Source organism: Phacochoerus africanus, chromosome 5, assembly GCF_016906955.1.
Source record: "Phacochoerus africanus isolate WHEZ1 chromosome 5, ROS_Pafr_v1, whole genome shotgun sequence".
In the NCBI taxonomy this organism is placed as follows: domain Eukaryota; kingdom Metazoa; phylum Chordata; class Mammalia; order Artiodactyla; family Suidae; genus Phacochoerus; species Phacochoerus africanus.
In genome coordinates this window covers 12,448,834-12,565,545 of record NC_062548.1, presented here as the reverse complement: position 1 = coordinate 12,565,545, position 116,712 = coordinate 12,448,834, and the positions used below count along the sequence as shown (strand labels likewise).

The 116,712-nt window shown below is 54.7% G+C and overlaps 1 protein-coding gene and 1 long non-coding RNA gene across 5 annotated transcripts; both read right to left on the bottom strand.

The window, feature by feature from the left end:
* Window positions 1-5,940: 5,940 nt before the first annotated feature.
* On the bottom strand, window positions 5,941-91,254 carry CLIP2 (CAP-Gly domain containing linker protein 2). Of its 4 annotated transcripts, XM_047779891.1 has the most exons (17): window positions 90,955-91,248; window positions 70,006-70,199; window positions 52,864-53,414; window positions 40,989-41,113; window positions 39,021-39,234; window positions 38,157-38,354; window positions 36,932-37,035; window positions 34,792-34,852; window positions 28,312-28,416; window positions 25,817-26,752; window positions 22,887-22,944; window positions 18,003-18,086; window positions 16,923-17,079; window positions 13,451-13,610; window positions 11,586-11,777; window positions 11,236-11,298; window positions 5,941-7,826 (listed from the first exon to the last, which is right to left on the bottom strand). In XM_047779891.1, exons 2-17 carry the CDS (start codon window positions 70,130-70,132, stop codon window positions 7,815-7,817), a joined length of 3,147 nt encoding a protein of 1,048 aa, XP_047635847.1. In that variant the 5' UTR covers window positions 70,133-70,199; window positions 90,955-91,248; the 3' UTR covers window positions 5,941-7,814. The 4 variants fall into 4 exon arrangements, 3 of the variants coding, with proteins under 3 accessions (XP_047635847.1, XP_047635848.1, XP_047635849.1); XM_047779892.1 differs by lacking the exon at window positions 28,312-28,416 and having other exon boundaries at window positions 90,955-91,247; XR_007134890.1 differs by lacking the exons at window positions 5,941-7,826; window positions 11,236-11,298 and adding an exon at window positions 13,150-13,249 and having other exon boundaries at window positions 11,693-11,777; window positions 90,955-91,252.
* Window positions 91,255-96,053: 4,799 nt separating this feature from the next.
* On the bottom strand, window positions 96,054-102,517 carry LOC125126723 (uncharacterized). The gene is made up of 2 exons (XR_007134767.1): window positions 102,084-102,517; window positions 96,054-96,516 (listed from the first exon to the last, which is right to left on the bottom strand). It is a non-coding gene; the product is annotated as an uncharacterized LOC125126723 (long non-coding RNA).
* Between the last annotated feature and the right edge of the window lie 14,195 nt (window positions 102,518-116,712).

Below are 116,712 nucleotides of genomic sequence, written 5' to 3'. Positions count from 1 at the left end.
GGGACCAGAAAAAGTACCAGAGTTGGGGTGGTGAGGGGGACGTAATGAAAAAGTTTAGGACAGAGATTCCAGGTCTAGGAGGCAGCTCCGTGGAGGGCGGGTAGTGACTGGAGCCAGGCGGGGAGCATCAGGACCCCCCGGTTCCTGCAGGGTGGGGAGGCCACGGTGACGTCAGGGTCAGGAACTGGTCTGCGGGATCCTGGAGAAGGAATGAATATCCATCCCAAGCTGACCTGGATCCCAGCGAGATTCTCACACAGAGGTCAGAACCAAGACTGGGAGGCCACAGGGGCAGAGAGCTCTAGGGCCACGCGCTGGCACATCTGGGTCCCCATCTGGTTCTGGCCACGCCCCTTCTGCGTTCCGGCCTCAGTCTCCCTCCCCTCCCTCCACAGTGGCCTGATGTGCAGTGGTGAGCGGGCTTAGGGTGACACCTGGTGGTGAATTGTAAGCATTGCAGGCTTGGCTTGCCTGACGGTTCCCTACGGAGTCTGGGGTGGGTTTCACCCACTTACCAGCATCACCCCCAGATCCCTCAGGAGGAGACAGCCAAGGCCTTCCCATCAGCCCAGATGGTCCTACTGATGTCTCCCGGGAAGGCAGAGCAAAGAGGGAAAGTGGGACCAGAGAAAGCCCAGTTCCTAAGACCAGCACCCCTCAGGAGACAGAACCTATGTTGAGGGGAGAGGATGTCACCCTGGATCCCCACCCCGTGTGGAGCTGGAAAAACAGGGGTTCGGGAGGTTTAGGTTCTGGCGAAGGTCATAAATCTGGTAAGGGCTGAGCTGGAATTCAAACTCAGACCACCTCGATCTTCAGCCTGCTCAGGTTCTTTGCACAGCCCGGGAGCCAAGGGCCAGTGCTCTGAGCACTGGGGTGGAGGTGTCACCAGGACAGTCGTCAGTGTCTCGGTCCCACACCCCAGACACCGCTGCTCCAAGTCCCACTTAATCTTCCCAGAGATGAAGTTCCCCCCGAAGGATGCTTTCCCCATGCCCCGCCCGGCTCACAATTCCCATTTCCCTTTGTCACCCTGACACGTGGGGACCGCGCTCCCCCCTTTACAGTGAGGAAACGGAAGCCTTGCCCAGGGCCGCAGGCAGGTCAGAGAGTCCGAAGTAGAACCTGGATCTGGGTCACTGCATGGTGCTGCCTCTTGAGGACAAACGGGGAGTCCTGTGAGCTCTAAGGCACTCTTAGGGGCTTCACCCCCATCAGCTCCGGTTGGGGCTGATGAGGAAAAATCAGGTAGGAACTGCTTTAGCACAGCCTGTCTCAGCCTCGGCGCTACTGATGTTTCCCAGCCAGGTAACTGTTCTTCTGGGGGGCCTGTTCTGTGCGCTGCAGGCTGTTTAACGGCATCTCTGGCCTCCACCCACTAGATGGCAGTCTCCCCAATCGTGACCACCCAGGAAACATCTTGAGGCTGTGCCACGTGGCCAGTGCTGGGAAGCCCCAGTTGGGCTGAGAACCAGTGGCTGGGAGGGAGTGGTGTGGGGAGTCCCGCTTTCCCGGAGAGGGAGGGGTTGCTACAGCCGAACTCAAGCCTCATAAGAGGGGCTTTAAGAAGACCCCTTGAAGAGCTTGTTACTGGAAAGTTGGGGGACACAGTAGGCAGGTGCCCAACATCCCGAATTGAGACTATGTTTGCAATCAAAGTGACCTTCGTGGTCTCTTACCTTTGAGCACCTGGTGAGGTAAGGGACATCCAGGGACAGGGGCCAGAGCCCCCCACCCCCACTTGGACAGGTTTTATGGCAAACTGGGAGATATTTAATTGCTATTGTGACAGTATCCTGTGAGTCCTGCTTGGATCTTTGGCATTCTGCAATTTTTTTTTTGGGGGGGGGGGTCTTTTTGGTTGCCGCACCCACGGCATACGGAGGTTCCCAGGCTATTGGTCCAATTGGAGCGGTAGCTGCTGGCCTACGCCACAGGACAGCAACGCCAGATCGGAACCGCATCTGTGACCTACCCCACAGCTCACAGCAGCGCTGGATCCTTAGCCCACTGAGCAAGGCCAGAGATGGAACCCGCAGTCTCATGGTTCCTAGTCGGATTCGTTAACTACCGCGCCACCACGGGAACTCCTCCATGCCTAATTTTAAATTGAGGTATTTGTCTTAGAGGTGAACGAGTTCATTATATATTCTAGACACTAGACCCTTAGCAGGTACATGCTTTGCAGACATTCTTCTCACCTTTGGTGGGTATCCTTTGAAGCAAAAAAATCTAAATTTTGATGAACTCCAATTGGATCTATTTTTCCCCCTTTGGTTGCTTGTGCTTTAGGTTCTTATCTCAGTGGCTGGATTCCAGGGATACAGCAGGAAAAATAAGAATCTGGAGCATAGGGAGAAAGTAAGATAAGCCAAAAAACAGAAGGACGGGGACAGGGGAGCCAGCTGAAGGCACTCCCGATGGCCAGCGCTAGGATACCTTGAACAATAAAGTAAAATAATGGCCATGTTGGGTAATAACCCAAAGTATAGGAAAAATATCTATGAGTCCATAGTGAAATAAGTAAATGGAGAAGAGAAACCTTTCCCTACAGAAGAATTTCAGTTAATAAATGGAGACGGAAGAGTTCCCACTGTGGCTCAGTGGTTAATGAACCCAACTAGCATCCATGAGGACATGGGTTTAATATCTGGCCTTGCTCAATGGGTTAAGATCCAGTGTTGTCGTGACCCGTGGCTTAGGTGGCAGATGTAGCTCATATGCTGCGTGGCTGTGGCTGCGGCTGTGGCTGTGGTCAGCAGCTAAGGCTCTGATTCGCCCCCTAGCCTGGGAACCTCCATATGCCTCGAGCGCAGCCCTAAAAAGCAAAAAAAAAAAAAAAAAAAGTCACAGTAATAATGACAGCAGGTAAGGTCCAAGGACAGATGCAAAAATCAATGGTGAAAGTTTAAGGAGATGCCGGACCTTTGCATAATCTCAAAGCGTCTTCTTGAAAACAGTTCTGAATTATAAAGGGAAGGAGGGTAATGGATGGCAACGGATGGCGGAGAATCCGGGCGCACATCACTTTAAGCAAATACCAAGGTGACGCATCATCCATAGTAAGACAGGCGACATCAGGTTCCCCGAGACACCGCGCTGAGAGGGCACATCACCTCTGGGCTCCACTCATCATGAGAAAACACCAGACACACCAAACTGGGAGACAGTGGACAAGATAACTGTTCAGTGCTCTTCCACGATATTGAGGTTATGAAAGACCATGGAAATCTGAGAAACTCCAGATCGGAGGGAAAGCGGGAGATGGGGCGAACCCACGCCCTGCGGGATCCTGGATGGGATACAGGAACGGCAATGACGTGAAAGGGAAAAATAGTGAAACCCAAATCTGCACCGTTCCACGCTCGGGGTCCGATCTGGATCACTAGCCTGTGGTCGGACAGGAGGCTAAGGTGAGGGGAGCTGGTGGAGGGTGCGGGGGAACTCTCTCTGCGATTCTTCTGTGCGTCTGACGTCCTCTCAACATTTAGAAGTTAGCAAAGTCAACCCAGGGGCGTGGGGACACCCCCTGTCCAGAGTGGCAGGCTCCCAGCCCCTCCTACTGTACCCCAGACCCAGCCTCGGGGCAGGGGGAATATGCTTGCTTCTTCCTCTTTTTGCTTTTTAGGGCCGCACCTGTGGCATATGGAAGTTCCCAGGCTAGGGGTCAAATTGGAGCTGCAGCTACCAGCCTACACCACAGCCACGGCAATGCAGGATCCAAGTTATGTCTTTGACCTACACTACAGTTCACGGCAACTCAGGATCTTTAACCCACTGAGCGAGGCCAGGGATCGAACCTGCGTCCTCATAAACACTAGTCAGATTCATTTCCACTGAGTCATGATGGGAACTCCGATGCTTGCTGCTTCTAACCTGAACCATCAAGGGGCCTGCCGGGGTGGGGGCTCCCAGGGGCCTGCGGGTTGAGGAGGGGCAACCTCCCTGCTAGGCTGGCAGAGGGAAGGAAACCCCCAGGTGTAGGCTTTCATCTCAAGGCTTCTTCTGTGGCTCATTTGGTCCCCAAGATGCATGAGAGGGGTTTTCTTTTCTACATTGCACAGGTGCAGAAACGGAGGCTCAGAGAAGCCGAGCAGCAGGCCTGGTCTGCAGAGCCAGAGGGTGGCAGGCTGGGCTGGAGCCCAAGGACGTCCAGGGCCTGAGCTGTTCCTGGGCTGCTGCTGTCAGACACTCCCTACCCCTGCCCCGGGCGGACAGCTCTGAAGGGCTCAAGGCTGCCCTCGAGGCCTCTGACTTTGGACGCACTCCCTCACCGCGCCCCCCCTGCCCCCCCGCGCTGCATCCCTCGGGCTTCCTGCCCCCCAGGGCTATGAACCCCTGTGAGCAGGGCCCTGCGTAGTAGGCTGTCATCGCCACCTGGCCCCTGCAGAGGCCTCCTCATCCTGTACCTCCTGGATGCCCGGCCCTGGGTGGACAAGGACTCAGGAAGCTCCTTCTGTGAGATGCCAGCCCTTCTCCCTCTGGACCCCAGGCTCCACGTACCGTTGGTGACAGGAGGGGCCAGAGACCCCAGGCTCCTCGCCCTCCCTGTGACAGGCCCTGCCTGCCTCCACTTCCTCCCCCCGCCACCTCCCCAGCAACTAACATGAGCCCTAACAGAGTTCCCACCAAAGGTTAAATGGGTCTGGAAAGCGCTTAAGCCTGGGGGGGGAGGCGAACCGGGTTAGCACCGCTGCCTGACGGGAACTCCCGTAGACACCATTCATATTTGGGGGGCAGAAGCCGGAGTCGGATGCGGTTTACACCCACCCCAGGTCGGTCTTCAACAGACACTGTGTCGACTGCGCTCCTAGTCCCCACCCCAGACCCACTCTGCACCCCGCGGAGCACCCTGGGTTCCAGAGGCTGACCCCTACAGCCTCCAAGAGGCTCTCCTGTCTTGGCCTCCGCTTGGGTTCAGCCCACGGGAGTGGAGAAGTCGGGGTGTCTACCCCTCCAGCTCCTTCCACGCCGCCCGCTGGGGTCCTCCCCACAGCCGAGTCCGGCGTGGGCTTCCTGAGCCCTGTCCACAGCTGTGCCCACAGCCCCCCCTTCCAGTCTCCGCCACCGTGGACGGTCCCGCCGCTTCTCCAGGACTCTGCTGACACGGGGCCTGACAGAGCGCGCCAGCTCCCGGACACATCAACCTCGCGAGTCCCGCTCAGTCTCCACGGGGCGGCGGGGAGGACGGGGGCGCCCACAGCACAGCCTGCAAATGGCCATCACGCTTGCAAAACGCTGACCATTTGATCTACAGACATCTCCCTGCAGGAGACAGAATTAGCTCACGAAGCCCTAAGTGTTCTCATCAAACTTGGATTAGCTGATCCATCACAACTTTTGTACATCGGGGAGAACTTTATTATTTTTTCTTGGGCGCCCACTTATACCTCCCAGCAGATTCAAATCCACCCCCTTCCCATGCTTCTCTGGCAGCCTTCCCAGCCTCCACCGCGCCCCTCCCTCCCTGCCTCTGGTTCTCTCTCTCTGTTCTTTTTTGGTAGGGCCACACCCACGGTGGCGTATGGAGGTTCCCAGGCTAGGGGTCGAATCAGAGCTACAGCTGCCAGCCTACACCACAGCCACGGCAACACCAGAACTGAGCTGCATCCGTGACCTACACCACAGCTCATGGCAACACCGGATGGCTGACCCACTGAGCGAGGCCGGGGATCGAACCCGCATCCTCATGGATCTTAGTCGGGTTCGTTTCCACTGCACCACAATGGGAACTCCCTCTCCTCCAACAAGGCAGCTCAGTCCCACACTTCTTCCATACCAGACTTTGTGAGGCCTCATCAGCCATTCACACTTGAGTAAGAATTAGTTGGCAGTGCATCGGGAACAGGGTTGAGAACAACCCCTGGCACCAGGGTGCCTGTGAGCTGGGAGAGGTTGAGGGAGCCAAGGTGCGCACAGAGAAAAACAGAAACTGCAGGGTCCTGACCTCAGTCACAAGCTTTATTGTCTCGAGCACAGACTCGCCACACTTTTCAACAATTCCACTTTGGGGAAGGGAAGGGTGCGGAAGGACTTGGGGGGGCATGGCTGAGCGCACACTGGGCAGGCGTAGAGGCTCACAGGGAAAGCACTGGCCCCCTGCCAGCCCGCCCGGGGGCTCAGCCCCAACTCCTGTGGGCTTTTGGCTGTTAGTAGACTAATCAGTCTCCAGTGGGCAGGGCAGCTGCCTGATTTTGCTGGCAAGAGTAGTATTTGCCTCTGAATTAAGCCACTACAGCGTTGCTTCTAGACTGTTGTTAATAAAACCGCATGCAAGAGCTACCGAAAGCCAACAGGGAGAGGGGAGGGGGCCCTAACTGGCCGCCCCCAAGGTGGGCTGCTCTGGGGCAAGGACAGGAGCACTCAGAGGCTACCTGGGCTGCTCCCGGGGCACCAACTGCTTATCTGTCCTGGTGGGAACTCCTGGACCCTTGGCCCCACCTCCAGCCCCCAGTGGGAGAGGCCCCTGCGGATACCCCGAGCTGGGGGAGGCTGGAAGCCCTAGAGGTGGGGGGTGTGGGCCGCTGCTGACTTTCCCACCACGCATGTGGCAGGACCGGCAGGGGGGTGGAAACCGGGGAGGCGGGTGGGTTTTTCCTGCTGCATCATCCTTGGATTCATTTCTCGGCTACAGGAGACAGGGCTTTAAAAAGCCCCAGACAGGGGCCTTCTAAGACGGAAAGCGGGCTGTTGGGATGTGTGGTCTCACGAGTGCGCGTGGCCCATGCCTCCCTGAAGGCTCACCCACGTGTAGTGGGCTGTGTGTGTGCACGGCGAGGTTGCAGGAGCGTTTGCCGTGTGTGCGGTCACAGCCCTACCCAGCCTGGACCGGGGCTTGGTCCCGGAACCTGAGGGTGAGCATCCGCGTGGCCTGAGCATCCCGCCCACACAGCACGTGTGCACGCGTGACCCCTCTGAGTGTGTGCGCGCCAAGGGTCCTTGGCTGCGTGGGTCGGGGTCTGCGTGGGCCCCTTGGCAGGTGGGAGGCCCGGCTTTGGAACGTCAGGTCAACCCAGGGGACACCGTGTTACTGAGCAGCCAAAACACACCCAGAGCCCTGGTTCTGGGGCCCCCTGTGGCCGCCCCGCCCCAACTCCAAGCCAGGTCCGCAGTGAGGGCGGAGGGGAGGGGCTTCCAAACTCTCCCAACACTGTGGCTCTGGCCGTGGTGATCACCCTCCGGCCAGCAGCTCGGAGCTGTGTGCGCTGGGGTGGCGGACGAAGGGCCTTGCCCCCCAGCACTTTGAACGTGGGGCCTCACTGGGCAGATGGGCCACAGGGACTTTGTACCACTCTTTGAAAGAGGCTCAGTATGTGGGGACAAGAAGCCCTGGGGATGGCCTTGGCCTGGAAGCGGCTGCAGCTCCTGAGGGCTGGGCCGCCCTCCTTGGTGCCTGCAGGAAGCTGGGGCCCTCCGCCAACGCCTGGCCCAGACAATGGCTCTTGGGGTCTGGGAGGGATCCAGGAGAAGCGGGGAACAAAGGGGGGGGGCGGCCAGGATGGTCCTCGGGCAGCTCCCAGGGAGAGGGGCCTGGCCGGATCACTTGGCCTCCCCAAACCAACTCCAGAAGCTGCCGGATGTCCAGTCGGAAGGTCCCGGGGCCTGGCCGGGGCTGTACCGCTCTCTGTGGAAGGTCGGGCTTGAGGAAGCCTCCTGGTCCGGCAGGGGGTCGGGTGGGGGATTGTCCGCGGGTATCGTTACAAACACTGCTCTCGGCAAAGCGACAGTTCTGGCCCCTGCCTGGAGGGGGCACCACCAGGGCAGGCCAGAGGGGCTCTGATGTGGACTGGGCCGCTCCACGGTGTCCCTCAGGGTCAGTGCTTGTCCTGGAGAGAGTAAGGGCTTGATCAGCAAGTGGCACAGGAAGCTTAGGGACAAGTGGGAGAGGTGACTCAGGTAGGAAAGGGAGCAGGGCGGGCTGGGGGAACAGAACCCACCTGTGCCAGGTAGAAGGAACAGCATGTGCAAAGGCCCTGAGGCTGAAGCAGTCTCTCTGTCTCTCTCTCTCTCTGTCTCTCTCTCTCTCGCTTGCTCTTTTTTTGGGGGGGGGGGGCTGTGCTCACAATGTGCAGAAGTTCCAGGGCGAGGGAAGAAACCCTCGCCACAGCTGCAAGCAGGGCCACAGCAGTGACACGGCCGGGTCCTTAACTCGCTGTGCCACCACAGAACTCGAGGAGCAGCCTCTCTGCTGAGCATTTGGGGCTCGGAGAGACAGGAGGCGGTGGGGAGCAGTTTATGGGAAGTCGAGGGGAAGAGGTGAGAGCAGGTAGGTTGCACAAAGCGCTCAGAAGGCCCGTGTGGAGGCTGGATCCGAGGAGAGGAACACGGGAGCTGAGACTCTGAGCCTTGGTTTTCTCGGCTATAAACCAGCATAAGCCCCATGTGCCGCACAGCAAAGCCTCACGAGGAAAGGGCATCAACTCCCAGGGCACCCAGCACAGGCAGCTTCTCTGCAGACAGAACCCCGCCAGCCCCACGCCCCCACTTGCTCTCAGGCCCGAGGCGGGGTCCCCTCCTCTGCTCGCCCAGCTTTCTGTTCCTCACCCACAGGGCCAGGCCCTTGGCAGACTCCGCGGCCAGGGCTCTCCCATCTCTAGGGGAGCACCTGTGGCCGCAGCTCCTTCCTCTGCCCCAGCCTCGCTGGTCCAAGGTCACACACTGAGCCAAGGACAGGGCCTAATGTGGCTGGCACCTGGGACCCTGGGGAGGGCTCGAGCACTGTGCAGGGGTGCCAGGGGTCACCTGTGGGGTGGAGGCCACCAGGCAACCCCCTAAAACATAACCGTGGGGCAAAGGCCTTCCCAGGAAGGGAGTCAGGCCCAGGAAGTTCCAGAAAATCAATTTTCCACCCACAATCTTATGAAATGTAGAATTTACAGAGACTGCTTAAGGAGGAGAGAAAATGCTTATGTTGAAAAGATTTCATAAAAAAAAAAAGAAAACCAACAACAAAGGTGACGCTGTAAAGCACGCGACCCGCTCTATTAAAATGATTTATCGGCTACTTTGCAACCATCACCGTCAGGACCGGCTGGGGCAAGAGGCAGGAATGGAGGTCGAGCCCCGGCGGCGCCTGGTCAGGGGGAGACGGGTCACGCCGCCTTCGAGAGTCTCCACTTAACGCTCCTTAGGAAGCGACCCTGAGCTGACTCGGACAACACCTTGACAGGTGACCAGAACGCACAGCAGGAAAGAAGGGCAGACGGATGTCCCGCTCCCCAGGCGTGAGGCCCAGGGGAGAACGTGACATTGACCAAGTGTTCCAGCCTGAACGGTAGAACCCGGCTCCCACCGCCGGGAACCAGCACACCAGCCGCACGGGAGGAATCTTCTATACAAAAAAGGAGGGATGACTGTATTTTACAAATGTCAACGTCATAAAAATCAACGCCCAGGTGAGGAAAGGGTCCAGATTCAAGGAAGAGACATGACAAGCAAATGCGACGGGCTGGTTTAAACCCAGACTGGCTCCTGAACCGAGGGGGCAGGAGCCGGGAAGAAGCTCCTGGGTCAGCTGAAGAAAACGGGGACGGAGCGTGAGGAGCCACACATCTCGGATCAGCGTCACGTGGGCTAAGGTGGGTAACCGTACTCTGTTTATGTAAAATCACATCCTTTCTCTCCGGAACCATGGACTGAAGTATGAAGGGCCATGACACAGGCAGTGACATTCAAATCGTTCAGAAAAATAATGACACGCATTATCACACACATCTACGCATGGAGAACCAAAAATAAAGCAAATGTGGCAGAATATTAACAATATATTACGGGGGGGGGAGCAGAGCTGAGGCCCCAGGTGCTGTTTTTATTCTTGCAACTTTTTTTGTCGGTTTGAAATGATTGCCAAATAAAACGTTTACGTATGTACATCAATGATACTTCAATAAAAAATGTCTTTGGAGGAGTTCCCGTTGTGGCTCAGTGGTGAGAGAATCTGACTAGGAACCATGAGATTTTGGGTTCGATCCCTGGCCTCGAACCTGGTTAAGGATCCGGTGTTGCTGTGGCTGTGGTGTAGGCCGGCGGCTACAGCTCCAATTCGACCCCTAGCCTGGGAACCTCCATACGCTATGGGTGTGACCCTAAAAAAAGCAAAAAAAAAAAAGGCTTTAAGTTAATATATACACACACCTACAGACATATACATATACACATGACAATTCTCACTATTTGCAGGAGTTCCAGTCTGTAAAGTCACACCACCGCAAAACCAGCAAATACTGAACCATCGCTGCTGGTGGGAAGACAAGGTTCCTGCAAACCTCCCACCTCCACACGCAACCATGTTTCACGAGTGCTTCTGTTCAAAGACCCCTCACTGGATACACACTGTTGACTCAATAACACTAAACTCAAGGCCAGCAGCACTATAACTCATGCCTATAGGAGGCTTCTCTCAAGTACTTTCTAGAAGGCACAGCCCAGCCTTCGTGCACGTAGGAACACCAGACTTAACTCTTCAGCACGGCGCTTGGGGGCCACTGTGAACAGCGGAAATCACCAAGACAAAAAGCTTGAACATGTGAAAAATGTGTTACTAAATAGACTGTGAAAAGGACACGTGTTTGCAGAATGAGCTCGATGAGAAGGCAGCAGAGGGCCTTGTTCCAGTTGCAGCCTGAGCGGGAACAGTGAGCTATTAAATTTTTCTCTGCTCTGCACGTGTCCACGAATGACCAAAAAAGTGTCCTAATGATTTTGGGGTTAAAAATAAATGATATCAAAATAAATAAATAAATGTTATTGAGTAGGTAAGCTTGCAAGTATGGAATCCGTGAATAATGAGGACTGTCTATGTGTACACACACACACACGCGCGCAGACACACTTAGCAAACCGCAGGAAGGTGGTCACTTAAAAACATTAGCCTTGCTCGTGTCTGGGTAGAAGGGCTACTGGTGAGTATTTTCTTCTTTATATATATATTTTTCGTATATATATATATATAAAACTACCCCTGCAAGTTTCCCAATAGGCATGTGTTACTTCATAATACGATTTTTTTTGAAAGGTCAAAAGGGCGGGATGGCAATTGAATCATGTTTGACTACGCTTGATTCAATGGTAATGAATCAAGGGCCCACTCCATGAGCGACCCTAGTGCCAAGCCTCCTACAAAAGGCATCTTTGTATGTTTGGTGGTTTTTCAAAGTTTCCTTCCCAGAGGAGTGCGCCTGCAGGCGAGGGTCATGGGAGGGTAGAGCATCTCCCCGGGCCCAGCGTGCCCCTTACCTCTTGCTTGTGGGCCTTGTCTTGCTGGTGGATGCCGTTTGCAGAACCGGAATTGCCTATGGCCTGTAAGAGTCATGGGCAAGACGCTGCGTGAGGTTCACCGGGCAGCATTTCCTGGTTCGCCCACTAGATGGCGGGGTCTTCCCGACGGGACCATCTCTGGCTCCAAACCGAGCAGAGCGCTTCAGAATGGGGGTCCTCAGACCCCAGAAAACCTAGGCTCTCTGGGCGAAGCCGCATCTCTGCCCTTGGTCTGAGCTCCTCAGGCTAAAGCCATGCACCCCTTTGGCTGAGACTCCTGGGGGCAGGGCTGGGTCTCTCCCCGTGGACCTGGGTGAGACGCAGCTCACCTGGGGCTTGTCGGGGCAGCTCCTCATGGCCTCCACGAGCCTCTCCACCTGCTGAGCCTGGTCCAGCGCGTTGCGCAGCGCATCCTCCGTGCTCATGAGCTGGTGCTGCAGCCGCAGGACCTCGGGCGCCGAGGATGAGGACGGGTCAATAAGGGAGTAGCGCCTCTGATCCGACAGGGATTTCTCTTTGTCCTGGACGCGGCAGGGGAGAGGAAGAGCGTGCACGTGCACATGTACGCGTGTACTTGTGCGCGTGCGCGCACATGTTCGCGTTGCCAGAGCGCAGACTCTCCTGTAGGCAGGGAACTCCTCTGCCCCATCTCATCTCTGGCCAGGCCTGAGCATCACCAGGGCCCGCGGGCCTCCCTCCCTCACCTGAGGGTCCTGGATGAAGCATCCTCCTTGCCCCCCTGCCCTGAATTCCCAGCTCCCATCAGATGCTTCATATTCTCCGTGTCCTGAAACCCCTCTTTCCTTCTTGCATTCCCTCCCTGCCCCCCACTCCCTCCACGCTGTCTCATGGGAGTCCCTCCTCTTCCCCGCTAGACCCAGAGCCTAATTCCCTGAACCCTTCCTCCACCCACAGGACACCTGTTACCTTCCCTTCCAAGGGCGCCACAGCTGACCCCGCCACCATGGTACCCAGAGATGCACTGCCTCCTGGCTCACCAGCCTCCTCGCTCTGGCACAAACCCTCCCTGAACTGCCTCCCTTAGGCTGATGCTTCCAGGTCCTTCTGCTCTGCTCTGACCCTCTACCCAACCCTTCCTCACTTCAGGAGGTTTCTAACCACCAAGCCCATCCCTGGTTCTCCGTGGTGCTGGGGACAGTTCACCAGGGACATGGGACAGGCCTCCCTGGGGGAAGGGGCAGCCAGTCACATGTAAACTCGACCGGCTTGTGGCCCAAGGAGACAGATAGCCAGGGCAGCTCTGGCCCTTCCACATGGTTCTGGGGAAGCCTCGGAATCAGGACTCCCAAATCCCCACAGACCCAGGCTTCTGAGTTACACCCAGATTCACAGCACCATGAGGCCCACAGAGGGTTCTGTATTCTCCCCCGCCCCCTGGTGGCCAGATCTGGAAGGTCACAGTGCATCCGGACCCGTGGTCCCCACAACCCATGATCTGGGAGCAGCAGAGTGACGCCCCTTCTCCCTTAACCTTGCCAGTGCAAGGCTGCTCCCATGGCTGCAGGCAGGTCTTGTGTCCCCTCCTGCCCGGGAGGCCTCTCTTCTCCTTCCATCTCCTCCTGTGTGGCTGGACCCACGTTGCTGGGCGGGAGGGCAGTGAGCTTCGGATCAGCTTCTCCTGACAGCAGGCCTGTCCTCCTGGACCCTATCCTGTCCACACCCTGGAGTTGACCAGGCCCAGGAACTGGCCACAGGCTTATCCTGAACACTGACCACGGGGCTGGTTTCATCCTGTGCGACCAGTACCACTCACCTACCCCGGCCCTACCTCTGAGAACTCCACTCAGTCAGGACCCTGTTCCCCTATCCTTCCCGAGACTGATGCATGAATCATCATTACTGGTTGATTACTTCCCTGGACGGCAAGCTTACCATCTGGCGGAAGCTGGTGCTGCCTCTGGACTGGCCAGATTCTTAGGAAGTCTTCCTTTGCATTGCATCACCCAGACGGCCCCACAGCCAGCCATGATGTCTGTAAAAGGGCCACCACGGCCCCCCCAATAGCCACGTCATTGACTCTGCCTGCAGTTCTAGAGGACTATGAACCCTCACTGTGACTTGGCTGTCCCTGGGGTGGCTCCAGGAGGTCACCAGTCTCCATGGCCTGACAGCAGGTAGCCCTGGCCCCGTTCCGGCGTTCCATCATTCTCAGGCCGCCCCCTTCTCCACGTACCAGCCCGGTCAGCTTTTCCCGCAGGCCCCGGATGTCATCCTTGAGTTTCTGCTCCTTGATCCGCCACTCGGCCTTGTGGACCTCGCGGCTCAGATCCCTCTCAGGCCCCGGGGAGTGGCGATTGGCTTCCAGCAGCAACACCCGCAATTCATTCAGGCTCCTGGAGGAGGGTGGAGGTACACAGAACAGCTGCAGTCAGCCCGGGCCCCTCTGTTCCCATGCCCCACAAGGTGCCAAGTGCCCACAGACTAGCCACCCCAAGGGGGACACGCGCTTCTCAGCATCTGTGCCAAGAGGGGCCAGAGAGGAAACGTGAGGCCTGGAACCATCTGATCACAGGGGGCAGGGTTCAGGGACGGGACAGTCAAGAGAACTTAGCCTTTCTCAGAATGGTTTTGAAGTTTTTTTGGTTTTGGTCACATGAGCAGCATGGGGAAGTCCCCTGGCCAGGGATCAAACCTGTGCCACAAAAGTAACCAGAGCCACAGCAGGGACAATGTCAGATCCTTAAGCTGCTGAGCCACCAGGGAACTCCTGAGTTTTTTTTTTTAAAGAGAATATATTTGTTTAATTAAAAATTAAATAATACAGGAGTTCCTGCTGTGGCACAGTGGGTTAAGGATCTGGCACTGTTCCTGCAGTGTCTCAGTCTGCTGCTGAGGCACAGGTTCAATCCTTGCTTGGTGCAGGGGGTTAAGGATCTGGCATTGCCACAGCTGTTGGGTAGGTCAGCAGCTAGGGGCCTGGATTCGATCTCTGGCCTGGAAACTTCCATATGTCTCAGGTGCAGCCAAAAAATATATATATGTATATATGTACTTATATATATATATATATATATCAAATAATATAGAGGTAGAAATACAATGTTGTACATGTGACATTGGTTAATGATGTTATAAACCAATGTTATCTCCATAAAATAAATTTTTAAAATACTAATTAAATGAAATCAAGAATAGAACATTTAGGAGTTCCTGTCATGGTGCAGTGGTTAACGAATCCGACTAGGAACCATGCGGTTGCGGGTCCAATCCCTGGCCTTGCTCAGTTGGTTAAGGATCCGGCGTTGCCGTGAGCTGTGGTGTAGGCTGCAGACGCGGCTCGGATCCCGCGTTGCTGTGGCTGTGGTGTAGGTTGGCAGCTACAGCTCCGATTCGACCCCTAGCCTGGGAACCTCCATATGCTGCAAGTGTGACTCTAAAAAGCAGAAAAAAAAAAAAAGAAAGAAAAAGAAACCTGTATCCAAGACAGCTCATGTGGCAAGACATTTTAAATGCCTGGTGTCAAACAAGTTCTACTTCTCACGTCAACTCTTAATCAAGTGGCAGTACCTGCCTGGATTCGGAGGCCACATCTGGGCTTTGCAGAAAAAGAGTGCGCTGATCAATCGGCAATGTCTTCCATGGGCACAGGATGAGAGAAAAGGACACTTTCCTTCTAAGCTCTTTCCCTTGCCTGCATCTACCAGAGAGGACAGGAAAACTCCCTCTCTAGCTGGCCATCAACAGTTAAGAACAAAGTGAAAGTCGGCTGGCACTGACCCTTTCCTTTTCCTCCTTCTTCCTGCTATGAATGTGATGGCTGGAGCTTCAGCAGCCACCTTGCAACCATGAGGGAGAGTCTAAGAGGAGAGAGGTGTTGGCACTGATAACTTGAGCCACTGAGCCAAGTGCCAGCTGTAGCTACCTCCAGATTTCTTACATAAGAAAAAGAAATCTCTATTGTTTAAATCTGTCAACACATTCCTAGCTGACTTCTCACTCCTATCCCAAGCATCACAGAAGCACGGAGGAGCTCATAGTGGCCTACATTAATCAAGGAGGGTTTTAAGGAAGAGGTGGGCTGTGAGCTGAGCCTTGAAGAATGGACCAGATCCAGTGAAATGATCAAAAAGAAGAAGGTATTCCAGAAGGGAGGAATTGCATGAATGATGAGAGATGGAAAGGAATGAGCGTGTGGATGGCAGCAAGACAGACTCCTCAGAGGAGGGGAGAGTGGGCTGAGTGCCGGAAATGAAATATCTGATTTGGACAGGGGAGGAGAGAGGGAGCAAGAAGCAGTGGAACCCTGACGGGGTGGGGCCCCCGGTGATGACATTCGTTCCTGCCAGGAAGGGAATGTTCCCAAGTTAGCTTGCTGCATCTTTTTAACCCCCATCCCACCCCCTGCCCGGGGCAGGATCACGTTTTCTAGAGAGTTTCATAAAAATTCCCAATTTGTACATCAGGTGTATAGGAAGGGAGATGAGAAGACAGCATTTTCTTCATGAAAATATGCTTGTACTTCAACAAGATTCCTTTAACTCAGGGGCTGACAGGGGCTGATGAATCATGTCCATGAACTGGGCATAAAAAAAAAAAAAACCAAGGGGGAGTTCCCATCATGGCTCAGCAGTAACAAACCTGACTAGTATCCATGAGGACACGGGTTTGATCCCTGGCTTTGCTCAGTGGGTTAAGGATCTGGTGTTGCTGTGAGCTGTGGTGTAGGTCGCAAACACAGCATGGATTCAGCATTGCTGTGGCTGTGGTGCAGGCCTGGCAGCTGCAGCTCCGATTTGACCCCCTAGCCTGGGAACTTCCATATGCAGTGGGTGTGGCTCTAAAAAGCAAAATAATAACAATCATTATTATTTGAAAAGGATATTAAAATACTCCCCTCTTTTCTAACTACATCTCCACGTGAGGCCAGATTTTCCTAATATATTTCAACCAAAACAACAAATTGCAAAGACTAAATGCAGAAGAAGATAAAAGAATCTTCAGCCGTCTTCCTTTAAAGGAACATTCAAGAAATCTGCAAAACTGTGAAAGAGTGCCACTCTTCTGACTAAATACTTTTTGTTTGGAAAACAGTTAATCTTTATCAAAAGAATGTAATCCACGTTACATGCAATCGGTATGCTATTATTTTTCAATGGATTAATATTTTAAATTTCTGCGTTAATTCATAACATAGTAAATAAAGAATAAATACACAAAAGCTCCTTGGGAACCCTCAATAGTATTTAAGAGTTTATAGGGGTACCCAAGACCACCATGTTTGGGAACCACTCATCTTTTTCGTTTGTTTGTTTTTAGGGCCCCACCTGCGCCCTATGGAAGTTCCCAGGCTATAGCAACAATGCCAGCTCCAAGCCACAGCTGGCAGCTCCACTAGATCCTTAACCCACTGAGCAAAGCCAAGGATTGAACCTGCAACCTCAGACACTCTGTCAGGTTCTTAACCTGCTGAGCCACAACGGGAACTCCAGGAACCACTCCTTATAAGCTCTACTGGGAGAACTGTGTGAAGAAGGATTCTGCCGCTTCATTGGGGCTTAGGAGTGGACGGCAGGGTAAACACTGGTGATGCCAGCCATCTGTCCACTGGGTCTAGCGCTGCCCCCTCTGGAGAGGACTGGCTAATCTCAGGGGGAGGGCGGGGCAGGGCCGGGCAGGTCCGACCACTCGGCCCTCGGCTGACTCACCGCTCCTTCCTGAGCAGCTCCTGGCTGATGAGGACCAGCTGGCCCGAGGCGTCGTGGGTCTTGCGGGACACGGCCTCCAGCTCGGCCTCCAAGCGCCGCTTCTCCTTCTGGAGGGCGTCCACCTTCTTCTCCCCGGACCTGCACTTGCCCTCCAGTGCTGAGGGCACCAGGCAGGGCGGGTGGGGCAGAGGGTTGGGATGGCCATGGGAACCTGTCCCATGGCCATAGTCCCAGGCAGGGAGCAGGTATCCCCGGGGGGTCCCAGGGACACTCCACTGAGTGGGCCTCTCTGGTCCCGGGGGGGCCAGGCAGCAAGGGGACAAGAGGGGCCACTATGAGAAGCAGTCCCCCCAAAGCAACGGGGCCTCTGGTGCCAGGAAAGCAGACCACCCTTCCCGAGACAGGGCCTGGGCGTTGACACTGTTGCCGGACACGGAGAAGCTGAATCTTCGCCTTGTCCCCGGAGGAATCTGAGGTCAACTGACCTTTGAGGGACCGACTACGCCACGTGAACGTGATGAGAAGCGGACAGGAGCGGGGGTGGGAACCATTTCTCAGGATGTGGACCGTCTCACGGACACCACCACTGGCGTCCTGGTGGACCCGAAGCAGGGCCAGCTTGTCACCAAGTCATAGATTCCAGACGCCCTGCCTCTTCCCCAGGCTCCGTTCTGGCCTCGTTCGGCGTGCCTGGCCCTTGGCTGCAGCCAGGGTCCCTCCCCCCAATTCTGAAAGCCAGGCGTTTCTTTAGGGGCTGGTGCCCAAACCCGGAACCGCAGGGACGGGAGGCTGAACCCTAAGGTCTTCAAGCCCAGAGGGGACTTGTGAACGGATTTCAGAACACAGACCCACTGCTGGGGAGAGAGGCTGGCGAGGGCCCCTGGTTATAACGGACCAAGCGTGGGCCATGCTTCCCCCCAGCCCCACCTCTGCCCAAGCAGACGCCCAGCGCTCACGATCGGGGCCAGGCCACCTTCTCCTCCAGGCAGAGTCAGGGAGGGCATCCTGATCTGGTGCCACCCGCTCAGCGCTGGCCGGGCAGCGAAAGCCCTGCATCTGCCCTGCGGTGGGGAGACTTACCACTTACTTGGGCCCTGAGCATCTCGGTCTGGGATGTTAAGGCTGTCACCTCTTTGTCCCTCTTGTTCAGCTTGTCCTGCAGGCCTGGGGGAAGAGGGAGAGATGAGCGGCCATCAACTGTCCAGGGCCAGCCCTGCGGTCCAGGGGGCGAGCGGGTGGCCCTCCCATAAAAACCCAAAAAGGGGGTCACACGTGGCCTTGAGAGTCCAAATTCTTCCTCACGCCAGCTGCCCCTCTGGGTAACCTGCCCTGAAGGAGAGGTGCCAGGATGGTGAGATTTGGGACAACTTAACTCTGAGGGTCTCAGTTCCCTCAAGTGAAAAATGGGGATTAAAACAGCCCTGCCCATGCCACTTGGCCAAGTGCATTCAATAGCGGAGAGTCTCCCAACAGTCATGAGAGAGACGCACGGAGCCGTTCCTGGGCGGCTCAGTGGGTTAGGGATCCAGCATTGTCACTGCTGCGGCTCGGGTTGCTGCTGTGGTGACGGAACTTCCACACGCTGTGGGTGTGGCCAAAAAAAAAAAAAAAAAAAAGACGCACGGGCAGTGCTAGAACGACACTGACTTTCCACCAGTTAATTTATCAATTCAACATAATGCCAATAAAAATGCCAACCAGATTTTTATTGTTATGGAACTAGATAAGCTGATTCTAAAATCACTTGGAGGAGTTCCCGTCGTGGCTCAGAGGAAATGAATCCGACTAGCATCCATGAGGAAGCAGGTTCGATCCCTGGCCTCGCTCAGTGGGTCAAGGATCTGGCATTGCCATGAGTTGTAGCGCAGGTTGCAGACGCAGCTTGGAGCTGGCATTGCTGTGGCTGTGGTGTAGGCCAGTGGCTACATCTCCAATTCGCCTCCTAGCCTGGGATCCTCCATGTGCCGCGGGTGCAGCCCTAAAAAAAATAAAGAAATAAAATAAAATCACTTGGAAAAATAAGCAAGAGAGTTTAGCAGAAAACTTCAAAGAGTTAAGCGTGGGGGTTCCTGCCATGGCACAGTGCATTAAGAATCCAACTGCAGTAGCTTGGGTTGCTGCAGAGGCATGGGTTCAATCCCTGGTCCAGCACAGAGGGTTAAAGGATCCAGCACTGTCGTGGTTGCGGCATAGGTCACGGCTATGGCTTGGATTCAACCCCTGGCCTGGGAATTTCCATGTGCCAGAGGTGCAGCCATAAGATGAAATTTAAAAAAGAGTTAAACATGGAATTATTATATGACTCAACAATTCTGTTCCTAGGTGTGTATCCCAAAGAGCTGAAACCAGGTCTCCATCAAGTACCTGAACATGCATTTTTTTGTCTTTTTAGGCCCGCACCCCACCCTATATGGAGGTTCCCAGGCTAAGGGTCGAATTGGAGCTGCAGCTGCCGGCCTATGCCCCAGCTCAGGGCAACGCCAGATCCTTAACCCACTGAGCGAGGCCAGGGATCAAACCAGCGTCCTCATGGACGCTAGTTGGGTTCGTTAACCACTGAGCCACGACGGGAACTCCTGAACATGCATGTTTATAGCAGCACTATTCTCAACAGCCAAAAGGTGGAAACAACCCCAACGTCCACTGAAGGCTCAGATAAATGGAAAGAGGTGTGCGCGTACGATGGTGTATTACTCAGCCACAAGCAGGAAGGAAGCGCTGACACGTGGTACAACACGGATGAACCTTGAACACGTCATGCTAAGTGAAATAAGCCAGAGATGAAAAAGGCCACATACTGTATGATTCTATTTACATGAAATGTCCAGAATGGGCAAATCCACGGAGACAGAAAGCAGACGAGCAGTTGTCAGCAACTGCAGTGAGGGGAAAATGGAGAGTGACTGGTAAGGCATACGGGGCTCCCTCTGGGAGTGATGAGAAGGTTTTGGAATTAGATGGAGGTGGCGGTTGCGCAGCCGTGTGAATGTACTAATGCTACTGAGTTATTTACTTTAAAATGATTAATTTTATTTTATATTAATATTGGCTTGATTAAAAAAAAAAAAAGAGTGGCCAAAAGAATTTTGAAAAAGCAGAGCAGGAAAGACTGGCCCTGCCAAAAATTAAAATAGAAACAAAGCTTCAAAACATTATAGAATTGGCACACGAACAGATAGATAGGTCACTGGGAAGGAACTGGAAGTCTAGAAATAGAGTCAATCTCCTGATGGAATTTAAAGATGGCGAGTCTGGTTAATGTACATCAGTGGAGACAAGGAGATGAGTTTTTTCAAAAATAGTGTTGGGAGAAGTGGGTATTCTTGGGCAAAGAATAAAAATGCATCTTTGCCTCACACCTTGTTTTTTTGTTTGTTTGTTTGTTTCGCTTTTTAGGGCCACACCAGCAGCATGTGGAAGTTCCCAGGCTAGAGGTCAAATCAGAGCTGCAGCTGCCAGCCACAGCCACAGCCACAGCCACTCCAGATCTGAGCCATGTCTGCAACCTACACTACAGTTCACGGCAACGCCAGGTCCTTAACCCCGTGAGCAAGGCCAGGGATTGAACCCCCATCCTCATGGATACTAGTTGGGTTCATTTCCGCTGTGCCACAATGGGAACTCCCACCTTACACAATTTTTAAAAAACTTCTTTATTTTTGGCTGCAGTGTGCAGCAGCTTGATGTGGGATCTCAGTTCCCAATAAGGGACTGAACCCAGGCTGCGGTGGTGAAAGCACTGAAACCTAACCACTAGACCACCTCACACCTCAGAGAAGGGAGTATTCTAAAAGGACCAGAGATTTTTTTTTTTGTCTTTTGTTGTTGTTGTTGTTGCTATTTCTTGGGCTGTTCCCGCGGCATATGGAGGTTCCCAGGCTAGGGGTTGAATCGGAGCTGTAGCCACCGGCCTACACCAGAGCCACAGCAACGCGGGATCCGAGCCGCGTCTGCCACCTACACCACAGCTCACGGCCACGCCGGATCGTTAACCCACTGAGCAAGGGCAGGGACTGAACCCGCAACCTCATGGTTCCTAGTCGGATTCGTTAACCACTGCACCACAACGGGAACTCCTGGACCAGAGATTTAAACACAGAAAATGGAACTTAAAAGTTACTAGAAGAAACTACGGGATACATTTTAAGAACAGTAAACCCCAAAAGAAAGGATCGATTTTTAAAGATCTGCATGGCAAATACCACCCGGAGAGGAGTCAAGAAACAAACCATAAACGGGGGGGGGGGGGGAATGTTTGCAGTGTCAGGTATAAATTTTTTCTAAAAATCCACAAACAGATCAATAAACCAACAGGGAAAAAATGGGCAAAGGACGCAAGGAGAAATGGAAACGGCGCTTCATCTGTATCAAGAGAAGGGAAGGCTGAAGTTACATCAGGTAACATCTTTTACCGTTCAGACTGGCAAAGATCACAAGGTGTGAGGAAATATTTCGTGGGCGAGGCTTGTGGGGAACCATACTTTCAACCATCGCAGGCGGGAGTTAAAGCTGGTTGAGCCCAATGACGGGCAAGGTGTTACCCTCCGGCAGTGTTTGCAATAGATGAAAACCCGCATCAACCTATGATGTGGCAGCTACACACAGGATGGCAGCGCCACACGCCCGGATGCTCTGCACATGTTAAAGAAGGCAGGGACCGGGAGCCGTCTTCAAGACACGGTGTTAAATGGAAAACTAAACAAGGGGCTCAAACCGTGTGGGAGGCGAGGCGGCACCTGTGTCACCTCTGTGTGTGTGCGTGCACGTGCGTGCACAAGCCATCTCTGGAAAGGAGACAGGAGGTGGTCGACACTGTGCCTGTGGGGAGGTAACTAGGGAACAGAGGATGCTTCACTAAATGACCTTTGAACCATCTGAAGGGTTTTTTGTTTTTTGGGGTTTTTTTTTTGTCTTTTTTAGGGCTGCACCTGAGCCATATGGAGGTTCCCAGGTTAGGGATCAAATTGGAGCTGAAGCCGCTGGCCTACATCACAGCTCACAGCAACGCCGGATCCTTAACCCACTGAGCGAGGCCAGGGATCACATCTCATGGTTCCTCGTCAGATTCATCCCCACTGAGCCACAGTGGGAACTCCTGAACCATCTGCAGTTTGTCTCCATTTTTAAAATAACAAAACCAGGAGTTCCCGTCGTGGTGAAGCGGAAATGAATCCAGCTAGGAACCATGAGGTTTTGGGTTTGATCCCTGGCCTCACTCAGTGGGTTAAGGATCTGGCGTTGCCATGAGCTGTGGGGTAGGTTGCAGATGCGCCTCGGATCCTGCATTGCTGTGGCTGTGGTATAAGCCGGCAGCTGTAGCTCTGATTACACCCCTAGCCTGGGAACCTCCACATGCCGCGGGTGCGGCTCTAAAAAGCAAAAAAAAAAACCCAAACAAACCAAAAACCCAGGAGTTCCCCAGTGGTGCAGAGCATTGGGGATCCAGCATTGTCACTGCTGTGGCACAGGTTCGATCCCTGGCCTGGGAACTTCTGTATGCCATGGACATGGCCAAAAAATAAAATTTAAAAAAAAAAAATCAGGGAGTTCCCATCATGGCACAGTGGTTAACGAATCTGACTAGGAACCATGAGGTTACAGGTCGATCCCTGGCCTTGCTCAACGGGTTAAGGATCCAGCGTTGCTGTGGCTGTGGTGTAGGCCGGCAGCTACAGCTTTGATTAAACCCCTAGCCTGGGAACCTCCATGTGGCTCGGAGCGTCCCTAGAAAAAGGCAAAAAGACAAACAAACAAACAAACAAACAAACACAAAATCAGCGAACTCCAAAAACTGAGGCTCCGCCCTCCTCACCCGGGTAGGGGGTGAGTGGCTGGTGCACACAGTAGGCCGCTCTCACCAAACAGCAAGCAATGCAAATTGCTTGAGCGGGAGCCAGCTCAGAGGCAGAGCCAACCAGCCTTTCCCCAAAGCCCCACATCCGGCCCGGCTGGGCGGCCACTCACCCTCCACAGCCTCCTTCATCCTTATCTTCTCTCCTGAAATGTCGTTGGACTCGATCATCTGAAAGGAGAGCCGTGTAAGGGGACCCTCGCCTTCCCGGCTGGGCCCCAGCCAGCCCACCTCTCCCCGATTCCAGGAGACTTTCGGGGCCGCAATGCGGCAGGGAGCACGGATGTCCTTGGTGTGGCTTTCCTGACAAGAGGATTCCCCCCCCGCCCCCCATTCCTGGTGGCCCCCACCTGCCCCAGGCTGCTTACGAACCTTCCCCGCAACCACCTCCCACCCTTGCCTTTTTGCAAATGTCTATTGTATCAAACAGCCATCTCCTTTCCCGGGACACCTACAGAGACGGGTCCCAGGAATCTGTTGCCATCATCACCCAGAGGCCAGACGCTCAGCCTCGGTCTCCCGTCCATAAAACAAGCACCGCCTGTCACGGGTACCGTGTGCAGCGCACGCCCAGGGCCGGCTCTGAGGGACCGGGAGAAATGCTATTTCCTTCTTAATGCTTCTTTGTAAAAAATCAATCCAGGGAGTCCCTGTTGTGGCTCAACTGTAACAAACTCGACTAGTATCCATGAGGATGAGGGTTTGATCCCTGCCCTCACTCAGTGAGTTAAACAATCCAGTGTTGCCGGGAGCTGTGGTAAAGGTCAAAGACACGGCTCAGATCTGTGGTGTAGACTGGCAGCTACAGCTCCGATGTGACCCCAAGCCTGGAAACATCCACATGCCTCGGGTGCGGCCCTAAAAAGACTGAATAAGTAAATAAATAAACAAATAAATCCAGGGAATTTCCTGGTGGCCTAGTGGTTAAGGACTCAATGTTGTCACTACTGTGGCTCTGGAACTTCCACATGGCTCGGGCACAGCCAAAAAAAAAAAAAAAAAAGCCAAAGAACAGATCAACTAAGAAAAAAAAAAAATCTGCATGGCAAACACCAACAGGCTCCTCGCTGCTTCCTGGCAGACATTTCCAGCCTCCTGCCCAAGCTGGTTGTGCTCTGAGCCTGCAGTTTGCCAGAGGAATAATAACAAATAAAAACAGGAATTCACATCTTGGCTCAGTGGTAACAAACCCGACTAGGATCCATGAGGACATGGGTTCGATCCCTGGCCTTGCTCAGTGGGTTAAGGATCCAGTGTTGCCGCGAGCTGTGGTGTAGGTTGCAGACATGGCTCAGATCCCGCATTGCTGTGGCTGAGGTGTAGGCCGGAGGCTACAGCTCCAAATGGACCCCTCGCCTGGGAACCTCCATATGCAGCTCCATGGGTATGGCTGTAAAAGACCAAAACAAAACAAAACAAAACAAAAAACCCAAAAAATAAAAACAAAATAAAATAAATAAATAAATAAAAAAACAAAAATTCCCATACTTACTACTTGAAACCAAAAACTGAGTTGTCCCTGGACTTAAACTTTTGAATCTGAGAGGCAGTGGGTCCAGACCAAGGCCCCGTGCGTGTGGAAGTCAAGAGACGGACCTTCCTGAGGTCACCATCCACTCTTTGGCCTGAGGGCTGTGACCAAGGGACAGCGGGCCACCAGGTGGAACCACAACAGCCCAAGACCTCCCCTGCGAAGGGAGTCCAGGTCCTGGGGTCCTAAGGGACCCTCCTGCCCTGAGCAGCCAATCAGGCCACGTGCACACAGCTAACCTGGGCTCCTCCCTTCCCCTCTGCCCGGGATTCTGGAGAGCACCTGCAAGCAGCGGTCCCCCCCAGGAGACAGACGGGGGTGGAAGAAGCCTGCACAGCAGGACGTGTCTGGGGTGAATCGGGGACTCCAAGACTGGGAAGAAGGCTGTTCTCTGTGCCTAGAACACATCTAGGAGCACTGGGGGCTCAGAAAAGGCACGCCCTGGGCGTGGAACTCCTCAACACTTACTGCTCAAATGTTACACTCTGGTACAAAGGGAATCAGAAGCTCAAGAACTCCCAGGGCTGATACATAGGCAATGATCTTGCGGCAAACTGTCCCCTCCTATGTGGTTTGACCTTGTCCTCCTGGGCGCCCCCTGTCAGCCCTTTGGCGGTGGGGTTGGGCATGAGCCCTGCCACGGGTGGGCAAGAAGCCGTGGGAAAGGTGCCCTGCCTTGGAGTCTGGGTTTGCTCATCAATGAAATGAGCCAACATGGACCTTGAGGGTGTCGAGGTGAGGCTGCCGAGGTGAGGAGGAGCATTGTAGGACCTGCACCGGGTGTGGGGCCCAGAGCCACTCATGAGGCCCTGCCTGGGCCCTGCTAGAGACACGCCCACACTACCTGGGGTCTCGGCCTCTAGATTTGGAGCAAAACCAACCCTGGTGGCAGTGGCAGCCGCTCCAGGGTCACGCCCCTCCAGTCTTCCAGAGCCCGCTCTGGGGACCCCCCACCCCCGGGAAAGTGGCTGCCAAACCATTGCTCAGTCTCCTCAGGACTGGCCGATGGGGGCTGCGCTCAGGTCCCCTCGGTGGGCGCGCGTGTTGGGGATGGGCGGTGTTTCCCTCCACGTGTTTGTGAGCCACACAGACTAGCGCCGGGATGCCTGGCACAGGTGCCTTGGGGAGGCCCAGGAGCCTGCATCGCGGGACGTGTCTGGGTGGATCAGGGACTCACGGACCAGAAAGAAGGCTGTTCTTTGTGCCTGGCACACATCTCTCCAGGCCTGGTCTGGGTGACCCAACCAGGTCAGCTCAGACCACCTTGGAGTCCCCGGTCACCACTGCCCTTCTGACAGAGTTTTTGAAACCAAAAACTGAGTTGTCCCTGGACTTGAACTCCTCTGAGTCAGGTGCCCTCCGCCCTCACTAGGCCGTGCTCCTGCGAGGGGCGCTCCCTGTGCTGGGGATAGAAGGTCAGTGGACACCGAGACCCTCCCCAGCTGGGCCCTGGCGCCTGGGCCGCTGCCGCCCGTGGGCCCCTTGGAGCTGGGCAGGAGGGGCGGCGCCTACGTTGGTGTGCTGCGACGAACACAGGGACTCGACGGCCTGGAGTCTGTTTTCAGCGACCAGAAGCTTCTCCCGCAGCCTCTCGGCCTCCTGCTTGCTCTGGGCCTCCGAGCGCTGCAGCAGCTCATAGTCCAGCATCTTCTTCTCGGCCAGGGCGATCTGCTCCTTGAGGAACTCGATGGCCTGCGCCTGGCCCCGGTACTCCACGTCCAGCTTCTCCAGCTCGTGCACCCGCAGCTCGGCGTCGCGGCACTGGTCCTGGGCCTCCTGCAGCTCCAGCCGGTGCTGGCTGGCCTGCACCTCCAGCTGGGCCCGCCAGTGCTGCTGCAAGCCAGCCAGCTCCTCCTGGGCCTCCTGCAGCTTCTGCCGCAGGCCCTCCTTCTCCTTCACGTGCATAGCGGTCTCGATGTCGTGCTTGGCCCGCAGGTTGCCCAGCTCCAGCTGGTGCTCCATCTTGATGCCCTCCATCACGGCCTTCAGCTCCCCGATCTCCTTCTGCTGGGCGCCCGGGCCCGAGTTCAGGGTGGCCTTGAGGTCCTCCAGGGACTTCTGGTGGTCCGAGGCCAGCGAGTCCAGCTTGGACTTCCAGTTGTCCATGAGCCCCATGTTCTCGCTGGTGGCCTGCTGGACCTTGGCCTTGAGGTCCACCACCTCCTGCGCGTACTTCTCGTTGGCCGCCCGGAGCTTCTCCACCTCTGCCTGGTAGGCCCTCAGAGCCTTCTCATACTTGTCCCGCAGCAGGCCGCTCTCCCGCTGGTGCTCCTTGCTGGCCGACAGCAGCCGCTCCCGCAGCCGCAGGGTCTCAGCGGCCTCGGGGTGGTCGGCGGGCGGCGGGCCGGAGTGTAGCAGGCACTGCTGCAGCTCCTTGATCTCCCCGCGCCGCAGGCTCAGCTCCTCCTCCAGCTGCAGCACCCGCGACTTCTCGGCCACCGTGGTCAGCTACCGGGAGAGAGGGACACGGGGGTCAGCAGCCTGGCCGGAGGGCGAGGGGACACGGCGGGGAGGGGGTCTCGCCCCTCACCGGTCCAGCCCCGATGGGGGCAGGTCATGGGACGTCATGGGACGGGAAGGGCACCCCTTCCACAGCTCCCAGGGGGACTCCTGACTTGCGTTAAAAGAAACCACCTATTTGAGGTTCTGGCTTCCTCAGTTTCATGCTGTTTTTAAGGGGCAGACACGACAGAGGGGAATTTTGCATTATCTTGCTCTAGAAAAGCCCCAGCTGGAATGGGTTGACCCACAAAAAGGCTGTCTGGAGGGGGGTGGCCAAAGAAAGGCCTGTTTTAATGCCTAATGCTGGGAAAAAAAAAAAGTAGGCTCCCAGATCTGCCTCCTGGTGGGAAACTCTGAGAGGAGAGGGTCCCTCCGCTAAAAACCACCTTGATCCTGTCAATGGTCATAGACATGGAAGCAGTATATTTTGATGTTTTAAATCTTTGACAAGCTTAAGAAATCTGTGGACCTTTAGTTCAATAAACATGTTTTTGTTGATTTAATCCGGTTGACCCCTAGAGGAAGATGCCTCGGTTGAGGGCTCCAGCCTGTCAATTGTGACTGGGTTGGTTTCTGCAAGCGAGCTCCATGCACGCACACGTTTACTGCACAAGCCACACATGGCCACTGGGCAATGGCCCAGTGTGTGGACAGGGACCCGTGTGTGTCTCCAGACGCCCACACGCACGCATGCACCAGCTTGTGTGCTGAGGCCCACCTGCAGAAACTGATGCCCCCCGCGCCCCCCAACACTGTGTGCAGTGATTTTCCCAGTCATTGCTCACTGGCTCTTTAACTCCTTGGCCAGAGGAACTGCGGCTGGGCTGGCCGCTGGGCTGGGCTGGCCGGCTATGCGGATGTGTGCCTGCACAGGGGGCCGGCCCTGGGGCCCACATGGTGGGTGTGAAGGGCCCAGCAGGGTCTGGAGCCTGGATTCAGAACCCCCAAGCAGAGCTTTCCTTGGCCTAGGGAACCACTCCCTGGGGCCGACACAGAGCTGTATGCCCTGGGCACATCCGCCCACTCCCCCAGCCCCAGGTCCTTCAGGCTGGCCCCTCGTGCCATCCTACTTAAGACCCCCCCACAGTCCCCTGGCCTCCCACCTTCTCAGCCTGGGGAGATTGGAGGTGTGGATGGGTTGCACAAGGGCCAGAACGTTCCCAAGTGGGCTGCCCCCCCCATTTCTGAAGACAGCAAAGTATTGTCATGACAATGCAAGGTGTGGGGGAGGGGAGGCTCTCACAGGACCTTCCCAGCCAATGGGACCACGAGCTGGGGAGCAAAGTCCCGGAGAGCCAGGACCCCCCACCACCACCACCAACAAGCCTCATGGATGGAGCATCACGACCCTAAACTTTACTTCCCTCCTAGAAGGGGCACAAAAGGAGAAAAAAAACAAAACAGTGAGGAGAGCAGCCAGAGACAGAGAAAATAATAAACCAGAGAAGCTGCAGGGGGCGTGGGCAGGCGAGGCGCCGGCGGGCGGCCGGAGGCGGCGGGATTACCCTGTTGTCGGCCAATTCTCGGAGCAGCCGCTCGGCCTGCGCCTTCTCCAGTAGCAGGTTTTGCTCCAGCTCCCCAATGCGCGCGTGCTCCAGCTGCGTCTGGGTCTGGTCCACCCGGGGCGGGTGGCGAGGGGGCGACAGGAGAGAGGGGCACAGGGGAGAGGAAGCCGGAGAAAGAGAGAGAAAGAGAGAAAGAGGCAGCGTCATCTTCTGTGCACCAGACAGGAGAGCAGGTGGAAGGAAGCCAGGAGGCCTGGGGAGGTGGGTTGGGACCACTGTGTCCTGGCTGGGTGGGTGCGAGGGCAGAGGACGGATTGCAGCAACCCTGCCCAAGCTGGCCCCTGGTGAGGGCAGCAATGGGTCCCTCCTGTCACCCCAGGGGCCCCTTCCCCTCGAAGCTCCTGGGGAGGAGTAGCCCCAGCCGACTCCCTCCTCCTCAGCAGGGAGCCCGGAGGCTGGGCCTCATTTTAGATGCAGAATCCTGCACACAGGAAACCTCCCCCCCCTCCCCTCGACGGGCAGATGAGTAAACGACCCCAGGATCCCCGGGCCCCAGGCCTGTCTTGAAGGTCGAAGAACCAACTGAATGGAAGGTTTTCAAAAAAATATACCCACACCATCGTGATTCTCCTGCCGGGCCTCCCACCACCCTACCCTGAGCCCAGCCCCAACCGGGCCCACTCCCCGGGCCCCACGGAGGGCGCCTGGTCTCCTGAAAGCACAAGCGCACTGTTGTCCCAGCTCCTATAACACCCACTTCACACGCTAACAAAGCCCGACATTCTCAGGGCATCCAGCCTGGCATTTGGCTCCCAACAGATCTGCGAGGGCGGCAGGAGGCCGAGGCCCGGGGCCACCGGGGTGGGGGTGGGGGGATCTGCACACCAAGGTCACAACAGGGAGAAGCCAGAGGGTCCTCCGCCTCCTCCTGCTCAGTCCGGCGGCGGCGTCACAGAGGAGGGACAAGGTGAAAGCAGATCCACGTGGCGGTTCTGAAGCGGCAGGGCTTAGCACCAGAGCACGTCCCGTAAAAACCCTGCTACACACCCGACGCGAGCAAGGGCGACAGCGACAGTGCAAACTGATGGTACTGTCCCAGAAATACTCATGTACTGCATGAGCTAGAGACACGATTCTGTCCTTTGGCCCAAAATCTTATTCCCGCAATCTTCCTAAAGGAACAAAAGCTTCTCCCTCTCTCCCAGGAGAGGTGCGTGCCGCAGGGCCGCAGAAAGGGCCGTGCGCCGTCTCTGCCGGAAAATGGTGCCCTGACTCCAGCCTCGCAGAGGCCATGTTCCCCGCCTTCTCCCCCGACGGTGGGCACAGCAACTCTGCCCCCGACCCCCGCTAGACAGAGCCTGAACACAAACACCATGGTCTAAAACAGCGACAGCAACAGGACACAGGCCATACCGGTGGCCCCAAAGGCAAGAGGACGCCTCCAGCTTCACAACTTCAAGGGCCACTTTGCACGGTAGCCCCCGCAAAAGGACGCGTCCCCATCACACTCAGAGCTCCCGGCCTCCTGGGCCATGGGCCAGGGTCTCTGTGGGGGCACAGGGGCCCCCAGGGGAGTTGCTTCAGGTAAATTCACCCAGAGGAGCTTGGGGACGGGGAGCCTCTGGAGGCTGAATTTTAGGGGAGGGGAACGATCTGGCCTTCGTTCTGCTCCAGGGAGGGAGCCTGGGGCGTGAGCAGGGGCGGACCCGCACTTACATGCCTACACTGGGGGCAGTGCAGGTAATTTCTGGCTCAGGGGCCAACTTTAGAACCCATCCCTCTAACCACACCCACACAGTGTCTCATAGGAGACAAGGACCCCTCCAGGGAGACAAAGCCTCAGGCTCACAATCTCCCAGCAACCTGGGACAGCACAAAGCCACGGAGGCCTGGATTTCAGAACGGCAGCCTTTCCCACCAAACCAGCCTGAGTCCACAGAGGGAAGGCACAGATTTCCAGCAGCAACAGGGAGCAGGGACAGAAGCTCCTAAAGTGGGGGACCCCCTGTATCCCCGCCCCAGTCCTAGTCCTAGAGGCTTGATGAAGCCTGGCCTGAGCCCTGGACCTACAGCTTCTCTCCTTCTTGTGTGCACCGTGTCTACACCACTCCAAGGTCACTGCCGCAGGTTCCACAGGGCTGGGATTATTAACTAACTCGGGAGGAGTTCCCCCAACTGCACCAGGGGCTCCCGAAGGTCAGAGGCACATCGCCCCTCTTAATCTCCCTCCAGGCGTCACCCTGCACAGCCAGTTTTTAACAAACAGCTTATTCTGGGTTCTGGCTCTTCCGGTTACAATGGGTGTATCCCTGCCACGGAAAAATAACACCGAGGTGCTACTTAATTAACAAAATATTAACACAAAACCCACGAGTGACTAAATAACAATAAACCACCAATATCCTCAAGTCTCAGGTGACTTCCCGACGTCCCCACCAGAGTGGCAGCAGGGAGTGGCACAGGTTTTCATGATGCATCATGGCCACGCCCACTCAAGAACCACAAAACATGTCCCCAGCCTGGGACCCAGAAGCATGTCACCATGCTGTGCCTGCTCTGGCACTGGGGACAGGAAGGTCAGATAGGGCCCCGGCCCCAAGGGGCTCATTTCCTGGGGAGGGTTGCAAGCATGACCAGCAAGGGGCATTGCAGACCGTGATTCAGGAACAGAGAACCACATGGGGGGGGGCGAGGAGGGTGGAGGTGAAATCGAGGGGGGCAGCAAAGGCCCCTCTGAGAAATAGTTTAAGGGGAGACCGGGCAGAGAAGCAGGAACCAGCTGACCAGGGCAGGGGTGGAGGAGTGAGTGTTTCAGGCAGAGGAACCAGCAGAAGCTCAGAGGCACACAGCCCGGGGTGTTCCTAGAGCAGAGTGGGGTCCCCAGGGTCCTCCCTGGGCTACAGAGCCCGGGTTTCATCTGGGGTAGTGTCATGAGATGTGTGGGCCAGGAAGGGGCAGGATCTGATTGATGTCAAGAGTTGTGGTCATGTGATGCCTGCAGTTTGCGGCAAGATAACCCGAGGTGGGGGCGGGAGCTGTGAGTGGGGGTGGAGCTGAAATAGGAGCAGCCAAGAGTGGATCATCGTTGTCAACATTTTTTGCCATGTTAACAATTTTAGGGAGTTCCCTGGTGGCCTAGTGGGTGACGATTCGGCATTGTTACTGCTGTGGCTCAGGTTCGAGCCCTGGCCCAGGAACTTTTGCACGCTGTGGGTGCAGCCAAACAAAAGAAAAAGAAAAAAAAAAACTTTAAAGATTTTTTTTTAAAGCCGATCTGGCTTCAGTGTGCAACAAGAAAGGGAGCAGCAGAGGCTGTGTAAGTTGTCCAAAGCAAGGCACTGGGACGGGCCCAAGAGGGAGGTGGGAAGAAGGCAATTTCAGAGGCAAGATCAGGAGGCTTTCTGATGGAGGGATGAGGGGAAGAGAAGATTCCAGAGGGTTTTTAGCTGTGGGGTCTCAGCAACTGTGTGGACTGGGGGGCAATGACGGAGATGGGGAGGATGAGGGGGAGGGGCGAAGGGGGGCAGGAACAAAGGGAGGGAGAGAGAGATCTGTTTGGACGTGTGACCCGTGGGGTGCTGTCCTGCACTGAAGACCATCTCCCTAAATTTCAAGTCTACCTGGAACCTCAGAATGTGACCTTGGGTTTTTTGAGGGTTTTTTTTGCCACACCTGCAGCATGTCGAAGGACGCCAGGGATCAAACCTATACCACTACAGTGACCCAAGCCGCTGCAGTGACAATGCTGGATCTTTCCCCTGCACCACCAGGGAACTCTGTGACCTTGTTTTAAATGGGGTCCTTTGCATTTGCAAATAGCTGTGATGAGGTCATACTGGATTAAAGTGGGTCTGATGACCAGTGTCCCTCTAAGGAGGCCACGGGAAGAGGCACAGCGACACACAGGGAGGAAGATAATGTGATGACTGAGGCAATGATGCAGCCCAAGCCCAGGAACACCTATGGTCAGAGCTGGGAGAGGACCAGCGCACGGACCGCGTGCACACCTTGGGTTCAGACTTCTGGCCTCCAGCACTGCAAAAGCATAATTGTATGTTGTTTGAAGCCACCAAATGGTGGCAGTTTTTTCCTCTGCAGCTCCAGGAGCTGCTCCAGGTGTCTGCTTTCTCCTTCTGAGGGAGACACCCTCAGTGGGTGTGCTTGTGAGGGGCTCAGGGGAGGACCGAGAGCATCCTGGGCATAGAAAGGGCATTCTGTGCCACAGACTGGATGCTCTGAGGGAGGGTGCAGACCCAGACTGAGCCCTTGGACAGGAGGCCAACATTCAAGGTCAGGGAGGAGGTAAGAGGTTGGAATGGGGGACCTCTAGTGGCTGGGGGGTGAGGGGAGAAGAAGGACAAGCAAAGAGATGGGGTGACAGAGCTTGAGGGGGGCCAGGAGCTCAAGGTGGTTTCCTGGGTTTTATTTTTTAAGATGGGAGGGGATGAGACGGGCTCTGGGTCCATCTGCCTTCTGGGTGCCGTGAACATGCCACCATAAAAACAGCAGCAAGGGATTCTGCTGCCCTTGGACTGAAATAACTGTCCCTGTCTCTCCTGGTCAAAGCTGATTGGACCAGGGGGTAGAACCTGAACCAAAGCCAGCCAGCCCACTGGCTAGCCTGGGACCAGTTGGGTTCTCCTCGAGGGGACAGATGGGACAGCTGGGAGACAGTGGGTGCTGGAGCCTGGGAGGGGCCAGTAGGGTGGGTGTCTGGGAGACAGGATGTGCCAAGAGACCTGTGGACACAGTGAGAGACAGACAGACTGACCACAAGTCATGAGAAGAGGGAGGCTTGGTTTCTGATACTGTTTATTGCTGGTTCCCTGAACTGCCTGCTGTTGGGGTCATTGAGGCTATAAGATTTCTTTGCAGCTTTTTAATAACCCTCCGGATGGCAGAGTTAGTACAAGGGGTCTCTGTTCTTTGCAACCACGGGTGTGTTTCCCAGAAGCACACCACAACCCATGCAGCAGAGCAGTCAGGGGAACCTGTCAAAACACAACCACGTGACCTGCACACCTCCCCCCCCCGCCCTGCCCCCAAGAGGGAAACTTACACCGGAACACCCGGATGCCGGCTGGGTTTCCTACACCAGGTGGTACCCCGATATCCATCCTTCAACCACAGGCAGTGAGGCATTTGGCCGTGACCCTGGATCACACACACATCCCTCCCCCAGCCACAGTCACTGAGGGACAGGACGGCCATAACGCACAATTTTTCTGGACATTGGTAGTTACAGGGGTCTTAATGCAGCTCTTTCATAAAATCAGAAACCGTACTTTCCCGCTGGAGCTCAGAAATGATCTGCGGTAGTGGTTCCCAAAGTCTGGTCCTCAGACCAGTATCACAGGCAACTGGGTAGAAGCGCAAATTCTCCGGTTCCCAGACCTACTGAATGGCCACTCAGGCGGGGACCCAGCGTCCTGTGTCTGAACACACCTCTAGGGGATGAAGTCTCAAGTTTGAGATTCTCTGACCCGGTTCAGCCCCCTCATTTTACAGAGGAGCAGGCCGAGGTCCGGGAAAAGGAAGAGGCTGCCCGACGCCAGGTAGGGCCAGGACCAGAGCGTGGAAAGGACCCGAAGTGACTGCTTCCGCCCCATCTGATGGCTCCAGACGTCCTTGTTCCCTGTCACCTCCTAGGGAGCAGGGAAGGTACCAGGGGAATTTGCCTCCCTGTGTACCCAGCTGTGAGCAGGCCTAGAGAATGATTTGGTGGATGGGCTGGGGGGCAGGGGTGCTCCTTAGCTGCTTCGTGAATTGATGGGAACATCCTCCATCCTTTGGCTCAGAAAGGGTGGGGCAGGTTGGAGAGTGAGCGTGGGAGGTCCACCCGTGCCCGGGCCGCTCGTGCAGGTGTTATAACTGAGGAGGTGCTGGCACCAGCCATCCTTCCGGGCGGAGCTCAGGAGTCAGGGGTCCCTGTTCCTGGTCCCAGGGACTGCTGACTTGCTCCATGACCAGGTGAGCCCCTTAACCCTTCTGAGCCTGTTTTCCCATCTATCCTTTCTGGGACTCAACCACAAGCTATTTCCAGCCAAGATTTTACCGGGAATTCAAGATGAACAAAGGATCCAGGGAAAATCTTTAGGGCTCCTGCCAAAGAAAGAAGGGACAGGGGAGCCCCGCCACCATGTCCTCAGGCCCAGCCCTGTGATGCCTGGTCCATCCCACCCAGCTGCTGACACACCCTGGGGCTGCCTTGCACCCTGGGGCTCCTGAAGCTGAGCCAGTCCTGCTTCTGACACCCAAGGCTCTCAGCATTGGCCCCCTCTCCCCTCCCCTAGGGTGTGACCTTTGACCCCTCCCCATTTCTCCATCATAATGTCCCTGACCCTGGGGGCGGGGGGGGAGGGGGGGGCAGAGTTGCTGCCTGGACCTCCTGGCTATTTGCCCTGTGAAGGCTGGGCCTGGAGCACTGAGTGAGCCCAGGGGGTCAGGATGGGAGTGGGGATGGGGGGCTTTGGCTGTTACCTCCAGGTCTCCCTTGGTGATGGACTCCTCCTCCACTCGGAACTGCAGGTCCTCCACCTTCCTGCAGGGGGAGAAGGGGCTGAGCAAGCTTCACCCAGACGGGTGGGCCTCGCCAAGTTGGCGACAGTGCAAGGAGCCAAGGCCACCGGTGGCTCCAAATCCATGCTCAGACCACGCAGAAAGCACAGTCCCAGAGCCCCACGGCTGATGAGGGCCAAGCCTCCCAGAAACACCCAGCCTTCCCACCTTCCTGACCCATGCTCGATACAGCACACTGCCCTCTCCAGAAGAGCAGTGTACAGGAGACACTGCTTTCGGAAAGATTCCCCAGGGTTCTCCTTACTTGCTCCAAGTAACAAATCCTTCCTTCTCTCACAAAAATAAATGCATACTTAATAAAAACAAAATATGAGTATTTGGAAGTTTCCAATGTGGCACAGTGGGTTAAGGATCCAGCACTGCCACAGCTATGGCATAAGTGGCAGCTGCAGCTTGGATTCAATCCCAGGCCAGGGAACTTGCATATGCAGGTGTTCCCGCCGTCCCCTCAAAAAAGGAGCGTTCAATGTGGCATCTGTCCCCACTAGGGAGGTTGCTGGAGTAAATGATAGAACAGATAGTAAAGGGGGGGCCCTAACAGCTCTGTTTTCATCACAACAGGGAACAGACATGCCACACGGACCAGTTTGTGCGGAGGGAAGGAAAATGGGTTTTTCCCGTGCTGACCCCATTCTCATCCTCTCCCCTTGAAATCAGGGGCCAAGGTCCCAGCCCCCACTGCTTGGACTGCTCCCTGGTGTGGAGCGCCCCCAACGCCCCGATGCGGGTGTGGGGCTCACCCTCAGGGAGACTCCCCCGCCCCCACCTCTGAGAAGCACAGGAGAGAGACACGGGCACAGTACAGCCCACAAAGCTGCTCCTCCAGGGGCCTCCCGACAGCTCCCAGCACACACGGAAGAGGAAACTGCAGCCCAGAAAGGGCCAGTGATGGCTCAAGGTCACACAGCAAGTGCAGGTCAATGCTAGGACTGGCATCCAGGCCTTCCTGAACACAAGTCCCAAGATATCTGCTTTTGTTTGTCGGCATCAGGCACGTCACCATGGCAACCAGATGTGTGGGCCACACCAACCGTCTCAGGCAAGATATAAATAAGCCCTCCTCTCCCCGAGTTAGACAGTAACAACAGACTGTGGAGCACATGCCTCGGCTGAAAGCCCAAAACCAGACCCAGGCTGGGCGAGGAGGGGGGCTGGGGCTGGGGGCTGCCTGCCACGTGGAGAGTGAGCTGCAAAAATCTGTGTATCAGCAGCAAAGAGACAATGAGAGGCCCCTGGGCCAAGGGAAACCCCAACCCTCGTCACTGTGAGTTCTACCAGGTGACCTAGGACCATGTCAGGCCAGAATCCCCACACAGAGGGACCCACAACCCCTACTGGCTACTGGGGCAGGGCGGAAAGAGCCCAGCAGCGCCACTAACAGGCTGGTGACCTCAGGCAAGTCCCTCCCCTGTGTCTGTGACTTGGGGGCAATGCCTGCCTTCTGGGCTATTTCTAACACAGAGACAGGGCAGGTAAAGCACTTGGCACCGGGCGGACCCCCGGGGGCAAGGGTTTTCCAGTGGCCTTTGCTGCTGCTTCTCTGAGCCTTGGTTTCCCGACAGGTGAGATGGGAAGGGAGCTCCGGGACCCGGGCTGGGAGCTCTGCGCGTGGGACCTGGCACAGAGGGTGCTCCGTGCATGCAAAGGGGGTCCCAAGGTGGGGACATCAGGTGCACATCTCCCGAGTGAGCACCCCCCAACCCCTGCGTTCTCATGATACTTCACGAGCCAGGCAGGGCAGGAACGTGACCCCCACATCAGGAAGGAAAGCGGTGACGCGCACGGAGTCTCCTGTGCGTTCCGGCCGCGCTGGCATTACCGTCTGTGTCCTCCCAATGGCCTGCACAGGCAGGGTCATCGCCCCCCTCTGGAGACGAGAGGACTGCAGCCGGCAGAGCTCGCGGCACTGGCCCAGGCGACACAGCCAGGCGGGGGGGGGGCGGAGGCAGGGTTTGGACCCGCCGGTCCTGAGCCTGTGCTCTCCCTGGTCATCCCTATCGGGGGTCAGGGGAAGTGACCCCGGGGCCGGAGCGGCACCCACCTCCTCTCCTCCTCCAGCTGGTTGGACAGGTCCACCTTCTCTTTCCGCACGCTCTCCACCAGCAGCCGGGCCCGCTGCAGCTTCTCCTCGGCTTCTGCAACATACTGGGCCCCGAACGCGGGCCAGGACAGGGTCAGCTTCTTCCCAGGGGCTGGGGGCCGGGGCGGGCGGCAGGGAGGGGCAGGCCGGGAGCCCCAGCCACCCCGACTTGGGCGGGGACCACGGGCCCAGATGCTGAGTGCCAGGAACGGCAAGACTGGCCTCACCCAGTGGGAGCCCAGGTCCCCTGCCCCCAAGACCCGCCCCCTCCCTCAACCCTTGGGGGCCTAAGACCTACTGTCTTATGAAGGCCCCTGTCACAGCACACACGTGAGCTTGGCCTTAATAATTCCAGAGCCCGAGGGAGGAGTGAGCCAGGCTCCAAATGGGGACAGAGGCCCAGGAGGGAGCTCGTGTGTGGGGGATGGGCATCGGGGAAGCGCAGACATGTGACAGCAGCAGACTCAAGGCTACAGACAAGGGCTTCCTTGCCTGAAACCCAACCTGGGAATTTGCTCAAAAGCATGATCTGCAATGTGGACAGTTGTACTCCAAAATGTTTACATGTTATTTAAATAAAAATGAGGCGCTGGAAACAACCTAAACACCAGCTGGGGACAGGCCACCTCAGTAAGGACACTGCCTGTGACAGACAGCAACACAGCCCTGCAAATGGGAAGACTCTTCCATGACCTAGAAAATGCCTCAACTATAGAAAGTAGGAAGAAGCAGGTACTCGGAGCTCTTGTCGTGGCTCAGTGGTAACGGACCCGACTAGGATCCATGAGGTTGCAGGTTTAGATCCCTGGCCTCGCTCAGTGGGTTGAGGATCCGGCGTTACCATGAGCTGTGGTATAGGTTGCAGACACAGCTGGGATCCCGCGTTGCTGCGGCTGTGGCATAGGCCAGCAGCGGCTGCTCTGATTTGACCCCTAGCCTGGGAACTTCCATATGTCATGGGTTCAGCCCTAAAAAAGAAAAAAAAAAAAAAAAAAAAACCAGGCACACAAGTTTGTGTCCAGGTCCTGGATGAATGCGTACCTAGCACTGGAAGGAAATCCGCCAGGAGGATGAGGGGTGTTGGTCACGTGCATCTTAGTATTCTCTGCACACCCCAAGCTCTCCTCCCTGAGCGTGAGGGATGGACAAGACGGAGCAGGTGGCAGGTGCCCGCTGGTTCACCTACCTGCTCGTGCTGCGCCTTGAGCAGGGCAATTTCCTTCTCCACCTCACAGATGTGGCTCGTGGCCTTGGCCACCTCAGCCCGCTCCAGGTCCCGTTCAGCCAGCAACTGCTCGATGTGCTGCTGCTTCTCCTTCAGGGCCTCTTGCAAGGCGGTCGTGCCTGAGATCTTGCGGGCGTAGCGCGAAGACGTCTCCGTGAGCTGCGGGAAGGCGTGGGTGCAGGCAGGACTCAGGGACGTGGAGCGCTGTCCACACGGGGCACAGCAACCCAGCAGGTGAAAGAGAGCCTACCTGCCTCGGCGTCTGGGGTCCTGCTCCTCCCCCGCTCAGGGCCCTACACACTCTGCTTGCTCACACAGAGGATCGTGATGTCTGAGATACAGGGAACGCCCCGCCTCAAGGACAGTCACAGCCCTGGGGCTCCCCTCAAGGGGGGCTCCCCCACCTGGGCCACCTTCTCCTGGACTAGGAGGACCATCTCAGCTAGCTCTGCTGGAAGGGTAACCTCGCCTTCTCCCCTCACCAAAGGCGGCTGTACCAGGCTTTGGGAACGGCCTCTCCGGTATCTCTATGACCTGCGTGCACCTGTACCATCTGCCCTGCATCTGCAGGTCCCTCTTTAACTCCCAGGAGAGGGCCCAGGCTACCGTCATAGAAAAATATATACAAAAATAACAATAAAGGTAAATGGATCAATTTTCCTATTAAAATAAATAAATAAATAAATAAATAAAGACTTTCCTCTTTGTTCAGAAACTCCAAACTGATGGATGCCTAGAATCAGAGCAAGTCAGGGGACATCTGGATCCTCCTGTCCCCATGCTCCATAAACACACCAGGGTACCCCTCCCTAGCACCCCCCTCACCAGGCCACTGCGGCTGGGCCGGCCCCCCACGGAGGAGGCCACAGAGCTGACAGAGCTGATGGAGGAGCTGCTGGGACTGTGGGTCAGCGCCGAGACGCCCATGGCCATGCGCTTGGTCTTCTTGGCCTTGGCTGGGCTGGTGGACGGGAAGCCGATGCGGATGACCTTGTGGATGGGCGCAAAGAGACCGAACTTGGGTGGGCACTGGAAGTACCTGGGGAGGCAGGAGAGGGACCCAAGCTGCTGTCACGCCCGCAATGGGCTGGAGCCTCAACTGCCTCCTCCGTCTCTTCGGAGCCCAGCACAGAGAGAGGCTCCTCCTTGGGGACCCATCACCTACACCCTAAGACCAGCAGACAGGACTCCCAGAAAGGGAACAGAAGTGAACAGGGCCTGACGTTCTTCGTGGCCGTGAATAACCGCTGAGCATATTTGGGGAGGGTGGGGGTGGGGGAGGGACAATTACCGAGCGGCTGCTCGGGGCCAGTCCCTTTACGTACATGCTCATTTCAATCCCCGACCATGTGACGGTCACCTACATTTCATAGATGAGGCGATTTAGGCTCAGAGAGGTTAAGTAACCTGCCTACAGTCACACAGCTTATTGGGAAGCTGACTGGACCCAGTGGACTCCAAAGCCCATTCAGCTTGGCTCCCACACACCAGTCAGGGCCCCAGCCGTATCTGCAGCCCCATTCTCATGGCTACCTCTTGACCATCCCCAGGCCCCAGGCTCTCTGCCCAGGGAGCTCCCTGCACAGAAAAACAAAAGCCTAAAAGAGACGCCTTGGCGGTGAGGAGGAGATGCTGCCTAACCTGCCTCTGCATTCACAGAGCAAGAGTAAGTTAAGAGAAACACCTATCTTGAAAACAGGAAGGTAGGAGTTCCCGTCGTAGGTCAGTGCTTAACGAATCCAACTAGGAACCATGAGGTGGCGGGTTCGATCCCTGGCCTTGCTCCGTGGGTTAAGGATCCGGCATTGCTATGAGCTGTGGTGTAGGTCGCAGAGGCGGCTCAGATCTCGCGTTGCTGTGGCTGTGGTGTAGGCTGGTGGCTACAGCTCTGATTCCACCCCTAGCCTGGGAACCTCCATACGCCACGGAAGCGGCCCTAAAAATGGCAAAAGAGACAAAAAAAAAAAAAAAAGAAGAAAACAGGAGGGTAAGTGTTATCATGGAAACTCTGGATCATCTTCTCTTCAAAACTTCTCTGGCCGTGGGGTCCACACGGGACCAGGGGACCTAGTCCTATCCAGTTTCGAACTCACCTTGAAACTGCCACCCGACCCTGCCTCTTGCCACGTTCGGGTCTTTGTTCAGGCTGACCGCAGCCTAGAAGACCTTCCTCCTCAGAGCTGTCACAGACTCACCTGGACCACAGAATCTAGCCCAGGGACTGTCAACACAAGCTCACAGGCCACCTCACCTTAGCCCCACCCCCTGACACGGCTCACCCATCCCATCTCCACACTCCCTACTCACAACGAGTCCAGGTAAAGCCTTAGACCCTCTCAACCCAGCCTTCCCAGCAGTCAATTCCTTTTAATCCGAGACCCGGGGCACAGCTGTGACCCTGACTGTGGCTGAAGGGCACCAGGCACTGTCTGGTTATTCCTGAGTCAGGGGGAACCCCCAGAAGGCAGGGACCACTGCCTCTCCTTTTTTGGTGCTCCCACCTCACTTAGCCAGGGTGGCAGGGAAAGGACACACAGGGATAGATGCCTCTCCTAGCGCTTGCCCATGACTCCCTGTGTGACCTTGAGCCCTGACCTCTCTGGCCTCAGTTCTCTCATCTGTAAAATGGGGGTGATATTTCCACCACTTGTGTCCATGAGCTGCTGACAGAAGGGAGTGAGCAGCAACTATATCATGGTGTCTGGTACGGCCACCCAGATGCCCCAACCCTGCCCCCTGTCACTATTCCAGGAGGACCCCCCTTCCTCCCTCCCCAGAGGAAGCCCACCGTACCTGGTGCCCGCCACTGCCCCGTCGTTCTTCCCAAGGGGCTCATCCAGCTCCACGCCACACCACTCGCCCTTGGCAAAGTCTGTCTCCCCCACATACCGCACCACGCCAGTCTTCGTCCCACCAACCTGTTGGCACAGAGACAGACTCGGGTCCAGAGAGTGCAGTGGGAATGTCAGGGATGGCACAGGCACGCAGGCGCCCAGGCTCGTCCCTCCCCTCCCCTCCCGCGTGCAGAGGCCAGGGGAGATGGCAGGGGAAGCCCGAGGACAGCTGGGAGGGGGAGGGATGACCAGTGCCTCCCAGGGCTGTTCCATGCAAGGGCTCTGGAGTACGAAACACAGGACCTGCATTCAAACCCTGCCACTTACAAGCTGTGTGACCCTGGGCAAGTTACTTAACCTCTCTGAGCTTCAGCATCTTCATCTGTCCAAAGGGCTTTTTTGAGAATTAAGTATTGTATGTGCAATGTCTTAATAAACGCTACCCTTAAAAATGGTTTGAATGGAGGTTTCCCGGAGCTGGGCAGGAGGAGAAAACAGGCGTTGTTGTTTAAGGGGGATAGAGCTTCCGTTTTACAAGATGAAAAAGGTCTGTTGCACAGCGATGTGAATACACTTAATACTAGCGAACGGCCCACTCAAAAATGGATAAGGAGGGAAGTGTTATGTGTATTTTACCACAACTAAAAAAAACCCTCACAGGCCAATAATCAGGAATATTATTGTAAAAATGGTTTAAAAAACTTTTAATTAAAGATATATAGGGAGTTCCCCTGGTGGCACAGTGGGTTAAGGATACAGTGTTGTCACTGCTGTGGATCGGGTCACGGTTATGGCACAGGTTCGCTCCCTCATCTGGGAATTTCCACATGCCACGGGCATGGCCTATATATATAGTTGGACATGTATGGACAGAGTCAATACTTTCGAAATCTTGAAAAGCTCTGGAAGTTTCTCCACCTCTCCCCAGAAGCACTTTTAGGATGAAGTTTGTGGTTTGCTTTTAGTTTTTGTCTTTTTAGGGCCGGCACTGGGGCATACAGAAGTTTCCAGGTCAGGGGTCCAATCAGAGTTGCAGCTGCCAACCTACACCGCAGCCACAGCAACGCAGGATCCAAGCCTTGTCTGCGACCTATACCACAGCTCATGGCAACAGCAAATTCTTAACCCACCGAGCGAGGCCAGGGATCGAACCCGCCACCTCATGGTTCCTAGTCGGATTCGTTAACCACTGAGCCACGATAGGAACTCCCTGATCCCATATTTCTAAATGTCATGTTTATATTGCTTCTTGTGGATATTCCCATTTGGGGGGACACCGAGACTTCTCAAGGAAGGGGAGGCGTTAGCAGCACATCGCCAGGCTCCAAGCATTGGCGCTGTGTCTCCCTCCACCTTCCCACGCAGCCACACCAAGTGTCCAGAGCCAGGACTAAGTAAACAGTACTCACGGACACAGATGGGCAGGTGCAGCTACGTTTCCTTCCCAGCCCCAATTTTTCCCCATAGAAAACTGTCTTTTATGATGGTTTTCCCAGTTTTTATGGCTTTCACACTAATTTAACCCCAAGCTCTTTCAACCGTCTAGATCTCTTGCCAAGATGTTCAAAGCCATTGCAAACTCCATCCAATTTTTTCTGGAGGAGGCTCTCTGGGCCCACGTGTCCCTCTGCTGCATGGCCACCACCCCGGGGTCTCCTGTCACCACCATCCTGAAGGCTCCCTTGGTCTCTCTCTTGGGCTTGATCTCCCACGGCTCAGATGCAATGTCTCCCTTTTTTCCTGGTTTCTGCACTTATTTTGGTAGAGCACATCCTTCCATTGCTTTTATTTTTTTTTCTTTTTGCCATTTCTTGGGCCACTCTAACGGCATATGGAGGTTCCCAGGCTAAGGGTCTAATCAGAGCTACAGCTGCCGGCCTACACCAGAGCCACAGCAACACGGGATTTGAGCCACGTCTTCGACCTACACCACAGGTCACGGCAACGCCAGATCCTTAACCCGCTGAGCAAGTCCAGGAATTGAACCCGCAACCTAATGGTTCTTAGTCGGATTTGTTAACCACCGCGCCACGATGGGAACTCCCCTCCATTGCTTTCTAAGAAGAGTTACAAGAGGAAACAAAATACCGGAGCCTTTGCCTAGCTGAAAATATTTATTCTGTCCTGTTCTTCTTTTTTTTTTTTTTTGGCCACGCCCACAGCATGTGGAAGTTCCCAGGCCAGGGATAGAACCCATGCCACAGCAGGGACCCAAGCCACAGCAGTGACAACACCAGATCTTAACCCACTAGACCACCAGGGAACTTCACTCTTTCTTTTTTTTTTTTTTTTCTTGTCTTTTTGCCTTTTCTAGGGCTGCTCCCGTGGCATATGGAGGTTCCCAGGCTAGGGGTCTAATCAGAGCTGTAGCCACCGGCCTACGTCAGAGCCAGATCCGAGCTGCGTCTGCAACCTACGCCACAGCTCACGGCAACGCTGGATCCTTAACTCACTGAGCAAGGCCAGGGATTGAACCCGCAACCTCATGGTTCCTAGTCGGATTCTTTAACCACTGAGCCACGATGGGAACTCCTACTCTTTCTTTTTTAATTGAGGTAAAATGCACATGATGCAAAATTTGCCCTTTTACCTTTTTTTTTTTTTCCTGGTCTTTTTAGGACCACACCCACAGCATATAGAAGTTCCCAGGCCAGGAGTTTATTTGGAGCTACAGCCGCCGGCCTACACCACAGACACAGCAATGCAGGATTCGAGCCAAGTCTGCAACCTACACCAGAGCTCACGGCAATGCTGGATCCTTAACCCACTGAGCGAGGCCAGGGATTGAACCTGTGTCCTCATGGATACTAGTCAGGTTCATTATCACTGAGCCACAATGGGAACTTCTTTAACCATTTTAAAGTATATAATTCAGTGGCTCTTTGTACACTTACAACCATCACTGCTATCTCACTGCAGAACATATCCATCATCCCCCCAAAAAGACCCTGAACCCAAGGGCAGCCACTGCCCATTCCCCTCTCCCCAGCTCCTGGCATCACTGATCTGCTTTCTGTCTCTATAGCTTTGTTATTCTGGGCATTTCCTACAAATGGAATCCTACACTATGTGGCCTTCTGAGTCTGGCTTTTCATGTAGCAGTGTTTTCAAGGTTCATACCTGTTGGAAGTTCCCTTGTGGACCAGGGGGATCTGGCATTGTCACTGCAGTGGTTCAGGTTGCTGCTGTGGCACAGGTTCAATCCCTGGCCAGGAACTTCTGTATGCCACGGGCACAGCCAACAACAACCAAAAACAAAAAGAGTTCCCACTGCGGCTCAGTGGGCTAAGAACTCAGTTCCCTGTGACCCTCACTCTTGACCGAGAGTCTGGTGGGGTCTCTTCCTTCCAAAAACTGGCTCTGCGTGTTCTAGTGTCCAGTGTCACTGTTGAGAAGGTCAAAGCCATTCTGAGTCCCAGTCCTTTCTGGGGGCCCGTCTTCTCACTCCGGAAACCTGCAGGACTGCCTTTCTGTCCTTTGCACAGTTCCACAAAGAAGAGTGCTGGGAGCAGGCGCCTCTTCCCATCCCTTTTCTGGGGCTCCCACGGGCCCTTCCAACCAAGAAGCCCCGTCAGTCCGGGGATCTCCTTGGACTGCTTATTTGACTTCCGCCCTCCTTTCCCTCTGATCGTTATTTCTCCCTCTGGTTTTCCATCTGTCTTCTGGCTCCACTTTCTGGGAGATTTCCTTAAATTTATCTAAAACTTCTGTGGAGTTCCTTAAATCTGTTATCGTATTTTTCCTTTTCCAAAAAGAGTGTTTTTATTCACTGAATACCCATATCATAGTCCATGGCATTCTGTTCAGATTCAATGCTTGTATTACCTTCTCTTATTTCTCAGAGGAGTGGCTGCCTTCCCCAGAGAAGCTTTTGTGCCCTGGAGAGGGCAGGCTTGGCAGCCAGGGATCTAGGAGCTGATTAAAGGAGAAGCCAGTGGGGAAAGGAGCTCAGTTTTGCTGGTGGTGGTGGTTGTTTGGCTGCCCCGTGGCCTACGGAGCTCCCAGGCCAGGGATCAGATCCAAGCTGCAGCTGTAACCTATGCTGTAGCTGCAGGAATGCTGGGTCCTTAACCCACGGTGCTGGGCCGGGAATCGAACCTGCGTCCTGTTGCTTCAGAGACGCCACCCTTCTCACTGCGCCACAGTGAGAACTCCAAGAGGGCTCCATTTTTAGGACAGAAATATTCATTTAATCATCCTTTTTCAGTCCCGTTTTTTTTCAGGGGTTTCCCCATCCAAAGACTCTCCAAACCTCTCAAGCATTCCTCCCAGGCGCCTGCTGGAGGAACAGTCGCCAGGCAGAGGGGACCACAGGTGGTGGGGGGAGGGGAAGCCTGAAGATTTTTTTAAGCAACGTCAGTCCCCCATTTCCAGAGGCCACCACACACAGATGGCTGATTTCTGAGCCTCTTGGGCTTCTGAGGGGAAACACCGACTCCTTCTCTGCTTTTCCCTCTGCTGCCTGAGGCCTAGGCTGCACGGGATTTCCGGTATCATTGCTGCCTTCCCTTCTATTCACCCGGTCCTTGAGGATTTACACCTTAAAAAAAAAAAAAAAAAATCCCAGAGGTTCCCATCATGGCTCGGCAGAAATGAATCTGACTAGCATCCACGAGGACGCAGGTTCGATCCCTGGCCTCACTCAATGGGTTAAGGATCTGGCATTGCCGTGAGCTGTGGTGTAGGTCACAGACACAGCTCGGATATCCCGAGTGGCTGTGGCTGTGGTGTAGGCCGGCAGCTGTAGCTCTGATTCGACCCCTAGCCTGAAAACCTCCATATGGCGCAGGTGCGGCCCTAAAAAGACAAATATCTGAATAAGTAAATAAATAAATAAGCAGTCCCTTCACTGTCATTCTAGTGCAAATCCAGGAAGGGGTGAAGGGAAAGGCCTGGGTTTCTCTCGTCGTGGAGAAGCCAGAGCAGGGCGCAGACAGCCAAGGAGTGAGTGAGCAAATGCTGATATTCCAGGAGGACGACGGGGGCTACTCGGAACAGCATCGGGGGGTCCCCTCTCTGAGGAGTGACAGCAGCACAGAGGCCTAACGGAAGTGGGACAGCAAGTGGGAGGAAGTCCTGGGGGACAGAGTCCTGGAGAGGAATCAGCCGGGCACAGCAGAGGCACCAGACCGGTACGGAGGCACAAGCAAGGAGGGCGGGGGCACAGCCAGGATGGAGCAGCGAGGTCAGGTCACAGCAGGGTGGATGGGCAGATCCCAGGGCCCTGAGGGCTATGGAAAGGTGGGTGCGTTTATGACACTGAGATGGGAGCTTCTGGAGAGTTGGCCCTGAGTGGGGGCAGTGAGAACCACGGAGGAAGCAGCTGCATTTTTGGAGAGAGGAGCTACCAGAGGAGGTAGTGGGTCGGGAATGGGATGGGGGGTTCTGGAGGCAGCACCAGAGGCCTTTTTTTTTTTGTCTTTTTAGGCTGCACTTGCAGCATATGGAAGTTCCCAGGCTAGGGGTCTAATTGGAGCTGCAGCTGCTGGCCTATGCCACAGCCACAGCAATGCCAGATCTGAGCCACGTCTGCAATTTACACCACATTTCACAGCAACATGGGAACCTTGAGCCACTGAGCAAGGCCAGGGATCAAACCCACAACCTCATGGCTCCTAGTCAGATTCGTTTCCACTGAGCCATGACAGAAACTCCAGAGACCTGATTATTGATCACGTGGTAGGGAGGAGAGCAAAACAGGACTCAGGGCCAACTCCCAAGTTCCTGGACTAGTCTGGTGCCAGAGACAGAGGCGTGCCGTTCACCGAGATGGGGAGGAGGGGGAGGAGCCGGCGGGCGATGGGGGCGGGTGGATAAACAACTGAGCTCCGTTTTGTTCGCGTGGTGGGGGTGGAACTATTCTCCAAAGAAGATATATTCAAGTCCAGATTCCCAGTACCTATGAATGTAACCTTATTTAAAAAATAGGAGTTCCCATCGTGGCTCAGCAGAAATGAATCTGACTAGCATCCATGAGGATGCAGGTTCAATCCCTGGCCTCGCTCAGTGGGTTAAGGATCCGGCGTTGCTGTGAGCTGTGGTGTAGGTGGCAGATGCGGCTCAGATTCTGTGTGGCTGTGGCTGTGGTGTAGGCCAGTGGCTACAGCTCCGATTCCCTAGCCTGGGAGCCTCCAAATGCCATGGGTGTGACCCTAAAAAGACAAAACAAAAAAAGAGCCTTGGAGTTCCTTGGTGGCCACTGAGGTGTTGTCACTGCTGTGGCACAAGTTTGATCCCTGGTCCAGGAACTTCCGCATGTCCTGGGCAGAGCCAAATGAATGAATTAATTAATTACAAAATAAAAAGAGTCTTAGCGACATGATCAAGTTAGGTAGGTCCTGACCCAGTATGACTGGTGTCCTGTAAGAGAAGAGACGCAGAGGGAAGAAGGAAGGCCATGGAAAGGGGGAGGCAGAGATTCGAGCAACGCTCCCACAGCCAAGGAAAGCCAAGGAGCATGAGCAACCCCGGGACCTAAGAGAAAAGCTCAGCCCAGACTCTGCCCTGATGCTCCAGAGAGAGCATGACCCTGCGGCACCTTGGATTTCAGATTTGCACCCTCCAGACCTTTAAGAGAATGCATTTCTAGCGTTCGTTTTCTTTCTTTCTTTCTTTTTTCGGTCTTTTTAGGGCCGCACCTGTGGCAAATGGAAGTTCCCAGACCAGGGGCTGAACTGGAGCTGCCGCTGCCAGCCTACACCACAGCCATGGAAACACCAGATCCGAACCACGTCTGTGACCTACACCACAGCTCACAGCACACCGGATCCTTAACCCACGAAGAAAGGCCAGGGATCAAACCTGCATCCTCATGGAAGCCAATCGGGTTCGTAACTGCTGAGCCACAGCGGGAACTCCACATTTCTGTTTTAAGCCACCCAGTTTGTGGGACTTGCTACAGCAGCCACAGGAAACGCATGCAGGTTAAGCGGAGATGCTGACGGGAAGCCTGCCTTGTGAGACAGGAGATGGGAGTCGCGTGACGCCCATGTATCCTTGGACTGTCGTAAGTCAACGGGCCTGGACCCTCCGACAGGGAGACAAGAAGAGGCCGGAGTGCTGACCTGACGCTGGGAAGAGGAGTAGCAGGGAGGTGGGAGGACCCAGGGGAGTGTGTGGAATCCTCAAAGTTAAGAGAACGTGCTTCTACAAGGACACAGGGAGAGACTGACGGTGGCCGATCCTGCTAAGGGTGAAATAACACTAGGACTGGAAAGTGGCAACTGTACTCGGAATGAAGGGTCCGGTGATGGGAGAAGGGGGAGAGGAGACCACGGCCACAGGTGGGCCTTTCAATGGGTTTAGCCGAAGGGAAGTGGAGAGCTGTGCAAATAGCTGGAGGAAGACTTGGGTTCGGGGGAGAGTTTTGTGGTTTTGTTTTTTGGGGGGCCACACCTGAGGCCTATGAAAATTTCCGGGCTAGGGGTCGAAGTGGAGCTGCAGCTGTTGGCCTAAACCACGGGCACAGCAATGCCAGAACTGAGCCACGTCTGTGACCTACGCTGCAGCCCACAGCAACGCCGGATCCTTGGCCCACTGGGCGAGGCCAGGGATCGAACCCACAACCTCATCAGATTTTTAACCCACTGAGCCACAACAGGAATTCCTGAGAGTTTTGTTTTTAAGGTGGGAGAAGCTGGAGTGAGTGGATGAGAAGAAGGGGGAAATGGGCAGGGGGGGAGGGAGGCTGACTGCAGGGGCGGGTAGGGCTGCTGGCTGGAGGGAAGGCCGCGTGCGCAGGCGCGGGGCGGGCTTGGCGGAGGACAAGGGCTCTGTTCTTCCCGGGGAAGCACAGAACCGTCGTCGGCTGAGACGCGGGGGAGGCGCGGGCGTTGGCAATTTGGGGAAAGAAGATGGGGTGAATATTACAGAAGAGGAAACTGGGGGTCAGAGAGGCTTAGCAGCAGGTAAAGCAACGGCCCGGCTGATGCTCCAGTGGGTCTGCAGGCCTCGGGTGGGTCCTCTGCCCAGCCCAGCACACGGGGGGGGGGGGGGGGGGACCGGTCATTCGTCCTCCCAGGCACTTCCACACTTGAATTTCTTGTTTGGCTTTGATTTTTCAGGGTCGCACCTGCGGCATACGGAGCGAGGCCAGGGAGCACATCTGCGTCCTCATGGTTCCTAGTCAGATTCATTTCCGCTGAGCCATGATGGGAACCCCCCCACCTGGATACTTTAAAGAAAAGGTGGGAAGGGCCAGACAGAGGCTACTGCACAAACACAGGCCCCCCATTGTGGCCCTGATGAAAGGGAACCGCTCTGGAGCCTTCCTAGCCTGGGGCTGGTCTGACCCCACAGGCCTTGCCCCTGTCCCTCTCGGAAGGCAGGAAATGAGAGCAGGACTAAAGGCCACACTCTTGCCTGGTGCCCTGGGCCCCCTGTGACAGAGAGAGGAAGCCAGAGGCAGATCTAGTGCCTCCTGGGCCTGGCCTTCTGGCTCTGCCCCCATCAGCAGAGCCTAAAGACAGAGGCCCAGCTGCCCCGTGCTGGGTGGGCTGGGTCCCCTCCTGGTCACCCCTCCCCATTCCCAACAGATGCCTGCCCTGAGCCCCAGCACCACAGCCCCCAGGGCAGCCCCCAGGTTGGTCCCCACAAACCTCTGACCTCACTAGAACAGGCCTCGTACCAAGAAGCATCATAGCACTTGGCCCTCAGCTGCGAAGACACTGGGGTGAAGAAATGAGGCCAGAGCAAGGGAGAAAACCAGCCTTTCCCAAGGGCCCACCATGCCTGCCCGGAGTCGTCCTTATCCATGTTTATAAATCCTCCCAAGAGGAGTTCCCACAGATACAATGTGAGGGGGGGCATCTCTGGACCTAGGGCTCGCTCCCCAGCCCAGCACAATGGGTTAAGGATCCGGTGTTGCTGCAGGTGCAGCTTAGGGGGCAACTACAGCTCAGATCTGATCCCTGGCCTGGAAACTCCATATGCCGCCCCCCAGGCAGCAAAAAGAGGAGGAAAAAAGAAAAGAAAGAAAGAAAGAAATGAATCCTCCAGAATGGGAGTATCAACCCCCTGCTCCAGGACACCGCTTGAGGGGAGGGCTGAACTCATGCCCAGGCTGCACAACCCTAGAGCCCACCTTGCAGCCCCTACACCTAGGATGGCCCTGCTGGGTGTCTGTTCTCAGCAGAGGGAGGGGAAGTGGACGGGGGCCTGGGGTGGGGGGGACTGTCAGAGCAAACCTCCCTCCTTACCTCTCAGAACCCACTCTCTCAGGAGGCTGGTCCCACACTTCCCAGGTCACCTGTCAAGGACAAAGCCCTGCGGAGAATCTACCTTCCCACTGGGGAGGGGCCGGACTGCTCAGGCTGCCTCTCGGGCTGCTATGCTCAGGGTTATGGGCAAGGCCGGGCTGGCACCGTAGCTTTGAGATGCGCTGGGAGAGGTGCCAGTCCCTGGAAAGGGTCTCTTGGTCCACTCTCTGTGGGATGCTTCTGTGGCCAGTACAGGAAGGGACATAAAGGGGCAGTGACTTCACTTACTCAGAGATGTTCCAGGAGTTCCCATTGTGGCTCAGCAGTAATGAACCGGTAGCATCCACGAGGATGCAGGTTCGATCCCTGGCCTTGCTCAGTGGGCTAAGGATCCAGTGTTGTCGTGAGCTGTGGTGTAGGTTGCAAATGCAGCTCAGACTCCATGTTGCTGTAGCTGTGGTGTAGGCCGGCAGCTATGGCTCCCATTCGATCCTCAGTCTGGGAACCTCCATGTGCCGCGGGTGTGGTCCTAAAAAGAAAAAAAAAAAGGAGATGCTCCACTCAGATGCTGCTTCAAGGGGGACAAGGGGGTCTGTCCATGGTGGGGAGCCTCACACCTGAGATGGGGCTGCCACAATCAGTGACTGAGTGAGGCTGGGGCAGAAAAGCCCTGACACTTGGCTCAGCACAGGACACTGTGATGGGCAATCTCACTCCAGAGCTGCCCCACAGTGGCTGAGGCTCTGCCCGGCCCGCATAGCCATCTACCTTCTGTCTCTGCCAACCCTTTGCAGATGGTAAAAGGCCTAAGAAACACCTGTACCCCAAACCCCACCTTGGCGACTACTTCCAAAGAACCCGAGCTTGCATGGCAACTTACTGGCCATCTGATGTCTGTGGGGGTCAGAGCTCTCCCACCACCCCATGCTGAGATCTGCTCCTGGGGACGTCAACCCTGGGGCACTCCTTGGAGCCACAAGCAACCAGCCAGGCCGCGTCCTTCCTGAGATAGCCTCCTCTGTCCCATGCTGCCAACTGTAGCTGACCAAGACCCACTCAGACTGCTGGGCCCGCTCCAGGTGAGGGATACAGGGGTCATTCTGGGGCCGGCAGGTAGGAGCCCAGAGCCCCAGTCTCGGTCTTGCCCATGACATGCTGTGTGGTCCTGGAGAAGTGCTCACCCTCTCTGACTCTCACGATTCTCATCTTCACAATGAGTGATTAGGGCCCGTGGTCTCCGCCCCAGCAGGCCTGTCTGTGAGTCTGGATCGGCTCTCACTGGTCGACGGCCCTCAGGTGGGGCTGCCTTCCCACCCCTCTTCTCTGTCACCGGTTCTCAACCTGCCTCTCTACACATTCAGTCTCGGTTCCTGCTGCTCCATTAATTCCCCTGCAATGTCTCTTCTCTTCCATGACCTAAATCCCAAAATGCTGGCTGGCTCCGGAGTCTGCTGCACCAGCCGCACTGCCTCTGGAGAAACGACCCTAAAACCCATGCACAGACCCACCTCCTGGAATGGACCTTCAGAACCACACCTTGGGGACACACACAGCAGCTATGTCTCAGGCCAGCTAGGCAGCCAAGTGCCCCCACCAGCTCCGAGGGCCTAGAAGGTGCCCAGGACCAAAGAGGGTGATGGGTGTCTCCAGACAGAGGACATGGAGCCCTGATAAGAGACTGGGGTCTGATGGAAACTTCTAGAGCTGTGTCTGCCTCATGCCAGTCTGAGTGTCCCCTCCCCAGTACATTATTCCGTTCCCACTCCCTGAGGGGGGAGCAGGTACAAGGGGAATTCTAGGCAGAGTCACACTGGGGTTAAAACCCCCTCCTCCCCCAACCTGAGGACCAATAAGGGCTGGTCAGTAACCCCCAGGGCTTCCACTTCCCACCCTGAAGGGATCACAGACCTCCTCCCAGGGCACCCATGTGACACGACACAGTCAGAGCCCTGGGCGACGACGAAGCACCCCCGCATCCACAGCTTCTCAATCCTCCCAACAAAATCCTCATGCGGGAACTACCTATGACTGTTTTGCTGAATGGACAGATGAATGAAGGGGGATACGGCCCAGTTACATGACTCACCCAGCATCGCGCAGCTGCGAAGTAGCAGGAAGGGCACCAACCTGGGCCTGATTTCCCTGCAGTGGCCACGGCCAGCAGGTGCCCTCAGATCCCAGGCATCCCCAAAGATGTCTGGGCAAGACTGCAAGCCAGCTTGCCTGGCCACTCTGGGTTACAGCAACTAGATGTCTGAACTAGCCGACCTGGGACCAGAGGTCTTGAGTGCCTGGGTCCCCAGCCTTTTCCAGTACAGGCCTGGCACATTCACATTGGTGGGCTGGATCAATGGGTATCAATGACAGCTAACATTTACAGGGCACTTACTATCAGGCATCATCTAAAAGCATTACATGTATTCACAGGCTTCAACCGACAACCGAGGCACTATTAAAGTTCCTATTTAATAGATGGGAAGAATGAGGACCAGAAAAGTGAAGACACTTGCCAGGGTCACACAGCCACAGACTTCAGGGCCCACTTTACCTGTCTCCCTGGTCATTCTGCGGTAATGACCTCCCCGAACCCGCGGATCCCCCTTCCCGCCCGACCCCCCCCCCCCCCGGGGCACTCACCAGCACGCGGTCTCCCAGGCGCAGGTCCTTGTCGCCCCGCTTCACGGAGCCACTGTCCGAGAGGTTGGAGCCCGACTCGTTGCCGGTCTTGACCGAGCTGTTGAGGACACTCTCCCGCAGCGGGATGACGCGGCTGGTCAGCGGCGGCGTGGCCGTGCCCGAATGCAGCGACAGGTTCTGCGCGGTCAGCGACTCGACCGAGTGGGCGTCGCTGCCCGAGCCCTCAGCGGCCGGCTGCCGGGTCAGCTTGGAGGGCCGCGTGAAGATGCCCTGCAGCGCCGGGCACTCGAAGTAGCGCACGCCGCCCACGGCGCCGTCGTTCTTGCCCACCGGCTCGTCCAGCACCACGCCCGCCCACTGGCCTGGCGCGAACTGCGTCTCGCCCAGGTACTGCACCACGCCCGGCTTCACGCCGTTCACCCACACGCGCTCGCCCACCACGAAGTCCCCCAGGAACTCGTCGCCCACCTCGGCCGCCTTGGCGCCGGGTTTCTCGGGGGTGGGGGCGGCGGCGGCCGGGGGCCCCGGGGCCTGCTTGTGCAGCGGGGAGCCTGTGGAGGAGGAGAGGGCGGCGGTCAGGGCGCGGCGGCGGCGCAGGACCCTCGGGGGCCCCAGGAGCGCAGTCCAGCGGGAAGGTGCCGGCAGGCGGACGGATGCGGAAACGGGCAGGCGTGGCTGGGCGCCGGGCTGCGGGAGGGGGGCCTCATTCCGCTTGGGCGGGCCCTGAGCATCCTTGGGTCTCTCCCTATTCTGCCAACCCCTCGGGAAAGTTCTAGGGATGAAAAGCTCAGGACAGGGCCTCCTCAGATGCAAGGCTCAGGGTCACTCAAAATCGAGGGCAGAACGAACCCGTGACTGAGGGTTACAAGCTGCTACTCCCCCGCCCCGGGTGGGCTCAGGCCCTCAGCTGTTAATCTGAGGCCGCCCACGGCCCCTGTGGGACGCAGATCTGGTGAGGAGCCTCTGTGTCCCCTACCCTCTTCCCTAGACAGCTCTGGACCCCACGAAAGCCTCCTATTCCTTGACAGCTGGACACAGACATCCTGGGATAAGGAAGGAGCCGGAACACCCTCGTACCCTCTCCTCCCTGCTCCCCAGGCTGCACAGGCCAGGAAAAGTGAGGGTGAGGAGGGCGGGGGCAGAAGTGAGCACGGAACTTCATTCCTGGAACCGAACTCCAGGCTCTCTGGCCTGAACTGGGTCCCCTAGTCCAGCCCCTCCTTGTAGAAAGAATGACCCTGAGGCTCAGAGAGGCAAGGGCCTTGCCCAAGGCCACACAGCAGAAATGGGGACTCGAACCCTCGGCGGGAGCCTGCCTCTCAGCCCAAGGCTCTGATGTGCTCTAGACTCAGAAAAGGAAGGGAAGAGGTCAGTCTGCTCGTGGTCACTCACGAAAGGGCAAAGCAGAGCTCGAGCATGATGTGTTTTGTGTGTGTCTGGTTCCTGGGCCCCCCACAGGGCCTCCCGTGCAAATGGTGCTCAGAAAGCCTGCGGACTTGTACCTCAAGGTCTGGAGGCTGCCCACACCCCACACTTCCGGCCAGACCAGGAATTACACAGGTAAGGAGTCATCCTTTTCCTCCTCTGCTCCAGAGGCTGATGGGCTCGCCAAGCACAGGTCGGGACAGCAGGCAAGCAGACACAGCCATGACCTATCAGAGCTCCCTGTGTTTCTGGGCCTTTCCATTCGCAGCCAGTAGAGGGGCCACAGGGGCAACGGCTCCCACCAGCATCCTCCTTTCACCCATGGCCAAGGAGCCCAGGGTGCCAGGCTTGGCTGGATGCTGTCTCAGGGCTGGAAGGACAGAGCTTCTGGGGGATGGGGAAGCCACAGGACTCCAAGGCCAGGCTCCCATGCAAAGCCAAGGAGGTGGGTTCTCCCTCTGGGGCACTGGCCACCCAGGGCCTGGGCAGCCAGGAGGCAGTTCTAAGTGAGGGGCAGGGGGCTCCCTCTCTGCTGTGACCTGGGCTCTTGGGAGCTTTGCTGGATTAATGACCACAGTGATCACGCCCATTAATTAATGCTCTGAGCTAAGAGAGGGCCACATTGTAGCAGTTAATCCTGTGGAGTGATTCTGTTATCCGTTCTCAGATGAGGAAACTGAGCCTTCTATCAGGTGCTTGACCTAGGCCCCCAGGAAGGAGGCAGCCGAGCCAAGCTCCAGCCAAAGACCTATGGCTCTTGGTGCAACACGCTTTCATTCATCCAACCAACCTGCTATGCCAAGCCCCGAACTAACCACAACCACCCCAATCTTTTTTGTTTTTTAATATATATTTTCTTCTTTTATGGCCAGCCCATGGTATATGGAGCTCCCAGCCAGAGTTCAGATCTAAGCCACCGTTTCAACCTAAGCCACAGCTGCGGCATTGCCAGATCCTTAACCCACTGTGCCAGGCCAGGGATCAAACCCATGTCCCAGGGCTCCCAAGAGGCTGCCAATCCTGTTGCAGCACAGTGGGGTACTCCCAACCACCCCAATCTTGGACTCCCCCGCCTGGACCGGTTTCCCAGACCCTGGCCAAACCCCGCAGGTCCCTACAAGCCGGGAACAATCTGGTCTTGTCCTCCTTGCAGACGGACGTCCCCTTCCATTTCTTGCTTAGAGAAGAAGCCCACACAGGACCCTAAAGATCCCACAGTGGCTGGGGGGCAGGCCCTGGAGCCCCACCTGCCCCCTGTCATGGGGCCACCATGCAATGACAGACACACAGCGCCAGGGACAGCGCTTGAGTCATACAAGCAAACAACCAGTGCTGATTGTTCTCACTGTGATGAGAATGACTGATACTCGAACTAAGGGAGTAGACAAAGTTTTAAACCACAAAAGGCTCGGGGGGTAGAAGGCCTTCCAGGCAGGTTCTGGTGATCTTGGGAAGTAACTGCCCCCCTAGTAAAATGAAGGAGAGGCTGAGTCCCATGCGGTTGGCATAAAACACCTCGTGTGATGTTGGCTCCCGCAGACCTTGTCCTGCTGCTCCCTGCGCCTAAGCCAAGCTCCGAGTTCCCAGTTCTCAACGAGGAGAATCTTGTTACGAGAAGCTTCTGCTGGAGTCACTCTAGTAGGGGCTTAGGAACCCCAGAAGATCAGGCAGACCCCTTCCTTTAAAAAAGAAACTGCTTGGGAGCTCACTGTCGGTAACAAACCAGACGAGTATCCATGAGGATGTGGGTTCAATACCTGGCTCCACTCAGTGGAGGTGTTGTCGTGAGCTGTGGTGTAGGTCACAGACTCAGCCTGGATCCTACATTGCTGTGGCTGTGGCATAGATCAGCAGCTGTAGCTCCAATTCAACCCCTAGCCTGGGAACTTCCACATGCTGTGGGTATGGTCCTAAAAAGAAAAAAAAAAAAAAAGCTGCTCCAAAAAGCAGCCACAGCAAGAGGAAGCCACCACTTAGATGGCGCTCCAGCCATCAGTCCCTCATAACGCTGCCAAGTAGCCCTGGGTCCTGCTAACAAGGGATCAAGGTTATTATCGTTAAAACAGCAGCTGCCCTTCCTCAAGTGCTGACTGCGTGCCCTCCATGGGCTGGAACTCTTGCTACATGATCACCTTATCCTGCAGATTAGAAAACGTGAACAAAGTTACCCAGGCAGGAGTCGGGCCCTGCTGGTCTGGCCTCAAGCCTCCCTCCTGACGGCTCCGCTGTAGGGCAGGCCCGGCAGGTGCCCAGCGGGCATCAGGGCCCGTCCCATCTCTGTTTCCAGAACACTTCCCTGGGCCAAGGGGCTCTGCGACGGCTGCTTGCCGAGCGGCCGTGGCGCAGGGAAGAGCTTGTCCCTACGTGTCCTCTTTGCTTAGATCCCAGATAAGGGTCCCAGGTCGAAGGGGACCCAGCATGGCTATTCCTGGCAAGAAGCCGCCACCCAGCTGTCCTTCCAGCTGTCCCGGCCCAGGCAGACCCTCAGGTAATCTCCTTTCTCCCCACCCCGCCCCTTCCAGGGGTCACAGGCCCAGGGACCAGTTGTTTCAACAGCTGCTAAAATCCAGGTCACGAGCCTGGCAGCCACGCTGGGGTGTTCCACTTCATTTTTCCTCTTTGGTGCCCCAGCCTCACAGGCACAAACTGTCATCAGATTCACCAACTCACCCTGGGAAGCTTTCAGCACCTAAGCTTGGGAAGGGGCGGCAACCGCAACAGAGCCCCCTACCCTCCATTAGTAACGCACTGGCTGCGCCTGGCCAGGCCCCTCCCCATACCTGGGCCTCGGTTTCCCCACAGGACCACAAAGGGCTGGGTCAGAAACTGCTAGGGTCCTGGCGCCGACAGAGGAGCTGACGTGTCCTCAGAGCTAGGAGATCTGGCTGACGGCTGAACCTCCAGGGCAGGCTCTGAAAGCTACCTACCCCCCCCCCCCCACCTCGTTCTCACAGGCCAGTGGTGGCCCCAAGAAACCAAAGGGCAGCGACAGGGTTAAGCCTCAGGCCAGCAGCTGATCCTTCCGCAGACACCAGGCACAAGGGAACTGACTGCTGGTTTCCACTTCAAAGTAGAACTTTGATGTAAGAGCTAAAGGATGTGGTGTGGAGAGGGAGCAGCTGGTGGCCTGGCCCAAGGGGGTGCGGGGCTGCTGGGGGTGGGGTATCCAGACTAGAACACATCCTCTCCTGCTTCCGCAAGGACCTGGGTCCCGCCCTGCCCAGGGAATCCAGGACAGGGATATGTCATACCTGCCGAGTCTCAGCCACCAGGGCCCACAATCACTGAGCACCCATGTGAAATGCAGGCCCAGCAAGGGGCCAGGGGAACAACAGGACCAAAGCGACAAGGGCCTGGTCTCCTGCCTGGCAGGAAGGACCAAGGAATATGGGGATCCAGGGCTGGGGAGGGGGCTCATTGTGAATGGAGGTGGAAGCACCTCCCAGAACCTCTGCCCCAAGAGTCACATAGCTCGATCCATTGCCTCCTCAGAAAAGCTTTCCCTGATTGCTTCCTCTAAAAATCCACCCTTAGGAGTTCCCGTTGTGGCTCAGTGGGTTAAGAACCTGACTAGTATCCATGAGGATGCGGGTTCGATCCCTGGTCTCACACAGAGGGTTAAGGATCCAGCGTTTGTCACAAGCTGCTGAGTAGGTTGCAGATGTGGCTTGCATCAGGCGTCGGCAGCGGCTGTGGCGTAGGTAGGCACCTGCAGCTCTGACTCAACCCCTAACCTGGGAATTTCCATATGCCACAGGTGCGGTCGTAAAAAGAAAAAAAAAATTTTTTTTTTTTTTTACTTTTTGCCTTTTCTTTAGCTGCTCCCGCAGCACACGGAGTTTCCCAGGCTAGGGGTCTAATGAGAGCTGTAGCCGATGGCCTATGCCAGAGCCACAGCAATGCCAGATCCGAGCCTCATCTGCGACCTACACCACAGCTCACTGCAATGCCAGATCCTTAACCCACTAAGCGAGGCCAGGGATCGAACCCGCAACCTCATGGTTCTTAGTCAGATTCATTAACCACTGAGCCACGACGGGAACTCCTATACAGACTCTTTTTTTCACATGATCCTCCATCATGCTCCGTCGCAAGTGACTGGATACAGTTCCTTGTGCTATACAGCAGGATCTCATTGCTTATCCACTCCAAATGCAACAGTTTGCATCTATTAGCCCCAAATTCCCAGTCCATCCCACTCCCTCCCCCTACCCCTCGGCAAGCATAAGTCTGTTCTCAAAGTCCATGAGTTTCTTTTCGAAAGGTTCATTTGTGCCGTATATTAGATTCCAGACATAAGTGATAGCATATGGCATTTGTCTTTCTCTTTGACTTACTTCACTTAGTTTGAGAGTCTCTAGTTCCATCCATTTCTCTCTATATTTAAATGTTTATTACACACATCACTCTTATCCACTGCAGAAAAAAAAAATGTAAAAGGTAGTAACTGATTTCTCAAAAAAAAAAAAAATTAAGCGCCTATAACTGCATCATATAAACCTCATCACAGATAACATCTCAGCGTGTGTTTTCCAGGCTTTATGCCACATACATATGTGTGTGTGTGTGTGTGTGTGTTACTTACAAGTCAAAAACACAAGCCAGGCCGTATTTAGATATTACTCGGTCCACTGCTCTTCTTGCAGTGGGTATTTTTCCATCCAGCAGCGTCTTGGAAGTGGTTCTGTATCTTTTCCTTTTTTCTTCTTCTTTTTTTTTTTTTTTGTCTTTTTAGGGTCACACCCATGGCATATGGAGGGTCGCAGGCTAGGGGTCTAATCAGAGCTGTAGCTGCCAGCCTATGCCACAGCCATAGCCACACCAGATTCAATCCGAGCCGCTTCTGCAACCTACACCACAGCTCACGGCAACGCTGGATCCTTAACCCACTGAGCGAGGCCAGGGATCGAACCTGCAACCTCATGGTTCCTAGTCGGATTCGTTTACCACTGAGCTACGACGGGAACTCCATGGTTCTGTATCTTGACTAGAGTACTCTGCTTCCCAGGCCTCTCTGACCCTCAGCTCCCCACCCCTCCCTGATGTGGAAACTGCTCCTGCAAGGATGCCAGGGCCTCCTCGCTGCCCTGCAGTGGGGCCCTTCCTGGCCTTGCAGTGCCCAGCCCTGCTGTCCACCCTTCTCTCAAAGCTCCCCACTTCCATGACGGGACCGGGGCCTCTCTGTCTCCTTCACCCTGGCCCGCCTTGGTGGTCCTCTGAAGTGGCCACTCCTCTCCAGAGTGGTCTCCGGCCACTCCTCTCTCTGCCTATAGTCCAGCCATGGTGCTCTGGGAAAGACTCAACAACTAGCTCTCCCAGAGAAAATAATATCAGTAATAATGATCTTGATTTCATAGCCTTTGCCAATTTCCATAGTGTAAATTCTCCCACCACGGTCCATCTCAGGCTAGCAGCATGACGTCCCTGAACAAAGAGTCGGGAAGAGATTATACGTAGTAGTTCCGCCACAGAGTAAATCACCTCAAAGACACAGATGCTATAAAAGCTTACTGGTAGCAAATGGCAGTATTTTACCAGTAGTAAAAGAGCAGAAGTATTAGTGGTATTAACACCACTAGGAGGGCTACTAGAAGTCATGAGTTTTGAATATTTATTACCTATGTTTTTAATAGACTGTCCTTAATTGTAAGTGGACACAGTCTGATTGTTTAAGTAATGGCTGTGTTTAATATCTGGCCTGCAAAATTCCTGACAATTTCGCAACAGGTCTTGGGAACCAGCGCCCACACACCCCCGGCCCTATCCCAGCCCACACGGGGACAGTGGCCTACCTGAGGTCCTTATGCATTTTCTACAGTCCCCGTGAGTGAGAGACAGGAGGAGAAGACAGGATGTGACCAAGCCCCTGACCGTCTCCGACCGCTGGGAGCAGGCAGGGAGGGGGGCCTGGCAAGGCAGGAAAAATGTCCCTCTTCTCTGGTCACTACCTGGGAACCCTGATCTACTCTGCACCCCCCTGCAATCATAAAGCCCTGTCCAGAACACTGCTTATAGGCTGCTGTAGCTCTGCTTTTTAAAAAGCTGTTCATTAAGTCTCCTTGTAAAAGATCCAAACAACACAGGAAGATGTAGGATGAGTTTGGGCCCCGATTATTCTCCCCAGTCCAGATGTCTTCCTTGGCCACCGGGCCTGCTCTTCCAGCAGCTGCCTCCCCCTGGGTGTCCCCCAGGATTTCACACAAACTTTCTGAATCCAAGCGAGCCCACCTTGGGAGTTCCCGCTGAGGCACAGAGGGTTAAGAATCCCACCGTAGCGGCTCAGGTTGCTGCAAAGGCACAGGTTCAATCCCCAGCCCGGAACAGTGGGTTAAAGGATCAGCGTTGCTGCAGCTGCAGCTCAGATTCAATCCCTGGCCAGGGAACTGCCACATGCCATGCGTGCAGCCATTAAAAAAAAAAAAAAAAAAAAAGTGACCGCACCTCTAAGAGCTCCTCCTCCACCCTTCCCATCTCCAGAGTGCCGCCCCCTCACCCAGTAACTCGGGCCTGGGTCCCTCATTGCCCACCCCCCACCCCCGAATCCAGTGATTCATCGAGCTCTAGCAATTTCACAGAAGAAATAACCTAACTCCACACCTCCCTCCAGGGGCTCGGAGACCCCCCCGGAGATCAGGCCCTTGAGATTCCACATACTGCCCAACAAAGGGGCTTCCAGAAGGGTCTCCCAGGCTCCGTGTCCAGGGCCCTGCTGCAGGCCCTCCTCCAGAGCCCTCAGACTGAGCCCCCGAAGGCAGACCCAACCACGTCACCACACTCCCCGAGTCATTTTAACTCTCTAGATGGGGATCCCTTTTTAGGCTAATCCTTGGCTTGTACGAGGAGCCCGTGTTACCTGTATAACAAAATGAATAACACGTTATAAAAACAGACTACAATATTTCTAAAAGAAAACTGAAAAAATAGGGATCACCATCTTTGGCCCGTTTCCCAAGGAAATGATTGTGAAAGAAAAAAACTGACCCACTGTCCCGTCGTTCACGAAACAAACAAAACGTGGGTCTAAGTGCCCCCCAAATAGGGGGCAGTTATATAAATTACAGTCAAATCTTTCAGATTATTAAGTAATCTTTAAAAATAATCCTTGTAGATAAAATGGGAACGCGTTTATCATGTGATGCTTGGTGAGAAAGGGTTCAAGGGTATCTCCAACGCATGGGGGCGGGGGGGGCGGGCAGAATGGGAATAGGGAACAGGATAAAAAGGAATCAATTAAAAAAACAAAGGTGGTGGCGCAATGGAAACAAATCCAACTAGTAACCATGAGGATACAGGTTCAATCCCTGGCCTCCGTCCGTGGGTTAAGGATCTGGCGTTGCCATGAGCTGTAGGGTAGGTTGCAGATGCAGTTCGGATCCCACATTGCTATGGCTGTGGTGTAGTTCTGATTAGACCCCTAGCCTGGGACCCTCCCTATGCCCTGGGTGTGGCCCTAAAAAGCAAAAAATAAAAAATATAAAACAAATAAATTAAAATAAAAAAGATTAAAAAACACAAGAAGAGCCTTGCAGGGACCCACAGTGATAAAGGATGTGAAACCAGGAGCAGGATGAAGTCGGCCCTTGGTTCCTTGAAGAGGCAGGCAGTTCCTTAAATGTTCTAAAGACATGGTTCCGCAGGGTGTTAATAGGTATCATGAACACAAAATCTTCACCTCCAAATTCAAACAAAAGTCAGAAACAGACGCTTAAGCAAAGTTAAGGTTACGTTGCCACAGGACGTGTCAGAACCTTTAATGTGCAAATGAGCAGTAGGACGACTTAGGAAGGGCTATAAATAAGATGACTACATGATTCACTACCCAAAACCAAACACTGTGGAGAAAAAGGAGGTGCTACTAATATAGGATCATGCCAAGACCACAGGCAAAAACTAGGGGTGTTGCAGGCAGTACAGAGTCATCCTGACCTAAAGTACAGCATTTTCCCCTGTCACCTAAGGAGACCCTGCCTGCCCATCAGACCGGCTCCATCACCCTTCCCTGGCACTGCCCCTCCATGGAGTTCCACTCTTCCTCTTTTTGCACAGGCTACCTCCCAGGCTGCCAGGGTACCCAGAACACAAGCCCTGGGAGGCGGGGTCCACAGGGATCCCCTTTTCACCCTCAGAACCCTGGAACAGGACTGAAATGCAGCCTGGCCACAACCCCGACCTCCCCTCCTGGTGGCCCCAAAACAACATACACAAGTGCCCCACAAGCTCCAGAGCAGCTTTCTGCTCTAAGACCCCTGCTGTCCCAGCAGGTGCTCAATGCAGAGGTCATTAAAGGAAGGGACAGGGTCTCTAGAGCATTCCTCTAGGAATCTAGCTTTCCGCCACGAGCCCCTAGCCCCATCCACCCTGCAGTCAGTCCCTGAACTGCACCCTGCCCATAGGGTCTCTGGGGAGACCCTTCCCAGCCCATCCTGCCTAAGGCAGCCCCACCGCCCCCGGTGGCCACCATAGCCCCAGCATCCCCCCTGCTATGCTGTCTCCAGCTATCCACCACCACCAGCCCCGCCCCCCCCAGGGAAGGACCCTGTACCAGCCTGCTGGGGGTGGGCCCCAGCCCCAAGGCCTGCTAGGCATCCTTCCTGAGCCAAAGAGAACTCAGAAGCCCCCTTCTCTCCCCTCTACTCCTGAAAAGGGGACAGAGCCCCCACCCAGCAAACTCAGCTGGGGCCCCGGGGAGAAAAAGACACGGGAGGCTTACCCTGGAAAGAACAGAGCCAGCTCCCCATGGAGAAGCCCTGCTTCGGCCATGCCGGCCACGCCAGCCACGGCAGGCAGGCGTTGGCAGGCGGGCCCCGGCTCCCCCCAATCCTCAATCAATGCTAGGTGACGTCAGGAGCATTAGGAGGCTGCCCTGCCCCCCGCCCATCCGCACAGCCCAACCTCAGAAAAGCTCAGCTCGGCTTCCCCATCCTGATGCCATTAAAAAGTTTAGGATGTGGTTAGGGGAGGAGAGCCGGAGAGCTGACCTTGAAGAGAGAGAGGGCTGCCTGGGGCCAGGGCTGGCGCTGCAGGCTCAAGGGCTGGCGCTGGTCCTGGCTCTGTCCAGGTTTGCACAACATCTGGGACAAGTGACTTAAAATGGGGATCGTGCCACCTGCCCTGTCAGGGAGCATGGGGACCAAAGTGAAAGATGCGAACGTCAGGGGGTGGAATGGAGAGGAGTCAGTGTTCAGAACCAGAGGCCAGCTGAAAAGCTCTGTGGGCCCCATCCCAGGCACGTCAGGCTGGCTCTTATGTACAGAGTACCCACGGGTTGTGGGGGCATCTGGGCCCAGCTCAATAAGCCAGGCTGAAAGGATCTGGGACCTCGTGTGGGCCCTTTACAGGAGGTAGAACCTGTCCCAAGTGGCCCGCTCCTTGTCTGAAAGGGACTCCCGCGCACCCTTATCCTTGATCTCCTGTGTCTTAGGTACCCGGCCCATGGAAAAGCCCAGGCACATTAGGGGATAGTTGTGACTTTCCTCATGAGAGCAGACCGCTCCTCCCACCCTGCTCTCCTGTCCAGGGTCTAAAGAGAGTGTGGGACTAGACTTGGGACCCAAGCCACCTCACCCAGGCTGCTGGAGGCCAGGAGGTACCAGCAGCCTAAGCCAGCTGTAGACTGAGCCAGCATGAGTCTCAACTCCAGCCCTGCCACACTCTGGCCCTATAACTCTGGGCAACTCAGCTGAGAGCCCAAGCCTCAATTTTGTCATCTTTAAAATGGATAGGAATTCCCTGGTGACTCAGTGGGTTAAGAATACAAGGTTGTCGCTGCTATGGTGTGGGTTCCATCCCTGGCCTGGGAACTTTTGCATGCTGCTGGCACAGCCATGAAATTTTTTGTGTGTGTTTTTGCCCTTTCTTTCGGCGGGGGTGGGGGGTGTACCTGCAGCATATGGAAGTTCCCAGGCTAGGGGCTGAATTGGAGCTGCAGCTGCCAGCCTCACCACAGGTACAGCAACACCAGATCTGAGCTGCATCTGCATCCTACAGCACAGCCTGCAGAAACACTAGATCCCTAACCCACTGAGTGAGGCCAGGGATCGAACCTGCATCCTCATGCATACTAGATAGGTTCTTAACCTGCTGAGCTACAATGGGAACTCCTAATACTTTTTAAATTAAAAATAAATTGGAGTTCCCATTGTGGCACAGTGGTTAATGAATCCGACTAAGAACCATGAGGTTGTGGGTTCGATCCCTGGCCTTGCTCAGTGGGTTAACAATCTGGCATTGCCGTGAGCTGTGGTGTAGGTTGCAAATGCGGCTTAGATCCCGCATTGCTGTGGCTCTGGCGTAGGCCGGTGCCTGCAGCTCTGATTGGATCCCTAGCCTGGGAACCTCCATATGCCACAGAAGCGGCCCCAGAAAAGGCAAAAAGACAAAAAATTTTAAAAAAATTAAAAATAAATAAATAAATAAAATGGATAGAAAAGTAGTTATCTCACCAGGTTTTCTGGTTTGTTTTTTGTTTTTTGGCTGCCCCCACGGCATACGGAGCTCCCAGGCCAGGGATCAGATCCAAGCCGCAGCCGTGCATGAACTCAGCTGCAGCTATGGCAATGCTGGATTCTTAAACCACTATGCCGGGCCAGGAATCAAACCTGCGTCTCAGCGCTCCCAAGATGCTGCCCATCCCGCTGCACCACAGCGGGAGCTCCTCTCCCTGGGTTGGTTATTAGTGAGAAAGAAATGCAGTAAGACACCTGTAGAAGAGCTGGCTTGTGACACAGCAAGTGTCAAGCATCGTCCCCCCTAGATGGGACGTCTCAGACTGGACCACAGTGTGAGGGACAGCAGAGGGGAGAGGCCCTCTAAGGACACACCTGTCCCAGTGGGGGGCAAGGACGAAGAGACCTCGACAATGGCATGTGGTCTGTCCCTTCTCTCAGTAGCCCCTGAGCCCTCCTCAGGCCACTGTGGCCAGCTCTTCTTGTCCCAAGAAGGACAGCCACAGCCTGGCCTGGCCTGTCCCGACCCAAGGCTCAGAAGCACACCCCAGGAGAGGGCTAAGGGCTCCTGTGCCCAGCCTGTGGGCCCCTCTCTGCCACAACTGCCCAGCAGCACTGGACCTGCCCAACCCTGCAGGCTGCTCCTGACCCAGAGGGCGGCCCGCACCCCAGCAGCAGTCCTGGACAGCCCGTCTGGGGGCCTGAATTCCCCCTCTTCTTCCTCAGGCCCAGAAAGAGATTCCCAACCCCCAGGCGCCCCGGGGCAAAGACCTCCAACCCCCTTCCAGCCCCCAGCCCGTGCCCCCCCAGCCCAGCCACAGCACTCCCCGGCCCTAGAGGGGTGCTCTAGCCACAGAGGTTTCAAACTTTGGACCTTTGCAGGCACCACTGCCTCTGCCCGATGCCCTCCCCCTGACCTCAGCTGGGTGGGCCCCTACTTGTCACTCAGATCTTCACACCAGTGTCACCAGCTGAGCGAGACCCTCCCTGACCACCTGAGCCTGATCTAAAGCAGCCCCCCGGGGGGTGGGGGGCTCCAGCCCATCTGGCTGGGCTGCCCTTGACCCTGTGGCCCCGCTCAGGCCCTTGCCCACTGGTGGATCCCAGACAGCTTTCCTGCGCACCTGCACTGGCCACCTCGGGGCCACCTCCTGGTATGAGATACCTCACGGCCCCCAGCTGTGCTGCTCCCTGTGTGTCACTGTTCTGGGCACTAACACAGGCCCAGTGGGGGTGGGGAGGGGGTGGGTGGGCATCAGTCCAGGCCTGGCCCTTGGCAGACCCTCTACCCGGAGACTGAGCTCATGCTTTGGGAGGCAGCCACTGTCCCGATTCCCAGAGCAGACTCAAGCTTATTACTGCCCCCTCCAACCACTGCCAGGCTCCAGCCCCTGCCAGACCCTCTCTTGGCGCCCAGTCCCCACCCGCCTCCCATGGGGGTGGGCTCCTCTGGCCCCTCAGGGAGCAGACGGCCAGTTCCATGGTGGGTGTCGGCCAAAAGGAGGGAGAAGAGGCCACCCTCCCCCCTGCTGCTTCCACACATCCTTCCTCTGCTGAGACTCTTGTTACAGGCCTGGAGCAGAGGGACAAACACAGCTCTGGGCGGCAGCAATCTCCCTCCCTGTCTCACAGGGGTCTGCAGCCGGGTCAGCTGCTCCCGGCTCTCTGTTCCCTCCCAGAGCCCGGAGGTCTGTCTCCCTCTGACCTGTGAAGGCAGCAGGTGCCAGAGCAGGAAGGAGGGCGGCGCCAAGCACAGCTGCAGCCTTGTGTGGCCAAAGGGCCGTGGGCATGGCTCTGGGATCTGTCGGGCATCCGTGCAGTGGCACCACCTCCCTCTGGAGCAAGCCCTGCACGGCTGGCGGCCCGGGCAGTCAGACCACCCAGCCCCCACCCTCCGCAGCTCCCAGACCACCATGCAGGGTGACCAGGAGGCAACCAGCAGGCCCCGCAGTGTGGCCCACCCCCTTCCTGGGAGGGACCATGATGTAGCCGTTCAAAATGATGGCCAAACGACACTGCCCTAGCACAGGGGCACTCCCCAGAGGACGCAACACAATGTGAAGTGGTACGACCCCAATCTAGATACAACCCATAATTCAGCTGCTTGGAACAACACAAGCGAAAGGGAAAAAAACAGGAGGAAATACATCACAGTGGTGGCGGTGATTAGGCTAAAGGGAGGGTAATGGGAGTTCTTCTTCTCTCTCTCTCTCTTTTTTTTTTTTTTTTGCTGCAACAGCAATATGTGGAAGTTCTCAGGTCAGCGGATCAAACCCACATCATAGCAGTGACCTGAGCCACAGCCAATGCCAGGTCCTTAACCCACGGAGCCACCAGGGAACTCTGGGAGTTTCTTCTTTTATCACACTATTTTTCTGCAATAAGACTATGGACAGATGACAGGAAAAGAAATTACTCTCTAATGAGCCTTGTACCTGCAGGCACTTAACATTTATTAACTCGCTTGATTCCATCAGAGAAGTGTTATTATCCCATGTGTGGCTCAGAGAGGGTGAGTGACGGTCACACAGCAGGGGCAGGGTTAGGAGGAGCGTTAGAGCTGGATCCAGCCAGAGCTCAGGCCCCTCTTGATCAGAGGAAAGAATCCAGATGGTGCTATGGGGCTCTCTCCAGCAGAGAGGAGCGTCAGAGCCAGGGTTGGGCCAGGCTGCAGCCCTGCACCAGCCAATAGGCTACACAGCTCCTGCCAGCACCAGACCAGGCTCAGCCCACTGTGGCACCTTTGCCCAGGCTCGTCCTCCAGGTCCCACAGGGCCTCCTCGTCTCCACATTTATCTTCCTGTCACCCTCAAGGCTGCGCTCACCCACACTGCCTCCAGGAAGCCTTCCTTGCAGCCCACTCGTGGTGGGAAGCCCCTGCCCTTCCACAGCCCTGGCAGGGAGGGCACACATCCTTGCCTGGGCGACCACAGGCCTCCTTGCCGGCCTCCTCAGCCCTGCTCTGAACCCTACAACCCAGTCTCCACCCGGTGGTTTGAGGGATGCCAGCAACACCCAGACATTCTCTGCCAACATCCTCCATCCGATTCTTTCTTTCCTTTCTTTTTTTTTTTTTTTTTTTAATTTTTAGGGCCACACCCATGGCATGTGAAAGTTCCCAGGCTAGGTGTCCAATTGGAGCTACAGCTGCCAGCCTATGCCATAGCAAAGGCAACGCCAGATCCAAGCTTCATCTGTGATGTACACCACAGCTCATGGCAATGCCGGATCCTTAACCCACTGAGGGAGGCCAGAGATCGAACCCACGTCCTCATGGATACTGACTGGGTTCATTACTGCTGAGCCACGATGGGAACTCCGTCTCTGGCCTGGGTTCTGATCAGGCTCAGCAATGCCTCCCATGAGGAAAGGCGAACCTGCCACCCTAGAAGGCGAGTCTGGGCCTGCACTGGGCAGGGCTGTCCTGGGGCCACATGACTCATCTCCCCCACCTCTTCATGCCAGTTGTCTGGCTTTGCCAGGGACCTGGTTCTGCCAACAGCTCGAGCCTTTGGCCAAAACTTCCCTTGGCCCCACCCACGGCCCGGACTGCTGCCCAGAGTGGCCTGTGGCTACTTTTGTCTCTCCAAACTTCTGTGCCAATCAGATGAGATGGACCCTGCCTCACCCTGCTGGCAGAAGGGTCATCAAAGCAGAGATTTGCACCAAAGAGGTTCATCACAGCACTATTTACCCAAGTGAAAAATAAGAAACAGTCGCGATGTTCAACTGCAGAGAAGGAGGAAGAAAAATTTTCCAGTTCCTTCGATCATATTCCTTTTCACTGAGATCTTTCCAGTCACATGCCAGTGTTACTGGGACAGAAGTGAAACGACCTGTACAACCCCACACTGTCCCTACCCCGCTCACCCCATCTCACCAGCACATTTCTCACTGGCCATGTTCCAGCGGCACACATGTCCCCCACTTCCTTCTGCTCACCAATCTCCCTCTGCCACTGAGCCTTTGCACATGCGGTTCCCTCTGCCTGGAATACCCTTCCCTCCTCCTCTAGTAAACTGTCACCCTCGGACCTCAGTTCACACGTCCCCTCCTCAGGGAAGGTTTTGCTGACCTCCCAGATTGGGAGAGGCCCCAGTCAAAGGATCTCACAACACTCAGCAGCCCCCACCAGACTGGTAGTCCCCCGAGGGCCAAGACCACAATCCAACTCTGCTCAGAATGAGAGCTCCGGCAGTGAGGACCGTGTCAACAGTGCAGGCCCTTAATTTCTATTTGTTGAATGAACAGAATATTTTATAGTCATTAAAAATAAAGGACATGTGAGGTTTTTAATGACATGAAAAGGAGTTCCCACAGTGGTGCAGTGGGTTAAGAACCCAACTACAGCAGCTCAGGTTACTGCAGAGGTACGGGTTCGAGCCCCGGGCCCAGTGCAGCGGCTTCAAGGATCCAGCGTGGCCGCACCTGCGCTTGCAGTGTAGGTTGCAGCTGTGGCTCAGACTCAGTCCCTGGCCTGGGAATTTTCATACGCCGCGAGCGCAGCCATAAAAGACAAATGACATGAAAAAATCCGCTTGATCATATTAAAAGGAAAAAAGGAGATTTTCAATCTGTATATGCAGCACGACTACAAATAGATAAGAAATACAGTGAAAGGATATAAACCGAAATAGTAATAGTTACCTCTAGGGAAGAGTATCAGCAATGTTACTCCTGCATCAAACCTCCCAAATATTACACCAGAAAAAGCCAATCCCCAACAGCTGTTCTCAACACATCCGCTTTCAGGGCTGGAGCCTCCAGCCAGAGCGCCTGGTCTCATTCCTGCCCCGCAGGCACCCTCCACCCACCAGCAGGTGGACCAGAGGTGACACATGTGAGGTCAAAGACGTGGGCCTGGGTGGCAGACAAGAAAGCTGACAGGAAGGTGGGGACAACCTCGGGCTCTGAAAGGGGAATGAGTGGGGGCAGGGAGGCTGGCAGAGGCTGGAGTTTGAATCAGGCTGTGTTTTCCCGGCGGAGTGACACGGGCAAGGTGCCATGCCTTCCCGGGCCTCCATTTCCTCATCCCTAAGCAGAGCCAACAGTGGTACCCGCCTCCCGGAGCTGGAGGAGCGTGAAAAGGAACCACGCACATCGAGCTCGCACCAGTGCCTGGCGCGCGTTAACTTCCAAAGGGATGTGGTCAGACATCGAGAAGAACTTCTGGGAAACGCTGGCCTCCAGGCTGGTCACAGAGCAGCCCAAGTGCCCTCAGTTCTTCCAGAAGAAGCATGACCCCCACCCCTTCACCCCTCGCCCTGCGCACCTTCCTTGGAGCCGGTGGCCGTGGTGGCGGTGGCAGAGGCCGAGGTGGAGCCAGTGGACGTCCGGCCCATGGGGCTTGAGTGCTTCCCCCCACGGCCGGGGGGCTTCAGGCCGCTGGGCTTCTGCATGGTGGGGCCACTCGGTGGGCAGAGAAGGGTCCGTGCAGGTCACGTGCTTTCTGCCATTGTCACTCACCTGTGGGCACAGAACAGGAGTGGTCGCACAGGAGGAGAGCACCCCAGACCCTGTGAGGCCAAGACCATCTTCTAGGTGGGGAAACCGAGGTACAGAGCAGTGGCCACCGGTGTGGGCTCAGCGTGGTGGTGGCACTGCCAGGACCCGTGTCCCGGAAAGCTGGACTCTGGGTAGGGCACACTCTTCCTCCCACATCCTGGGCCCAGGAGGTAAGAATCAGCAGCAAACCCAGTAGGGCTTCTGCGGCACTGCCTGTGCTAACCCCGCAACCCCGCAGCCCCACAGCGGGCACACGCAGCTCTCATCAACAGAGCACAGGTGGCAGATTCTGACACAGACTAGTGAGCCGCTGGGTCACTTTCCAGTGGCCCCCAGACCCTCCAGGACCAGCTGACAGCTCACGCCCTCTTGATGCGGGCTGGACAGAGCAGCGCCTAATTTAATCAGCAGCTCACTCTTCTACCTCACGTCCCAGGCCACACTCCAGCCCTTGGACTCACCTTCCGGCCCCCACCACCTCCTCCCAGGTGTGGCAAGCTTACATCTGCCTCGATCCCCACCAGGGTGGACTTGCCATGCCCTCTGTCTGCTCTTCCACCATCACAGCTCCCTGTTTTCATGACTAAGCAGAGAAGGGTACGATGCATGTGGCATCTGGGACACTGGCGTGTGACAAAGGGGACTCCTGAAAAGGGAAGCCCCCTGGTCTCCATGGTGATCAGTTCAGAACCCCAGGTGACAGTAAGATGGGACTGGCTGCAGGACAGGGAGAGGCAGGCAGGACAGGCCCACCTCGCCCTGCCCCTCCCCATAGTCCTATGTGCACACCCTCTCTGGCACTAGATGCCCAGGGAGGGCTCACCGGAGGCCAGGCTGTGTCCTGCCCGAGAGCCCAGGCACGATGCTTCCTCTGCCTTGGGAAGCCCACTGTCCAGTGGGGAGCAGGGAGGCAGAGCACCACGGACGGATGGAAGGCTCTGGGAGAAAGTGCCACCCCCTTGGGACCTTGGAGAAATCAATGCCTGCTGGGCATTCAAATCTGATGCAGTAGGAGATGCCACACTCTGCCTGTCCAGCCATATCCTTATTCTACCCTTGGCCACAGAATGTTAGTCCTTTTTAAAGAACACTCCTCTCGACTCTTGAGCCAAATGATTTACGTGAGCTGACCCATAACCCCCACACCTGGAGTGGACACGTGACCCAGGCCTGGCCAGAGCCCTGTGGGTAGCTGAAGGAGGATGGTGTGACCCAGGGAGCACCGGGGCCTAGACTCTGGCTGAAACCTTCAGGAAGAAGTGCTCCTCTTGCTCTGGGGCTGCCTGGGTGTGGGCGGGAAGCCAGGAGCTGCAGGCCCATCCCAGTTACCACATGGGCGAGCCTGCCAGGGAACGACGCCAACCAGAGAAAGCAGAGCTGAGTCCCTGGATTTGGAGGGCCTGGATCCAGCTGAACCTGAAGCTGGTCACTTGAGCCCTTCGTTTACATTAGCCAATAAATCCTTACACACATACACACACACACGGGCACTGTTCTTTTTGTCTAAATCTCTTTAAGGGACACTGTTACTTGCAACCAATGAAGCTCTGAGTCATACAGAAGCCAACCCACAATGTTCACAGCAGGAATATGCGAAGTGTCCCCCACCTGGCTGTCAGGTCGGCAAGATGAGACAGCAACACTAATGTCCATCCTGGCACAGCCACGGAAAGGATCAGCTCCTCACACAGGGCAGCTAAGCACAAGAGCCAAGGAAAACGAGCTCCTGCATGGCACAGAGTAGTGGCACCTACACGCCCAGGTGAGCTGATGGGGGTATGAGACATGCCTGCCAGCCTTGACCTGGCAATCTAGCATTCTAATCTAGCATTCTAATCCCCTGATCAACTCCCTGACACCCTAGGAACCCTAGGGTGTCAGGGAGTCACTTGCTATCGGGCTTGGGTCAAGTTGCAAATCATACATCTAATAAAAGTCATATACTCGCCAACACATAAAGGACTCTTACAACTTACTAATAAGACCTAATTTTAAAAAATGAACAAAAGATCTGGATACCCACTTCACCAATGAAGACATGCAAATAGCAATAAGCACATGACGAGAGGACCAGTGTCACCTGGCAGGAGGGCACTGGGGATGAAAACCACAATGTGATACCACTTCCCATCAACGGGAGTGGCTAAAATCAGAAAAAGTGACAAAACCAAGTGCTGACGAGGATGTGGAGAGACCGGAACACACAGATTGCTGGTGGAAATGAACAACGGGGCAACCACTTGGGAAAAGAGTTTGATGGTTTCTTAAAAAGCTAAGTATATACCTACCATACGACCCAACCACCCAAGAGAAATAAAGATATATACCCATACAAACACTACTGAAAAAAAAAAAAAACAAAAACAAATGCTCATAGTACCTTTATTCGCAATAGTCAAAACGTGGAAACAACCCAAATGTCCATCAACTGGCAAATACACAAACCCAAAGTTTATCTATACCATAGGACACGGTCATCTCTTGGTATCTTTGGGGGACTGGTTCCAGGATGAGCTGAGGATGCTCAAGCCCCTCATAAAATGATACACTACAGTCAGTCCTCCGGATCTGCAGATGTACAAGCTGCAGATATGGAGGGTTAACTAGCCTCCTTAGCAGCCATAAAGAACCATTGATATAGGAGTTCCCATCATGGCTCAGTTGTTAACAAATCCGACTAGGAACCATGAGGTGGCAGGTTCCACCCCTGGCCTTGCTCAGTGGGTTAAGGATTCGGCATTGCCGTGAGCTGTGGTGTAGGTTCCAGATGCAGCTCAAATCCTGTGTTGCTGTGGCTCTGGCATAGGCGGGCAGCTACAGCTCCAATTCAACCCCTAGCCTGGGAACCTCCATATGCCGCAGGAACAGCCCTAGAAATAGCAAAGAGACCAAAAAAAAAAAACAAAAAAAAAATCCCAAAAAACAAAAAACACTGATATAGGCAACAATATGCATGAACCTCAAAAAAACACTATGCTAAGTGAAAGAAACCAAACATAAAAGACTGTATACTGTTTGATTCCATTTATAAGAAATTTCAAAACTATAGGCACAGAAAGCAGATCAGCAGTTGCCAAGAGTTGAGAGCAGGAACTGACTTCAAACAGGCATGAGAGAACTTTCTGGATGGTAGAAATATTCTAAACCTGGATCGTGGTGATGGTTGCACAGGTATATGCTGAAATTAAAAGTCATCGAGGAGTTTCTATTGTGGCTCAGTGGTAACGAACCCAACTAGTATCCATGAGAACTCAGGTTTGATCCCTGGCCTCTCTCAGTAGGTTAAGGAACTGGCGTTGCTGTGGCTGTGGCGTAGGTCGGCAGCTGTCGCTCCGATTCAACCCCCAGGCTGGGAACTTCCATATGCCATGGGTGTGGTCCTAAAAAGACAATAAAAATAAAAAGTCATGAAACTGTACACTTAAGGTGGGCAAATTTAATGGTATGATATCGAAATTAAAACTCAGCTTTAAAAAAATCTTTAAAAAATAAACTTCCTGGAGTCCTTGCTGTGGCTCAGTGGTTAACAAACCCAATGAATAACCATGAGGTTGCGGGTTCAATCCCCGGCCTTGCTCAAGCGTTGCCGTGAGCTGTGGTGTAGGTCGCAGATGCAGTTGGATCCCGAGTGGCTGTGGCTGTGGCTGTGGCTGGCGGCTACAGCTCTGACTGGACCCCTAGCCTGGGAACCTCCACATGCCGTGGGTGCGGCCCTAAAAAGACAAAAGACCAAAAAAATAAACTTCCTGAAGGCTCCTCATGTAAGTTAGTGCTATGGCCTTCGGGACCCCCTGACCAGGGCCCTCCCTCACCCACTCCACACTAGACATACTTGCTCACACTAAGCACACTCTAGCCTCAGGGCCCTTGCACATGCTGTTCCCTCTGCCTAGAATGCTTTTCCCTCAAATATCCAGTGTGCTGCTCATCTCCTCCAAGTAACTACTCCCCTACCCCCTCCTAGGATCGCAGCCCCTCCCCTACCGTCCCCGCTTTGCTTTTCTCTACTGCATGAAGACAGGACCTGGGTCCGTTTTGTTTACTGTGGTCTCCTGAGTCCTGATGGGGCACCTGGTCCCTCCAGTGCTCAATAAATCTCTTGAATGGGGATGGGAGGCCCAGGAGGCTCCCCTCACCTCACCTCCTCAGGGCCCAGCCCTCAGGGCTGAGTGGCTTAGAGCCATCAGCCCAGCGGGTCCTCTGACCCTTGTCATACAGCCAGTCTGGACTCCTCTGAGACAGGGACCAGGTGTCCCATGCCGCGGATGACCCCCGTCTCCTCACCCCTGGCCTGATGCTCTCCCACCTCCCAGACTCTGCCCGTGCCTGTCCTCCCATCGGCTTCACCTCACCTATTCCAACCACCTATGGAACACTGAGCCCGAGGCCTCCTCCTCCAGGGAGTCTCCCAGGACCTCTGACCCACAGAGACCTCAGGATCACACATGGAGCCAAGGGCTACTGTCCTCATTTACCTTCGTCTGGCCTCCCGGGAGCGCACGGGCAACCCCGAGGGGGCCAGACTCTCCTCTCCGAGAACCTCGCCCCAGAACAGCACCGGGCACAGAGCCCAAGATCCAGACACCCTAGGAGAGCACATCTGCTGTGGCCCAGAGGACCAGGGCCTTCAAGGCCACACATCCTCAGGGACACTCCCCAGGAGCGGCTTCTGGAGGCTCCCACAATGGCCCTCCTGCCCCCCCAGACCCTGACGAGCCCAGTGTGAAGGAGCTACGTTGTGCCAGGCAATGAGCCCAGGGCAGGCAGGGGTCGGCTTACAGGCAGCACATCGGATGCTCAGGAAAGTCTGGGGACGCGCCCGAAGTCACACGCGGCTCAAGGTGGGCGGGAACCAGAGCCGGGACTGGCCCTCTGCCTCCCGGTAACTGCCCAGCCCAGGCCTGGAATAACATTTGTGAGACCCCTGGCCCCTGGGGGGAGCACCCACGCGCCTCACGGACAAAGGAGACCAGAGGGGCTGGCGGGAGAGAAAGCCCGCGGCGCCACCCGGGTCCCGGAAGTGGGGGCGGGGCGGGAGAAGCAGGCAGCCCCCTACTCGCCCCCCCCCGCCCCGGAGCTGGGGGAGCCCGGGAAGGGGAGAAGGGAGAGGAACAGTGAGCAGGAAGAGGGGGAGGAGGCCCCTTTATGACTCAGTCCAGCTCGTGGGACAGAGGAAGTGAGGGGTTTCTTGGAAGACGCCGGGACACGGGGATAAATTGGCCTCTGGCCACACTCAGCTGATGGGGGAGGCCAGGGAGGAAGCAGATTTGAATCCGATGGGAAGTCCAAGCCCCAGACCCCCCACGAGTGGCTGTGGGACCCTGGCCTGGTGTTAGCCTCCGTGTCATCATCTGTCACACGCGAGGAAAGCACGGCTGCCATCGGGGGAGCGTGGAGGGGCGAGTCTGAGGAGGCCGCCCTGCTGTGCCTGCGCTACGATCTGGTCTCTATTATGTTCTCCGAAGGCCTGGGGTGCACACGCTGCCTCCCCTGGGGCCGGGGGGGCAGACCAGGCGGGTGTGGAAGAGGCGCGCGCAGGCCGGTGGCATTCGGACCAAAAGGCCCCCTTTGTGCCGCCCTCAGTTGCCATTTACTGAAGACAAACCCAGCTGCATTTCAGGGTTTCCATTTCAGCTGCTCTGGGGGTGGCGGGCGGCAGCTCTGGGGGGCGGGGGGGACGAGGCCCAAGAACTTTCCGCCAATCGGCTGCCCAGGGTGCGGCCCCGACGGAAGGGGGAAAGGTGCCAAATAGGACAGTGGAAAGCCCGTGTCCTGGTGCCAGCATCACCCAGGAGGCGCCGCAAGCGGGCTCCCAGGACCAGACCTCAGCTCAGAGTCCTCGACCACCAGTCACACCCTGGGCTCTCCCACTGGGGTCCTCCCCTACCCAGGGGTCCTGCGTTCCCCCTCCTCCTCCCCGAGCCTGTGACCCAAATGCTAGGCCACGTGGCAGCTGGAGATGGACTAAGTACTGTCCCTGCCCATTCAATGCAAGCCGCAGGCAGGAGACCCCAACAGTACCATTGGGGGAGCACGGGGCAGGGGCTCGGGGCCAGGATGGGGAAGCTGCAGGGCACAGGTCACACTGTGCTGGGTCAACCAAACAGCCGAGGGTTTAAAGGACTTAAGACTGAGCAGGGCGGGGGTTCACCCAGTGATCTAGAGGAACCCGGTGGGGGGATGTCTCCGAGTCACCCAGCCTGATGGCTGGGACGACATCAAGCCAAGGATCTGACAGATCAGATGAGCGTCTCAGCCAACGCGCTCTGGGAGCTGATGGGGACAATGTGGTGGGCAGGGTGGGGGCTGCTGCGACACGAGAGGGACTCTATGAGGCCTGAGCTGCAACAGAGGCAGGGCTGGAGGGGACAGAGAGGGGACAGACACTGAGCAGGGAGCAAATAGTGACAGGGCTGGGAGGAGGAGGGGAGGGCCAAGGACGGCAGCAGGCAGGAAACTCTCAACCCCAGGAGGGACCTGAGAGGACAAAGGGGCCAGAGCCCAGAGCTCATCTGGGGACACGCTAGGCGTGAAGTGACTGAGGCCTGGGGCACCCGCCCGGCCTGCAGCCTGCAGTGTAAGGGGTGGGAGGGGAAGGAAGAAACGGGCACCGGCCTGAGGGCACCTCAACGACGGAGAGCATGAAAGGGCCAGCTTTCGAAGAGAGGATGCTGGCTGGAGAGCCGCTGGGCCTGCCCAGCCATCAGGGAAATGCAAATCCAAGCCACAAGGAGATCCCATTTCCCACCCCATCAGATGGGCACCAAGTCAAAAAGCCAGGTGATACCAAGCGCTGGACAAGGGCTGGTGGGCGCAGGGCAGGCACAGCAGGTGCCTGGAGACCTGGCAGGGGGGGCAGGGGCGGGTGTGGCTGGGCCCACCCAGTCCTCCGTGCAACAGCTGGCAAGTGGGGTTTGGGGGATGGGAACAGGGCTGGGGCGGGACAACTGGGGTCCTCATTTCTATTTGTCAGATTTCTTTCTTCAAGTCCTGTGGGCTGTACCTGGGAGTTCACTGTGTCCTGTCTACTCCTCTTTTTTGAGTGCCTAAAATATTTCATAATCATTTCTTTCAATTTACTTTTTGGGTCACGCCCATGGCATGTGGAAATTCCCTAGCCGGGGATCGAACCTGAGCCACAGCAGTGACAATGCCAGATACTCAACCACAAGACCACCGGGGAACTCCAAATTATTTTTTAAATTAAAAAAAGTAAAGATAGACACTGGGGAGGAGGAGAGGAAATAGCTCTTCCCCTCCCCATGCACACCCGCCAAGAAGAAGGGGGGGCAGGCCCCAAACAGAGTGAAGTCCGCAGGTGCTGACCGCAAGGCCTAGGCTCCTGAAGGCGGGTCCTTGTGTGGGCATGGTGGGAGCTCCCCCAGCCCTGTCCCACCAAGCACCCCAACACTCACACCTGCACTAGAAACCCAGTGCCACCCTAACCGCTAAAACCAGCCGGGGCCCCAACAGCAGGTGTGCCCACTGTCCGCATGAGCCTACTCCCAGCAGGCACCCACTGCCTGTCCCGTCCTGCATGGAAAGGAGGCTCATTTTGCCCACTCGTGACCGAGGCTCAGGAAGCTTCACTCAGGGGTAAAGTTGGAACCTCCACGAGCGAGCAGAGCAAGGAGCAGGGCTGGGACAGCCCCTCCCTGTGAGTCTGGCCAGCTCACACCAGCTACCCCTAGGGCCTGGGAGCTGGGGAGATGGCTTCTGACTGCCTGTGTCCCCAGCCCCACACTCTGCTCCCACCTGGGCAGTGAGGCCCATGGGGCAGGCAGTGTAAGCCCAACATTCGTGTAGCTGCTGGCCAGTGGCGGGAGATGGGGCAGGGGACCCCAAGAAGAACAGGGTGGTGGTGGGCCCTACCTGGGGTCCTGAAATGCCCTGGAAGTACCCATCCAGAACCAGAGTGGGGAAGGGACCCGGCCAAGCCTCACAGCAGAGCTCGGGCTGGAACCAAGGTTCCACCAGCTGATGTGGCTTCAAGGAGGAGGAGGGAGGATGAAGCTGGGAAGACAGCAGGGCACGCATGCCAGCGGCGTGGACAGAGCACAGGAGCACGCATGGGGCTGAGCAGGGAAGGACAGAGCCACCTAAGAGCCCCAGACGACTCCCGCCTTCCCTGGCACCTGCTAGGAGACAAGCAGGGCTGAGGCCAGAAGGCTGGGACCCTGGCCCACATGCTCCCCAGCCTCCAAGCTCAGGGATGCACTTCCCAGTCTGAGATGTCAGTGTCTTCCCTGCGCCGCTGCCCACAGCCCAGGTGACTGCAGAGCCCTGGGAATGGCCAGCCTGTCCTCCCTGAGCGGGACGCACAAGCTCGGCCACCTTCCCCTCAGGCTTGGAGGGTCAGATTCCCCTCCAGCAAAGGGCCAAGGGGACCAGGGCTGTGTCAGGTCCAGGGAGGGGAAGGAACGTCAGTATACGTCCCTGACTTACACATGTGCACACACACACACACACACACACACTCCATGTACTTCCCTGACTTACACACGCATGCACACACACACTCAATGTACTTCCCTGACTTAAACATGCACGCACACACTCAATGTACTTCCCTGACTTACACACGTGCACACTCAATGTACTTCCCTGACTTACACACGCACACAAACTCCATGCACTTCCCTGACTTATACACGTGCACACACTCAATGTACTTCCCTGACTTACACACGCGCACACACACACACTCCATGTACTTCCCTGACTTACACACGTGCACACACTCAATGTACTTCCCTGACTTACACAGGCACACACACACACTCAATGTACTTCCCTGACTTACACACGTGCACACACAATGTATTTCCCTGACTTACACACGCGTGCACACACACACTCAATGTACTTCCCTGACTTAAACATGCACGCACACACTCAATGTACTTCCCTGACTTACACACGTGCACCCTCAATGTACTTCCCTGACTTACACATGCACACACACTCCATGTACTTCCCTGACTTACACGCACACACACTCCATGTACTTCCCTGACTTACACGCGCGCGCACACACACACACTCCATGTACTTCCCTGACTTACACACGTGCACACACTCAATGTACTTCCCTGACTTACACATGCGCACTCAATGTACTTCCCTGACTTACACGCGCACACACACACTCCATGTACTTCCCTGACTTACACGCGCGCACACACACACTCCATGTACTTCCCTGACTTACACACGTGCACACACTCAATGTACTTCCCTGACTTACACACGCGCACACACTCAATGTACTTCCCTGACTTACGCGCGCGCACACACACACTCCATGTACTACCCTGACTTACACACGTGCGTGCACGCACGCACACACACGCACGAGTGTGCACATGCACGCAGTTGGCCTGCTCAGAGCCAGGGCACAGCCATGGCTCCAGATCCCGATCCTAGCTATGTGGCTGGCCCCAGCCTCAGTGACTGGACAGCTGGGGGCCCCCCTGTCGCTAGCTGAGGACACTGGGCAGACTTCAGCCTAGCTCTGCTAGATGGGGTCCCCTCTAGGCCCAAGGAGAAGGGCTGGGAAACCACATGGCTCAAGCTGCCCCCGGACCTGGCTTTATTCCCACTTCACAGAATGGAAAAACGGAGGCCCCGCACAGAGCAATGAAGCAAACGGGACCTTGAGAGTCAACGGCACAAATACAGAAAACCTGGGCTGGGCAGGAAAGTCCCTGAGATCAGACAGAGTTGGAGGCCAGGCAGGGGAGGGACCTGCTGAGGTCAGCCGGCCATCGGGGCCACGGGAAGGACAGGCTCTGGCATCCTGCCTCCCAGGCCAGGACACTGACCCAATCATCTTGCACTGCTGCCTCCTTCACTTCTGATTTCCGGAGCAGCCCCAACCAACAGAGCCAGGCCGGGGCGGCTGCAGGAGAGCCGCCCCCTCTCCTGGGTTCCCCTCCCCACAGCCTGGTGGGCCTCCTCCCTGAGTTGGAATTTGCACAGGCAAGTAAAAATTACCCCTGAGCAAAAGCACGTCTTTTTACTAAGTGGTGCTGGGCCAAATGGACAGCTGTGTGGGGAAAAAAAAAAAAAATCATGATCCCTTCTGGGGCTGGCAGAATAATGGCCCCATCCCTGTGCTTGTGACGATGTCAGCTTGTGCAGCAAAGGGAACGAAGGTTGCAGACAGAACTAAACTGTTAATCCGCTGACCTGAGATGGGAAGATTATTCTGAATTACCCAGACAGACTCAATGCAATCACAAGAGTCCTTATAAGTGCAAGGGGAGGCAGGGGAGAAAGAAGCAGACAGACAGCTGTGTGCAGAGGACCCAGCCCGACATTGTCGGCTTTGAGGATGGAGGCGGGGCCCACAGCCAACGAATGCGGGCGGCCCCTAGAAGCCGCAAAAGACTTCTAGAAACCAATTTTTCCCTTAGAGCCTCTGGAAGGAATGCAGCCCGGCTGACACACTGATTTGAGCCTGCTGAGATCCGTTTCAGACTTCTGACCTCCAGAAGTGTAAGCTAATACATTTGTGTTGTTTTAAACCACTATGCTTGTGGTCATTTGTTAGCGGAGCCACAGGAAACTAATACGCTTCCTTCACATCATACAGGACAATCAGCTCCAGATGGGCAGATCTAAATACGAATGGTAAGGCCGTACAGATTTTAGAGGAAGACACAAAAGAAGATCCGCCTAACAGGGGAGCCGGGAAAGATTTCGACACAGGACATGCTGAAAATAACAGAAAAGATGCATAAATTGGACTATGTATTTTTTCCTTTTTTGCTTTTTAGGGCCACACCTGTGGCATATGGAAGTTCTCAGGCTAGGGGTCCAACCGGAGCTGCAGCTGCCAGCCTACGCCACAGCCACAGCCACACTGGATCCGAGCCACGTCTGCGACCTACACCACAGCTCATGGCAATGCCGGATCCTTAACCCACTGAGCAAGGCCAGGGATGGAATCCACAACCTCCTGGTTCCTAGTCAGATTCATTTCTGCTGTGCCAGGACAGGGAACTCCAAACTGAACAACATTAAGAACTTCTGTGTGTCAAATGATCCCCCTGTCGGGGATGGAGGGAGGAGAAAAGAGAGAGAAGATGGATTGATATTCCTGTGTGCCACACAGGGTTCCTATTCAGAATACAGAAAGAATTCCACAAATCCAGTTAGGAAAAAATCAACGAAAGACTTGCACAAGCATTTCACAAAAAAAAAAAAAAAAAAAAAGAGGGTATTCAAACGACCAGTATGTATACGGGAAGATGCTCACTTTCATGCGTCAACAAGGACGCTACATGCACTAGAGTGTGTAAAACGCACCAGTGACCACCTCAAGCGCTGGTGAGGCTGTGGGATATCCAGAACACTCGTGCACAGCTAGAAGGGGTGGAAGCTGGTGTAGACAATGTGGAAACCAGTCCGCCGTGATGCACTACGGCTGAGCATGACCCAGCACCCCCACGCCTGGCTACGTCGCCACAGAAAAATGCATATACAAGCACCAAAAGACATGGACCATTCCTAATACTCCAGAACTGAAAAGGACCCAGATAGCCATCACCACTAGGATAAGTAACTAAGTTATGGTTTACTTACACAACGGAACAAAGCACAGCAACGAGAACCACGACCACAGGCCACAGTATGTATGAACCTTGTGAACTAGCGTGGAAGAAGGCAGATGTACAAGTGTTTATAGAGTGTGATTGTGTGTTTCCATTTCCCCCCCTTGCTTTTCAGGGCCGCACCTGCAGTATATGGACGTTCCCAGGCTAGAGGTCAAATCGGAGCTGCAGCTGCCGGGCTATCCCATAGCCAGGCCCACACAGCAACACCAGACCCAAGCCACGTCTTCGATCTACACTGTATCTCCCGGCAATGCTGGATCCTTAACACGCTGAGCGAGGCCAGGGATCAAACCCACATCCTCGTGGATACTAGTCAGATTCGTATCCCACTGAGCCACAACGGGAACTCCCTGTGTGCTTCCATTTAAAAAGAAGTTCAAAGGCAGACAAAATATATTGATGGTGCTACAATCAGGGGAGGGGTCACCCTTGGATCAAGGGTACTCGCTAGAAGGAAAAATAAGAGCGGCTTTGAGGAGCCAGCAGGTTTGGATTCTGGACTTGGGTACCACACGGGTGTTTCAGTTTGAGAAAATCCGACAAGCCACATGCTTTTCTGTATGGATGCTGTACTTCAACAAAAGGTTTTTTGTTTTTTTTTTTAATTACCTGGGCTAGGGATGGGGGGCAGCGGGAATAAAGGAAGCAGGGAAAGCCCAGATCACTGAACCACCTTCCCCCCAAATCAGACAGCCCCAGCCGGCACCTACCTGAGTGTACCCAAGGAGCATCTGTCTCCCAAGGTTCTGTGGGCTCCCCAGGGGCTGGCCCAAGGCCCACGGAGCTCAAGCACCCAGGACCTGGCACACAACAGTGCCGTGCTCACCAAACCATCCAACATGCCAGCCTCTTCCCTAAAGAAGGCATGTGAGTCAGTGCCCCGGCATCCTCTCACTCCCAAACCCTCCCCTGCAGGCAGAGGGTGCGGAGGAGGCTGAGCCCCCTGAGACCCAAACCCACCCACGAGAGGAAGGGACACAAATCAGGGCCCATGAGGAAGGGCCAGGGTGTAGGCAGCCTGGAGGAAGGGATGAACCAGACAGGGAGCTACAGGCATCACCCACATCTCTGAAGGGCCACCAGGGCTGCCAGGGGTAGCAAGGGGGCAGGAAGGAAGGGGCAGAACGTGGTGGCCCTAGGGGTGGGGTCAGTCATCAACAAGCCCTCAAAGTCGGTGGGTTCTTCTATTGCTTCCAGAAAGGCAGCACCCCTCCCCTCACCGGGCTCCCAGCCACCAAATTCTGGCAGAATGCCAGCAACATCCAGCCTCACCCATGCACACACTGTCACATCTCCAGACCTTTGCACATGCTGTTCCTTCTACTAGAATATCCTTCCTTTTATTCACTGGCAGAATCCCTCGCCTCTCTCTGAGAGCAGCTTGAAAGGGCAGGTTCTTTGCGTATCTTGTTGACTGCAGAACTCTCGGTACCTAGGACAGCGCCCAGCACGCAGAGGAGCTCAAAATACCAAGGAGTACGTGAATGAATTAAATGTCCTTCTCTGCCTCCGCCAGCCTCCTCACGATGACTTGGAGGCCTGCAGCAGCGTGTCACACCCCCCATGACCACACTCATTGGCTGGTCGGGAGCGACCTCTGGAAAGGACAGAAAGGAGTAACTCAACATTCCAACAAACTCGAATCCTTTTGGAATCCTGGCATCCAGCACACACATGGCACAGAGCCAGGGCTCACCAGGTAGGGGTCAAACAATCACAGGAACAGGTAGTGAGCCCCCCGTCACTGGAGGGAATCAAGTACAGACTGAGGCCTGCTCTCAGAGCAGGTTCCTGCTGCCCTGAGAGGCCCTCATGAACATGCACAGTTACAATTACTGTCAATAACAACATGAACCAGAACCTGCCAAGCACCTGCCATCCCTGGGCTGGCCCACCACTGCGGGAAGGGACTCCCATGCCCACACTCTCTCCATCACAGGAGCTCTTGCTGTGCTGACTCTGAACCTGCGTGGGTGTACTGGGGGCGGGAGTTCAGGTAGGATGAGGCTTTATGCCCAGCCAGGTTGTTCCAGCTTAAGAAGCCACAGACCCATGACATCTTGTTCTGCTGCAGGCACGTCTAAGCCCTTTGCAGGTATTAACCTGTTCAGGCTCCACCACGGCCCTGCGAAGAAGACAGATACTAATGGGGAAACTGAGGCCCAGAGCCGGGGCAGGGCCTTTGCCCAGGATGACACAACTGAGCAAAGGCAGACGTGGGATTCGAACTCAGGCCCTCCGGGCCGCAGAGTTCACACTCTTAACCACTTCGCCTTACTTCCCCAGAACTAAGCCCAACTCTCCTCCAGGCACCAGGTTGGGGGAACAGGGGCACAGATTTAAGCCGGAAGTCAGGAGGGCGCCCCATGGCCCTGGGTGCTGAGGCCACCGTCTGCAACACTTCTGACAGCAGGCCGGGCGCCACCCGTCTCCTGGGCCCCCTCCCACCCAGCAGCCTGAGGTCCAGCTCCGCTGAACTTCTCATTGCTCTTGAAGACACCCAGCCTGTGGCTTGCTCTGCAGGAGCGCCTTCGCCCTCTTCTACCCCTTGGGCGGCTCCTGGGGCAGAGTGGGTATGCCCTGTATCACAGCCCCCAGGCCTCCTCGCAGGACGGGCATTCTTCCAGGTCACAGGGTCCCACCCAGCCCTGGAGTCGTTCCACCCTGGTGAAGGAGGCTGGCTGGGAGCACCAGCCCCAGCTCTCAGCACCCCACCAGCTGCTGGTCAGGACCCTCCGGGAGGAGGATTACAAAGACCAGAAGGCGGCTGCCATCCTCCCCCAACCCCCGCATTCTTTTCTTTTCTGTTTTTTCTTTTTTGGCCATCCTGCAGCTTATGGAGTTCCTGGGCCAGAGATCAGATGTGAGTCACAATGGTGACCCATGCCACAGCCGTGGCAGCACTGGATCCCTAACCCACTGTGCCAGGACAGGGATCATCGAACTTGCGTCCCAGTGCTCCAGAGATGCCACCGAGCCCATTGTGCCACAGCGGGAGCTCCATCCCTCTGCATTCTAGACTTGGTTCGTGGGGACCCTACCCCAAGACCACCCTGACCGGCCCCACCCTGGAGTTGGGGCCCTCACTTAGGCTTTCCTGTTACACAGAGCATGGCACGGGCTTACGCCAGACAATGTGAGGCCGCTCCAAACGCCTTATCCACCTGGATCTGGCTGCTAGAAAGCTGGCAGTCAAATTACCGCCCTTAGAAGGTACAGCAGCCCCTCCAGCTTCGTCTGATATTTGCTACCCTGGCTTTCTTCTTGCCCTGATTTTTCTCATGTCTTTTTCATCTCTTTATACTGCTTTTTTTTTTTTTTTTGGTCTTTTTAGCTATTTCTTCGGCCGCTCCCGCGGCATATGGAGGTTCCCAGGCTAGGGGTCGAATTGGAGCTGTAGCCACCGGCCTACACCAGAGCCACAGCAACGCGGGATCCGAGCTGCGTCTGCAACCTACACCACAGCTCACGGCAACACCGGATCGTTAACCCACTGAGCAAGGCCAGGGACAGAACCCGCAACCTCATGGTTCCTAGTCGGATTCGTTAACCACTGCGCCACGACGGGAACTCCTATACTGCATTTTATCTTCATAAATATCCTCAAGTCCTTTCTGGAATCAGACAAAGAACACACAAGACCCTTTCAGATGTCTCCCCTCCTCCGTGCCATGTTCCCGGCACAGCCCTTGATCCGGGTGGGAAAGAAGCTGAATATGGGCTGAGTGAGCAAATCCACAAGCAGATGAGTTCATGCAGGGAACAGACTACAGCAGAAAAAGGAACAGCCTGAGCGGGAGCAGGTTACAAGGTAGCAAAAAATAAATAAATAAATAAAAATAAGAAAACACCAAATGTTGTTCCCTCTTCATCCCAGGGTCCGAGAACCAGATGCTCAACTTCACAGTGGACTTGGGAGAATGGTGGGCTCCACACTGAGCCCCCAGCCAGGTCCTCCACACCCAGCTACCCAAACCTCTCCTTTACTTTCCTCCCGGTGCCCATCAGGAAGTCGCCCCTTACGGACCCCAAGTCTGTCCATCCTTCAAGATACAGCCCTGTCCTACCCCACCAGAGAGTCCTGCCACCGGCCACCCCACCCACCCCGTGCCCTGCCTCTCTGAGTAACCCTTGCAGTGACTTGAACTATGGCCACAGCAGTGACTGCACCCCCCCACCACCACCACCAGGCCTGGAAGCTCTTCTGCTCTGGCCTTAAAATTTTCCTCAAGGTACAGATGTTTCCACCTTCAGGAAGGGGGATGATGTCTTCCTAATTCAGTGAAAGCTTTCTTTTTTTTTTAAGCAGTTTTCACATCTTTTTTTTCTTTTTAAGGCCACACCTGCGGCATATGGAAGTTCCCGGGCTAGGGGTTGAATCGGAGCTACAGCTGCTGGCCTACACCACAGTCACAGGAACATGGGATCTGACCTACACCACAGCTCACGGCAACGCTGGCACCATAACCCACTGATTGAGGCCAGGGATCGAACCCACAACCTCATGGATACCAGTCGGGTTCTTAACCCACTGAGCCACAGTGGGAATTCCCAGTACAAGCTTCTTGAAGGCAGGGTCCAAAACTAAGGTGTACTGTGCCCCCCACACACCGAGGGGCCGACTTCTGCCCTGCCATCACCCACGCCCGCCCTCAGTGCTGTATGTGCGAGGGCAGGGCAGGGGCGCCCCAAGGAGGGGCTGGGGCCAGGCTGGGTGCACTGAGAAGATGGGCCCTGGGCACAACAGGCTCAGCTCCTTAGGGAGGAGAGATTAGAAAACCAGGCACTCGCTGTGAGCCTCGATCTCCCCGCCTCGCGGAGAAGAGGGCAGATGGACAGAGAGGCCGTGAGCGAGGCGTGGTGGAGCTCCCAGGCTGCAGCTGGAGTCAGAGGCAGGTTCCAGGGAAGCAGCCAGAACAGCTCCAGGAAGACGGAAGCCATAAGTGGACAAGCCCCCTAATTTATGCCCTGTTAATAAAAGCCACCTGCTATGCTCTCCTTTCTATTCAGAGAGGAAACGCTGCATTACCGCTTGAAGCATTTCCTCCAAAAACCCGAGTTCTGTATTTATTCCTGCTTCTGTGAGCCTGGCAGCGCAGCCCAGAGAGAGGAGTGGCGGGACCCCCAGCAGGCAACGGCCCCCCCAGTGCCCAGGGGCTGAAAGGAGTGTGTGTGTCCTCTGCCCCCAGCCAAGGGACAGTGAAGCCCCCGCTTCACCTGTCCTCCCCACCACAGACCCGCTGTACCAGCTGTGCCCAGCACTGTCTCCCACCCCAGCAATCACGTGGCCTGCCCCTCCACCAGTCAAGTGTGGGGGGGTGGGCACCCTCACCCATCCATCTCTCTGGCACCCAGAGGCCGAGGGGAGCGCCCCTAAGTGGTCCAGGGGCCTCAAGCTGAAGCCACCATTCAGGGCGGCCACACCAGCAACCCAGAGAGCGCTGAGGGACAGTCGCGCAGGGAGAGGACGAGTCCAGAGAGAGGGAAGCGGAAGGAGAGGCTGCCTGCCAGCTTCCCGGGTCCTGGGGGAGCCAGGCCGCCTGCAATTGTTTGCTACAAAGTTCCTTTCCTTTTAACTCCCCTTTCACTTCACCTAATTGGAGGCAGTTCCTGTTCCACGCAACAAAATAATCCACAGACATGCGTCAGGGCCCTCCCCGCTCCCCTGCCTGCACAGGACCAGGCCTGCCCATCAAGCCAGGTTCACGAGTCAGTTTGTAAAAGCTGAGGCCTGTCTGGGTAGAGCGTGCAGAGCCCTGCAGAGAAGGCAGGGCTCAGGCAGCTGGGGGTGAGCCCCGAGAGCCGGACAGTGTCTGGACTTTGCCCTTGAGCCAGTGGCACGGAGGTGTCTGAGGAAGGCGGGGCCAACCTCACGCTTGGGGGAAATGAACCGGGTCAGTGGGCGGGGTGGAGGAAGGAAGGAAGGGGGTCCCCAGGTACACAGCAGGTGCCTGCCGAGTGCGGGGAGGGCAAAAAAGGGAGACCTCTCTGTGTCTTGGTTTCCTCATCTGTGAAATGTAGGCAAGATTACCAAGAAATCCATAAACCAATACATGCATTTAAAGAGCTTAAAACAGTCCCTGGCAGAGTAAGCACTCAAGATCCGTTGGTTTTTTGGTTTTTTTTTTTTTTTTTTTTAATTGCCTTGAAGGCTGACATTCTCCCCAGGGCCCACTGGGCAGATGCTGTGGTCTGACTATGTCCCTCTCAAACTCATAGGTTGAAACTTCACCCCCTAGCTTGACAGTATTAAGAGGTGCGGCCTTTAAGTGGGGGTGATTAGGTCATGAGGGTGCAGCCCTCATGAATGGGATTAGTGCCCATATAAAAGAGACCCCAGGAGTTCCCGTCATGGCGCAGTGGTTAACGAATCCGACTCGGAACCATGGGGTTGCAGGTTCGATCCCTGGCCTTGCTCAGTGGGTTAAGGAACCGGCATTGCCGTGAGCTGTGGTGTAGGTCGCAGACACGGCTCAGATCCCACGTTGCTGTGGCTCTGGCATGGGCCGGTGGCTACAGCTCCAATTAGACCCCTAGCCTGGGAACCTCCATGTGCTGCAGGAGCAGCCCAAGAAATGGCAAAAAGACATAAATAAATAAATAAATAAAAGAGACCTCAGACAGCTCCCTTGCCCCTTCCAGTATTGAAGGTACCAAAATAAGTGCCACTCAGAAGAGGGCCCTCACTTAACCATGCTGGCACCCTGATCTCAGACTTCCAGCCTCCAGAACTGTGAGCAACACATGTGCTGTTTATAAGCCACCCAGTCTGCAGGATTTTGTTAGAATGGCTCGGACTAAGACAATAAGGAACCAGGAGGGTCAAGAATGCAGCTTCTCTCCTCTGGGCATGGAAGAGAGTAGGGTAGACAGCCTCAGGATGGCGGGATCGATCTTAGGGTGCCAGGGCCAGGGAGGAAAGGCCAAGAGGAAACTGTCTCCCGTCTCATGAACCAGAGCCGAGAGCAGGCACATCTGGGGCTCTGAGGCTTAGGCTTCCCATCACCACGGGAGGCTGGACCAGAGCTGAGAGAACAGCCCTGGGAGGAGCTGCACTGAAGCGGAGAACAGCAGCCTCGGGCGGGGCTGACAGGCAGCCCTGCCTGACAGTCTACAAACAGCTGGGGAGGGGACGCGCCACTTGTGTGGACAGAGGCTGGAGAGCCACCCAGTACAGCAGCAGCAGCAAACACTGGGCCTTTGCTGCATAGCAGTACGCGTACTTTGCATCCATCCATCCAATGCTCTCCACAGCCCTAAAATGTAGACACCTCAAGCATCCTCATTTACAGATGGGGAAATTGAGGCAGAGAGAGGTAGAGGGACTTGTCTGAGGTCACACAGTAAGCTGCAGGGCTGGGCTTTGGACCCAGGCTGTCAGGTTCCAGCATCCAAATTCTTAATTGCCAAAGTGGACAGGAGACTCTCAACAAGGGACTGGTGCATCTGTGGGTGGGTTCCCCACCTGCGATTTCAGGCTCTGGGTACGGAATCCCAGTCACCTCTTTCTCAGCCTGCTGAGTGCACGTGAGGGCTTCTAGGTACACAGTCCTGGGTGCTGCAGTTCCCACCAGGTCTCCACCAACTCCTCTCCATCCCATCCCCCTCCACCTGTCCAGAGCCTGTATCCCGACATCCCTCCCAGGCCAGGTGCTACAGGTGCCAGTGCATCCTGGGCTCGTGGAGACGGGCATCTAAGGGGCCCCACCTGGGAAAGCAGGAGGGACAGAACAATCCCTTCCCTGAATGGAGTCTCCCCACCTTAAACTCCATGCCCCAGGCACCCAAGTCCTTTGCTGCTCCTCTAACCCACCAGCCACCAGGGCTCCTGCCTCCTAACCCTTGCCCAGACTATTTCCACTCCCTAGAGCCCCCTCTGGCATCCTGGCAGCAAACTTTTAACACGGGGCTCTATCAAGTCTCTTGCTCCACCCCTTCCTCCAGATGCCCCTCCTCTGCTCCCAGCTCCCCCATCACTGCGCTCATCAGAGGCTGCTGGGCTGTGTAACCTGCCAGCCCCTGGCAGTGCTGGGCCAGGTGAAAGCAGCTGGATGAATGAAGGGCTCATTGTTTACACTACAACTGGTGGGGAGTCTTGCCCCACGTGGTACTCCCTGCACCCTCCTCCTCCTCAGCGCCACCCCACTCCTCACTGGGGCATCTTACAGGGGTCCCCTCACCTCGGACCCCCATTTTTCATCCGGAAGAGAAAGGTGGCATCTCGGAGGTTGGAGGATTCGCAGCTGGGTGTGTGACTCCCCCCAACCCAAATGTCCCTTTTGCCCATCCTTCCCAGGGTGGCTCTGGAGCTTGCGTGGCAGTGCCCAGTGGGCATCCGCCCTGCCCAAGCCCCGCCTGAAGGACCCAAACAACGGGCGGGCCCTGGAGGCCAAGTGAAGCATCCTCCGCGCGCGCGGCCACGGCCCCTCCCTGTGGGGAGGGCAGAAAATGTGCTGCCTCACCAGCCACGAGCGCCAGCTTTGGGGGGGGGCACCCCTGCGGGAAGCCGCCCCATCCCAGTCCCGCCTTAGCTCCTCTGCCAGGCACTTTAACCAAGTTTCGCAAAGGGCATCGGTCAGGCGGCCAGGCGACCCCAACCGGCGGGGCGGGGGCTTCGTGTCGCCCCAGACCCCTCTGGAGAAGGGCACCGAGTGGCCGCGCCCACTGGGATCGGCTCTCCCACGCCTGGGAACCCAGAGCCGTACGGCACGTTCAGCCACCCGGCGCTGCCCTTGGGAGAGGGGAGCCAGGTGAAAGCAGCCCCTCAGCATTTGCGCCGAACCCCCGCTGGGGGCACGGAGCGTGCGGGTGATGCCTTCACCGAGGGGACCCGCAGCCAGAGAAGGGTTCCCCAACGCCAGCAACGCCCCCTCCTCGCCTGCAGGCGACAGGGAAGTTGGGGGTGCACCCTAGGACCAGCTCCCGCTCACGCCCACCCACCGCCCCCGACCCTTCGGCCTCTCCCACGCCCCGACAACGCCTCCGGGCCGGCCACCCCGCTTCGGACCAGGCCCGGGCTGCCACCGCCTCCCCATCCTCCGGTCCTTTGTTGCCCGGCGAGCCCCCTCCCTCGGGGTCCCTCCGGCTGCTCCTACCTTCGCCCCTCGAGCATCAGGCTGAGCAGTGGGCGGCCGGGCGCCCGGCCCTCTCCTCTCCCGGCCCGGGTGCCGCGGGGGCAGAGGATGCTGCGGCCCCTCCCGGCGCGCCGCTGCCCACCGGCTGCAGCCCCTCCTGACGCCGAGGACTCCGCGTTCGCGCGGCGGGCCCCTCGCGCCGCGTGTGGGGCGGGCCGAGCGGCGGCGGCGGAAAGGCGGGAGGCGCTGACCCAGGCAGCCCCGGACGCCGCCTGCGCTCCCCGCGACAGAGCCGAGCGGAGCTGAGCGGGAGCGGAGCGAGCGGCCCGGCTCCGGGAGGGAACAAAAGGGGCCGGCGCTGGGGCGGGCGCGGGAGGGCGGGGCCTGGCGCGGCGGGGGTCAGGCGAGCGATCGCGCGGCCTCGCGTTTCTCGGGCCGCGGCGCGGCGCCGCAAGGGGGCGGGCGGGCGGAAAACGCCGCCGAGGCTGGTCCACCGCTCCTAGCGGCGGGCGGTCAATCGCGCGGCGCCCGAAGCGCGCCAGCCCCCACCTCAGCGCTGGGCACCTATTGGGGCTTCAGTCGTGTTTAGCGAAAACACATCCTCCAGCCTTGCTCTGCTCACAGGGGTGTCTCAGACCAGGGGAGGCGGAAGCTCTGGAAGCTGCCGAGAGGGAGGAGAGGTTCCTGGAGTTTCCGGGAAGGCTTCACAGGGGAGGTGACGTTTGAACTGGACAGGAAGGGATGAGGAGGGAACAGCGTCGCTGCGGTGCGAACTCCAGGTCTTCCTGAGCTGTCCGGAGGCCAGAAAGGGTGGGGACGAATGGCACCAGTGTCTTGGTGATTTGCTCCGGACACGTGTTTGGAAAAAGTGGTACCCAGGATCCAGACTGAAGCCTGTACCCTCCTCCCCGGGCAGAAGCTGTCTCCAGCGATTTGGGAAGATTGACGCAGCCATCCGCCTGCCCGCCCTAGACAGCTCAGGGGCAGAGACGATGCGGCAGCCCAGGGATGGGAAGTAACGGAATCCCAGCACCCAAGGTGCCTGGCTGTGTTTGGCGGCTGTGCCTTTGTTCTCCCCCTCCCCCTGGCTAAGCTAACCTCAGTTCCTTTCCCCTAGGTGGTTCCCCCCCTTTCTCTTTTGACAAATCATCCTTCCCCTTCAAAGCCCATCTCAATTTCACCTCCATCCCCCGTGAGCATGGGCCTGTGGGTGTGGTGGGGGAGGCCCGGGCTGTACACCAACTGTTGTTTTTATGCCCTTAAGGCACCCAGCCCAGTGCCTGGCCCAGGGTCGACACTTGTTGAATGGATGAATTTGCTAAATTGCCACCAACCAGCCCTCTACTACCCTGGTATCCAGAACCTTTGAGAAATGAGCTAACCTCTTGGAAGTCAGTTTCCCCAAGGATAAAGTGGGGATGGTGCCTCCAACAAACAGGTCATGGTATTGATGACGGAGGCTGCGCACTGGACCAGCCCTAAGGAGACCCCCCCGCGAGTGCGGGGAGCCAGACCTGGAGACCAAGGCGGGAGGAGGGTGAGGAGTGAGCCCAGCGGAGGGCGGGCTTCGGGAGGAGGGGTCGATGGGATGGGAAAGGAGCGGGAGGGCTGTGTTCGGGAAACCGGAAGTGAATTGTTCCAGGCCTCCGGGATGCACGGTCTTGCTACTAAGAAATAAGACCTGAAGCAAAGTGCAGTGGTAAGAATCCAGCTCCGTCGCCTACCAGCTAATGGGCAGTCCTCTCTGGGCCTTAGTTTCCCCACCTATAAAATGGAGTTAGGGAGTTCCTGCTGTGGCTCAGCAGTAACAAGCCCGACTAGTGTCCCTGAAAATGTGGGTTCGATCCCTGGCCTTGCTCAGTGGGTTAAAGATCCAGCGTTGCCATGAGCTGTGGTGTAGGTTGAAGATACGCCTCGGATCCCACGTCACTGTGGCTGTGGTGTAGGCTGGCAGCTGTAGCTCTGATGTGACCCCTAGTCTAGGAACTTCCATATGCTGCAGGTGCGGCCCTAAAAAACAAACAAAAAAAAGTGGAGTTAATGACACACTAGCTCTTAGGGTCATTATCAAGGTTGAGTAACCTCTGTGAAGGGCTAAGATCAGATAGTGCCTGCAATCATGGAATGTGAATTTTTTTCAAAGGGCAAGTTTAGATAAGGGACTTGAGTGCATATTAGGAGTTTGAATTTTCTCCTGTGAGTGATAATTTCTAACAGGCACTTCCTGCCATGGGGACGAGGAAACACAGAGAGGAGAGGGCTTTTGCAGCTCACTCTCCTCCAAAGATCCTGCCTGGGAATTAATGTGTGGTGGGAAGGGAGCCCAAGATGACTTCGAAGGCCATGGGGGCCTGATGACAGAAAGCAGGTAAAACTCAATCAGAAAGTTCTCCTGGGGAGTTTGCACCGTGACGCAGCGGTAATGAACCCAACTAGCATCCATGAGGATGCGAATTCGATCCCTGGCTTTGCTCATTGGGTTAAGAATCCAGTGTTGCCGCAAGCTGTGGTGCAGGTCGCAGATGTGGCTCGGTTCCCACATGGCTGTAGCTGTGGCGCAGGTCACCAGCTGCAGCTCCGATGTGACCCCTAGCCTGGGAACTTCCATATGCCACACCTGCGGCTCTAAAAAAAAAAAGTTCTCTGGCAGCTGGGGGCGGTGCGGATTGAGGCCCTAAGACACCAGCTAGAAGCCTCGGGGCCCCATGCTAGAGCTTGGGGGGCTAGGATGCTGTGGGCGGGGGTAGATGGCACAGGAAACAAAGGGAGGTGCCAGGACAGGCCAGAAGTCAGAAGCTTTTAGGGGCACACATGCCTTTGAAACTCTGAAATCCATGGGCACCCACCCCCCCAGAAGCGTGCAATATGCTTACACACACACAGCCCCCACAGACAGGTTCAGGTGGTTCACAGACCCCTGGAGCCTCACCTGGTCGGTACGCCCAGGTTCTAGGGCAGGAGAGAGAGCTCAGAAAAGACAGGGGGAGGTGGGGTGTAGCAGAAAGTGTGATTTTCTTGAACTGGGGGTCGGAGGAGGTGACCCAGATCAAATGGTACCCGGGCCCCAGGGCATCTCTCTCTTCTTTAACACCTGAGGCTTCTGGAACCAGGAAATGGGCCAAAGTTCCCGACATCAGCCCATCAGGGATGGACCAAGGAGGTTCCTTGTTGGAAACTAAGCCATCGATTAGTTCCCACCCCTCCTTGCACAGGCGGGGAAACCGAGGTCTAAAGAGAGGCCGGGGTGTACCCCGGTTCTGCTGTGATGCACCAGAGTCCCAGAGATCACCTGTGCCCCCTCCTGCTCTCCTGCCACCCCTGAGCCCCGCCCCACCCCCCAGTTATTCAGGGCAGCAGTGAACACCACAGAGTGATAGCTTCTCCTTACCTGAACTACCTGAATGGTGGGCGGAGCTGCAAAGGGCCGACTCACCTGGGAGGTTCCGTTCCTGCTGCTGCCAGGCTTGTGGGAGATAAGAGATGATTATTCACTTCTATCTTGGGGAAGCTTGAATTGGGGTTTTCTGTTTCCTGCAGCCAAACGATGTGGAGGGTGGAGCTGGGCACGATGCCCTGGGCATCAGGCCTGGGGAAGGGGGAGGGGAGCTCTCCCCGCAGATCTCTCACCCAGCCCTTTTGTCTCCGAAGAAAGCACTGATTTGGCTGTTTTCTTGCTGACAGTGGCCGTGACTAGCAGCCCCACAAGAGGGGGGCGGTTTCATGGGAAGAGCACGTTCAGAAGAACTAGGGGACCAGGGCAGAGCGCTCTAGGGGCCTGCAGTCGGGCAACCTGGCTGCCCTGCAGGTTGCTGCTTCCCTGGGATACCTTTTTTCTGTCTTTTCTAGGGCTGCACCCGCGGCATATGGAGGTTCCCAGGCTAGGGGTCCAATCGGAGCTGTAGCCGCCGGCCTACCCCACAGCCACAGCAACTCGGGATCGGAGCCGCGTCTGCAACCTACACCACAGCTCACGGCAACGCTGGATCCTCAACCCACCAAGCGAGGCCAGGGATCAAACCCACAACGTCATGGTTCCTAGTCGGATTCGTTAACCACTGAGCCACAAGGGGAACTCCAGGATACTTTTTGTTGTTTCATTTTTTTAGGATCATTCACATGATAGAATATTTTATAGCCTCTGAATTGCTGTTTACAAGGAATATGCCACAAATAACATGAGAAATACTCTTTCGTTTATGTAATAAAATTGTGGATATCATAGAATCTCAACCTTGTAAACTGTGGGTCGGGGGTGAGGGGGGCAGATTGTAACTATGGTGGCCTTTGGGTGGGGGGAACCAACGGGATCTTTCTCTTTGCTTCTCTGCATTTTCCTACAAGCATGTGTTACTTTTAGAACTAATAAAAGTAATTTACCCCCTCACCTGTTTCTCTTAAAATGATTGGATGTTGGGTCTCTGTTAAAAACACACACAAAAAACGATTGTTTGGATATTGTCACCGCCTTGGGCTAGAAGTGACATCACCATGGAGACATCAGCTGAAGCCTTCACTCTGAAGGCCACATCCTTTCTGTCACATTTTTTAAATTTTAGGGGCTGCACCTGCATGTGGAAGTTCCTGGGCCAGGGATCGAACCCATGCCACCACAGCAGCCCAGGCCGCTGGGGTAACAAGCACCAGTTTCTTAACCCCCTGTGCCACTCTGGGCACTCTGGCTGCACCCTTCCTTTCAAACACAAGGACTTTTCTGAGCCCAGTTCTTCCCTCCTCAAGAGGAAGCCGTGCCCCCTCCGTCAAGCTGGTACTGGGTTGATGGAGCCTGTGACTGAGTGGTCCTTGTGCTGAAGGAGGGTCTCTGCTCTGGGTGATGGAAGTGCCTCCCCACCTTGGGGATCTGAAGGGTCCCCAGGGCTTTTTCTTGCAGGCTTCCCCCTTTCCTAAGGACGGGTGAGGAACCCAGGCTTTTTTTTTTTTTTTTTTTTTTTTGGCTGCACCCGAGACATGTGGAAATTCCAGGGCCAGGGGTCGAACCTGTGCAGCAGCTGTGATCGCACCAGCAATCCTTAACCCGCTGCATCCCCCGGGGAGCTTCCAAAGCTGAATACTCCTTAGAGGGTAGTTGTGTGGGTTGTGGAAATCCATGAAGAGCACTTGGAGGAGAACCACCAAAGGCTGTTTATTTCAGCAGTTGCTCGAGCAAGGGAGTCAGACACATCGCTTGCGTTCAGCAGGGACTCACAGGCTGGGAGGGGAGGGCTTCGGGGAGGACCAGCGGGAAAGGCGGGAATATGCCTGCCTGGCTGGGTGGCTGTTGGCCAGGGAGGCTGGCTTCGGGATGACTAGAGAGGGAGGGGCATCGCCTCTGTGATTGGCGAGGGGGGCACAACTGGCTTTTTTGGATTGGTCCTAAGCTGGAAGCGGAGGCAAAAACTCGGGAAGCTGGCAGTTCTCCATCAAGTCCTGGCCAGCCGGGGCCAGGCGGAGGTCTGCCATTTGCCTTCCTGGACTGGAAGCTACAGACCGTGGATCAGTTCTGTTTTATATATGACTGGGCTGTTGTCCATTTGTCGATCCAGTCTCGGTGTCAACTCCTGCGATCCTCACCAAATAATCCTAGAGCTGGTGGGATTATGATGTCATTTTAGAGAAAAGGAAACCGAGGCACAGAGAGGTTAAGGGACATGCCCAAGGTCACCCAGCACGTGCGTGCGTGCGAGGTTAGCCAGGCCCCGGGCTTCAGAGCTGGGTCCCTTCCCACCTGTAAGGTGAGCGCAGGACTAGAGATGCCACCTTAAACTCCAGCCTGAGCTCTGCTTGCTCCCGGCTTTATGACCCAGGGCAGGGAACCCAGGCATCCTGCCTCCTCCACAGGGCTGCTTGCAAAGTGCCAGTTCCATGAGCACATATTGAGTACTTCCTATATGCTGCAATGATTATTCACCATATGCCAGGCCCCATTCTATGCACCTGACATTCTGTAAATTCACATAATCCTTGGGGTGCCCAAGAGCAGGTAAGGATCTGAAACTTGGCCAAGTTCACAAGCAGGATCCTGTGGGATCCGGGCCACCCAGGGTCAGAGTCCCTATTTTATTTTACTTTTAACAAAATGTTTTGGCCACACCTGTAGCATGCAGAAGTTCCCGGGCCAGGGACTGAACCTGTGCCACAGCAGTGACCACACCGAATCCTTAACCACTAGGCCACCAGGGATCTCCCAGAGTCTGTGTTTTAATCCCTACACTTCCTGCCTCTCAGGTGAAGCAGCAGCTGTGAACACATAGCCGTGGGGGCATCGGGGTGGCACAAATCCTCAGCCAAGGCCTGATAAGGTGGGGTGCTTCTCCTTGGGCTTCTCCTGCATGGGCTTCTGCAATGGGGGGCCCTGGAAATGAGGGACCATGGAGAGAAAGAGCCACCCCCTCCGTGGAAGGACAACCCTCACGGAATTAGGCGGACAGGCATCTGAGGGCTTTGCTGCCGTAGGGCTGGGGTGGAACCTCCCTCCACGGGAAGAGGCCTGTGGCCACCCCCGCCCCCAGGTTCCCTGCTGGGCCACAAGCACCTGGCCAAGGGGAGCCTCTAGAAGATGCCACCTGCAGGGCCCCTCGGCAGTCCCTGGCTTTCCAACCTCAGGGCCTTCCTTCCCAGCTGCTATTCGTCATCCCTCTCTCCACGTCCCCAAGTTTGCACGTCTGCGTGTTGCATCATTTGGCCAAGGTGGTGACACATCCCGGAATCATGTTTATTCTGTTTCTGGGCGCCTCTTGCCCGGGGAGGCTGCCAGTGTCTTTCTCTCCAGGACACTGGCCCCTCGTCCCTGCGCCCCCCAGGCTATACCATCTCTGCAGCCCCCACCTGCAGGGACATCTCTTTTGGTTCGGATCTTTGGGGTCCTTCTGAGAAGTCACATCCATCACCAGTCACCCCCACCCAAACCCAAAACACAAGGTTATCAGTTTGTGATTTTACCATGAAAAGACTGGAAAAAAAAAAACAAAAACAAAAGAAAACCAAACAAAACACAACTCTGCTAGCACTATCATTTCCTACACGAATGGACATTTTGACACCAGAAAAAGGTAAGAATATCATGTTGGAACAAGGGACTGTCTTTTGAATTAAACAAATCTAGCTTTCTGGAAAACTTTTGTTTTGTTCACTTTGCGGTGAATGGAGAGCAAGGTTGGCAGCCGTTCCTGGAACATTTGAGACCAGTGTCCTTGGCTTAGCAGGTTAAGGTTCTGGCATTGTCACTGCAGCAGCTTGGGTCACTGCCGTGACACGTGTTCAAACCCCGGCCCAAGAATTGTTGCATGCTGCCGGCGTAGCCAAAAAATAATAATAATATAAATATAAGTAAATAAATAATTTTTTTAATTAAAAAAAAAAAAAGAACCAGTGTTCTAAGGAGGCTCACTCTGGGCCTCACGGCACAGGGCAATGACTTTCTGGTTCCTACTGGCTCCTCGAGCTCTCAGCCACCTTGGCTGCCTGACAGAATTGCACTGCCCAATCTGGCTCTTCTTAGACCAACACAGGCCCTCTTCCATCCTCCCCATCCCCACCTTCTAGGGTCCCCTGAGCTTTGGTTGTCCTTCCACCCCCAGAAGTCAGGAGGTCATTTGTTCAACCTCTGCTGCTTTTTGGCTGGAAAGATAAAGTACAATTAGACAAAGCATCGTTAATCAAACTACAGGTCCTCTTAAAACAGCAGCCTCCTTTCTCTACAGCTTACCCCTGCGGCTTCATCATTTATAAACTATCCCCTCATCCCACAAATGTGGTCCATGTGTGCATACTATGCAATAGTTAGAGCTCATATTCAAACTGCTGGTGTCCCAGCAACAAAACCCCCTTTACTGTTTTTAAATCCTTTAGTCCCTTTTCTGCCTAGCGTGTGGCTACAAAATTGCTTTGAAGAGATGTAGACACGGATATCTCAGTAGAAACTGATAAGAGCTCTAATGGAGTTGTGGGCAGAGTGCTTTGGGTCATATCTAATTCTCAATGCCTGGAGCCAAGGGCGACTTCCTGGAGGAGGTGACAGTCCAGATGCGTCTTAAAGGATAAGCATGTGGCAGGCAGAGAGGACAGCCCAGAGGTGATGTTGGGAGGCAATTGAAGAGCTCAGCCCACAGAGCACCCGGGAACTGGGGCTGAGACGAAGGTGGAGGGGCAGCCTCCGTCTCTGTGTGTGCAAAATGGGAATGACAGGTTCCACCTCCACCGGCACAGACAGACGGGGTTCGAAGCCTGAGGCGTGGCCAGGGTGCTTGGGGCCATGGCTACTTCTCAGGTGTGGGGATGTGTGCTGGGGAGCTTTTTAGGGCAGTGGGGCTGTTTCTGCAAAGCATTGTCTTTTCCTGTTGGTTGGGCGAGGAGAGGCAGAAGCAGCGATGTTGATTCGAAGTGGGTAGCTCTGATCAAGATTTAGCAGGGAAGAGAGGAGGAGGGGGGCCAAAATAAGCCTTTTTCGTTTTTGGCAGAAGGGAGGTGTCTGTGAATGTCATGGGTAAGCCGGTTCCTCTCCTCCCACAGGCTGGAGAGCTGAAAGCAGCTTCTGCACAAACCCTCCGTGGGGCCCCGGGCAAGACACCAGCTCCTTGCCCGTTTCCCGATCACACACTGCTGCCCCTTGTCCGCTTCTAGCCAAGCTCCCCCCAAGCCCTCCCCACAGGCCCCGGGCTGGGGCTGGTGCAGGTGCAGGGAGGAGCCCGTGTCCCACAGCCCCTGCCACATGCTCCTTTCTCGCTGTAACTCCATCGTTCTTGCCAAGGCTCTGAACTGAAAGTGCCCAGAGGTCCCGGAGCAAGTCAGGGGGGCTGCTACGCACCAAGACGGTCTGATCCACCGAAAGCTCCCCTATATTATCCACCGAAGGGCCATCTATCAAATTGTGGGGTGCCCACCTGCCCACATCCAGCCGGCAGCCCAGGTCTCCCCAGCTTCCTTGTCCATAAGGATCTCTGCCTGAGGCCACTGTCGTGCCTGCCAGCTGCCCACAGGGGCGGGTGCACGGGGGACAGTTCGCCAGCTGGTCCCTTTGCTCTGGGTTTGGGATCAGCACACTCCCCCTAGTCTCCTCACTGGAGCCTCACAGAAACACTGGGATCGGAGCCACAGCCAGGCCTCTAGACCAGGGTAGGGGGAGGTGTGAGGGCGTCTCTAGCTCGAGGTGGGAGTAAAGTGGAGGGTCTCTAGGTAAGGGGGGAGGGGGGAGTCTCTAGATCAGGGTGTGAATGGGTGGGTGTCAAATACTAGAAAAAAAATATATTTGGTCTTGTCGCTGGTCCCTGGCCCAGAGCTCCTAGAAATCTTGCAGTTTCCTAAGTCCTAATAGCAGCAGGGGGATCTTTTGTTCTGATAATTGGTCTTTGGCCAAGAGCCTCTGACTTAAGAAAGGAAACTTTCCCTGGACCTTTATTTATTTATTTATATTTGTTATTATTATTATTATTATTATTATTTTTGGTCTCATCCACGACATATGGAAGTTCCCAGGCTAGGGGTTGAATTGGAGCTGCAGCTGCCAGCCTCCACCACAGCCACAGCAACTTGGGATCTGAGCTGCATCTGTGACCTACACTACAGCTCATGGCAATGCCAGATCCTTAACCCATTGAGCAAGGCCAGGGATTGAACCTGCATCCTCGTGGATACTAGTTGGGTTTGTTAACCACTGAGCCATGATGGGAACTCCTATTAACTTAATTGTATTCTATTTTTGGCCATACCCATGGCATATGGAAGTTCTAGGGCCAGAGACTGAACCCATGCCACAGCTACAAGACAAGCCACAGCACAATGGTGGATCCTTAATGCATTGTGCCACCAGGGAACTCCTGGACAGAAGTTTTAATTATGAATGTTGTGAAATTTACATCTTTTTCTCCATGGTTTAAGTCTTTGGGGGGGCCTCATTTGCATCAGAAATTTTCAATTTACTTTTTAGCAACACGATTCTGTTCTAAAGAAGCCACGTAGGGACCCCAACCCCTAACACCCACCACTTCCACGCCCAATTCTTTCCTTAAAATTTCTTGGGAGTTCCCTGGTGGTCTAGCCATTAAGGATCCAGTGTTGTCACTGGTGTGGCTTGAGTCACTGCTGTGGTGTGGGTTTTATTCCTGGCCTGGGAAACTTCTGCATGCTGTGGGTGTGGCCAAAAAAAAAAAGACAGCGCCTTGGGTAAGCTATCATGGAGATTGTTACACAGTTTTCAACAGTTAACAAAATAAACACATAAGGCTCAGTGTTTAAATAAATGAATCTTTATAACAAAGAAAACAGCAATGAAACCTAGAAAGGTAAAGACAAAAGAAATCCATGAGCCACCACAAACACTGTCCCAGGAAGCCCAGGGCTTGTCAAGGCCAGGACCCAGGATGGCTCTTTTCTTCTGCTGCTTTTTTGCTTAGATAAAATTAATTCACTTTATAAAATAATTCTTTGCTAGGAGTTCCTGCTGTGACAAAGTGGGTTAAGAGTGTCTGACTGCAGTGGCTCAGATCACGGCAGAAGCACAGTGGGTTAAAGGATCTGGTATCGCCGCAGCTAGAGCGTAGGTCTAGGTCACAGCTGCAGCTCGGATTCAATCCCTGGCCCCCAGGGAACTTCCATCTGCTGCAGGTGTGGCCATAAAGAAGAAGAGGAAGAATTCATTGCTTTGCAAAGTATTTCAGAATATTGGTAACTAAGGGCCCTTTTCTGGAGATCTTGAGATGCAAGAAACCCACAGCAGGCCTCCTGAAGCTGAGGAGTTGCCAGGAAGCAGGAGGACAAGGGTGGTAGGGGAAGCCTCTCCACGTAGAAGGGCTCCTAGGGCTGATCCCTGCGGTGCTGGGGTGGCAGTCAGCTCAGCCTGGGACCTGGCCTCCAAGCCCAACCTGGACTTGCCTTCCACCTGGGTCAGGGTGTCTGTTAACATTTGATCATGGCCTGGAGCCTTCCCACTGGATGGCTATCCACCCCCCCCCCCGGGGGGGGGGGCTCCCAGCTTGTTGGAGGGCCCAGCCCAAGTTGCCTGGACCTGGGAGAGAATCCATGAATCCTGTTTCCCCAGGAAGCCCCCTGGCGAGGCTGTAACTGATTCCCTAGAATATTCCTTCCTGCTCCTTCCTACTGTGCAATCAGACTGAGGCCACCGTCATTTGGGGGCCCTCATCCCTGTTCCCCCTTCTTACCTCCGGCAGGAAGTGAGTTGACACTTCAGCCCCAGGTCCTGGTACTTCCCGGGAAAGCAGACGCAGGCGGTCCAGGGTGTCTGGACGGAGGCTGGCGGGGGAGGGGTGGGGGGACGTGGAGCCTCAGGGAGCCGCAGCCTCCTCCCACTTCGGGTCCTGCCACTGCACGACCTTGGATGATGATCTCCACTGCTCTGTGCCTCAGTCTGCCGCTCTGGCAGAGCAAAACAAGGCGGCATTTTCTCTCCAGGGCTCTTCCCACAGCGCCTGGCACCGGCAGGCTGCGCGTCCTCTGCGGGGCGTTGGGGGGGGGGGGGAGAGACCTACGGGGCGGGGGCGCCGGGATGTGAACCGAGGCCCAGGAACCACAGCGGAGGGAGGAGGAGCCCAGGGCGAGCGCACGTCCCCCCCAAGCCCCAGCCAGGCAGGCTCTCGCAACGTCCCCGAGGTGCATTCGTCCCCCCCAGCCCCGAGGTCTGCCGCGCAACCCCCCACCTCCCCACGCCTGCGCTGCCCCCCCATGGGCACGAGCGCCCCCGAGCCCCTGCCTTGCCCAGAGGGCGCCCACCCGGGCTGTTGGCAGGCTTGAGCCCCGGGGCCCTCTCCTCAGAGCCCAGGGTGCAGCAGGTCCGATTCTAGTAGATTCCCAGATGGTCCACTGAAGCCAGGAATGCTTGACTTCCTGTTTTGTTTTCCGTCAGCAATTCTATACCAGAACTTTCTTTCCCACACGAAGTATTTCCTCAGGTTCCTCGCACGGGCACCCCACTCTGAAAACGGGGGGAAGTTCGGGAGACTTTTTATTTGGATCTAAATTAACATGGAGGGCCGCCCAAGGAAACAGGGCAGGTTGAAAGCCCTGGTCTGGACCTGCGGCTGGGTTCGCATTCTACCCCCGCTGGCTGTCTGGCTTTGGAGACCCGGATCAGGGCCTTGTTCGGTTCTCTCCTGGATGAAAATAAGACGAAGGGTTTCTTCACTACACACTCGCGGAGATTAAATAAAGTGCCTCAGGGAATGGCTTCTAGCGCAGAGCCTGGTGTAGGAAAAACACTCCATGTCCAAAGAAATGGAACCCCTCCTGACTCACCCCCAGTGGAGGTTTTATAGAGAGGTGGGAACAAGACTGAGGGAGAGGCAGAAAGAGGGGCTGGTGCAGACATTTTTTAATTTTTATTTTATCTTATGTTTATTATAAATAAATTATTGTTTTTTGCCTTTCAGGGCCGCACCCGAGGCACATGGAAGTTCCCAGGCTAGGGGTGGAATCAGAGCTACCGCCGCAGGCCTGCACCACAGCCACAGCAACTCAGGAGTCAAGCCGCATCTGCGACCGACACCACAGCTCACGGCAACGCTGGATCCTTAACCCACTGAGCAAGGCCAGGGATTGAACCCGCCACTTCATGGATCCTCGTCGGGTTTGTTAACTGCTGAGCCATGAAGGGAACTTCACGACATTTTTTTAAAAGAGAAGCCATCAGGGATTTCCTGCTGTGGCTTAGCGGTAACAAACTCCCCCCAGGGTCCGTGAGGATGAGGATGAGGGTTCGATCCCTGTCCTCGCTCAGTGGGTTAAGGATCCGGCGTCGCTGTGAGCTATGGTGTAAGTCGAAAACATGGCTTGGATCAGGTGCTGTGGCTGTGGTGTGGGCCGGCGGCTACAGCTCCAAAAAGACAGAGATGGCATCAGAAGCATCAGAAGAGTGACGGAGAAAATCTCTGAGGCTCAAAGAAGCAAGTCCAGGCGCCAACCTGAATCCATCTTCATAATTAAAGAAGAAGGTTGTGTCGTTTGTCCAGGAATGTCCACATCTTTGGAAGGAGGAAGGAATGTGAACTATTCAACCAACTTATAAGCTCTCCATTACTCATGAGGAATTTCTGTGGATATTAAAAATATACGTATATGTACTGCATATTGCCAACTGAAAGAAGTCTGCCTGAAGAGGCTACATTCCGTGTTCCAACTCTAGGACATTCTGGAAAAGGGAAAACCATGCAGAAAGCAAAAAGACGAGTGGTTGCCTGGACTGGGAGGGGCAGGAAGGAAGGAGGATGAGCAGGTGAAGCGAAGGTGATTTTTAGGTGCTGAAATGACTCTTTGATATTGTAATCATGAATCCATGCGTGACCATATGCCTTTGTCAAAATCCACAAAACAGTTGAACATAAAGCATGAAGCTTAAGGTAAACTATGGGCTTTAGTTAAAAATAATGTATGGAGCTCCCAGGTGGCACAGCAGGTTAAGGATCCAGCATTGTCACGGCTGTGGCTCAGGTCACTGCTGTGGTTCCGGTTCAATCACTGGCTCGAGAACTTCTGTGTGGGAGCGGCCAAAAAAAAAGAATTCTCAATGTTGGTCCACTAATTGTAGTTAATGCCCCACATTAATGCAAGATGTTAATAACAATTAGAACGACGACCATAAGAATACACCCTCTTTCCCTGCGTGCAGTGGAAGAGGGTATAGGGGAACCCTCTGTGCTATCTGTTTAATTTTCTGTAAATCTAAAACTGTTCTGAAAAACACAGTATTAATTTGAAAATTTTGGACTTTCAGGAATTGTGATGCAGCGGAAAGAACACTGGACCAGCTGACAGGTTATCACTGATTAGCTGAATGGCCCTGAGCAAGCCCCTTGCCCTCGGAATCTCTTTGCTCATCTTTAAAATGAGGGCGCTGGGCTAGGTTATCTCTAAACTTCACCTCTGGCTACGAGATGCTTTGACTTTACTAGAACCGAGCTAAAGTCTTGAGTTTCTCAGGGAACAGCCCCATCATGAATAAAGTATGGGATATGTTCGCTGCGTGGAGTTTAGTTCCAGGAAACCTCTGATACTACAGAAAAAGCCAAATCTCTCGCCCCTGGTCACCTTGACGGGCCAATTCAAATTTCTTCCAAATATCACGCGGGAGGCGACAGCAACCGAAATGCTAAACTGCCACTGGTCCCTACCAGCTGGCGGGGGTTTCTTCCCTGCTCCACTCTGCCTGGAAACTCATATTTTATTCATGAAAATGGAGGCCCTGGGAGGCCTCAGCATAAACAGGATGTAAATATTTGCGGGTGATGGGGGAGAGGTGGTATTTGAGCGGGGACTGTCCAGAGTGGACCTCCCAGACAATGCTTACTTGGGACCCGCCCACCTCCGTCTTCTCTATAGGCTGAGAGTGGGGGCCATGTGCAGGCTGTACCCCCTGATTGGAGACCGGGTTTGGGACTCCCATGCTCTCCCAGTGTGTCGGGAGGCGGCTTAGCCTTTGGGTGCATCCCGTACCCCTAAACATTGGGTCCTTTCATCCCCTCTTCTTTGGCTTGAGACAGATTTGCTTTCAGGCACTCGAGGAAGTGCCTGGCCTCCTCTCAAGCCTCTCATCTGTCCTTCCTGCAGCCACGCACCCTTTGTCTCAGCGACTTAAGAGTGTCCTGCCCCCCTCCCTGTACCTTCTCATGGAGCTGTCCCTTGGCTTTTTCCACCTGCTCCACCAGGTGTGACGCACCCCTGGGGCTGTCTCTAGACCCCCTCCAGATGTTGGCATGGACTACATCCTCCGGTGGTACCCAGGGCCACCCCATGTCTTGGGTTCCTCCAGGAGAATAACTCCCTCTCAGCTATCAGAACCTGGCCTGGGTGTCACTTCCTCCAAGGTACTGTCCTGATGCTGCCCCTCTGAATCTGGGTTCAGAGTCCCGTCCCACCCCCCCACCCCACCCTCCGGCCCCAGGGGGCCTGGGATTTCCCTTCTTGTAGGACCTGCAATGCTGGACAAAGCTCTTCCTCATCCGTATCCCACCCTCTGACAGGGCCCGGACTCTTGGGTCCTGTTCACTAAATAGCAACAGGAATGGAGTGGGTGGATGCGGATGTGACTCAATTACCGCCTGTGTCTGTGGCCATTTCTTCTTGTCACCGCCCTTCACTCTGGAGCATCTGGACATCAGACCCCACTCTTTTAGGGCCTTACACACACTGTGCACTCATCTTTCTGGCTTGTGTCTCCTCACCCCTCACCCTGTGCACTATATCCCTGAACCTAGGACACTGCCTGGGGCATAATAAACTGCAGTCTTGGTGGAATCTCGTAGGGTTCAGAGAACTTTCAAAGTTACACCCTGTACCCACTGTCCTCAGGTGCGAGGAGAACATTTCCGTCTGTGAGACGGCCTTCTTGGAATTGACACCCTCAGGGCTTCCCAAGGAATGTGGTGTGCGTGTGTGTGCAGGAGTGGGCAGGCTGGAACTCAGCTTTGCTTTAAATGCTCACGGTCACTTCTCCAGATGAGACCTAGGCTTAGCTATTTCTGGGATTAGGGGAAATATAAAATACACCCCCAAAACTGGAGCACCAGCTGGCCAGACTGGACCCAAGCGAACTCTTCCCCGTGGAGGTGGTATTGAAATGGTGGGCGTGACCTCACATTGAGAAACAATGTCCTGGGGAGACTTCTATGGAAAGAAATGTCAGGCTGCTTGGATGAGGTTTTGTTTTTGTGTTTTGGTGGCACCCGCCGCATGTGGAAGTTCCCCCCGGACGTTCCCGGGCCAGGGACTGAACCCACACCACTGTAGCTGCAGTGACAACACTGGATCCTTAACCCGCTATGCTGCAAGGTAACTCCCAGACATGAGATGAGGTGTTTGTTTGATTTTCTTTTTCTTTTTCCAGCAGCATGCGGAAGTTCCTGGGCCTAGGGGTCGAATTGGAGCTGCAGCACACCACCACCGGATCCAAGCCACATCCTTAACCCACTGAGCCAGGCCAGGGGATGAACCTGCATTCTCAGAGAGACAGTGTCGGCTTCTTAACCTGCTGAGCTGGAACTCCTAGATGAGGTTTTCTGAATGCAGCTAATCAACCCCTAATTGATCCTGTGAGGACACACAGAGTGTTTTTTTCAGTATAGGACGGCTTAGCTTCTGGCAGTCTAAAAATCCCATGCCACAGAGTACCCAACAGGAAGCAAAAAAAAAAAAAGCCCCCACAGATCAGCCTACAGAGCCACAACCGGGCTCTCAGGTTCCTGCTGGCAGAGTCCCCACACGCACTCACACTGCTGGCCCTGCTTTATGGCCACCTCAGCAGAGGTACCGCCCTGGGGCAGGCCCAGGCCCCCCGGACCTACTGTATTAGAACCTCTGGGGTGGGTCTGGACCTGAGTTCATGTAAAACCTTCTAGGTGATCCTCTGCGACTAGGCTTCAGCCAAAATATCCTTTCTTGGGCTCATCCTCATAACATTAAAATGGTAATTTTGGAGTTCCCCTTGTGGTTCAGCAGTAACGAACCCAACTAGTATCCATGAGGACACAGGTTCAATCCCTCACTCAGTGGGTTAAGGATCCCGCATTGCTGTGAGCTGTGGTATAGGCTGTCAGCTACGGCTCCAATTCAACCCTGAGCCTGGAAACTTCCATATGCCATGGGTATGGCCCTGAAAATAAACAATAAAATAATAAAAATTTAAAAGCAAAGTATTTTTTTAAATGTAGTAATTTTAATATGTTCAGTGAAGGGATTCCTGAGACTCTGCATTTTAATCTGCTCCCAGCTGATGCTGGTGTTCCTGGTTCCTGGACGGCACCTGAAGTCACAAGACTTAGAATGATTTTCACTTGAAATAAGATATTTAGGACACACGCAGTTGGCAAGTAGGTCTTGCTGGAGAAGATCAAAGCTAACAGCAGTGTATGAGACAAGACCAGTGCCCTCCTCTTCACCAGCTCCCCTCCAGAGGGAAATGCAGCTGTAACACCGGATGCTGCAGGCAGATAGCATTTCTTTTATTTTTTGTCTTTTTGTCTTTATAGGGCCGCACTGAGGCACATGGAGGTTCCCAGGCCAGGGGTCCAATTGGAGCTGTAGCCACCGACCTACGCCAGAGCCACAGCAATGCCAGATCTGAGCCTCCTCTGCGACCTACACCACAGCTCACAGCAACGCCGGATCCTTAATCCACTGAGTGAGGCCAGGGATTGAACTGGCAACCTCATGGTTCCTAGTAGGATTCCTTAACTACTGAGCCACGACGGGAACTCCAGGTCGCGTTTATTTTTAAATACACCGGATTATGTTTTCCCTGTGACTTTTTGCTTATTTTTGGCCATACCCATGGCATGCGGAAGTTCCCCGGCCAAGGATCGAACCCTTGCCATGACCGGGACCCAAGCTGCTGCAGTGACAACATGGGATCCTTAACCTGCTGCACCACAAGAGAACTCCTGCCTGTGACTTTTTTCTTTCTCTTTTTTTTTTTTTTGCTTGGAGACCTTTTCCTTTTTCCTGTCAGTGTATGTGGATCTGGTCTTTCGTGTTTAGTGACTGTGCAGCATGACTATACCGTGATTTACCTACTCTCTCCACTGCAGATGGACACTTCTATCATTCGCTGTCTGCGCCCCTTCTGAACCGCTACAGTGAGTGTTATCCTCCCGCTATATCTCTGTGCCCATGTGGGGACGTGTCCTTCAGACCAGTTTCTGGGTCAAAGGATGTCTAGTTCCAAAGCATTGCTAGAAACTGACCCAGGGCTCTCCGAAGGGACTTTATGATGTGCACGGGACAGAAAAGTGGACAGGCAAGTCACACAAGAGGAAAAGGCCAGCACACATATTAAAAGGGAAATTCTCAAGAAAATGAAAGTGAAAATAGCAATGACATATACACATGTTATAGTTTATACACAACATGTATATGACATGTAATATACGTATGTATGTATATACATATGCACACCAGATTGGCAAACAAAAGTATGCTCTCTCATCTCTCATCTGCATGATGTTAAAATGTAATTTTTTTTTTTTTTTTTTTTTAGGGCTGCACCCTCAGCACATGGAAGCTTCCAGGCTAGGGGTCAAATTGGAGATACAGATGCCGGCCTACGCCACAAGCCACAGCAATGTTGGATCTGAGCCACGTCTGCGACCTACACCACAGCTCACGGCAACGCCGGATCCTCAACCCACTGAGCAAGGCCAGAGATCGAACCTGAAACCTCATGGTTCCTAGTCAGATTGTTTCTGCTGCGCCACAATGGGAACTTCCAAAAATGCAGTGATTTTAACATTATTGGTGGAGGGGTAGCTGAGACATACCCAGAATAAACTTCAAGTTCTGGCCCCCTGTCCACTAGCGGCTTGAGAGACTGAGCCGTAGCCGCCAGGAGGCCGGGGGCAGACACGGCCCCTGAGAACAGGAAGCATGGGAGCTTGGATGAATAAACCCACAAAACAAAATTAGAAGTAAAAAATTTCAAACAGCCTAATGATCCAGGCTCTGAAGAGTGGGGGCAAATGGTTCAGCTCACCCCACAGCCCTGAGATCAGGCCCCCATCATACCACACACACCATGCAGCCCCTGTTGTAAAAACCCTAAGGCCCTGGGAAGCATTCCATCCAATTTTATTTTAAGAAGGCAAGGAAGTGTGTTAAAACAAACAAATGTAATTCTGAAAAAAGGGGGGGGGGCGTGGTTCTCTGTTGGCCCAGTGCCTTAAGGCGCCTGGGTTGTCATGGCTGTGGCTCGGGTTGTTGCTGTATCACAGGTGCGATCCCTGGCCTCTGAGCTTCCACATGGTGCAGGTGGGCCAAAAAAAAGAGAGAGAGAGAATCTGAAATAAATGTTGTAACTCTCATTTCAAAAAAAAAGAAGAGAAGACGGCAAGGAAGTGTGTAAAGCAGGTTTCAAAATTTCCCAATTGTTAAAATTTAACCAAACAGTTGCAATGAAAAACTTTGCATACAGGCGGCACTGAACTGGAAACTGCATTTTTTGTGGACTGGCTGGTTCTCTGGGAGGGTTATTAAAAGTCTGCTACTCCAGGACTCGCTTAAAGCAGGGCGGGCTCTCTGCCCCTCGTCCCACCCCCTCTAAAATGCCACCTTGTGAAGAAAAATGAAGGTCTTTTATACATATGCGCATACGTACATATGTGTGTGTGTTGGGTTTTTTAATTTTATGGCTACACCCAAGACACAAGGAAGTTCCCAGGCCAGGGACTGAATCCAAGCCACAGCTGTACCTGTGGCAAAGCCAGATCTGTAACCCACTGTGCTGGGCTGGGGATGAAACCTGCACCTTCGCAGTGACCAGAGCTGCCGGGAGGAGGGTACACTATGTCAGCGCTGTGGGATGCAGGACAATACCCAAAGCAGATGGCGGGTTTCTGGTGGGCCCTGAGACCACTTTTGTGTACTGAAAACTTTATCTGCAAAATTACTTGTTTTTTTTGTTTTTTTTTTAACGTAAGATTTTGTTTTTGACTGGTGAAACTGACCCTTGAAAAATCTTGTTCTTCCTCGAGCTTTCGAGGTCACTCTACAAACCCTAATTTTCCTTTTCTAACTCTAGCTAATTCTGACAGGGACTTTTAAGGGTCTTTTTAGATGAAGTATAAATTCTCTTAAACATTTTAAACTACCTTTACAAATTTAATACACTCAATTCTCTAAGTGTCTCAGTTATCTGACAAACCGAGTACTTAAGTACATCTTATAAATCTAATAGCAAACTTGCAATATGCTGAATCTCAACTTCTCTTAAATATCCTAATACTATTTATAAATTTAGGAAGATTTCACCTTAAAATCACAAGTTTAACTTAATTCAATTTTACCTTTTAAATTAGAGTCATAAATTTCCGTTAGACACTAATATGCGAAGTTCTCTTAAAATAGCAAACACAGGAGTTCTCGCTGTGGCACAACAAGATAGGTGGCATCGTAGGAGCGCTGGGACACACGTTCCATTCCCAGCCCAGCTCAGTGGGTTAAGGAGCTAGAGTTGCCGCAGCTGCAGCTTAGATCATGACTGTGGCTCTGATCTGATCCCTGGCCTGAGAACTCCATATGCCCCGGGGCAGCCAAAAAAGACAAAAAAACAAAAACAAACAAACAAACAAAAAAATGAGTAACAATTATGAGCCAGTGCTATAGAAAAATACTAATGCAAAATTCTCCCTTACTCTATCGTGTCTGTCATTCTAAAACGCCCTGGGACCATTCATTCATTCCGAAAATGTGTGTCAGTGTCTGCCAAGCACCGAGACACCGGCGACAGCAATGACTGAGATGGGGAAAATCCTTGCCATCATGAAACATTCTACGTGAGGCCACACACACACACAGTACACGCATGATACATATTTATCAGCTAGAGTTAGGTTACAGAAAAAAAAGATCAGAGAGAAATTAAGGAGATGATCCCTTAATTTCTCATCGATGATACAGAGAAAGGAAAGCGGCGGGGGGGGCGGGTACTGGTGGGAGGAGGGGACCAGGGAAGTCTGGGTGACTAGATGACACAGAACAGAGACCAGAATGAGGCAAGGAGGCAGGCGGACATCTGAGGGCATAGCACGTGCAAAGGTCCTGGGGTGTGTGTGGTGGGGTGTGCTTGGCCCTTTTTATCTAGAGCAAGGAGGGCCATGTGTCTGGAATTGACTGTATGAGAGCGAGCAGGGTGGCAGGTAGAAAGGGAGGCCAGAGAGACGGCTGCGTGGAGGTAAGACATAGATGGGGGCCCTTATAGGGCTTAGGTTTTTTTTTTTTTGTTTGTTTGTTTGTTTTTGTCTTTTTAGCTATTTCTTGGGCCACTCCCGCGGCATATGGAGGTTCCCAGGTTAGGGGTCCAATCGGAGCTGTAGCCACCGGCCTACGCCACAGCAACGCAGGGTCTGAGCTGCGTCTGCAACCTACACCACAGCTCATGGCAACGCCGGATCCTTAACCCACTGAGCAAGGGCAGGGACCGAACCCGCAACCTCATGTTTCCTAGTCGGATTCGTTAACCACTGCGCCACGACAGGAACTCCGGGCTTAGGTTTTGACTCTACCTTGACCCTGAGTATTCTGTGAGGATTTACCTGGAGACCTTCTCCAGAAAATCATCCGAATGACTCTCGTTAAATGAAAGATGCCCTTATCTAGGACTCAGTGGTTCATTTCTAGGTATCTACCTTAAAGTACCTCAGAACACCATGGAATACTCTATGGCAGAAAATGAATGCACCCACTCGGCAAGTTTTCTTGAGCACCTCCTCTGTGCCAGGCAGTGAAAAAGGACCACAACTCCACTCTCATGGAGTTTACATTCTAGAAGAGGAAACAGATCTGTATAGACAAATCCAAAAACTTTGCTGGAAGTTCCTATGTGGTCCAGTGGATTACGGATCTGGCGTTGCTACAACTGTGGCACAGGTCACAACTGTGTTGAGGGTTCGATCCCTGCCCTTGGAACTTACATATGCCACGGACATGGCCAAAAAAGTTAATTAAATAAATAAAAGGAGCAAAAGTGGTTTTTTTTTTGTTTTTGTTTTTTGTCTTTTTAGGGCCACGCCTGCAGCATACGGAAGTTCCCGACCCTAGGGGTGGAATCAGAGTTATTATAGCTGACTGTCTACACCACAGCTCACGGCAGCATCATATCCTTACCCTACTGAGCAAGGCCAGGCATCAAACCCGAATCCTAGTGGATACTAATCAAGTTCATTACCACTGAGCCATAACGGGAACTCCATGAGCAAATTTTTAATATGTCTTGGTGGTGAGTACATGAATGTTGATATAATTTTCAGTATATGTGGAATGTTTTACAATTTAAAACTTAGAGACTAAAAGATCACAACAGTAGCACACAGACTTCTGCTGGCATTTCCTTCACACACACACACACACACACACACACGCCCCTCCAGACCACTGACGCATGGCAACCAGAGCCATCGAAACGTAAACTGGGTCTGGCGGCTTTTACCCAACATCCTGGTCTCACGCGGTCTGGCCCCTGCAGGCCTCGTCTCTCTCCAACCCCCACACCCACTCATCCCAGACTGATTGGTCAGTCCCGCTGTTGTTCAGTCACTCATCCCTTCAGGACAAATGCAGCACCTACTCTGGGCAGGTGCTCTGGGCAACACAGGGAGAGGATGCTGAGCAGGACAGAGCTCCTGTTCTTAAGGAGGGTCGCTCTCGGGTGGGGGCGGCGCGGGGGGGGGTTCAAAGAATAAACAAGGCGCTAGATCCAGTTAATTGTGGGTAACACAACAAAGCAATAAACACAGTGACGGGAAAGACAGCAAAGGGAGAGAGGGAGGGTGTGAAGAGGTACCTTCCAGACAAAGCCAACAGACATTCAAAGCTCAGATGCAGCGCTCAGATCTCAGGTCTAAGGACTCCTCCCCAGAAAACCCCTTCCTGACCGCCCAGGTGGGGTGGCACCTGTGGCTGACATTCTAACAGCCAATCAGGGCTTTTCCTAACACCTCGTAATCACAATTAAGGAACTACGATTGGCTGCTTGGTGTGTCTTTCCCTCCCTACTGTGCAAGCTCCTTAAGGGCGGAAGCTGGCCCTGTTTCACACCCCAGTGCCCATGACAGTGGCTGCAGGCTCTCAATCAATATCGTTAGACAGACAGAAACCAAGAGTCGGGCTAAATGATTATTTCTACCAGCTTCCAAATCCCGCAAACCTAATCAGTACAATTCTTGAGGACAAGTGTTACTCAAATGACAAATCCTTATACTGTAGGTATATTTAGGATAAAGGCTTTTTCTCCACATAATGAGCTTTTTAATATTGAAAATGCTAATGAGAATGTTAGAAAAACACTACCGGTGATAGAAGACCGCAGTGTCTGAGGGCAAACAATTATTTCAGTGATAGGATCACCATTTTAAAAAAGAGCTAAAATTCATAAAGAAATCCTTTGGGAAACAGCAAATGAATTTTTAAAACTTTAGTGTAAACAAAGCAAACAGCCTCAAGTAGGCTCAACATCCTGGGTCAATGGAGGCTACGAGAGGGTGGAAAGCAGGAGTATATGGTCATCCTGGACTGGAAATGCCACCAAATTTCCAACCCCATGTCCTTCAATGCCATGTTAGAGGTGTCATTTTATTATTTTTTATTGCTGCTGTTGTTGTCATTATTTTGGCCTCCCCCCCCATAGCATGCAAAAGTGTCCGGGCCAAGGATCGAATCACGCCACAGCAGTGACCTGAGCCACAGCAGTGATAACAGGCCTTCAACCCACTAGGCCACCAGGGAACTCCTAAAGTGTCATTTTAACCAAGATTGTTGCCTATCCCATTTGACAAATTTGATTGAAAGCCTCTGGCTTTAGGGAAAGGCTTTTGTTTTCCATTTTCTTCTTTCTACATCTTTCCTATTTTCTCCAACTAATTGCCTTCTTGTGACAAAAGAGTCTTGGAAGAGTTCCCTGGTGGCCTAGCAGTTAAGGATCTGGCATTGTCACTTCTGTGGCACCAGTTCGATCCCTGGGCCAGGTACTTCTGTATGTCGTAGGCTTGAACAGAAAGAAAAAAAAAAAAGTCTGGGAGCTCAGGCTGGGTATGAATTTAATTTCCAGGGATTTCACACATTTGTTAGGAAAGAAGAGGAGGGTTCACGTGGACACCCCTTGCCCTTTGACCAGAGCCTGGGGTTTCCCCAATATTCCCTGGTTGCCCCATGTGGCTGCTGTGTGGCCCTAGGGGAGTGGCTGGAGCTTTTAAGAAGGAAGCTCTGTCTGGGCCCAAGTCCAGCAAACACAGAAGGCTCAGTCCAGAGAGAGGAAAAATGCCCTGATGGTGCAGTTCTGCCCCAAAGGTCACCTTCTGATTCTCCTGGCATTTAAAGCACATCAGTGAAATCAGTGTCCAGGGCCCACCAAGAGGTTGCCTTAGTTTCTAAACTGTGCATGTATGTGTGTGTGTGTGTGTGTGTGTGTGTGAGATAACTGACTATAAGAAATATTACCACATGGGAACAATCCCAAGGGGAAACCACAAAGAGACATTTCAAGAAAAGCTTTTATTTCAAGGAAATGTGTATTATCTCCTCCAGAGAAAGAAAGAACTGGTGAATAGTGATTCTAAAAATATACAGGATGGTTCTATTAGTATGAAGGGGAATGAAGAGCTAGAGCCAACTTCAAGCAGTTTTTTCTCAAATCATGTAAAAGGAGAGATGAGAAACACTGAGTTAGTTTTGAAGCTGGAGACTTGAATCATTACCATCATTAAAAGAAACTGCTTCAGAATCTTGGTCATTTGAGGTTCCTGCCCAACTGGCAATAACTTAAAAAGAATGAGGAAGCACGTGTTTTCATCCCAACTCGTAGAACACAATTGTAAACTGTGCCCACTGCCTCGAACTTGCTAGCCTGGCTGCATAAGTGGAATAAGCAACTGGCAAACATAATTCCATGCCTACTTAAATACAAGGGAAGAAACTGGGAAATCAAGGGGCAGGTACCATGTCCTCAAGGAGTTAAACAAACACTCAAGTTGGAAAAGATGAAGCAGAGAATTGACACATGAAAAACAGAGAGTTCCCTGGTGGCTCAGTGTGCTAAGGACCTGGCAGCATTGTCACTGCTGTGGCTCTGGTTACTGCTGTGGCACAGGTTCAATCCCTGGCACAGGAACTTCTGCATGCCACAGGAATGGCCAAAAAGAAAAGGAAAAAAATGAAGAGAACAGCGATATTACCTTCCCCAATAAATTTCTATAATGGGCAGGGTTTCTTGAGGGGTTGGAAAAAAAGAGAAAATAGGAGTTCCTGTTGTGGCTCAGTGGGTTAAGGGCCCAACATTGTCTGTGTGAGGAAGCAGGTCTGATCCCTAGCTTAGCTCAGTGGGTTAAGGATTTGGCATTGCTGTAAGCTGTGGCATGGGCTGCAGATGGAGCTCAGGCCTCATGTTACTTTGGCTGTGGCAGAGGCCCCAGATGCACTGTGATTTAACCCCTGGCCCAGGAATTTCCATATGCTGCAGGTGCAGCCCTAAAACGAAAACAATCACCTTTGCAGCCTAGATTCTGGAGCCCATATTTATTTGAATGACTAATCAACCTCCTGGAAGACAAGGTCTTCTCCCTGTAATAGATACATATTTTAACTGATGATGGAAGGAAAACAGCCAGGGGACTTTAATCAGTTCTCTGGTGAAAGCAACCCAGTTCCTCACAGCTGACCCAAGCTGTTCATTACAGAGCACCAGGTTGTTGCGTTAAGCAAGGACAGGATGGAGGTCTCAATCCTTACCTTCAATTCATACATTAAAGACAGATTTATCCCAAAATTATGATGCAGTATGCTAAGTGCAACAAAACAGAATTTTATGACTACTGTTTTGACTACATGGTGGGGGAAGGAATCCTGGCTCCACCACTTACAACGCAAATAACACTGGACAAATTAGTCATTCTCAGGACTGTTTCTTCAACTGTAAAACGACGATAATGAGTATCCACCTCTGGACTAGTACATAGCACAGGAAAGAAAATATAGTCATTATTCATTTTAAATTATTTGTTATTATTATGACAAGTAGGCTACGGGAGGAAAGATTAGTTCTACAGGTAGAAAACCAGCCCAAAAGAATGCACAAAGCACTTGTGAACACGCGCTACCTATTTTTCTGTTATGAAAGTGAGTCACATCTTACAGAGGGGCAGTTTCTTCTTCTGCAAAACGAGAGGAATTCCCATGTTGCAGCATTCTGAGAATTTCCTGATAATGAACATTAAGTTCCAGGGTGCAGGAGCCCATCCAAAGGAGGGGGGAGGGGGGGTTGGGGGGGACGGCCATTCTGAGCAATCGGAAAAGCTAGGCAAG

Bases quoted from the DNA above. Each gene is read 5' to 3' on its own strand.
- CLIP2 (XM_047779891.1), bottom strand. From the start codon at position 70,132: ATGCAGAAGCCCAGCGGCCTGAAGCCCCCCGGCCGTGGGGGGAAGCAC. The intron at 53,415-70,005 runs GTGCGCAGGGCG...CCTCCTCCACAG, and splicing joins GGCCACCGGCTCCAAGGAAG to GCTCCCCGCTGCACAAGCAG. The intron at 28,417-34,791 runs GTAACAGCCAAA...CGGGTGGACCAG, and splicing joins TCACCAAGGGAGACCTGGAG to ACCCAGACGCAGCTGGAGCA.